This window comes from Peromyscus leucopus, chromosome 19 (assembly GCF_004664715.2).
Source record: "Peromyscus leucopus breed LL Stock chromosome 19, UCI_PerLeu_2.1, whole genome shotgun sequence".
In the NCBI taxonomy this organism is placed as follows: domain Eukaryota; kingdom Metazoa; phylum Chordata; class Mammalia; order Rodentia; family Cricetidae; genus Peromyscus; species Peromyscus leucopus.
The window spans coordinates 70,534,866-70,677,298 of NC_051079.1; the positions used below are offsets into that span (position 1 = coordinate 70,534,866).

At 49.9% G+C, this 142,433-nt stretch overlaps 1 protein-coding gene across 7 annotated transcripts; it reads left to right on the plus strand.

The window, feature by feature from the left end:
• Positions 1-4,530: 4,530 nt before the first annotated feature.
• Positions 4,531-102,379, plus strand: Znf516 (zinc finger protein 516). 7 transcript variants are annotated; one of them, XM_037197229.1, is made up of 6 exons: positions 8,359-8,455; positions 54,829-56,779; positions 81,930-83,414; positions 87,611-87,715; positions 89,838-89,905; positions 98,343-98,402. In XM_037197229.1, the coding sequence occupies exons 2-6, from the start codon at positions 54,997-54,999 to the stop codon at positions 98,400-98,402; spliced, it is 3,501 nt and encodes a 1,166-aa protein (XP_037053124.1). In that variant the 5' UTR covers positions 8,359-8,455; positions 54,829-54,996. The 7 variants fall into 7 exon arrangements, with proteins under 7 accessions (XP_028729713.1, XP_028729715.1, XP_037053124.1 ...); XM_028873880.2 differs by lacking the exons at positions 8,359-8,455; positions 89,838-89,905 and adding an exon at positions 4,531-4,648 and having other exon boundaries at positions 98,343-102,379; XM_028873882.2 differs by lacking the exons at positions 8,359-8,455; positions 89,838-89,905 and adding an exon at positions 4,991-5,092 and having other exon boundaries at positions 98,343-102,379.
• Positions 102,380-142,433: the final 40,054 nt, after the last annotated feature.

Below are 142,433 nucleotides of genomic sequence, written 5' to 3' on the forward strand. Positions count from 1 at the left end.
GTGAAGAAGACATGGCTGCCGCTTCCCTAATTCTCCTTTCTGTTCTGTTGGGAAAGTTTCCCGGCGACAGGCACATGTAATCAGTTATGCATGGCGACATCTAATGAGATCTGGGGGCTGAGACAGTCAAGGGTTTTGCTGCTGTAAAGGATGTGAGATGTTAATAGGCCACAACCTGCCTGCTGAGGAATTAACATGCTATAGGATCATGACAGAAGTTAGCAGAGTCCCAAACATGGGGACTCCCTCCAAAGAGAGCACTTACCGAATTTGTCTCTCCTTCGCTGAATTCTACTTTCTGAGCCCCATTCCTTTTAATCTCCAAACCATTATGACCCACATCTGTGGTGCTCTGGACTGGGCTATTCTGAAGCCAGCTGTTGCTGGGCCTTTTAGTTTGGATGAAATTAGGAACAGACTTGAGGGTCGTCTACCTGCTGTGAAGTCACCAAAAACTGCAAATCGTGAGAAAATATAGCTGCCTGGCTTAAACAGTGAGGGCAATTTCCAGGACATTTGTGCCTCAGTCGGGAATGGGGCTCGTTGCTCTGTGATTCAGCAGTGTTAATTGTTAATGCTACCCATTGTGGCAGCCCAAAAGATATGCACAGCGAAGATCAGTAAACGAAACTCTGTGTGACCGAAGAAGAGTGTACAGGCCAGCGTGCAGATCTTTCATGTTTATTTTGTGTGTTTGTTTTTCTACTCCTGTGAAGAAATCAAGGGAAGATTGTTGAATGATGATTCTGTGAGAATTTTTTTTTTTAAGATTTCTGCATTGGGGGAGAATGAGCCAAGCTTTCCTGTCATTGCTCACATGGGTACAATTTGTACAGAGTCCTCAGGCTTAGATTCAAAAGAGGGATGAACAATTTTCACAAGTGTTCGAAAGAACACGAAGATCTCAACTTTGATTGAGTCATTGCCCCTGAATTATCTGCTGTGTAAATGACTACGTAGGAGAAGAGGACCCTTAGTTAGGAGCCTCTTCTGCACTCATGGGACTATCCGGGCACAGCTCCCATTAGAGGTGGTTGTGTGCATATGTGTGTGCGCGCCATGTGTTAGAAAAACACTGCTTCTTTTCTATTAGCCTTGCCTTAAACAGAATGAAGATTTAAGAGAACTGAGACGGTCTAAACTAAGATGAAAACGTCCCATACAATCAGCTTTAGATTCAAGTAGGTGGAAAGCATTTCAGGGAACTGCCTTTAGAACGGAGGCAAGACTTCACCACCCTCCAAGGGGTGACCGACTGCCAACTTCCTACCAGCACACCCAAGTGGAGGCACTATCCCTCTGCTCCTCTGGATTCTCAATGCAGAGAATACTGAGTTCTTTAAACTCCATGGAAAGGGGAGATTTTTCAAAAGAGCACCAAGTTAGGATTGGGCACCATTTTTGAAATAGCAGCAGACATCCAATTTCCATTTCTATGTAAAATGTTTCTCATTCCCAACAGTTTAACTCTGACCCTCACATGGGACACCTAGGAATACCCATTGGCGATATAAATCAAATTTAGACTGCACTCCCTCTGAATTCCTGTCTTTAGACATTCCCTCTGTACACTTAAGTTAGTTTACAGAGCAGAAGATCGCCCTCGGCCTGGGTAAATAATGTCATTCTCCTTTCTGAGCTATAATTCACACAGTCTTAATAAATTCAAAGAGATAGGATTAATATTTGCATTCGTGTTGCCCCCCCTCCCACCCCACCCCCCGGGCTCGAATTTAGAGCCTGCCTATCTAGTACATCCTGGTAGCTTGCCTCGGATTTCATGCTCTATTGCAGAGAGTTTCACTTCAGGCTTTCAGACAGGCAAGGCCTTTTCTGGGGGAGGGGAGTGGTGCTTTTTGTTTGCTTTTTAACGCTTAGCTCTTCTTTACTGGAACCCCCTAGGAACGTTTCTTATCTAAACATTCCCCAATCACAGAGCACAGCTTCCCCATCAAATCGCTGGAAGGAGCTGAGTTTCAAATGCTGAACCAACCACGGCAGCAGAGGGGAGTCAGGGTTTTCTCCCTCTCCTGTTTCATCAGCCAGAAGGATCAACCGGTTTAACGTTATAAATATCCAAATGCTAACCATCACCATTGTGGCTGTGCTCAGCTCCAATATTCTAATTGACTTAAACCTTTCAGAACAGGAGGAACGCCCACACCCCCAAGGAGTCCCAGGGGTTTGTATTCTGTGTAGAAGGTGTCCTGAATCTTGAATGGCTTTTTTAAAAAAAGATATTTGAAGATATAAAACAGCTGCAGTATGGCTGCACCAATAGCACGGGAACCCTCTGGAATTCATTTTTATACCATCGTTCTTTGTGTGTAGAGCAATCTAGCACTGGTATGTTGACAATAAACAACCACAGGAGCTTTGGAGCAACTACTGAAAGACGCATTTCAACTTAGTAACAAACTGGCTGGCCTTCAGGCTGCCTTTTCTAGGTTTGTCACGTGGGCACGAGAATCTGACTCTTGCCCATCTATCAAATTTCACTCTCAGATTTCGAATGTATTGTCCAGAAGTGTGCAAGAAAAGCATTTGAAAGCACACTATTATTGTAGACAGAGGAAGCCCTGAGTGAAATCGCATGGGAGTGACTAAAGGAAGCTCTCTAAACTGACTGGAGAAAGGAGGCACGTCATGTAAACTGTAGAATTTTATGTAGAGGAAGGTTTTTTTTTCCCCCTTACTGTTTACTACTCTAACTTGTCAATTTTTCAACACATGGAAATTATTAATGCAACCTGTAGTCGGAAACTAGAGCAAAAGAGGCAGATAGATGCCTCCTGCATGTCGAGGACTTAACTACCGACCAGTATCGATTTAAAAATACGACCCCCCCAACTCAATTAAAATTTGTGCCACGCATATTTAAATCTGTGTTGGAGATTGTGTACACACATGTAACATCTACACATGCTATTTATACTCATGTCATTAGCTGAGTTGGGTGAAGCTTTTCTTGTGAATTTTCACTGGGTATTGTAATGAATTGTGGGCACTTCAATAGTTTTTTTGTGAATCAGACTTAAATGTGATTGTTCAAGAATACATCCCACTTAAGCATTCAGGCTGAAACTAGCAACAATTGGCCGTGACCTTTAACATGCCTGCTTTCCAAATTAGTGCCGACCATTAATCACACGGGGCTTACATTTTATGATTCGCGGGCCGTTCCTCGCGGGCCTCCTCCCTCCGCGCCCCCTCCTCGGCGGAAACACACGCATGCACACGGAAACATCTCACTCTCAGCCAGGCCCCCGCCCGATTGCCAGCTCTGCCAGGGTACAAGCGCCGCCCTTTGCAGCTCGTCCGCACAGGAGTTTCTATTGCAAAACCAGTGGCCAGGGAGGGCCCCCGAGCTGCACTGGCAGCGAGGGCTAGGCACCGGGAAAAGCCACCGCGAAAGGTAACCGCCCGGATCTTGGACGCCGATTGTTAGGCAGAGCCAACTCGGGCGTCTTGGCCCGAATGCTTCTCCACTGCGGAGTTATCACGCGCAGCAGCGGAACAATATGGCCAAGAGCCTGGTGGGAGAAGATAGTGCCCCTCCGCAGGCCACAGCTCCCCTGGCCTACGTCACCGCGGATCGCGGGGCGCGCTCCCCGGCCCCTCCTCCTCTCTCCTCCTTCTGCTCCAGATCCCCTCCCCCCTCCCGCAGCCCCTCCCTGCCAAGTACCAAGAAAGCTTTAGAGGAGTCAAATCAAGGTTTTGATTCACAGACTCAATATATTGTCACTAATTACGACCCACCAAAAGTAGTAAGGTGTGTGTGTGTGGGGGGGGGGGGCACAAATGAAGTTTTCAGAACCAAAGCAAAATGAGTTGAACTTTGCAGGCACGAGTAAACAGCCCCACGGTGACAAACGAGTCGAAGCTCCACTCAGCCCCGGAGCTGTCGTGTTCTTCCCGCGGCATGCGGACTCCTAGACTCGCTCCCGTGAAGTTCAGGACACGCGGGCAGGGTGGACACCGTTTAGTCTGGGCTCGAGGCTCAGCGTCCAGGTGCTTGAGAAGGCTGGACATACATCCCAGGCACGTCTGCACGTCTGCACGTGTGTGTGTGTGTGTGTGTGTGTGTGTGTGTGTGTGTGTGGTGTGCGCGCGCGCGCGTAAACAGCCTCTAGGAACTGGAGCTGCGGCAACCTGAGACCTGAAGCTGAGGGGCGACCACTAGCCGCGGACGTCGTGATTCAGTGCTATTAGGGGAGGAATTATCTGGGTCTGAGTCATCGTGAGCCTCCAGACTTTCTCCGCAGTGTGGCAGAACTTTGTGCTGATGAGACAATAGTGGAGCGTGTGCGTTTCCTTCAGGGCAGACCATTCCCGGGCTGGGGGAAGCCTCAGGCCTGCTCCGGCCCTGGACGCCGGGTCCCCGTCTTTGCTCGGTGCAGTCCCTCCGAGCCCTGCCGGCGCCTGGGCCCCCGCGGGGCGGGTGCGTCCCGGGCGCGCGCGCGGCGCGCGGAGGGGGGCCAGGCGCGTGGCGGGTCCCGCGCGCCCTCGCGCGTCCCCCGCGCCCGGGCGCAGCTGGCGCGGTCGGTCTAGAGCAGCGCTCGGCTCGGCGCCGCGGGCGCTCTGCTTCACCTTCAGATGCGCGGGGCGTGCGCGTCCTCCTCCCGGGGCCCGCCGCCTCTCCTCCAAGGTAGGGGCCGTGGGGCGGGGGCGCTTCCTGGCCCGTGGGAGGGCGGATCGACAGGCAGGGCCGGGAGGGTCGGGACCCACAACGTGCCCAAGACCCTGATGTGCCCCGTGGGGTGGGGGCGTGCTGGGCAGGGGGCGCGCCCTGTAGAAGGTCCCTGGCGCCAGGAGGGCGACTTGGCTTTTTCTGTGTTGGTAGTTACTCCACTCTGCAATTCCAAGAGAGGAGAAGATGCAACTTCGGGTGGCGGGGCGAGCGCCCGGGAGGTGGCTTTTACCGCAGTGGAGGGGCGGGGTGGGGGCCGGGGTGGGAGCGCGGAAGAGGCTCTGGCTTTGTACACTTCGTCAAAGGCGACGCGGGAGGAGGGGAGCTCGGATGCGCTCTCATCCATTAGGAGACAAAGAGCAAATTGCCTTACTTTAAAGTAAAACGCTCTGGCTAATGAAGGTGGGTGATGGGCGGCGGGGCCGGAGGAGCCGCTTCAATTATTAAGGGTTTGGCGGAGGGGATCGATGCCTGTGGGCACAGAGCGCTGCTGCCTAGGGGACTTGTTTGCGTATTTGTGTTGGGGGGGGGTGTTCTCACTGTCCCCTCCCCGGGCTTCTGCGGGTCAGTGGGGAGATTGGAGTGACCCTAACACTAAAAAAGTGGGATCTCTAGAAAGGGAAGTTCGCGTAGGGGTGGGGGCGGGGGCGAGGTTCTGGAAGTGACTCGGAGTGGGGTGGGAAGGAGATCTGCGCGGCGGGGACTCCTCGGAATTGCGCTTTGCCTTGCTGGGGTATAGTAGAGTGGGGGTGGGGGACTTAATTGATAGCCAGATATATGTCTATATGTGTATACACACACATAACACACACACGAATTACACCCGGGTGTGTGAAAGAGAAGAACGCAGAGGGGTGTATGCTGCGGGGGTGGGGTGTGGGTTGGAACGGCGCCTCCTCTGCCATTTCCAGGGAGAACATACCGAATAGTTAAGATCAGTATTTAGATTAAACCGCCTCGCCAAGTTTTAAAGAAACTTTGTCTGAATAAGTTTGTCAAAAGCCAGGGCAGTGGGGTCTTTAAGCCAGTGGTTCATGGAGGAAGGTCGGTGTGCGATGACTATCAGGCTTTGTGAGTCGGGAAACCAGTGGATTCCTGCAATTAGGACTCCAGAGAACCAGCCTTTTACCCGAAAAAATGTGGGTCTGTAAGTCAGCCGCATCCATCACCAGCGTTAACAAGCTCTCCGCAGCAGACCAGCCCAGTGCCCCCAACCCCCAGCCTCGGGTTGTGTGTGTGTAGCTAGCTAACGCATTGCCTGGCTTGCTGATGAAGAGTCTCTTGGTCTCCGGGTGAGCACAGATCAACTTGCTCGCCCCTTCTTTTAAAATATATTCATTCGGTGTCTTATTTAATCCAGATGCACAAAAAGCCATTTACTGCTTCATTGTTAGTTTACATTTTTTTTTTTTTTTGAAAAGGCGACTGGTGTAACCTGTGGAATTTGAAATGCAAATAAAAGCCTGTGGGAGTTGAGGCAGAACAAATCGGCACTTATAAAGTGAAAAAGATTTAATGTCTTTGAAATCATTGCAGGAGAGAAAAACTGGAGGGGAGTGTGATTTTTTTTTCTTCTTCCCAGGGAGTGGATTGTGACGTCAGGTCTTTTTGGAAAAGATGTTATTTTTAAGGTCTTGAAGCTCGGGTATGTGAAGTGCTTTACAGGAAAAACAGATTACAAGATTAACATCTGTTAACATGATCGTTTATCTCCAGCCAAAAATAGGTCAGTTCTTTCTTAAGGAAACATGCTTGCTTCAGCATGCTTAAATAATAAAATAACGACTCTAAAAATTAGGGACGAACATTTGTTATAATCTGACTTGTGAAAACATTTTTTAATTATTAAATCACTCAAAGGTCAAAGTCTCTTTTGGGGTGTTGAGAACACTACCCTGAGTCTACCCGCCCCGATTGCCCCCCCTCCCCTCCCCTTACTCCAGGCTATTTCCCTTTTCGTCCATTGTGGACGTACGGGATATATTTAAATGGTATCCTCTGACTTCGGCCTCGTTAGGGTTACAAACTCCGCATAGATGGCTAACTTTCAGAGCTCTGCTGTTGTTTTACCATTAAATAGAACGACAGGGAGGGGAGGGAGAGAGAAAAAAGAAACTGCCTTGCAAAGTCTCCCTGCCCCCTGGGTGTGAGTGACGGCTCTGTCGACCAATCCGCAGCAGCTTTCTCTATCCCGGAGGTAATTTGGGGTGTGTGTGTGAGCGCGCGCACGCGCGTGCACGCGTCCATGTGTCGGCATAGAGTCCAGCCAGCCGCGCGCATCCGCAGGCTCCCGCATTTGCACAGATGTGTGCTGTAGACGTGGACACGCTTTTATCCAAGTCTGTCCAGCTAGATGCGCACGCAGCAGTCCAAGTGGAGACCCTGCCCCCTCCCAACGTCTTCCTGCGAAGACTGGGCAGTAGAGGCACTTTCGGATTCAAGTCGAAACCTGCCACACGGGAAGGAAAGAGGAACGATTGATAACACTTCTCAACCTTTGGGCACTCTGGAGCAGCTCCATCCGCCTGGTTCCAGGCGCCAGTGGGGTCGTGTTGCAGCCACTTGCCGATAGCAGACGTGCAGAGGTCGTGGGTTGTTGAAAAGGATGTTAACTCCATATAAAACTGAAGGGCACCGTTCGTCTTCCAACTTCCAATTTCACTCTGTCACGGGGAATGATACTTAGCCCATGGTAAATTCTAGAATGCGAACTGCTCACGGTTAATGAAAGTTCTGGTGCTCACCGGTCTTGGCAGGGCTGCGCCCTGGCCGCGTCTGCTCTGCACAGCGGGTACATTCACGGGCCGACTGTGTCACGGGCCACCCCAAGCTGCCTACTGTCTGAATCTGCTGCACTCTTCTTAGGAACATCCACAGTGATGGGTGATTAGTGCGGCACTCTCTTTTCGGGACCTGGATCGCCTAGTTTTGGGTGTAAATGCCGGGCCTTCGGGGCGCTCAGTGGTCTGCCTTGCGATTCACTGGGGGTGGTGGTGGTGATGATGCAATGTTGGGTTAAATACACGCGTGCGCCTCCCCTTTCTAGAGACCCCTGGGGAGGGGGCACAGACCTTGGGAGGCACAGTGTCCACACCCTGTGGGCAGCGTCAGATTGCGCCGAGGTCACCTCGAGGGTGCCCGGGCTCCTGAGATTTCCAACTCGGTTACTAGGTGTTGTCAGTCCGCGTATCCCCCTCCTACGCGGGCCGTTTCCACCCAACCGGCTCGCCACCCCTTTCGGGCCCTCTCTCTCCAATCTCAGCGAGCCCGGTGGCTTGAGGAATGGGTATGTCGTTGCATTAAATCATTCCTATTTCTGTGTGTCCAGGGCGGCCCGGCGCCTCTTGGTGGTGGTGGTGGGGGCGTGGGGCCTTGGGTGGCTGCTGGGGAGGGGGGGGTTGGGGGAGGGCGCGCGGGGGCGGGGCACCACCTGCCCGCCCTAGAGGGCGTGGCGTGCGGCTGGGGGGCGGGACACCCACCTGCCCGTCCCGGGGGCGGGGGCGGCGGCCGCTTGTTGCTGGGCTGCGAGCTGCGGGGGGCGGGCCGTGGGCGGGGCGCCGAAGGGGGGGAGGCCCCGGGTCCACCGCCCCCTCTCCTCGGGCGCCCGCCCCACCACCACCCCTCCCCTCCCCTCCCCTCCCCTCCCCGCCCGCCCGCCCGCCCCCGTCATGTGGAGCGGACGTCACACGCCTGCAGCACTGTAACCCAAGAAGTGAAAGAGACGGGGACCCGCAGCCCAACTTCGCACCGTAACAAAGACTGGGGGTCCGTGCGGGGCCGTGGGGGCGCGGGCCGTGGGGGAGGGCGTGGGCACGGGAGGGCGGGGGAGGGGCGGCGAACTCGCGGGGCAGCGGCGTGGGTGTGCGTGGGCGGGGAGGGGGGGAGGGAGGGGGGAGGGAGGGGTGGCCCGGCCCGGTGTGTGTGTGTGTGTGGGGGGGTAGGGGGGGAACGGGGTGGGGGGGGGCTTGACGGAGGCGCGGCGGGGCTTCGCGGCCCAGCACCGCGGGCAGGCCAGGTAATTGGTTTCTATTTTAAACTTCACTTTGTTCGGTTGGAGGTGGGTCGGTCGGGAGGGGAGGCGTCCCACCCCCCCACCCCCCCCGCTTTCTGGGGGCGGTTATGTAAGTCTCCACACCTGAGTTGGGCCCTGCTCCCCCCGCCAGGGGCGGATTTGGGGCGGGAGTGGCCGGTGGGTACGGGGGGGGGGTGGTGGTGGTGGTGGTGGTGGTGCTGGCGGCTGCTGGGGTGGGGGGAGGGCGGGGGGCTCTGGTGGTCTACGCCTGAGCCCTCATGGATGTCTGCGTGGAGAGGAGGCCCGGGTGGACGTTGGGTTGTTTCTAGAAGCCCAGATGTGCCCTTGGGCTGGGGCGGGCCTTCCAGGGTGTCCATTGAGTAACAAAGGACCGAGTGCTGGGACCTCTGGTCCACTCGCGGTGCCCACTTCACCAGCAAGTCTCGGAAGAACTTTAGACGGCGTCTTAATTAAAGGTACAGCAGAAAGTCACGTCCCGGCGAACCTACCATTAAGTCTTGAATGTTGATTAAATATAATTTAAAAATTGATGTGCGTTGACCGGCGTAGAAGCCAAGAGAATAGCTCCCCAGCAGGATCTTTCCAGATTACGTTTTAAACCTCCCTATTAATATGATTGAAGTATTTCGGTTTAGGAATGTGTTACTTTAAGGAACTAGGCACGCTTGCCATTTGATATGATATTCGCTACTGCCCTGTACACAAGAGCCCATTTTTATCACTCCTTCATTTTCTCTTGCATTCTTTAATTGTTTCGTCAAAGTAGCTGTGTTATTTTTATTTACACGGACCGGATAGAATTAAAGCTGCCACACTACTTACTTATGTGCATGACTTCTAAGGGCCCCCTCCCCCTCTAGCAAAATTGGAGAAGGAGTTGAGCTGCCCTGGAGTCAGGGGTGTGAGTTGGGTCACTGGAGGGGACAGCTTTATTTCCACGAGAGTGACCCCATCGCCATCTCGAATGGGTTCTGGGATAAACTGAAACTCAGGGAAAGGCTCACAACTGTTTTGGTAATCAAATTAAAATCCTGGTGTGTTAAGATAAATGCATGTCTAATATTTTCTTAGTTCATTAGGAGAACTTGTTTCCTTACACTTGCTAATTTGAATATACTGAAGCCTTCAGAGTACATTAGCATTCTAAAAAAGAAGCCATCCCAATGAGTCTGTAATAAAGCTAGCCAGAGGAGTAGGCATGGCTTTCCAAAGGGGAACAAAACACCCCAGTGCCTGGCTCTGGTTCCTCTCTGCTCCCAACGGTGGGCAGAGAGAAGGGAGTTTTGATTACTTGTGTTTCTGAGCTTTTAAAAGTCTAATGTGTGAAATCACCTTGGGTCCCCAAACTTTTACTTTGGTATGTGTATCTGATACTAACTGCTGATGTGTGTGTGTGTCCTCCTGGTACTTACCTCGGAGGCAGTTTTTGAACACTGATATTTGTAAACACCTCGTAGAGGCAGCTAAGGTACCTCTAAAAATTCTCCGGGGATGGTTGAAATCTTATTTGTTTCTTAAACTTCCCACGGTGTCCCAGAGACACTGTTAGAGTGGATTGAGAGAAGGCCCCCCCACCCCAACATGTCACACGCTGTCTCCACGTTCATAAATGAAACTTTTAACTCCGTTTGCCTTACTGGCTCCTACTAGGAGATGTTTGAGTTTTATAAGTGGAGCATTTGATGTGATTAAGTTTAGCAACAATTACGTGAAAGAGAAAGGGAGATTCTTTAAGAATACTTTGAAGTGGGGAATACTCTTCACAGATGGCCCCCAGTCTTCAACTGGGGGAAGATGGTAATATACCCTGGCAGCTTAAGTGGAGGTTAGTCACGGCTCCTTCTCGAAAAACCAGTCCTGGGTTTGAGGGATTGTTGTAGGTTTTTGTGTATTCATACTCCAGATATGTTTTTGCCTTATTCATACTTTACCAGAAGTCATCTTTGAAAAAGGATTTTGTGGGAGTGGCGTGGAGTGGGACTGGAGATTGTGTGTAGAATTTCGGCGGCGTTGTACCTTAAGGCTTTGGAAGTAGGAGCCAAAATGTAAGCTGATTATGTGGGGCGGGAGGGAGGGAGGGAGCATCCCCCAGCCTGCATGCTTTCCTGTTATAATGTTGCTCCTTTAGAGGGTCTGCTGGTCACCTCACTGCTGGGTTTCTTATTCGACTTTGAGTTCAGGAGAGAAGGGCAGGTGTTAATTGTGGGACTACACGAAATCGTTTGCTTACACTATCCCCAGGTTCACAACCAAAGCAGACATGGCTGTTCCTGGGCAGGGGATCATATCAGCTTTCACTTTGGCTTTTTTTTTTTTTTTTTTTTGACTGGCCACACTTATCCCGAATCGCCCAAATTTCTCTTAGCGCTGCACGTGGGTTTGATCGTAATTAATGGAACTCGTGGAAGAAAGGAGAGACAAATTTATTTAGTTAGGCATTTGCTTTATAAACTTTTGAACCTGCGAATAGCATTCCTTCCTCAAAAGCAGACAGCTTACCAAGTACGTGTTTGTATGTCTTAGTACTTGGGAAAAAAAGCTATTCTGACGAAGTCCTTTTAAAAAATGCATCTCTTTGTTAGTGCCCCCCTCCCATCCCCCAAGTTCTGGAAACAGCAGGGAAATCCCCCAGCTCCCATCTTCCTGAGTTCGTACCTCCAGAGCTGTGGTGTGAGTCCACCGGAGTTTTGTCCTGGTGCTTTTCACTAGGCTTCTGCAGGCTGCCTCCAATCCGGCACCTTTGACCTTAGCTTCCAGAATTATTCACGTGGAAGCATGAGGGACTCATTTCATGACTCTGTTGCTGGCCGGGCAGGTGAGCGACCCCCCTGGTGCCGCTGGGAACTGCAACTTCCTCAGGAGCTGGTTTCCCTGCAAAGCCCAGCTTCTGGTTGGAGGGCTGTGGTGGAGCCCGGGGAGGGGAAAGGGGCTTTGGGAATCGGGGGCTGTCGGTGTCCCTGGCTGAGAGGAAGGTGTGAGTGCAGACCCTGGAGCTGCTCAGGGGCTGTGGGCAGGGTTTTGCTCTCGTCCGCTTCTGCTGTGGCGGGCCCTGCCGCCTTGACTGTGGGGCCCTGATCCCAGCCTTCGCACCAGACGGCCTGGAGTGCAGTGGCAACCACCTGTTCAGGGTTTAGAGTGTCAGGGGCATCTGAGGGGCAGCACTTTCCACGTTCAGGCCCTGACTCCCACCCTCCCTTCTTCCCCCAGGAGGGATTTTGCAGCTGGGGGAGGTAGGACACTTTTCTTCTCTGTTCCAAGTGCTCCCTTCCCCTGCTTCCTGCCCAGGAGGGTGGGCTGGGAGTCTTCTGTCACCGGAAGCCAGCCATGATTACTTCAGAATTTTCAAGAAAATTTTTGAAAGTTACCAGGAACTTTCATTTCAAGAAAGGAATCCTATCGAGTGTTTCTATTGATGGAGAATTTATTAATAACATTAACCTCATGGAAGGAAGGCTGAAAGGGAGGCATTGAGTGTGAATGTGAAATGTTTATCTGGCTCTTAGACAAAACAGCTCGAAAGTTAATTTTATTCCAGGGAGACATACTTCAGGCGTATTCCCGGGCCTGTGAATGTCCTGGCCTGTCTGCTGAGGTAAATGAGGTGTATTTCTGAAGGACTGGTGCAAAAAGGCAGTGGCAACTGTCCACCCTGCCCTTCTTTCTCCCCCACCCCCACCCCCATCTGCCTACACGTGTCCCTGTGTCCCTGCCGGCAGCTGTGGCCTTCCCTGCCAGATTGAGAGCTCTGGTGTTTGTGTGTGGAAGGAAATGCTCTCCTGAGCACAAGTCCGAGTTGTCAAGAAGTATCATTTTGTGCTTGAAAAAAGTAGTTTTTCAAGAAAGAGCTGGCATTTAATCTTCAGCCCGAATGGTCCTGGAAGTTACTAAGCAGTGTAATTAGACCTAAAGCTACTTTTGCAAAGCAAACATGTAAATATATGTTAGGTAATGAGTAAGACACAAAGCTGGAGAAGAGGGGAAAAATAATCGAAAAGGCGGTTTCATCAGACGGTGTCTCTGTGTTCCAGGATGTGTTCATCCTGGTAGATTATTTTGCTCTGGGTGTTTGGGAGTCGGGAATTTAGTGAAGTTGCTGCTGTCCGAATGCTTTCCATACCTGATGTGTAGCAGGGGAGGTCTGTCTCCACTGCAGTGGGGAGAGGTAGGTACATGTCTTGCTATTTTGTTTCCAAGCTTAGTTGAGCAGGTGTTTTATTCCTTCAGAACAGGTAGATTGTCTCTCGCTGCCTCTCCTACCCTGGGGACCCGCTGATGCCACAGCCTCCTGCTCACAGCTGGCCTGCCCTCCTCCTGCTTCGTTAGGAGCGTTAGGAGACGGTGCTCAGAGATTGCAATATGGTGTTAGCTTTCGAGACCTAGAGGGAGACTCAGAAATGGAGGCGCTCTGTGGAGTCCAATATTTTGTTAATGACGAGGCAGTGAGTTCCCCGCCTCCCGAGTTCTCCCCCTCCCCCCACCCCAGCATTCTTAGCACTTCAGAAATCCTTCTAATCAGCTCCACATCCTCCCATGTGAAAGGGTAAGGGACAATTTGTTTAGGATTTTTTGTCCTTTGTTTCAGCAAAGGGCAACATGTGTCTGTCTTTACCATATGGTTCTATTTAACCTATATTGCATGAGCTGACTGGAGCTGTGCTGGACGTTGATTTATTTTGGCATTCGAGAATGTTCTTTGAAATTGAGTATGGTCAGTGATGCCTTGGAAGTTGTGCCCAGAGGTAGCTGTGGATTTAGCAGGTCCTTCAGCTGGTATTTGTGAGTGGTGAGCAAGGCTCGTGTTTATGGGAAATAGTTTGTCATTAAGTGTTGAGTGATTATGCCAATTCAGGAAAACCTAGAGATCTATAGGCATGGCAAGACTTTTCCTTGGGAGTAAGACTAAGGATCCTGCTGGTCAGAAAGAGAATATTTACACATTAGTTCTTTATTATTCCTGAGATTTTAACCTAGAGCTAAAGATGTGTGTTTTCCTTCCCACCCCCCATTTTAAGGGCTTCGTTTCCCCAACCCCTGGAATGAATATATATATATATAGCAGGTTGCTATATTCACGGCTTCCTGGTTTTAGTGATGATTTCATAGATCAGTTCTCTAGTTTGACTGAAGTTCTGAGCTGTTCTGGAATTACCTACACTTGCAGTGGATGTTTTTGCTTGTGACAGCTTTGTCTGCACTCTAGCTGGGGATATCTGGTTAGACTGCATTTTATTCACAAGGGTAGATTTTCATGCTGAGATTTAGGAGGGCATCAACATGCCCTGTCACGGCCGGCCGATCTCCTCCATCCCTGACCAATGGGTGGCTGTGCTGTTCCGGGGGCCCCAGCACCTCTGGATACTGTGTCTCTTCAGATGGCCTTGCTAGCCTTCATCATCTTTAGGAAGAAGTAAACGAGCAAGCCTGGTCATATGTGTGTCCCTAAGTCATGTTCTGTGGACTCTGTAGGCAGGGCACTGCCCAGAGTGTGAACAGGGGAGCTGTGCTTTTCCCTGCACCCAAGTCACACTGAGATGATCAGTGATACAGTATTTCTGTGCCAGTAAGGGAAAATGCCATCATTCATTGATAATCATATTCCCTCAGATCCAGATGGGTCATTCCAATCATACCATTGCTTCCCATGTCTTTGGCATGACCCATTAGCATGATGATGATATTCTGTCCTGGAGTAGCACTTGGCACGAGGCCATAATGGTCATTGTGATGAGAATAGCATATTACCCAGGCACCCAATTGTCTTCCTCTTCCCAGAAATGGCTTTGTACTTTGAAAAATCTACGAGGGGAGGAGGACGGTCTTGTTCCTAAAACTGCCAGTAAGTGCATTCCTGGTGTTATGAGCACTCACCATAGCAACACAAACTTGGGGACGGATTCGGTAGAACCATGGGATTAGTGGTAGGATTAAAATTAGCCTCTGTAAATTGCCCCGGTGACAGAGAAGCGCAGTGTGTTAATGGTTTTCCTGGTGGATGGGCTTATCACTTGTTTTCTAGGTTGGTGGAAGATTATAGGCTGTCCTGAATCTTAACTTCAGGAAGTGGCTCGTGTTCCCGATAGGCGTGCGTTTGTGAGTCTCTGTCTCAGTTGGAATTTGGGATTTAGTTGTGTGGCATGTGTTTCCGATGCGCTGCGCAGGGGCAGGGGCAGCTGGAACATGTGGTGTAGGCATTCAGACCTGCTGTCTGTGAGAACAGTCACCCATTTTAGAGCGTGCATTACATCTTTTGGCTCAGAGAGGCTTCCTTAGGTGCTTACATTGGGGGTGGGCTGTAATTAGTCTTTCTGCAGCTCTGAGGATGTAACCCAGGGCTTTGTGCATGGAGGGTAAGTGTCCTGCCGCTGAGTTGTGCTCCAACCCCAGGGGATAAATTATTAGCTATTCCTCCTTGGTCTGAGCAGGCTAGTGTGACTTGAGTGTGGCCTTGCTGTTCTTTTCTGTTTTCCCACCTTCCCTCCCCTTCCTCCCTCTCTTTCTCTCTCCCCCTTTTTGTTTTCTTTTGAGACGGGGCCTCACTTTATACCGGGATAGTACTTTTATGATCATTTGCATGTCTTTGTGTATTTTTTTTAACTTTACTGTATTTCGGTAGCTTATGGGTAATTTTTGGGTGAATTTGGGTTTCTGTAGGTGCTGAAATGCAGGAAAATCTGGTCACTCAGCCAAGGCCACGATGGGTCGGGGTTTGGCCTGTGGGAAATCTTAGCTCCAGGTTAGTTTTCTTTCCGGGATACTGGCACTGAACACACTTAACTAGGTGCACTGAAAGTCCACCTAGAGGACAAGGTTGCTGAGAGTATGCTGAGTCAGCACCAAGCTGACACATCACCGGATCGGTTGCTAAGCATGGTTTATAGAGCGGGCCCCTCAGCTCACCGGTGGTGCCTAAAGCCCAGCTCCAGAGAGTAGAAAAAGTGTTGATTCAGTGTTTGCATCTCTCCACAGTGAGGTGTTTGTGTGAGACCTGGGCCAGTTGTCACCCTCTGAGGCCATAGCAGCCCTGCAGAGTGCAGTCCAGGAGGAAGCGGGAAGCCCTGTCTCCCAGCCAGCCAGCTGTCAGCATAGTTTCCAGGCCGGCCCTGTGGGCAAAGGTGTAGATTCTTCAAGGAAATCCAGTGGTAGCTACCAATACCAATAGCGCTCTGTGCGTGTGCGTGTGCGTGTGTGTTTGTGTGGGTGTTTATGAACATGGAACTCATTGATTAGGTTAGGTTGGCTGTCTACCAAGCTCCAAGGATCTGTTTGTGTTCATCTCTTCAGCCCTGGGATAATAGACACCAACTACTGTGTCCAGTTTTCATGTCGGTGCTGGGATCTGAACTCAGATCCTCGTGTGTGTGTTTGGCAAACATTTAATTGAGCCATCTGCAGACCTCATGTTTACCTCCAGTACTGAGATTAAACCCAGGGCCCCTTTCATTTGGCAAGTTCTTTACCGATCTGTAGCTTCCTAGCTAGAAGCATCTCGTCTTATAAGAGCGAGTTACTGGCACGGGATATAGAAGACCTCCAAGAAAGGAGTCAGAAGAGTCAAGAGCCTTTGTGATGTACAGCCAGTGCCCTGTGCCCAAAGCCACGGACCAGGGAAGATCATGGGCTGAGAGCTGTGGTCTGGTTGTCCTCAGGTGGGAACAGGGAGACAGGAGGTGAAGGTGTGGGCAGAGAGGTCTGAGCGGGACAAGCTGGTAAGGAGTGTACCAGGGCTGGTGAGATGGAGAGCTGACCAGGAAGTGGTGGGCACGCGCACACTGACAAGATAGCGAGAGAGATGTGACAGGATGGAGCCAGACAGCAGAGCAGGCTCCTTTTCTCTTTGGTGATTCAGCAGTGACCAGTGTTGGGAGCCCACTGGACTGGAGGGTCTTCTTGTCCTGTGTGCCCCAGGTGATGTCTGGGTGGGCTGTTTGTGATCATTGATGATCGTAGTGGTGTTTTCACTGTTCAGTCTTCCATGGGCCTGTGCTGTGTAGTTTTTCTTTATTGTTAACAAGCATAGAAACCCTAGCCTTTCCTGTGGGGTTACTCCAAATAGACGTAGCCAGCCATTCGGGATGGTCTCTGAAAGGAGAAAGGATGTCTAGATTGACTCCCACACTTAAGATGGTGTTCATTTTCTGGAGAGAATTGTGTCTTCATTGTTGACCTGAGCTGTGTACTTAATAATCTTACATATTTATTATTAGCTATGTATGTGTTTGTGTGGGTATGTGCCTGTGGTTGTGGATACTCGTAGAAGCCAGAAGATGGTGTCGGAATCCCTGAGCTGGAGTTTACAGGCAGTTGCGAGCCAGTTGACAACAACTGAGACTTGAACTCAGGTCCCCTACCAGAGCAGCGAGTACTCTCTTCACTGCCGAGTGTGTAAGGGTCCTGTGCTTGCCACGATACACGTGTGGAGGTCAGAGGCCAACTTGCAGGAATTGGCACGTGGGTCCTGAGAATCAAATCTGGCAAACGCTTTTGCCTTCTGAGCTCTTTCGCTAGCCCTGTCCTGGGTAATTTGCTAATTTCCTAAGACCGTCTCAAAACGTGTTATGTGGCCGATGTAACCGGAGAGCTGCACAGCTTGCTGTATTAGAGTCCCAGCAGGCTGCGTCTCCCTGTAGGTGCTGGGTGAGTGTGTGGCCAGCCCGTTTGAGTATCTGGTGATTAAAATCACATTATATTCATGTTGGTGTTAATAGTTTGCGTTTATATCTGTCTGTTGCCATTAAAGGGTGAGAGCGCTTAAGGTCACACATCCAATATGTCATAAAAGTACAAATAAGACACAGGGCATGGACTAATTAATTGGTCATGATGGTGGGAAACTAAGTTCATCCGTACAGACCTCAAGACTCCCTCCAGGGGGCATGCATAGGCCATAATTTAGGATCAGAGCTTTCTGGCAGCCAAAATAGAAAAGCAGGACGTGATGATTTATGTGTCGCACATGGGTTCTTCCTGGGGAGAGCATCCTTCAGTGTGTAGCGCAGGGCTCTCTCCCATGGGCTCTGATACTGCTCTTTATTATACACAGACTCTGGTGCTCAGGGACAGTACCGAGGCAGAGGCTGTGGAGATTTTCAAAGGTGGTTCCTCCTGGCTACTTAGATACCGAAAAGCCGAGGTCATAAGAACAAAGCACAGTGCCTTAGCTACTGTTTATCTACTCACTGTGTGTGTGCCGTAGGCCAGCGTGTGCCACGGCACACATGTGGAGGTCAGCGATCCAGTTGTTGAGGGAGTTGGGTCTCTCCTTCCACCATGTGGGTCCCTGTGGATTGAACTCAGGTTGTCTAGCTTGGTGGCAAGCACCTTTGCTGGCCGAGTTTCCTGTTCGGCCCTCTTACTAGTTATTTATCGTAGGCTTAATTTGGAGCAAGCCTGGATAGCCAGCCCCCCACATGAGTCTCCCACCGAAGCCCGTGTGATTTCACGGACCTTTGCTCTGGTACCTGCTCGGAACAAGGCACTGTTGTGAGCTCCGTGTGTTTTATTTAACATTCAGAACAGCTGGAGGAAGTTGGCAGTCCTTCTTGCCTTTTCCTCCGGGATGTGGAAACCAGAACTCTTCTAGACTAGAAGCTGGCTGATCTGGGCAGGCGACCTCCGTGGACAGTTGTCCTTGGTTTGGGACTCCCTCGTCCTGTCTGCCTGTTGAGATTACTGCAGAATGGATCTCCATCTTGGTCTGAGCCACTTGAAGTAAGTAGGAGAACTTGGGGAGTCATGGCCCACTCCCCATTCCCACTGGTGAATTCTTCACAAGAGGCTGGAGGACACCATAGCAGTTCAGCTGAGTGTGGCTGGCTGTGGAGCCTTTGGATCCCTCGTCCTTGGGTGACCATCTGGTCTGAGAATAAGCCTGAGCCTTGAGTAGCTACTGTGAACGGTCTGAGGAAGACTCAGTGCAGGAGGCTTGGGGCCTCTAGACTTCTGGGGGCTTCGATCATGTCTGCGTCCTTCTGTCCTAGTGGCCTCATGTCCCAGGGGGCTGATAGGGACCTTTGGAACTCGTCCTTTCTGGCTGCCTCCCCTACACCCATATCTGTAGGTGCAACATTTTGGGGAAGAAGTGCCTATTATCCCATCTCACTCCTTGCGCGCGCCCGTGCGTGCGTGCGTGCGTGCGTTCGTGCGTGCGTGCGCATGTGTGCATGTGCGTGTGTGTGTGTGTGTGTGTGTGTGTGTGCGTGTGTGCGTGTGTGCATGTGTGTGTGCGTGTGTGTGCATGTGTGCGTGCGTGCGTGTGTGTGTGTGTGTGCATGTGTGCATGTGTGCGTGTGTGTGTGTGTGTGTGTGTATCTTTCATTGAACTTGCAGCTAGGCTGATGGCCAAGAGAGCTCCAGTGACCTTCCCCACAGTGTACTGGGGTCACGGGCATATGTAGCCATTTCCTGGATCTTCTCTTCTCTTCTCTTCTCTTCTCTTCTCTTCTCTTCTCTTCTCTTCTCTTCTCTTCTCTTCTCTTCTCTTCTCTTCTCTTCTCTTCTCTTCTCTTCTCTTCTCCTTCCCTCCCCTCCCCATCCCCCTCCCCTCCCCTCCCCTTCCCTTCCCTTCCCTTCCCCCCCTCTCTCTTTCTCTCTTTCTCCCTCTCTTCCCTTTCTTACATACATACATACATACATACAAGGAATTTGAACTCAGGCAAGCACACTTAGCCACCGAGCCGTCTGCCCAGCCCCAGCACACTTTTTCTCAGATAGGCTTTTTGGGCCAGTTAAAGACGTCTCTGTGGTCTTGGCCTTGAAGCACTAAAGCGTTAGAGATTGTACATCACCGCGGAGAAGCCTTCGTTTATGGACACTTGCGTTTGGGTTCCATATAGTTTGACGTCTCACACAATGTTGCTTTGTTATTTTCTTCCCCAACTGTCAGCAGACATGTCAAAGCTGTTCTTAGCCCAGGGGCGGTTTAGAAGCAGGCCTCAGCGTCCGGTCTCCTCGGTTGCTGTTCATGGACTGCTTGCCGCTCATTAAGATAGGATGCTAATAATCACATTGAAAGAGAATTGCGTAAAATTCATGATATTTAAAAAGATTCAATGCATTCAAAGTGTTTTAAACATGTAAGGGAGTGAGTGCCCAGGAGATGTCTCAGTGGGTAAAGGGCTTCAGCCTGGGTTGGAGCCTCGGAGCCCATTTGGTGGAAGGAGAGAATCGGTTCCCATTGTTGTCCTCTGAGCTGTGCCCATGTGCGTGTGTGCACACAAATTAATGTAGTTTTAAAAACATGCAAACAAGCGCCAGGTGATGGTGGCGCATGCCTTTAATCCCAGCAGTCAGGAGGCAGAGGCAGGTGGATCTCTGAGTTCGAGGCCAGCTTGGTCTACAGAGCTATTTACAGGATAGGCTCCAAAGCTACACAGAGAAACCCTGACTCGAAAAACCAAAAACAACAACAACAACAACAAAAAAAAAATCCAAACAAACAAACAAGAAAGAAAGAAAGAAAAAAACAAACCAAACAAACACCTCCTTCCCATGCGAACAATCCAGGAATTAATACTGATATAGTTTTTATTCTCTCTGTGCCAGATCTTTGAAACTTACCTGTAGTCCTGCCACCAGCCCATCCCAGTGTGGACAAAGCCCCATTTGGCAGCGGTCTGGGTTCCAATAGCCAGCATGGTGAGGGCCCCACCCATGTCAGGCCTGGTGTGGAAATTCCCGCTCCACACGGACCCGCATTTCACTCTCCTGTCACCTGTTATTTTGAAATAGCTGGGATGGATTCTGAGAGGTGAAAGTTCTCAAGCCCTACCCTGGGAGACCATACTGGCAGTGCTGACATCCTGAACATTGAGGGAGACCGGGGGGACCCCCAGGGACCCGACCCCCAGGAACTGTCCCACCTGTGTGCTCTTGGAACACAGCATCTTCTCTTTCTAGACCGTGACTGGTCTCCTGTACCGTGCCTCCACCTCTGCCGCAGCATTTGATAAACTGCTGAATTGTAGCATTATTATTACTCAAAACGGACTCAGTGTGGTAGACCCAGTTTTTGTCTTCAGATCCAGTATGTCTCTGGGCATGTGAGTACACCCTCCCCCCATAGGGAAGGAAGAGTGCAGATAGCTGGAACCCCTTGCCACTGAGTAATCACCGAACCCCAAGTCATAGAAACAGAAGGCCAGGCCCTCTGCTGGCCTTTACTCTTGTCCTACTTGATAGCCTATTGAGAGGTGTGGCATGTGTGCTGACATGACCCTGTTCACTGTGAGGGATGGTGTGCACACCAGGGTGCCTCTGTTCACTGTGAGAGATGGTGTGCACACTAGGGTGACCCTGTTCACTGTGAGGGGTGGTGTGCACACCAGGGTGCCTCTGTTCACTGTGAGGGATGGTGTGCACACCAGGGTGCCTCTGTTCACTGTGAGGGATGGTGTGAACACTAGGGTGCCTCTGTTCACTGTGAGGGATGGTGTGCACACCAGGGTGCCTCTGTTCACTGTGAGGGATGGTGTGAACACTAGGGTGCCTCTGTTCACTGTGAGGGATGGTGTGCACACCAGGGTGACCCTGTTCACTGTGAGGGATGGTGTGCACACCAGGGTGACCCTGTTCACTGTGAGGGATGGTGTGCACACCAGGGTGCCTGTTTGCTGAGCGGTGTAGCATGTTCAACAGGGCGCTCTTGGGCTGTCCCTGAGTACCTAGCTCCTGTGCTCTGAGTGTTACCTCCTGTATTTAAAGACCCAGAAGGGCCCTGGACCTTCAGATGGTCACTGTACACTTAGCTGCTAGATTGAGGAATCCTGAGGGTGATTTTGCAATTTGAAGTGAATTAGTTTTAATTTGGTATTTTGTCCACAGAAGGTGTGGATCAAAGATGAGTATGTGTTCTCTATCATCTAATGACAATTTAGCACTCAGTTTAGTATAAACAGTCGGGTGGTTCACTTACTGTTTTTCATAGGTTTAAAGATGGCACTTAGCCGGTTAGTTCAGTTCATTAGAGTGTTATGTAACACAAATTTTAAAGGGTCTTATTAATAAAAAACACGGGAGCCAGATATTGGGGTGAACGCTGAAAGATCAGAGAAGCAGAACAAGCCACAGCCAACCTCACCTTGACAACTCCTCAGCTCATCTTGTTTCCTCAGACTGGAAGCCTCTGAGTCCTCACTGGAGTGGGTCTTAGCTGAACTGTTGCTAAAAAGTTTCTAGTTCCTGGTCCTCACGCCTTATATACCTTTCTGCTTCCTGCCATCACTTCCTGAGATTAAAGGCCTGTGTCCTTCCCAAGCAAAGACATGAGATCTCAAGTTCTGGGATTAAAGGTGTGTGCTACCACTGTTTTGCCTCTATGTCTAATCTAGTGGCTGGCTCTGTCCTGTCATCCCCAGAGAAGTTTATTAGGGTACACTATTAGGTTACACAGTATACTGGGGTGCACAATTTATCACCACAGTTGTGCTGGTAAAAATGGTACTTGTTTAAAACAGCAGAGAAATGTGACCTCACTCATTTACGAAGATATTATTTATACATTAAACCTTAAACTGTTTTTTTTTTTTCACCACAGTTTGGTGTGTTTTTGAGACTCTCACAACACGAGGGAATTTAGAAGATTGATAAACATGGTCTAGGGCCGAGGTAGACCAGATGGAAACCGCAGGGAGGGTTGATGTACGTCCCTGTGAAAACATTGTCCTGGTAGAAGAAGATGAGCACACTTTCTCCCCAGCCCGGGCCTCCTTCCCTTTCCCACCCCAGGTCCTGCCCGTCTGAAGCACGGTTGTTGGGTTACAGGCCAGCGAGCACCCTCTTGGCTCTGTATCGGAGTCTGCGAAGATGCCTGTGTTTAGGGGTTTGCTTAGGACGCGCTGTGGAGGCCGGCAGACCACCTTGTTTCTTTTCTCAGAAGGACAAGGGAAGAGCATTTCGTTAGTCTTCTGTCAAATGGGGCACGGTACTGTCACGTCAATGCTGGCCGTGACGTCCAGGTAGCGGTCGGTCGTGTTAGAAGAGGTGCTGGTCTGAAGTTGCCTCGACGCCTGAGGCTCTGCTGCCCTGGTGGTCATGGGGGGTGGCGAATGTGCCCGCATGGCAGGCTCCCAGCTTTCCGACGTGGCGTCTGAGTGTTGTGTCCTTCATTACTCCTGAGCTGCTGGGAGTGAGAGGTCCCAGAGGGAGGAGGCTTCACAGCAGGCCGTGTGAGAGAGACACCAGCTGGAAGGGAAGGGGCCTCAGAAGAAAGTGAGCAGAGAACCGGTTAGTAAGCACCGGCGCCTCGGGTGTGTGCTGCTGCTGGGTGTGTGCACCCGCAAAGCCTGCCGTGGTTTTCAGGCTCTCTGGTTTGGTGAATACAGTTTTATCCCACTTTCAAGGCAAGATGGGAATTGCTTCCTGGTTCTGGGGCTGGGCCTTGTTCTCGGATCGGACTCTCAGTTACCAGTTCTTCCTGCTTGTAAATGCAGATGTTCTGATCATCAGGTTTATTATTTTGACTGAGGGTCAAGTTCCGTTCCTGGCTGTATCAATCATGGCAGTGCTTGTTTTGATAAGGGAAATACCGCTGAAATGGCCTGGAACTCTGTTTATTATCTCGTGGAATGGCAGTATCAGTGTGCAGAAGACTTGCTAGGCGTTTAAACCTGAGATAGGCTTGTGCTCAGGTGGGGTCACCAAGGCCAAGTGTACATTGCTCACGGAGGACAGAAAGTGCCCGTCAGCACATATGCTGATGTAGTCAGCGGGCATATCTGTGTAACAGAAAACTGTGTCCCGAGGGTCCTCGCTGGTGAGTGGACAGATCTTGTTTGATTGCTCCTTGGGCTCAGAAATCCCCGAGTCTCTGTGACTTTAGGCTTCATCACTGGGTTCTGGTCTTGAAAATGATTTAAGCTGCCAGAGCCAGTCACCCCCTGCCGGCTGCACATCTGGGCGGGGGCTCAGGCTCTTTCTAACCAGTCATGTGAAATTTATGGTTATTCAATTGCCTTAGGATCTGCTGGTCAGACGGACTTCAGGATCACAATAAATTAGAGTGTTCTGATTATAGCGTCCCTTTCTTAGACAAACCCTGTCTGCTTTCAGAGGGCTAGTGGAAAACAGGACTACGGGCTTACAGTTAATCACTTGGGGCAGAATTCTTCCCTATTCATCTGAAAGGCACTTTGTTTAATACACTTTCAGATGTCTCCAGTTGGAGCTAAGAAAATGGGCTGTGTCCTATTTTTAAGTGAAAGGGATTATGGTAGCTGAGGGAGAGCAGGGCCATGTCCCCATAAGGCTCAGATGTGGACTTTGTCTCTTCCATATAACTTCCTTGCCTGGGGTGATTTAAATGCTGTTGTCAGGGGAAGTAGTTGAAGCTACATATGTGTTTTAATTATTGAACCAGAGAAACCGCTTGGATGACAGGTGTTCTCAGGGTCTTACTGCTCAGGGATTAAAGCTAGACCGCATCTTGAGGACATACAGAAATTTTTCAAAGGCTAAGGTTCCTGAAGTTTTCAAGATGACAGACCCCATTTCCCCTCTTTTACCAACAACACTGGTTGTAGTGTCTCTGAAGTTTGGTTTCTAGCCACAGATTTATTTTAGTAACTAAAGAATATGTGTATGAGTGTTTGCCTGCATGTATGTATGTATGCCTTGTGCGTGCCTGGTGCCGTCAGAGGCCAGAAGAGGCCACTGGATCCCTTGGAACTGGAGTTACTAATGGTTGTGAAACCATCATGTGGGTGCTGGGAACTGAATCTGAATCCTGCCAGAACAGCATACATTCTTAACCGGTGAGCCATAAGACCCTATTTAAAAATATTTTTAAACTTAAAGTAGTTATTATTTCATAGGTATGGATGGATGTTTTGACTGCATGTATGTCTGTGTATCATGTGTGTGCAGTACCCAGGGAGAACAGAAGAGGGCATTGGATCCCCTGAAACTGTAGTTACAGAAGATTGTGAGCCACCATGTGGGTGCTGGGAATTGAACTCAGGTTTCTGCCAGGATAATCAGTGTTCTTAATCACTAAGCTATTCTCTCCAGCCCCCCAGCATCTGTCTATCCTAGTAATTTAATAATAGTCAAATGCTTGGGGTGGCATGGTCCATGCCCACATCAAATGATTTATTTTCAAATTGTGTGTTATCTTTGACTATCTGTATTTGTGCTTATACAAAATGTGTGTTATCAGTGACTAAAAAGTGACATTGATATTGGACATTTGTAAAGTAAAGGGGAAATGGCATTTGGAGGAAAAAAATTAGACATTGTACAACATGGATACAATTTTATGTAAGCTATTTATTTTCTCTGTACTAGTCTGATGGGCTTCTAACTACACTAGCTTAGTTATGTGTGAAGATTTTCCACATATGTGCTCTCAGTATCACAATTAAAATGGTATCATGTTACATGAGTTTTTCTACAACCACATTTTTAAGATTAAAAAATTCTCTGTATACATACATATTAGTATATACATACACACGTGTGTGGTGTGTGCACTCATAGGTATGTGTAGGTACATGTGCATTCACAGCCAGAAGCTCTCGTCCTCTATAGAGCTTCCCATCTTGTTTTTTGAGACATTCTCATTGAGCCTTTCAGCTAGGCTGGCTGGCCAGTGAGCTCCAGTGAATCCACTACAGGCATTCATTAGTCACACATGGATTTTATTGGGTGCTGGGATTGAACTCAGGTACTCTTGATTTCATAGCAAACACTGTTACCTACTAAGATCTCCTCATTCTCTTTGTATTTTTTTTTAATATAAAAATTTAAAGGCATGCCTCGGTCATTCCTGTGTGTTCACACCCACTTGAACATGCTCAATGCATGTGAGGAGCACAGACGATTTGGGTGGCCTTGATCACAAATGTCCCACAGGGGAGTGCTGTGCCTACCAGCTCCATTTCCTGACTTTGTTATGTCTGGGAGGTGGACATTGGGGTTGCCTCCAGAGTTTCTAGGATGCAGGGTACTTTCCGGATATACAGTGTATGTCCTTGTGGGAATATTTCTAGGGTAAGTTCCCCAAGGTGTGGTATTTGAAACAAAGGGTTATTTTAGTGGGTGAGTATCACCACACTTCCCAACAGAGGTCCCCAATGGCGTGGCTCACTCCCTGTAAGAGTCTGTGCTATTGGGTTCCTCTGTCTCTGTTACCAGTTTTTAAAATCTTGGCCAGCCTGAAATACCATTGCATCATAAGATGATACGTATTTCTTAATGTTTGCAGGTCATTTTATCTCTCTTGAAAATCACTTGACTTCATTTAGTAAGTTTTTCTACTACTTTGTGATTTTTGCTTTGCAAGAACACTTTGGATAATAGCCACTTTCTTAAGTGTTCCGAATATCTTTATGGAACGTATTTAAAATTATTTTTTGTTTATGGGTATATGTGTATGAGTATACACATCTGTGTACCTGTGAACAGAGGCCAGAAGAAGGCATCAAATCCACTGGAGCTGGAGCTACAGGTGGGTGTGAACTGACCATCTTGTTTGCTGGGAACTGAAGTTGGGTCCTCTCCAAGAGTTCTGTGTTCTTGACTTCTGAGCCATCACTCCAGCCTTGGTTTTATCTTTTGAGACAAGAGCTCATTATGTGTTCCAGGCTGGCATTCTCCAGCTCACCATCCCCCTACCTCAGCCTTCCAAGTTCACGTACATGTGTAACCATGACCTACTGTGTTCTCTTATTTTTCCTGTGGGGGAAATCATTAGACTCCACCTTCTCCTTCTGTCTAGATGCTTCACTGGGGTCATTAAAAGTCAGTAGATGATTTTTTTCTGTCCATGTTACTGTTTCTTTGTGGGTTAGCCTCGGGTATTTATTTTGCCTCTTTATGTACTTTGGACTTGGACCTGTGGGCGGCCTAGTTCTGGCCCCTCTATGTCACTGAGAATTGAGGCCTCCCATGGGGCTGATCCTTTGGTAATCCTGTTTTGGGAGTACGTGTTGACTTTTTGTCATGGTGGTATGTGTGGAGCCCATGGCGGGGGCCTCTGTTGGCTTCTGAGGTGCCTGGGGGCACTTTGTGTACAGACTGTAAAGTTAGAGGGAACATCGATGTCCTTCAGATCTGTTTCTTATGTTTGCTTTCATCATCCAGGGTTGTGAGAGATTCACATTTCCTGGGTCGTCTTTCCTCTCTGCTGATGTTTCTGTGTCTTCACGAATTGTGCTTTGCATTTTATTCTGTGGTTTGTCTTAAAAGTGTAGGTCAGCGATCTCTTCATCCTTTATAATTTAGTGTTAGTGGTTATTTTTTCCCCTTTCAGTGCTGGGGACGGGACCAGGGCCTTCTGCTCGCTGGGCAAGTGCTCTGCCCAGGGGCTGCTGTCCAGCCCTGAGTTAAACTTCACAGGACATTTGAATTTTCACTGTTGGTTTTGTTTTTCTTTCTCGGGTATATTCTGGTCTACTATTTCTGGTCGACTGTTCAGAGGTCTTTAATTTTGGGAATGCCTTATAGGGAACAAATAGTTGGATTTAGGCTTTAATCCTATTGTGGATTTTCTTTTGAGTTTATTCCGTTTATTTCTGAAACATTTGTCTGTCCTTCCTTCCCCTTCCCTTCCTTTCTTCCCCTGTGATAAGCTCTCACCCCGTAGTCTAGGCTGTGGTCTTCATTGAAAAAGCCTTTGTGGCATGCTTCTTTGAGTCTCCCCGTTATTTCCATCACTGTATCAATTAATTCCACTTAACTCTTTGCTCAGAGGCATTTAGAAAGTGCCCTGTTGTTGGCTTCCCTACCGGTTTACACGTGTAACTTCTGAACCCTGCGTGCGCCTGTTCAGACCTGAGCTGTCGGAGGATGCCAGGACAGAGGGACTCCTGCTGTCCTGTGTCCTCTGCTCAACACGTGCTGTGACCTCCACGCCACCCCTTGGTCACCTCCTGGTGGTGGGTGTAGTGCGGGCGGTCTTGCAGATTTGCTTTGTCATACCTTGTAGGGCTTTTCTTTGAGGCGTGCTGTGATTGAATATTTCCTGGGTGGATTGCAGATGTTTAGGATGGGCTCTGTCCTCCTGGTTGACAAGAGCAAGTGATCACTGTGGGGTCAGGTGTTTGGTTTTTGTTTTTGAGATTGACTTTGCAAGTACACTTGAAGGGCATACTGTTAGGGACTCCAGCTTCCGGGGAGGAGTAGGTAGTGGTTCTAGGGGACAGGAAAGTGGCCAGAGCCCAGGACAGGAGGGGAAATATGAGAATGCTGGAGCTTAGAGGTGTGTGAACACCTGTGCACATTCACGTGTGTATGCAGAAGCACATGGCCACGGGTGAGTACCTGAATGTTTACACTGCTCTGTGTGTGTGTGAGTGTATACAAGCACACATGTACAGAAGCACGCAATTGTGTAACAGTGAACAATGTATGTGTGAAGGCATGTACTTTCATGCTATAAGTGCACAGTATGCACACATATGTAAGTGTGCCATGTATTTACACTAAAAAATGTGGACATGTTTAAGTCAATGTAAGCATACACACCTTTTTGTGTGCACACAACAGTCTTACCTTGAAACACACACCTGCCTTGTGCACATATGTGTACATGTGTGTAAGTGTGCATGAGTGCTAAGGACTTCTGGGTGTGCCAGGTCAGTGGTTCAGAGCTAGTATGTGTTTTAATTAAAAAATTTAAATTATTGTAATTTTTACTTTTAAAATTATACTTACGTGTGCATTGTAGGTGTGCGCCCCAGGGTGCTCGTGGATACCGGAGAATGACTTGCAGGAGTCAGGGATTGAACTCAGGTTTTCAGACTTGTACGGTGAGCTATTTTTCTCCGAGAGCTGACCCTGGAGAGGTCGTCCTGCAACAGAGAAATCACGCAACAGCCTTGAAGGCTGTTGAGGAATGGGAAGCAGTTTGTGGAGGGATCCATCCCTTGGGTTGTCAGCAGTGACAGGAAGCATCAGGGCTGGAGACACGGAATCAAAGGATCAGCCAGAGAAAAGCCTTTGGGAGGAGATGGCCCCGGGAAGAGGGTGAAGGTTGGGCCGATGTGTGAGGAGGCAGAGAGACGCCATCGGGCTGCTTTGGCTTATGTTGCAAGGTAGAGCCCCTAAGACATGTTCATCATCTGTTGAGTGTGACTGGTGGGAGGGATAACTGTCATCTCCCCAGGCCGGAACTGCAGGGACAGTGGTGCTGTGGGCAGGACACGGAGTGCTGGAGGGGAGTGGGGCAGCGGGGCGTGGGGACGTGCGGCATGGAGGCCGCAGACTCCTGGTAAAACTGTCAGCCTGGCTTGGGCCAGAGGAGTATGCGCTAAGATAGGGACTTGGTGTCTGATCGCTGGGGCCCAGGCGGGAAGCCCAGGGCTCCCCGATAAAACTCCTGGGCTCTCATCGGCTTCTATTGTAGAATCTCATCAGTTCGGAGCAGTCCCACCCTTTGTGGCCTTGTCTTAGGGTTTCTGTTGCTGTGATGAAGCGTCGTGACCAAAAGCAACGTGGAGAAGTAAGGGTTTATTGGCTTCCGTGTCCCGTGTCGCGGTCCTTTGAAGGAGGCCAAGGCGGAAACTTGAGACAGGGACCTGGAAGCAGGAACTGGAGCAGAGAGCCCTCGGAGGGGTCTGCTTACTGGCTGTTCCTCATAGCCTGCTCAGCCTGCTTTCTTTCTCAGCTCATGCCCACCAGTCCAGGGATGGTATCCCCCTCACCCTTCGCCCCGGTGGACTGGGCCTGTCCGCACCCCGCACCAATCTTTAATCAGGAAAACAGGCTACAGTCTTGCCGTCAGATAGTGTTATGGTGGCATTTTCTCAGCTGAGATTCCTCTTCCCATTCATCTCCAGCTTGTGTCAGATTGTCGAAAACCAAACCGAACCTGACAAGCACAGGCCTGTAGATACAAGAAGTGGGAGCACTAATTGTGTCCTTTACACCTACCCCGCCTCCCAGAATCTGGAGAGTTGAATTGAAAAACTGTTTTTCCATTACAAGTCCCTCACATCACAATGCGGGAAGTTAGGGGCTGCTTAAGTTCAGTGACAGATCGAACTGCACACCTCGTTAGCGAGACGGAGGAGGCCTGTGAGCCCTCCCCTGACAGTGCAAGTCCTCTCCTGGAGGGTCGCGGTGGGGTACCCCGCTGTCACTGCGTCCTTCTGGGATGAGTGGAGAAAGAGCCTGTGCTGGTGCTGCACCGTGCACAGTACCCCAGCTGCCCTGCACCGTGCACAGTACCCCAGTTGCCCTGCACTGTGCACAGTACCCCAGCTGCCCTGCACCGTGCACAGTACCCCAGCTGCCCTGCACCGTGCACAGTACCCCAGCTGCCCTGCACCGTGCACAGTACCCCAGCTGCCCTGCACTGTGCACAGTACCCCAGCTGCCCTGCACCGTGCACAGTACCCCAGCTGCCCTGCACCGTGCACAGTACCCCAGCTGCCCTGCACTGTGCACAGTACCCCAGCTGCCCTGCAGTGACCATGTCTACACCGTGCACAGTACTCCAGCTGCCCTGCAGTGTCTGCACCGTGCACGGAACCCCAGCTGCCCTGCACCGTGCACAGTACCCCAGCTGCCCTGCACCGTGCACAGTACCCCAGCTGCCCTGTACCCCAGCTGCCCTTCAGTGACCATGTCTACACCGTGCACAGTACCCCAGCTGTCCTGCACTGTGTACAGTACCCCAGCTGCCCTGCACTGTGCAGAGTACCCCAGCTGGCCTGCAGTGTCTGCACTATGTACAGTACCCTGGCTCCCCTGCAGTGTCTGCACTGTGTACAGTACCTCGGCTCCCCTGCAGTGTCTGCACTGTGCATAGTACCCCAGCTGCCCTGCACTGTGTACAGTACCCCAGCTTCCCTGCAGTGTCTGCACTGTGTACAGTACCCCAGCTGCCCTGCACTGTGTACAGTACCCCAGCTTCCCTGCAGTGTCTGCACTGTGTACAGTACCCCAGCTGCCCTGCACTGTGTACAGTACCCCAGCTTCCCTGCAGTGTCTGCACTGTGTACAGTACCCCAGCTGCCCTGCAGTGTCTGCACTGTGTACAGTACCCCAGCTGCCCTGCAGTGTCTGCACTGTGTACAGTACCCCAGCTGCCCTGCAGTGTCTGCACTGTGTACAGTACCCCAGCTGCCCTGCAGTGTCTGCACTGTGTACAGTACCCCAGCTGTCCTGCAGTGTCTGCACTGTGTACAGTACCCCAGCTGTCCTGCACTGTGTACAGTACCCCAGCTGCCCTGCACTGTGCACAGTACCCCAGCTGGCCTGCAGTGTCTGCACTGTGTACAGTACCCCAGCTGCCCTGCAGTGTTTTCACACCAGTTTTACTTAGGCTTCTTATTTCTTGTGAAGAATACCACCAGTCTGGAAGGTGTTTTCTGATCAGCTAGCGAACACAGAAACCTTCAGAGAAGATGTGCAAAGGGAAAGGATAGGAAGGACATTGATTAGTTGTATTTACCTCATGGAATCAGACAGATGCAGACAGAAAATCACAGGTAAGGAGTCCTGGCACCGAGTTAGTCAGAACTGGAGTGCTTTCAGCCAAGGGTGGGTGTTAAATGCTAACAAAAATCAAATGCCATGGGGCTGGAGAGGTGGCTCAGTGGTTAGGAGCACTTGCTGCTCTTGCAGAGAACCTGGGTTTGGATCCCAGCACCCATATCACAACCATCTTTAACTCCAGCGCCAGGTGATCTGGCTGCCTCTGGGCCTCTGTGAACACCTGTACTCAAGTGTAAGAAAATAAATCTTTTTTTTTTTTTTTTGTTTTTCGAGACAGGGTTTCTCTGCGTAGTTTTGCGCCTTTCCTGGAGCTCACTTGGTAGCCCAGGCTGGCCTCGAACTCACAGCCTGCCTCTGCCTCCCGAGTGCTGGGATTAAAGGCGTGCGACACCACCGCCCGGCAAGAAAATAAATCTTAAAAAGCAGTGATTAATAAGCTGCATCCAAATGTAGAAATACACTATTTACTTGGTGCTGTCTTATAAATTTAGTTCCCGTTTTATGTTGTAGATTGCTGGAGAAGTACATATAGTAGGATTTTACATGAGCTCCTGCTTTTGAGAATCTTTATTTTGTATTTTTATTGTGATAATATGTACATAGTATAAAATATGCCATTTTAACCACTTAAATGTACAATTTAACGCCTGCCTTAAAAACACAGTTATGCGTGTTAGGTGGAAGCATTGAAATGGGGTGGCTGTGCCAGTGTCTCAGTCAGGGTGTCTACTGCTGTGGAGAGACACCATGGCCACGGCAACTCTTAGAAAGGAAAACATTTAGTTGAGGCTGGCTTATAGTTCAGAGGTGTCGTCCATTATCCTCATGGCATGAAGCATGCAGGCAGACATGGTGCTGGAGAAGGAGCTGAGAGTTCCACGTCTTGATCCACAGGCAGCAGGAAGTGAGCTGTGTGCCAGCTTGAGCGAAGATGAGACCTCAGAGCCCACCCCCGCAGTGACACACTTCCACCAGCAAGACCAAGCCTGCTCTAACGAGGCCACACCTCCTAACAGTGCTACTCCCTGTGAGCCAAGCAGTCAAACTCGGGAGTCTGTGGGGGTCATTCTTATTCAGATCACCACAGCCTGATCTCCAGGATAGCGCCTTAACTTTTAGGGTTCCAAGCTTTCTAACGGAAGAAGATAACATTAGAAAATGGAGGTTTCTGTTAAATCCCAACGTTGCATTATATTTTTAGAAACGTTGAAGGCTTTGATAGGAGGGCCAGAGTTACCACGGCTCCCGAGTTCCTCTCCTGGCCACAGCCCAGCAGTTTCCCATTTCCCTTCCATTGAGAGAAACCATTTTTCCCCCAGGCAGTAGTGGAAACTGTTACCGGGTTTTTAGTTATTTTGGAGAAGAAGGGCAGGTTTGTAGTTGAGAATTCTGAGTGTGGTCACTGTGTTGTGTAGCCCGTACATTCAGAAGTCTCCGCCGAAGCCTGTTTTTAAGAAGCCCTGTAAGTACAAAGGTGGAGCTATGTGGTTTGTTCCAGGAGGAGCAGGACAGCAGATTCTTAAGAAGTAGTAGTTTGGGGGTAATTTTGGCCTGGTGATCTCACCCTGCTGTCGGTTGACTAATTTTACATTTTGCTGGGAGAAGGCGCCCGGTTTCTGCCAGGCAGCAGAGGTTAGCACGTCCAGGTTCCACTCCAATGGGTGCTTCTGTTCCGGCGTGCAGAGCTAAATCTGGGAGGGGTGGGGGGACCTCATGACTTCATTAGAACAAGTGGAATACTCAGGAGTGAGCGTGAAGCTGATGAGGAGTGGGTGTTGGGCCCCTTCTGGGGTGCCAGCCCCTCAGACGTTGCTGTTGTTCTAGCTCCGTTGTCGCTGAGAGGTTCAGGATCTTTCCTCACTAGGAGACAAATACGTGGGAGGTGATGTAGCAGCCCTCACAGCAAAGGCTCCCTGAGGACCAAGCTGTGGAGTGAATGGTAACATGGATGTACATCTTTATCTGTGCCCCTGGAGTTGGGTGGTGTGTGGGCATGTGCGTGTGTGTGTGCATGCGTGCGTGTGTGTGTGTGTGTGTGTGTGTGTGTGTGTGTGTGTGTGTGTGTGTGTGTGTATGTACATACATGCGCTTACTGTTCAGGTAGGGTCTCTCACTGGCCTGGAGCTACTGTTTGGGTGAGACTGGCTGGCCAGCAGGCCTCAGGATCCTCCTTCCTCTTCCCTTGTACTGGGGTTCCAGGTGTGTACACCATGTGGGCTCTGGGGATCAGACTGGGATCCCATGCTGATGAGGTGAGCACTTCACAGACCGAGTTCTTGCCTCCTCCTAGTTGAGTGGGTTATCTCACCTCACTTGACCATAGGCCTGTCCAGGCCACAAAGGATGAAAGATACCACCGGTCTTAGCGTCTGTGATTTTAGACAAATACAACACACACATTTTGTTGCGCAGGAAGTAGACTTCCCAGTTTCTTAACCTTTATAGTCCATTGGATGATCTCCTAGGGTACCTCTGCAGGGAACTGTGTGCAGCCAGGCTGCTCTCGCTGGCATGCTGACCTGGTGCAGTCTCCTAAGAGACCTCTGTGCTCTGAGCCAGTTTTGGGTGGATTATACCAGTTTGTGAGGCTGCCCATATGACAAAACTTGTAAGCCAGTGGATAAATATTGGAAGTACTGCTTGCTGTTTTTCATTTTATGCATTGTATTGGCTGCATAAAGAGGCTAAGATGCATGCTATTGTTTTACACCTGAAAATGAATTGAAAAGAAAACAGGAAACCAGTGTCCTTAAGTTGCATGTTTACAGCTACAAGAAATGCCTACACTACGCTGAGAAAATGGAGCTGCCTAGGTAACGTAACAGTATTCCCTGGCTGGAACTGTGGGGAGGTTTTCGTGTCCTATCTTGGTCTGTGCTGTCCCCATAACCACACTGGGAGGGAGCAGGGTATACTGGGACTGTGACCCAGGGCCCCTGGGTAGTGAGTCTTCATGATCCCATCCTCCTTGTCTGGGGAGCAGCTGCAAGTAGCTTTTAGTAGTGACCAGGGTAACCTCATGGGAAATGGTGATGCCTTTTCTTTTCTGGAGGTGCCTGGAATCTAGTTAGATGAGGACATTAGCTTTTGTCCAATCATCGAGCCTCTGTGGAGACAGTTCTGCAAGGCCTCTCCACATGCTTTTGCTCAGAATCACTGCTGCCTTGCTCTATTGCACCCCAAAGGTGCTTCAGGATCCCCGTCTCCCCATTTCTCCTGTCCATTGTCTGCTCACAACCTGCTTGGTCATACCTGCCTCTTCAGGATTCCCATTTGCTTTCTGACTAAGGGTACAGCCATCTAACCTGAATGGCCTTGGCTCCGTCTCTCCCTCGGTCCCTCTGCTGCCCTGGTCCCTGTGTTAGTACTCAGCAGGCTGGTTCTGGGCTGACATCCCTCCTACTGCTGCTCTCGGTGGGGAATCCTTGGGTCTCCTGCTGTCTGTGCAGTCGTGTCCAGTCAGGTTAGAGAGCTATCTCTTCTCTCTGGGTTGATTATTTTGGGCACACCACAGTGCTTACTGACTGGAGCTGTTTGGAGAGGGGTCTGCCCGCCACACACTGGCCAGCACTCGTGACCACCAGTAGCTAGCTAGGCTGGGCAAGTCTTGATCCTGCGCTGGAGGTAGAGAGCCGAGGGAGACCAGCGAGGACAGTTATAAAGGGGCGGCAGTCATGGGACTCGAGAGGGAATGTCATCTCTGGCTACGCTGGCCTCCTTGTTTGCTCTCTGTTTCACGCTCCCCAAATTAGCGTCCAGAGCATCTGGAAGGTGGGAGTGGAGTGACCCTGTGGGCTGGTCTCCCTTTTGAGTGTTTCGCCACAGGATTCGAAGTCATCAGTGGCTTCAGTGAAGTACCTCACAGAGCTGGGATTCATCGTTCTGGGAGAGCTTGGCGGTTTGCACTGGGGCTGGCTCGGATGAGCCGCTGGGTGTGTGAGAGGAGGAGAGGCGTTGATGTCTGAAGACCTTCAGAGCAGTGCATGGTTTTGTGCCTTTGTGTTGCCTGTGTTTGTGTTGGGGGTGTGTGCTGCACGCGGTGTGTCTTGGATAGTCATGTCTTTGTAGCCCAGTCTTGTGGAGTTCTGCTCCGGCCTATGCGTCTCCTTTCCACCTCATCCCTTTATTCCCACAGCCTCTTCCTTGAGGGGATAACTCAGACATCTGGGGATGGAACTCCCCTCTCACCTCCCCAGATCCCATTAGAGTCCCTCTCAGACATTTTGAGCTGGGTGACACAGAGTGGTGTGTACACCCTCTCTGGGCCTAGTTCCTATATCCACACGCTGGCAGAATGGTAGCAATCACTTTAAGGGTGGTGAGGGAGCTCACAGGGCTGATACATACGTAGTGTGTTTATTTTGACGGTTTTGAGTGGCTAACCCAGTGTGTTAGGCAAGCAGTCTGACTGAGACCCTTCCCAGCCCAGTGTGTTTGAAAGAGCTCCTAACACTGCTGCTGCTGGCTGTTGTGTATTTTAGATGCAGCTTCCTGGAGGGGCTCAGGTCCTGCTGTAAGCCTGGGCTGGGTGTCCTAGGCAGGAAGTCAGCCTTGGGCGCAAGCTATTGGGTTCGGGTGCTGGGGCTGTTAATGAGCGGGAGGCCCAGCAGGAGGCAGAGCCTTTTAAAGACCGAACACAGAAGAAGAGGCAGCAGTAGCCAGTGGGGCACAGGGCACGCACGAAGCTGGAGAGCCTTTGCAGAAGGGAGACAGGCTCTGGCCCCATGTCTGGCCCTTGTGGCTGGTGACTTCTTGGAAGTGGTCTGAGGTGAGGAGGCCATGATTGTCCTCTGTGACATGACACACACTTGCAGCTGTGAGTTGTAGCATAGGTTCTCTGTCGCTCTTGGTAACGCTCAGTTTTACTTATCCTCTCCTACCTGGTCCTGCCTGACTTCTCAGTATTGAATGACTCAATGCCAGATCTTATAAAATACATAGGCTACAAAATAAGAAAACAGTCTGTTGAAGCTTGTATGTGAAATGGCCGAGCGTAGGGTTCCGGAGAGGCCTTCGCAGCCCAGCTCCTCATACCTTTCTCGGGGTTGGGGGTTACTCTGCCATGTTTTATAGCTGTTTAGGGGATGTTACCTTCTTCTCTGAGACTTGGGGCTCTCCTAGCAGTGCTGCCTAGATTCCTGGATGTCTTGAGACCCTGCAGAGCTCGTCCTTCCATTCAGTTCAGGGGTTTCCACTCTTGAGTCCACAGGCAAAGAATCATCTCATGAGCATATAAAGGACGGGATGTCTTGACGGGCCCTGCCTTTTTATTCAACAAACACATAAGCAAATAAACAAACTGTGGAATCTTAGCACCAAGAAGTTAGAAATATTTTATCCTATATCCGGAGAAAGTTCTGCTCACCTGCCATCTTCCAGGCTCACCCCCAGGTGTATCCATCTGGAGTGGCTTCTGTGTTGGTTGAGAACAGTGGCTGATCACAGTGATCAGAGGTGGGTGGTAGATGCCCTCACGGCTGCCCTGCCATTGAGCCTCTGTCCGGCATGCTTCCTGTGCCTGCTGCCTGTATGGACACGGGAGGTAGCAGCCCTCACCATGTGCTTTGCCAGAAGCTATGTTTGGGGTGCTTCAGTGTGTCCTGAAACTGCGTCGAGTAGCCTAGGAGGCTGTGTGCCTCTATTTTAATATTTGCTGCAGCAGATTTTTCTTAACTGTGTGCTTTCTTAAATACCCACCTGTGGTCACCAGCTTGCCCACAAGACTGGTTGCTTTCTCTCCATGTTGTCCAGCTCTCTGCGTGACCCCCTGCTTGGTCAGATTCAGATTTTTAGGCACGAAGTATTTGGGGTGCAGGCTGAGTGTACTTCCCCCTGGGAGGTGTGTCTGTGGGGCAGAGAGCAGCAGCCGCGGGAGTGGAGGGTGCTGGAGAGTTGACGGCTGCCCTTCTTGAACCTCCAGCCCCTGGGGTGGGGACTGTGTCCTCCTGGTGGCTCTTCACAGGCCGAACCACCACCTTCTCATCCCAGGGTCCGAGTGTGCCACCCCCAGGTTTCACCTGAGGGGCTGCTTTCGGACAGGTGTGTAGGGCCTTTCTGTCTTTTTGCCAGGATGGGTGGTGATGACCGCTGTGCCTTCGGTGGTCCTGGATGCTGTCTTTGTAAAGGTCACATGTGGCTGGATTGGATGAGGGAGCCTGTGCTTTGAAAAACCACAAGAGGTGACATGGTGTTATTTCCCCTTTGCCCTCTCAGAGGCTGTGGTGGTGTGCTCTAGACCATGTGCATAGAGGATTCAGTGTTTGGGTCCAGCTGTGTAGGTGTGACCCCCAACGGTACACCAGCCAGGATACTTAGGTGACAGAAATACTCAGAAAACAGATACTGGAAGGGAAATGTTGAATGGATGGTCACCTGAATGGCACTTGGATGGCAAGAGACAGAAAAGCTAGCTTGCATCCGTCCACTCTGGATTTGGGTAAGGGCCTGACTGCAGTGAGATGCGAAACAGATGAGGATGCCGAGGTCGAGGTGGGTACACAGGAGCAGATGCCCTGTGTGTGGAGTTCCATGGCCCACGCTGGCTTCTGGGGAAATCCCTGTTGAATCTCATTGTGACCTGCAGGTGACTGGCTGGCATCTGTCCTCTGCCGTGGACTTTGGGTATGCATGCATGCATGCATGCTGCTGCTGCTGCTGTGTCCGAGTCTGGGAGAGAGACCTGCCATTGGCTGTGAGCCACGTGTACCAGGGCTGTAAGCTTTGAGGTGTATTTTCTCATGTTGCTTTTGAGTTTTGCTGATTCAAAATGTTCATTGTCCTACAAATAAGTCCATGGTAAGCTAAGAAATTGTGGGTGACTGTGGCTCCCCATCACCCTCTCTCTCCTTCCCTTCATAGGCCTTGTTAAGTGGGGCATCTGAATGGTTCTGGGCGGACCACTTGGGTCTCAGAAGTGCTAGATTCTGGCTCCTGTGGTCTCCTTGGTCTGTTTGAGCAGGGGAAGCTGTCACGATTCCCTGTTGTATGAAAAAATGGTGCCTGTCATTAATGGTGATTGTGTTGCTACAGACAAAGGGCTGCCTTGGTCATAAGGTCACTGGAGTGTTTACCAGCGAAGTGCTGAAGAGCCTTATTCAGTGTGCGTTGGAATAGCCTGTTATTTCTTTTAAAGTAGAGGCATAATCGCTCCATCAGGAAAGTTTTAATGGTGATACAGCATGGGTTCTCTCATGTAGGACAGAAGTCCATTTCAGTGATGGGCTCTTGCCGTTGGTCATCAGGTACATCATCCCCTAAGTCCTTAGCCCTTGTACTGTCAGGTAAAGCTGTCTGAGGCACAGGGCTCACCAAAGAAGAGTGAAAAAGTAGCCCATCCAATCCCGTGGTTTTGTCCTGGTTTACAGTTGAGCTCACGTGCCAGCCAACCACGGCCTCCTGCTTCCACTGTGTGAGCCTGGGATCTGTAAGCTGTGTGGCCATAGCATGCTTGGTTTATGACCAGAGTGGTGATCAAGTCCTGGTGAGGTTCCGTGTTCAGATCACACCCATTCGTGGGGCCCAGGCATACTCTTAGGACACCTGAGTGGGTTCACTGTAGACATTGGAGTTTGGAGATTCTGGAAGGTGGGATGGGATGTTGAGGTGGAAGGGACGCAGCCCAGAGAGATGCTTCCAGACTGTCCACTCTGAGTGATGTCATCTAAACGAGGCACAATCCCGAGCAGACATGAGCCTTGCATTGCGTGTGGAGTGCTGGGCACATCTGGTGGCGGCAGTGAGCTGGAGTTCCACTTCTGGCACATGGTGGAGTTTAGCCCCTCGTTGGATTCTATAGGCACATGAACGGCTGGTGTGACTCAAGCCAAAAGCTCAGCACAGGGCTTTCTAGGCACGATGCTCATCTGTGGGTGAGTGTCCTCGGCTTACACCATTACGTCAGCAGCGGTGAATGATGAAGTTGCAGTGACTCCGAAGTGGCTGTGATGTGTGGACAGTGAGAACCACCTGCAGGGAGAGTTCAGTCAGGTCCTTTGCAGAACGGACCCCACCTACTGGATGCCAACAGTGCATTCCTCCTCCAGTGGCTGGCCATGTTACCGGTTGCTGGCATGTGTTGTGGAAGGTGGACCACTCTCCTAATCTCTGTCTTAACGGTACTGCATCTGGCCCCTGGATCACTCCGAGTTGTAGCGGGAACCAGTGCTATCCAAGAAAAATACCTGCCTGCCATTCTGAGTCCCTGGCTCTCTCATGTGAGTGCTATAGAGGCCCCATTGAGAGAGCTGCAGCTGTTTGCAGGTGCTGCAGAAATCATGGCTGGTGGTACATTCCCAACAGAAGGCACTTCAGCGCAAGCATGGTCTTCTGAACATGTTCTGCTGGATTGTGAGGAATTTTGCCCTTCAGGGTCTCAAGTGTGTGCAGATGGACTGTGCTTGCTAAGAATCCACACTGGGCTGCGCAGCAGCAGGCCTGCCCTGACTGAGGTGAAGGCCGGACATTCCTCTGTGCTGGCCTGAATCTGTGGCTGTGAAGGGACCCACTGCTCTCAGGGACATTTGGACTGTGGGGAAGACCATAGAGATGCTCAGGACGACAATGTATCCACTGTCACAGTGGTGAAGCCAGAGCACAGTCTGAGCTCTCTATTGAGGGACAGGACTGGTTATCTCAAAAACAAAGGGGCCAGTGGCAACAGCTGAGGGTGTGTGTGTGTGTGTGTGCATGTGTGCGTGTGTGTGTGTGTGTGTGTGTGTTAGAAGGCATTATCATCCTCCCAAAGCTCACAGGAGCTGCTGAGCAGACCCACTAGCATGAGTGAACCTGTGTTCATCTCCACGTGACGTGCTCAGGTTGTGCTAACACTTAACGTCGGAACATGTGACAAGCGCACACACTTAAAATGCAGGCACACTCTGCAGGTGCCCACATGTTCCATGGCTTCACATGCCTACCCACTGGCAGGAGCATGTGTACTCAGTCACAGCTCAGTGCTCACAGCCGTTCTTCACACATGTAGTTGCCGCTCTGAAGAGCTGCTGACGGGTCCCCAAGTCTCTGTCCTCGGTGGCTCCAGGACCTGCTTCCCTTCTGGGTTCTTTCGGGGTGCAGATTCCCCATGGGCCTCCCTCGGTAAGGACGGCGCACAAGAGCGGCTTGGGCGTCTGTGACCCCTGTCATGCCGGCCTTTTGGAAGGTTTCCTTGCAGGGTGGCTTTTCTCCAAGGACTTGGGCACTTGAGGAAGAGCAGCTGCTAGTGGCATTTGTGTTGTTGGGGGTGACCTTACACATTTAGCCTGGGCACTACTCTTAGAGAGTGTCCGTGGCACTGCTGATGTGAGGACCAGTAGGGTGGTGAGGGGACTGGCCAGTTTTCCATTGGGTCCTTGGGAAGTCAGCTTGAAGTGTGGAGACAACTTCTTTCTAGGTCCCAACTTTGGATTCATGTGTTTTGGGAAAGGACGTGTTCAGGTTGAAGAAGTTGAATGTTCAGCTCCTTTCCATGCACAAGACCCAGTGAGGGGCAGGTTGTAGTGAAACTGTGTGTGTGTGTGTGTGTGTGTGTGTGTGTGTGTGTGTGTGTGTGTACGTGTACATGTACATGCTAGTATGAGCTCATGTAGAGGCCAGAGGTTAACTTTGATTAATTATTATCTCAATTAATTTGGCCAGGCTCTGTGTGTGGTCAGTGGAATCCAGCCATCCTCCTGTCTCTGTCTTCCACAGCTAGGGTTGTAGACACACACCACTGAACCCAGCTTTTTCACCCGGTGCTGGGGGTCCGAACTCAGGTTCTCATACTTGTGTGACAAGCCCTTTATTGACCGAGCCGTGCTCTTAGCCCTTGGCTCTTGTTTTGAATTCACTGTCTTCATGAGTTTGCAGTTTCCCTTCAGAGATTTGAGAACTGATATAGGAAACTATCCTGACTACGAGAGCATGTGGTTTGCATGTCTGCAGTGGAGATGTCCAGTGAATGAGGGGAGAACGAGGAATGTCGTTTCCTACCAAGAACTTTCTAGAGGGGAGAGTCTTGTACGCCAGGAACCTGTTCTGTTCTCTGTGTTACGCATGCAGTGTCATCCTGGCTGTCCCGTAGGTCCTTGAAGATCTTTGTCTGCTACAGGTGGTCCCACTGATGGGCTGTGCCCTCCTCTGTGCCCTGTCAGTTTAATTCATCAGGCATCACCTGAGACCTGCGGCTTTCCCTGTTGCAGACAGAGCAGGCAGGACCAAGCCCTGGAACACTCTCTGACGGACACAGGCTCAGTGCCGCAAAGTGATTTTTGCAAAGCAAACTCCGCAGGAAATAAAGCAGGAAACAGAAACCAGCGTCACGCTGCACGTGGTCAGGAGTGGCTTGACACTGGGGTTTAGGTGCAGAGACGAGAAGCCCACAGCACCTGTGTGAAGTCACAGTTCCCAGGCTGACACTCTGAATTGTGTGTCTTGCACAGATGTGAGGTGGTTCAGTTTAAACTTCATCCGCAGTGCCGATAATTCATGAGAATGCTCTGTTGGAGCATTCCGGAAGCCTTGCTTGGTGGAGCCACCTACATATGCTCTGTGTTCGTGGCATCTCATTACAGATGGGAGCCCGGGCAGGGATGAGAGTGTGTGCAGGCAGAGTGTCTCTTCCTCCCGTTACTTCACGCTCACTAGCGAATCACGTGTGGCAGCTTACACAGGGACTCAGTTTGGCGGACGCTGGGAGCTGGGCTCTTTCAGTCTCCAGTGCCGGGTTCGAACAGGTTAACTGCCCCCTCCCTGTGTTGCTTCTGTCTTCCATAGAGATGAGCATCTAATATACACAGCCACACAGCCTCTCTCTACTAGACAAGTGGCCGTATTGAATGGTGAGCTTGAATGGCTTTCTCTGTTGCCAGCCAGGGGTGTGTGTGTGGTTGTTTCTATCAACACGCGTGTGTAAGTAATATTCATGAACCGCATAGAATCATGTCTGCAAACAGGCCTGGCCTGTTATGGGTGGCAGAGGCCCAGTAGCTCCACCTCCAGGCCCCACCTTGCCAGATGCAGGATGAATACATTTATTAGTCTCTGCCTGTCTCCTAGCAGCACCTTGCACATCTGTTCACAACATTTGCATTGGACAAATTAGAGAAGAGAAATCCAGGGCTGTGTGTGCTTCTGTGCGCAGGGGTGGAGGCTGAGGGGCAGGCAGGGGAAGGAAAAGTGGTGTCAGTAGATGTGTGCACCGTTAAATGACATGTACGTACCACAGTCCTGACCTTATGGCCAAGGGACTGTCCTTACACAGTCACACAGTTCGCAACATGGTCTTGGGCTTTTGGAAAATGTTCGCAAGCAACCGGCGTGATTGACGTGAGCCAGTGTTATACTAAGACACGAGATCTAACCTTCCTTCCATGTGTCAGGTCCTGCTGTGAGTCTAAAGAAAGCACTTCTCTGTAGGGCAGTGGTTCTCAACCTTCCTAAGGCTGCGCCCCCTTAATACAGGATGCTGTGGTGACCCCAACCATAAAATTACTGTCACCGTTACTTCATAAACTATTGTTTTTACTGTTAGGAATTGGAATGTAAGTATCCGTGGTTTCCCATGGTCTTAGGGGATCCCGTGAAAGGGTTGTTTGACTCCCCAAAGGGTTGTGACCCACAGGTTGAGAACCACTGCTCTAGGGGCTCAGGGTGGAGCTCAGCACCTGGAAACTAAAGAAAAAAAATTCTTTATTTTACATTCATTTTCACTAAGAAGCTGAAGCGTCCTAAAGCATGGTCTTATTTTTGCAAGATCAGTCACAACCATTCTGTGTGGAACCTTGCAATGATTTTTGGGACTGGACAACACAACAAAGCCTTCCAGAGTTAGGATGGCATTCGGCTTGCTGAGCTTTGTGCTTCCTAGCAAGGGAAGTCTATCTAGGTGGTCTTAGGTCCTCAAGGCTACAGCTTGCTGCAGCGTGCCAGTAAATGTGTCTGAAGGTATATTTTTAGACAGGGAAAGCAGGGTAAATCCCATGAACTGTGACATCACGCTCTCCTCGGGAGTCAGTCTTTGTAAACATTCTCTGATGGATCACCCTCCTGTAGGGCTCTGGTTGCTTTGCAGAAAGACCATGAACGTTAGTGATAAACTGGGTCCTGTTGCCGCTGCTCTCGGCAGCCATCAATCTGGAAGGCTCAGATGGGTGTAGTATTAGTACTATATGTGTAGTTAAGCATGTTGGGAGGACAGTCCTTTTGTGAGTTCAGGGTATGTTGATTGGTGTTTGCATAATGGCAAACAAAATCTTAAGGCCTACCGAGATGTGCTTTTCCGCTGCTTTACCAAAATGCACTTAATTCAGAGCATGGCCTGCATCAGATGTGTAAGTTCTGGAGTTCAGTAAAACTCCTTACCAGAGTGTTTACTTCTCCCGTGAGCTGGGAAGGAAGGGACATAGGTAATGGGTGGCGGGAAGCTCAGCTTGCTCCGGGATGTTGCCTGCCTTGTGCTCCAGCCTGTCCTTCCTTCGACGTGGTGGTGACTCGGAGGCTGTTCCACACACAAAAAGGCAGAGGCATGAGCTAAGTCAGCCCTGTCGTATCAGCCACAGCTGGGTGGTGGTTAGGTGAGAGGCTGCAGCTAGGGTGGTGTCTGGAGTTGGTCTGTTGGATGGGGTATGTGACGTAGTCCACTGTAGAAACAGATTGTAGCCAAAGTGTATTTTGCTCTCAACTGATAGGAAATGTGTATTTCTGTGAGGTTGTTTGTTTTCACTGCTGATAATTTCTAAAAGAATCTGAAAAAAAAAAATGTTTCTGTTAGACACCAGGGTGGGGAGGTTCTCTGATAAGTCAGGCCCTTTGAGAAATCTCTCAGTTGCTTTTAGACTGGACTATTCCTGAAGTCCCGAGAAGGCTTCCTGATTTTTGACATTGGTTTTGAAAATAGAGGTTTATGAATTTTCATTTTTTTTTTCTGGCATTACATGCCCTCCCCCCTGCTCCAGTTTTCAGCTTTCCTGAGTTATTTGCAACATGGGTCTTGATGGTGCTGAGGGAGGATGCAAAGTCTGGAATCCTGGCTGGTGTCACAGTAGCCAGGAGTCCAGCTGTCTTAAGGGCACCGTGGAAAGGTCCTTTGCAGCAGCAGACTCTCCACCCAGGCTGTCCAGAGAGGGGGTCGTGCCATTCTCAGAGCCTGGAAGTGGGGCGCTTCGTGGAAACTTCTAGAAGATCGTGCTGCTGGGAAGTTGTTCTGCCGCCAGACCCTGGTGCTGCTCCGAGTGGCCTGGGAGAGGACAGACACCTATGTACTTATCTGGAGAGCCTCGCGGAGCAGCCTGGCGCCTGCTGCCCTGGCCCTTGTTAGCTTTGTGATGTTTACTTTCCTAGTGACAAGTCACTGATACGAGACTCAGAAAGTAGCAAATAGTGAACAACAAGTCACAGGAATGTGTTCATTGCGGAGCAGGACAGATAGGTAGGTATACCTACTGGGTGATCCTCCACTTTGATCCCAAACTCCAACCCTGTATTCTATTAAACCTCCTCTCACCGTCACAGTAGTAGGTAGGGAAGAGACTGTCCGTCCTCATTCATTCTGGAGATTCTCTGGGTGTGACCCTTGGTTCCTCAGCCGTGACTACCCATCTTCATATTAAGGGAAAGAACACAGAGGTTTCTTGCCCCCCTCCTATTTTTAAGACTTTATTTATTTGTGTGTGTGTGTGTCCTCAGAGGCCAGAAGAGGGCATTGGATCTCCTGGAGCTACAGACAGTTTGGAGCCACAGTGTGGGTGCTAGAACCTGAACCCTGGGTCCTCTGTCAGGGCAGCACGTGCTCACACTTGCTGAGATGTCTCTCCATCCTCCATGCTCTGTATTGAGAAGTAGACTGCAGTTACCTTTGTTCTGAGCAAAGGCTTTCTCCTCTGACTGGTGTCTGGAAGATGGAGTGTCTCTTTTGTTTGTTGGCGTTTTGTTTGTTAAAAGGTAACTTACATGCAGAGGAATCCCATTTAGACCACATTGTGTTTTTGCTGTGATTGCACATGGGGTCCACTACCCTGGTCTGAGGTGCAGAACTTGCTAGAAAGACCACGGGTTCACAGAAAGTCGTGCGGATGCTTGTCTGTAGCTGGCCTGATGGTACTTGCTTTAATTTATTTGGGGTTTGCTAAAATTCAAAGGAAGGTCTTGTTTAAGACAACCGTATTCTGTTGTCTTCGTTCCCTCCACCCCCTTTTCAGCTGAAGCAAAGCTGAAGCACACTTGGGAAGTGAGCGTTTTTTAACAGAAACACCCAGGCTCCTTGTTCCCCGATGCCCCTCAGCAGGGCGCTGTTGCTCTCTCTGCAGTTGGCTGTGGGTCTGTGTCCTCGTCCTGAGTGGAGGAGGTGGGAGGGGGGTCTGCATTCAGGTCTTCCTATTAGAGTGGGAAGGACTCCTGTTCATAATGGATTCTTGATGGTCTGAGGACACAGCAGCCTGTAGACCCTGCCCTGTGGCCTGTACGCTCTGGAGCAGTGAATACACCCCTTCATGGACCTCTGAGGGTCCCTGGTCTGGAGACACTGAACCACAATTGTTAATCCTGTGCGGAATGGTTTGCGAGGAGAGGGACCCTTCATTGTTGTTGGGGAATTTCCCCCATTCGTTCGGATAATACGTGTTTTGTCTACAGAAGTCAGATAAGCTTGCCCAAGATGTTAATGCTGTATTTTAATTCATGGCTCATAATTCTGCAGTGTGACTTGCGAGGCCTTTTCATTGTCTGCAGGAGAACAAACTCACAGTGTCCTGCCGCACAGAGCAGCAGCTCCCACATGCTGTGTGGGGTGTGCTGGGCCCTGCACCCACCCCAGCTCCCCGAGTTCCCGGAACTGCCCAGAGGCACGCCACGCTCAGCTCCCCCCATTTCTGACGTGTCTCCCGGAGCCTCTGAGACAAGCTTACTGCTCTGTAGCCTTCTCTCTGGGTTAAGCTGTGTTACAGACGGATAGGTTTGTGGGGGCAGTCATTGCCCTGCTCCTCTGACCCCCTGTAGCTCACGTTCCTGATCCTTTCCCTCTGTTCACAGAGGCGGGGGCACCCGGTCATGTCCTCACAGCAGGCTTCTAGCTCCGGCAGACACCAGGTCCCCTTACAAACCCAGTTTCTCTCTGGAAGAGGCTTCAAAAGGACACAGACAGACAAGTCACCTGGCCTTGGGGAGGCCAGAGCGATGTAGAGACGAATAGAGTTAATGAGCGAATCAGAACTGAGCAAGTCTTAGGCTACACAGAGCTTTGAAGGTAGCAGACTCTGCTTTACCTCCAAGTCAGCAGATCTGACAGAGTTCCAGTCTCACTTCACAGTGAGCAAGTCAGATGGAGTCCTACCACCCCCCCCTCCCCCAGCAGGTCAGATGGAGTCCTACCCACCCCTCCCCCAGCAGGTCAGATGGAGTCCTACCCACCCCCCCACCCCACAGCAGGTCAGATGGAGTCCTACCCACCCCCACCCTCCACCCCACAGCAGGTCAAATGGAGTCCTACCCCCGACCCCCACCCCACAGCAGGTCAGATGGAGTCCTACCCCCCACCCCTACCCCCACCCCCCAGCAGGTCAGATGGAGTCCTAGTCTCCCCCACCAACAGATCTGATGGCGTTCCTTGGCTTTTGGTTACTCCCCTCCAGGCCTTTGTTCCTCCTCCTACTTTGGGAACAGGGTTGCTTTGGAAATAAGTGGATATCAGAACATATTTGAAAATTGGCTTTCTCATTCCTTTCTCAGGGTGACATTCTGATAACCAGTGTCAGTTTTGCTAGTTTTAGGGAAAACAGGGAAACGATGCTGCCTTTGTTCTATATTGGTTCCATTCATAGCCAGAGAGCTGAGGTGGACTGTCTGTTACGAACTTTTTGTAAAAATGTGTGTACAAATCCTGGCACGGCTGTATTCAGCTAGTCAGAAAAGCATCGTTCAAGATGTCAGAGGAGAACCTCAGGGCTGTCCTGGGTGGACCCTGCTTCTTTTTTCTGCCTGCCGATTGGCTCTTACTCATTCTGTGTGGGGAGGGCTTTGTGGCTGGGGGTGGAGGAGGGAGTCTTCATAGGTCTTGAAGCATCCCCCGCTCCCCCCCCCCCAAAAAAAAAAAAAAACCAGAGAGACCACTGTTCATTTGAACAGACCCTAATTATTGAGAAGTTCTTCAAATTGTAGTTAGGGAAAGGTAATTTCCCAAACTAGATTCTTGAGCACCCAGCTTCTTTGAGCTTGTGTGGAGGGGGTGATGGCGGGTAAGGTGAGGTGGAGGAGGGCTCAGGATAGGGGTGGGAGTGAGGAAGGTTCCAGAGTGTTTCCACTTTCCTTTGTGCGTCTTCTTGGAGTGGTATTGGAGGCTTGCATATGTCTCTGTGGATGAATTCCAGTTCCACGCACGCAGGAGGACTCACAGGCACTCAGCTCCTACTAGACCCAGTGTCCCGAGCATCTGGGTAAATTTGTAGAGCGCCTTGAGATCGTCCGTCATACGATTGACCCGGAAGCGTGAATGATAGCAGCAGTGCTCAGGTGCCACTCAGGATGGACTCCACACTAAACCTGGGTTTACAAAGTGACCTGGTTGCGTGTGCTGGCTGTGTGTTGTGGGTGCCCCAGGCCCTGGTGAGGGAGGGCTCTTTAACTGTGCCGAGTAACCTGGTAAGTTACAGTAAGAACGAGGGTAAGTTCGAAGGGCCTGTAAGAGCACTAGTCATCAGATGCATCGCAAGACTGTCCTTCTTGTTTGGGTCTGCCCTTTCAGAGCCCGCCACCCAGCTCCCGAGTAAATCACTCATGGAGGCTTATTCTTAATTGTGAAGGCCTGGCCTTAGCTTGGCTTGTGTCTTGCCAGCTTTTCTTAAATTATCCCGTCTGCTTTTTGTCTCTGAGTTTTTCCTGTTCTCTTACTTCTGTAAATCTTACTTTTACTCTGTGGCTGGCTGTGTGGCTGTGTGGCTGTGTGGCTATGTGGCTGTGTGGCTGTGTGGCTGGGTGTCTGGGTGTCTGGGTGTCTGGGTCGCTGGGTGGCTGGGTGACTGCGTGGCTGCGTGGCTGTGTGGCTGGGTGGCTGGGCGGCTGGGCGGCTGGGCGTCTGGGCGTCTGGGCGGCTGTGTCGCTGGGTCGCTGGGTGGCTGGGTGACTGCGTGGATGGGTGGCTGTGTAGCTGGGTGTCTGGGTGTATGGGTGACTGCGTGGCTGGGTGGCTGTGTGGCTGTGTGGCTGTGTAGCTGGGTGGCTGGGTGACTGGGTGGCTGGGTGGCTGTGTAGTTGGGTGTCTGGGTGTCTGGGTGTCTGGGTGGCTGGGTGACTGCATGCTGGGTGGCTGTGTGGCTGGGTGACTGCGTGGCTGGGTGACTGGGTGGCTGGGTGACTGGGTGGCTGGGTGACTGGGTGGCTGGGTGACTGGGTGGCTGGGTGACTGCATGGCTGTGTGGCTGTGTGGCTGTGTGGCTGGGTGACTGGGTGGCTGTGTGACTGCGTGGCTGGGTGGCTGGGTGGCTGTGTGACTGTGAGGCTGGGTGGCTGTGTGGCTGTGAGGCTGTGTGGCTGTGTGACTGTGAGGCTGTGTGGCTGAATGGCTGGGTGACTGGGTGTCTGGGTGTCTGGGTGTCTGTGTGGCTGTGTGGCTGTGTGGCTGTGTGGCTGGGTGGCTGTGTGACTGCGTGGCTGGGTGGCTGTGTGGCTGTGTGGCTGTGTGGCTGGGTGACTGCGTGGCTGCGTGGCTGTGTGGCTGGGTGACTGGGTGACTGGGTGGCTGTGTAGCTGGGTGGCTGGGTGGCTGGGTGTCTGGGTGTCTGGGTGACTGGGTGTCTGGGTGTCTGGGTGACTGGGTGTCTGGGTGTCTGGGTGACTGGGTGGCTGGCCCCTGGTGTCCTCTCCCTGTTCTCTTGCTCCTCCTTTTTCCCTCCCAGATTTCTCCTTCTATCTCTCCTCTCTGCCTGCCAGCCCTGCCTATCCTTCCTCCTGCCTCGCTATTGGCTGTTCAGCTCTTTATTAGACCATCAGGTGTTGTAGACAGGCACAGTAACACAGCTTCCCAGAGGTAAACAAATGCAACACACACAGAAGTGACAGACCTTTAAAGTAACACTCTACAACAGCCCTAAGCTGCTGTTTGGTCCCTTTGACTGTATTGAGCCAGTGACCAGGGAGGTGTCTAGGGCTACTTCACTGGCATTTTGTTCACTGATTTGGAAGTCCCTCACTGAAAGTCTCTGAGATGCTGTGCTGAGCACCTGTACTGAGTGCTGCATGTTGCAGCTCACGTGCATTTAAACTTAACCCAGCGAAGCATGTACAGGATCCACAGCATTTCTGTCACTGCGTATGGAAGATGGAGAAATGACTGAGAGGGGCAGAGGTACTTGTTTGGGGTCACACAGTGATCTGAGTGACCGGGTGTTGATCTCGGTGGTCTGATGGGCAGAGGTACTTGTTTGGGGTCACACAGTGATCTGAATGGCGGGACCAGGTGTTGATCTCGGTGGTCTGATGGGCAGAGGTACTTGTTTCGGGTCACACAGTGATCTGAGTGAACGGCGGGACCGGGTGTTGATCTCGGTGGTCTGATGGGCAGAGGTACTTGTTTGGGGTCACACAGTGATCTGAGTGAACGGCAGGTCCGGGTGTTGATCTCGGTGGTCTGATGTTCTATCACATCCTGTTGTCAAGCAGTGCAGCTCATTTGCATGTCAGTGGCTGAGGTGGGTAGGATAGTTTCAGTACTGGGAGCTTGAGTCCCGGAGGTATTCAGTGCTAGGTGCAGGGTGCCGGGGCATGGGGATGGGGGAGCACAGGGCGCAGGGCACAGCAGGGATCAGACTGTTCCTTGCAGACCAGGCTAAGGTGTTCTGGGCTCATGGTAAGGGCTGGAGAGGCCTAGGAAGGCTGGGAGTCTCCGTGAGGTTGGTGGCACTGTACCTGGGGTGGTACATCGCTGGAGGATGGGGTGGCTGTACTGTACTCTGGGACAGTGCCTTGCCTGGGGAGTGGTTCATAGTTAGCTGTGCACTGTACTCTGGGACAGTGTTTTGGTTGGTGGTGGGGTTCAGAACTACCTGGGGAGATGCATACTTGTCATGTAGGAGGCTCCGGGAAGGCCCATGCATGTGATCGGTAAAGGGGTCATGGAACTGTCCTGATGCTTAGCATCCACACTGTTTGGAATCCCAGATGCGGTTCCTTCACAGGAGCTTGTCAGTTCTCACAAGTGGAGCATCACCCCATCTGGGCCTTCTGGAAACGTCTCTCGGTCCTGCCAGCCACGGCCAGCATGCTCTTTGTAACGGGTTTGTGGCTTGCTGCTCCTTCTGACCTGGGAGCGCGCTCTGTCACCTTCCCTTGCTCAGTTCCTGTCTGTCCCAGCCTGCTCAGCCCGCCTAGGACCCGGCCACTGTGAGGCAGCCTCTTCTCATGTTTGCCCTAGATGGGTGCTTGGCAGTGGGGAGCACGTGATCAGTCTTGGGGTGCTGGGAGTGACTCCGTTTCTCCCATATTCTGTAACTGGCCTGTAGCTCAGCTGCATCACATTTCCTATTTCATAGGCATCTAGGGTTTTACTTTGGGGTCCACTGGTGGCTGATGAGGGGGAGTGACCCGTCTGTGCCGTGGGGTCGTAGGGCTCCTCATCGGAAGGCTCCGTGGTTGGCGTGGGGCCGGAAGTTAACTCCTGCATTCTCTGGAGTGTGATACCCAGGCACTCACTTCACCTGAGCAAACCTGGGTGGCACAGGGAGCTGGAAGGCTGGGGTGGTGCAGCCTGATGGTCTCAGATCCGGGGGCCACTCGACCTGCCTGTGTCATTTGGGTGACCAAGGGTCAGAAGAAGCTGTTTGGGGTGTGACAGCTTTGTGCTGTCAGGCCTGGGCTGTGCTGTTCACCTAAGTTTTTTTCAAAGTTCAGTCATACATTCCCTTTCTCTTGATCTCTGCCATATATTTTTATCTAAGACACATTAATATTTTACTTTCCCCATTAAAAAATAAATGTGATTATCCAAATTTATCAAATGAAACACAGTATTTAGAAATTAGACAAAGCACTTTTTTTTGTTTGTTTGTTTTGGTTTTTCAAGAGAGGGTTTCTCCGTGTAGTCCTGGCTCTTGCTCTGTAGCCCAGGCTGGCCTTGAACTCTCAGATCCACCTGCCTCTGCCTCCTGAGGGCTGGGATTAAAGGCGTGCGCCACCAACACCTGACTACAAAACACTTGCTAAAAAGCAGCTTTGTCCTAACCCATTCTGCGCCCACACCTTGGAGAAACTTGTGCACGGAGCAGAAGCCCATTGGAAATCTATTTTAAAATGCTAATCAGCCAAAACAATTTGTGAAAACCTTGCTTGTCTAATTCTGAATTTCAGCAATGGGAAAAAATTGGTATATGCTACACAAAACCCACAAAGTGTTTCATGTGAGCTCTGGTGTCCTCACAGTCGCAGAACGCACCTCTCTTGTACCCCCTCCTCAGGCTTGTGTGGCTCTGGACACCTCTGACATCCTCACTGAGGTAGCAGGCCAGCATGTATTGGCTGGTTACTTGCATGTGTGTGAGCCTGTCAGGTTAGACTGTGGTAGGTAAGTCACTGGAGACTGTCTTAGCCGCTGAGACCTTGGGCTTTAAGCACAGTAGGTCGGTATGGGGGGTCGGACAGCCTTGCGATTGCCATCAGAGTTCTGTGATCAGTATCTATGGTCAGTTTTGCAAGTGGCACCCTTGATTAATAGCAGTTTGTACTTGTAGCCAAAGGAACGAGTACATGGATCTGTTGGCTTGGCCCGAGTGACCCTCTGAGGATCTGTGGTGGAATTAGTTTTGGACAAGGCCTTGGTCCCCAGCCTGTATCAGGAGGAACAGTGGCCTAGCCTCTGGTCAGAGTGGCAAGGTCCCCATGTGGTGTTCCTTAGATAACGGTGTCTGGGCTTGACGGTGGGCACTGTGCGCTCCTCACGTCTACATGGCTGTTAGTTTCTCTTCAGTGCCACAGTGCTCAGAAGTTCAGCCTGGGTGATTCTCCTGGGCTTTATTCAGGGCTGCTTAGTGAGGACCTGGTGGGCAGTGGGAAGAAGGCTGTACTACCTTCTTCCCACTCTGAGGCCCTGCCCTGAATGTGAGCCTTCCTGTCCATTACAGGACTTGATGGTCCTGGGTAGAGCTGTGAGCTAGCTCTGGGGATGGCTAGGTGGAAAATGGAAGCCCCCTACCTTCCTACCCCAGTCTCTGGGTAGTGAGGGCAGGGGTCCAGCTGTGACTGGGGTTGGGATGGTTGAACTAAGACCAAGCATCGAGGTGATAGGGAGGAGGGAGATGGGCATGCGTCATGGGTGAGCAGAGCCGCACAGAGCTCTTTTTGAAGGTTCTCTGGGCACACGTGGCTCTGTCCCTTCCTGTCCTTACATTTCCAGCAGGTAGATGCACCAAGGGTGTGACATACGGGGGAAGGTGAGGGGCGGGGGACGAGGCTGGCTGTGCAGTGCTCTCCTCGAGGTGGGGTCACACCACACGTCTGCGGCTGAGTGAACAGGTGTCCAGAGGGCGTGTTGGCTGTGACACCTGCAGGCCTCTGTGCTGCAAGTGTTCCTGGAGCCCCGGGCACCCCGTGGGCTGCCTCAGCGGGCCCTGCTTGTCTCCTGGCTGTTTTTCTGCGTCTTTTCTAAGGCTCTGCCATGTGACTATTTAATTCTCTTGGGTAACCGAGTGGCATTGGGCACCCTTGATGGACACGTGTTGGTATACTGGAGTCTGAAATACCTTCAGGTCCATTCGCAGCCGAGATTTTGCTTTCTTTCCCATAATTTATTACTATATAAGTCTTTAAATGTACATGACTTTTATACCCTCTTGGGTCCTTAAGTTACACATAAATAGTTTTTCATTCATATTTTTATATGTTTCTCATTCAGCATTTTCAGGGCTACTAAAGTAATGTTTGGGAAAAGGTGGCACTTCCTAGGTGTTATTTGCCTTTTATATTAAGTCATTGTAAATAAGTACACACAGCTGTATAAAGCTCCTTGATAAAATTACTTAAATTGGCTTGTCACTGAGATGTGGTCAAGATCACCTTCTTCAACCATTATGAGAAGTTTGTGTTTTAGCTTTACTTTTGGAGCCAGTGAGCTGTTTGGCTCTGCTAGTATGTTCATTTAGTTGTCCTAGACACCTGTAGGGGGCGCTGCCCGGCCTGGCCGGCCTGTGTTCATTTAGTTGTCCTAGACACCTGTAGGGGGCGCTGCCCGGCCTGGCCTGCCTGTGTTCATTTGAGTTCCTTCAAGGTCTGCAGGGGGCTTCTCCCCTGCGTGTGTGAGCATGTGCTGTGACAGCAGGCTCTGGAGGGGAAGGCCCTTCCAACAGGCTCAGCAGCTGTTCTGGGGCAGGCAGCCGTGTCCCAGTCCATCTCATGGCTCCTGCCAGCCCTGGGTGGTCCGCGTTCTCTCCTCAGCTGCATCTGTGTTTTAAGGTCACTCTCAGATTTCTGCCTTGTGGAGTGTTTGTGGTCAGGCTGCACTCAGAATCCTCAGTCCCCGGGAGCACGCCCGGATGATGCTTGCTGCATCCAGTGGTTCGCAGCACGTGCTCCCTCTGTTGGTTGGTAGTTTCCTTCTGGGCTTCTCTCTGCAAATAGGTTCAGGGGATGCCCAGAGCAACAGGGAACTGGTACCCAAGGCTCTTTGGGGAGAGACCCTTGTGCGCCCAAGACAGTGTGAGCGCGCTGCTAGACCAAAACAGAAGACGGGCCCGTGGCTGCTCTGTGTTTCTGTGAAGTTCTGCAAGTGTGTGTGTGTGTGTGTGTGTGTGTGTGTGTGTGTGTGTGTGTGTATAAGAGAGGGGGGGGGGTCTCAGCACCATACCCCTAATCTGCACTGGGCACTGGTTGCCATTGGGTGGCTGTCATGTAGGGGGTCAGACCCAGGGAGGAACCTGCCTCTCCTTCTCTGGTGGGATAGATGTGGAATTGGAGTGAGCACACCATGTGATGATGTGTGGACTTACGAGGGTTGGGAACCACCTTTGGGTCATTGTTAGGGCCTAGGGTTTGAATCTGACCCGTGAGGACACAGCGAGGCAGGAGGATTGAAGGGGTCCTTCCGGGAGTTAGGACTCAGGGCTGCAGCTTGGGGTTCCGTGGAATACGTGGGAGCCAGGAGTCCAGGTGGTCTGTGGCTGTCCTCGTAGCCAGCATTTTGCACAGAGCCCAGACGGAGCTGCCGCAGTGGGTCTGGTCGCTGTGGCCTCAGGAGCCTGGGGGTTCCTGTGTTGTCATTGTGTGTTCCTAGCGGAGGGCTTGCCTCCCCTGGGTAGGCTTTCTAGCCTCTTTCTGTCACTTGTTAACCCCTGAGGCTCAGGGACCGTCGACTCTGGATTCAGCCAGCCCGTGCCGCCCATCCTCTTTTAGTCTAATTCTCTGTCCCTTCCTGCCTTACATCCTCTCGTGCAGCAGCCTGCATGCTCCTGTAAACACCGTTCCATAGGCGTTCTTAAAGATTCACTCTTTTGGTGGGGTGTGGTCATTACTTACTTTAGCATGAACTATTAACTTTAGTTACAGGGCTCATGGCTCTGTATTCACCTGTTTGCAGTTCCATGAGCGTCCTCTCCCTTCCGATCGGATTGGTTGGTCTTCATGGTGGAGTGTGGAGAACTGAGCACAGGCAGTATTGTGCACTCAGTACTGTGCGCTGATGACATGGGATGCTCTATTTACAGGGTTTCTGTCTCTGTTGCAGGTGCTTGCTGCCGTCTCTTACATCCCAGAATATGCACCTACTCATCACAAATACCTCTCTCCCCTCTGGGCAGCAGGAGCCCCTCTGAAAATGGAGAGATAAGACACCCCCTCCGGCCCTCGAGACACAAGGCTGTGCTGTGACCTCCCTCCCACCCCCATCGTCCTCATGGATCGCAGCAGAGAGGCTGAGATGGAGCTGAGGCGAGCGCCCAGCCCACCCAGGGCTGGCAGGAGCCACGAGGTGGAAGGGGACAAGGCCGCGTGCCACAGCTGCTGCATCTGTGGCAAGAGCTTCCCATTCCAGAGCTCCCTGTCCCAGCACATGCGGAAGCACACGGGAGAGAAGCCCTACAAGTGTCCCTACTGTGACCACAGGGCTTCCCAGAAGGGCAACCTCAAGATCCACATCCGCAGCCACCGCACGGGGACTCTGATCCAGGGGCACGAGCCCGAGGCAGGCGAGGCTCAGCTAGGTGAGATGCGTGTCTCCGAGGGCCTGGATGGGTGTGCCAGCCCGACCAAGAGCACCTCCGCCTGCAACCGCATGCTGAACGGGGCCGTGCCGATGGACAACAGCAAGATCCTGCTCAGGAGCAGCCGCAAGGAGGCGGAGGGGGCGGCCGGTGCCCAGGACGACGCCGAGGCCGTGGTGCAGTGTTCCTTCTGTAAGAGCCGGTTCGAACGCAAGAAGGACCTGGAGCTGCATGTGCACCAGGCCCACAAGCCATTCAAGTGCAGGCTGTGCAGCTATGTCACCTTGCGGGAAGAGTCTCTGCTGAGCCACATCGAGAGGGACCACATCACCGCACAGGTGCCCAACGGCAGCGAGGCCTGTGTGGAGAACGGCAAACCCGAGCTGAGCCCCGGGGAGTTTCCGTGCGAGGTGTGCGGCCAGGCCTTCAGCCAGACCTGGTTCCTGAAGGCCCACATGAAGAAGCATCGGGGCTCCTTTGACCATGGCTGCCACATCTGTGGCCGGAGATTCAAGGAGCCTTGGTTCCTCAAGAACCACATGAAGGCCCACGGACCCAAGGCCGGAAACAAGAACAGGCCCAAGAGTGAGCTGGACCCCATCGCCACCATCAACAATGTGGTGCAGGAGGAGGTCATCGTCGCTGGCCTGTCCCTCTACGAGGTCTGCACAAAGTGCGGGAACCTGTTTACAAACCTGGACAGCTTGAACGCCCATAACGCCATACACCGCAAGGTTGAAGCCAGCCGGACACGAGCCCCGGCTGAGGAGGGGGGCACCGAGGGCCCCCTGGACACCAAGCATTTCTTCTTACAGTGCCTGAACCTGACACCATACGTGGCTGGTGATGTGTCCCCCAGTGGGCAGGCTGGACGGCGGGTGGCCGAGTTGGACCCCGTCAACAGCTATCAGGCCTGGCAGCTAGCCACCAGGGGCAAGGTGGCTGAGCCGGCCGAGTACCTCAAGTACGGGACCTGGGATGAAGCGCTGGCAGGGGACGTAGCCTTCGACAAGGACAAGCGCGAGTACATACTGGTGAGCCAGGAGAAGCGCAAGCGTGAACAGGATGCCCCTTCTTCTACCCAGGGCCCCCCCAGGAAGAGGGCCAGTGTACCTGGGGACCCCATGCTTCCTGGCCACCTTGACCCCCGGCCAGCCTCACGCCCCAGCCGCAGGGCCACGGCCACGGCTGGCCAGGGCAAGTCCTCCGAGTGCTTCGAGTGCGGCAAGATCTTCCGCACCTACCACCAGATGGTGCTCCATTCCCGCGTGCACCGCCGTGCCCGCCGCGACAGGGATCCCGAGGGAGGAGACAGAGCAGTGCGCGCCCGCTGCGGCTCCCTCAGCGAGGGTGACTCCGCTTCCCAGCCAAGCAGCCCCGGCTCGGCCTGTGCCATCGCTGACTCCCCAGGCTCTGGCCTGGCCGAAGAGGTGGTGGACGACAGTGGAGAGGAGGCTGTGCCTGAACCCGCGCCAGGTGAGCAGGTGTCCCTGGGTGGGTCAGATTCAAGTAGCTCGTGTGACCGTTCACTCAGCTGGCCTTGTGTCCGGGCGGTCTTGCTGGAGGGACTTGGGTCCTCAGGTGTGCCTGTGTTTGGATGACCTTGTACCCTGTTTCTGGTCTGGCCCGGAGTCCTGTATCCAGGTGGCCATGCATCCGGGCATCCTGCACTTAGTGGGTCCTGGAGTTCACATGGGTGTAACTGATGCTGTCAGTTCCCCATCTCTCCTGCTGCTGCTCACCTACAAATGCTGCAACCTGAACACATTTGTTTCTCGAGTCTATGGTCTCTTCTGGGTGTCTGGAATCTAAGGAGTGAGTCCTAGACTCGTCTGACATGGCTTTCTCTTCTCCACTTCCGGCAGAACAGAGTTCTCATTGTATGTCACAAGCATACGTGCTTGTGCATGCTCCACGCACACAGAGAAAGACAATATATATAAACACCCAAAAATACATAGACTTGTTCACGTACAAACAGGCACACATGCATATACGAAACACGCACATACACCTGCGCGTGCGTGTCCATCACACACATACACGACACACATATTCATGGAAACATGCCGTAGGTAGTGGGCCCCCCCCATACTTGAGTGTGGCACTGTTTGAAAAGGATTAGAAGGAGTGGCTTATTGGAGTGGGTGTGGCCGCGTTGTAGGAATTGTGTCGCGGGTAGGGGGTGGGCTCTGAGGTTTCTGAAGCTCATGCCAGGCCCAGGCTCGCTCTCCTGCCTGTGGGTCAGGATGTAAAGCTCTCGGCTCCATGTCTGTGCCTGGATGTCACCATGCTCCCCGTTACCATGATAAAGGATGAAGCCTTTGAGCTGTAAGAAAGTCTCAGTCAAATGTTTTCTAAGAGTTGCTGTGGTCATGGTGTCTCTTCACACGATAGAACAGTGACTATGACAGACAGGCATTGCAAACACATACACAGGCACACGCGTGTATGCATAAGCATGGATACATGCACACACTGTACATCTACAAATACCTATTCTGCACAAACAAGCATATATGAATATACTCAAGCACGAACATGCATATATCATATAGGCATGGAAACACTACACATAGACACCTCAGGCACACATATTAAAAACACTTGCATATACCCAAGCATGCATGTGCACACACATGCATATATCACACAAATTCAAGGAAGCACAAATAGACACAAGAATGTAAACTTGCTTATGCACAGACAAGCACACATGCACTCACACACATAAACATGCAGACATCACAACACACGCACGAACACACCATGTAGAGATCATAAACACACTTGTTGATGTACAGTCATATATGCTCACGTATTTAGCATGTACGACACTCATGCCATGAGCTTGTTCTTGCACGTGTGTGTGTGTGCGCACACATACACACACTATACATGCTGGTGTACACACACTTTCCTCTTCCATTCTTCTTTCAATGCAGACATCTGGGTGGAAGACTAACTTAGAATCTCTGTGTGGTTATAATTAATCTCCTCGGATTCAGGTAACCCTGTGGGCTTAGAGACTGTTAATTGGAACAGATTTCTTTTCAAATAGCAGCCATGAAAACGCTTCCTGATCTCTGGCCTGACGTTTTCATAATGTCCCCATTTTTAGAATAAATTGTAAGCATTTTTGGTGTTGCCTTTGTTGTTTTGCCATGGGCAGTTCCCCACGAGTTGCCACGAGGAGAGGGCGATGCTTGAGGTGTGGGACTGGGGACTGTCCACAGCCGGGGTGCTCTGGTGTGTTGCCGCTGGGGGGAGACGTTGCTTTCACTCGACGTTGGGTGCTCCCAGTCGGAGGAGCCTGTTGCAGATGCTGCTTTCCCTAGTTAGTAGATGTGTGTGGTGTGCTGCTTGCCTGGCTGCTGCGCTTGCATCCACACAGGCATCAGAACTGGGCACATAAGCCGTGCCTCCAGCCCTCTGGGATGTCTGCATGGAGTCTGAGCACCCGCAGGGACTAGTGAACCAGGACAGCGAGCTGCCTGCCAATCCCATCGTTCCTGGAGCTGGTCACACTCATCTCGGGGTGGGGTAGGGGAACAGGTGCTTGGTGAGAGGGGAGGGCTCATTGCTTCTGCAGTCCTCTAGCAGCTTGAGGTGTGAAGTCTGGCAAGCTGAGGGCAGCCCCTGGTTGACCTTTTTGAATTTTAGACCCCCCCCTTCATTCTGTATACCTATGTATTTTACTGGCAGTGTTCTGATAACACTATTTTGTTATGTGCATCTTGGCTAAAATGTTAGGGAAGCACTGTGTCTTTTTTTCCACACTGAGGAAAAAAATTGTTTTTGTGGTATTAGGGATTGAACGTATGGCCTTGTGTGTGTGAGGTGAGCACTCTCCCAGTGAGGGACATGGCCAGCGTCTTTATTTTTTTGAGACAAGATCTCGCTGAGTAGTGGAGACAAGCCTTTGGCCTTAAACTTTTAATCCCCCTGCCTCATCCTTTTGAGTAGCTGAGGTTACAGGATTTGACCACCCCCAGTGGAGAAAAGAACGTCTTGCTCTGACCGCCATCCGCTGTGAGGATGTGTTCTGTGGCCCCTTCGTAGCCAGGCAGCTGCTGAGCCAAGATGAGCTTGGCTTTTAAAAGGCTTTTAAAAATACTTAAAAGTTATCCATGTGTGCCTGCTTGTCTGTATGCACATCATGCCCGTGGGGTCCAGAAGCAGGTGTTAGATCTCCGGAGAGGGGTTAGGAGTGGCCGTGAGCGCTTAGGATGCTAAGGACAGAGCTCTTGTCCTGTGTAAGAAGAGCATGTGCTCTTTGGTGCTGATCCATCTCTGCAGCTCCACTTAGAAGCATTTCCCCTGGAGTTTATTAAGTACCAGAGACCATTGTTTCCTTTGCACAGGACTGTGAGAACTGTCTCTAGAGAAGTATCTTTTTTTTTTTTTTTTTTTTTTGAGTCAACAGCTCATGCTGGCCCTGAACTTACCATGTAAGTGAGGATGAGCCTGAGCTCCTGATGCTCCGGCCTCCATCTGCTCAGTGCTGGGGTGATGGTTACGCATCACCACAGCGGGTTTGTGCATCACTGGGTCTCGAACCCCAAGGGCTTGTGCGTGCCAGGCCAACACTCTCCCCCTGAGCCACACCTCCAACCAAATCTAACTTTAAAAAAGTTCTCATCAATCATCTATCTTTCTCTCTATAAAGATACATATGCATATTTTCACGTTATCCTATAAATAACATGCTGTTTTTGTATTTATGGGAACAGAGAGATGAGGCTGCAACGTAGTAAGAAAGAAGAGAGATTTGTGTCACTGTAACTGTGGGAGCGCAATGGTGTTGCAGAGCCTTGTGGTTGTCTGCTGACGTCACTTCCTGTGGTTCCCAAGGACAGTGCCTTCCCACCTGAACGCCCAGGCTTTCTGATCATAGTAGCACTCAGTGTGTAACTGAGTTATGGGACTTGGCTGTTTCTGAAGGAGACAGGCATGTCACATGGCCTTATCATGTGACTAATCTCACCCTGTTTGCAAGGTCTGCTGCGGCGTTTGGACCAGCTGTTTTAAAAAGAATCCTTTGAATGCTGGGATCTGCATGGTGCCCCTTTTCTCTCTCTTTTTCCCCCCTCTCTTTTCTTTAGATATGCACAGGGCTTTGGAAAATGCTTGCCTATCTTGCTATTAAGATTGCAAGTCTTTAAATAAGACATTTTATATTCTCATAAGGCATTGATGGAATGTCCAGGAGCAGGTTTTCAGAAATCAGGGATGCAGAGAATGAAACTTAATGAGAGCCAGCCCAACAGGGCTGTGTTGAAATTGGCATTCAGATCTCTCCATTAAATACCATTTGGGCTGTAATTTTACCTGAACAACAGTTTTGACGTTCAGAGTTTATGTGGACACTGTTTTCTGCATCTGCCTGTAGGGGGCTGTCTTGCTCATAATATGATGTGTTAGGAACTTGAGCTGGACCAGGCAGCCATCATCCCTGACACATGTATCAGTGTGGTATTGAGAATAAGAGTGATGGAAGGCTGCTGAGCTGGAGTTGTTGAAAAACGACTTGGCACAGGTAGAAACTGTATAGTTGAAGATTTTTAATAAAGAGAGTTAGCAGGGTATATAACTAAGTGTGTAGAACCCCAACATTAGTGCACGCAAGGACAGGCAGGAGCTCAGAAAACCACCACTTGGGATGATAGACCTCAAGTCAGTAAGTTAGGAGGACACTGTTCAGAGTGTGTTGAAGTGACGAGTGACTGGCTGCACCAGAAGGAGGTGAGGAGTGCCAAAGGTCGTTTCTTCAGGTGCTTTTGGAGTTGGTCTCATTGGAAGTCCCTGAGCTGAGAAGCTGGGCCTGCATGGGCCAGGGTGAGTGGTCACAGGTAGTCAACATGCTTTTCCTGTGAGGCGGCTATGATCCTGCTCTGCTGTTTAGGAATATTGCTGCAGCTAATTGGACCACCCTAGTTCTTGTCCACTTCTGTTGCTGGACCCCTGTATGGCCCCTGCCTGGAGCACCTGTCTCTGATTGTCATCACACTGTCACAGGGTTGGATATGTGATAGTGTGGAGTGAGTTAGTTAGAGGCAGACAGTTGAAAACTCCTGTATTAATTTCTTAGTTGGTATTAAAATGCAGCCACGTTCTCCCCCGGCCCCCATGTAGCATCCACCTCTTCCCTACCAGTTTATGCATCTGGCTTTTCCGTGGGACCTGGGGACCTGAACTCCGGTCATCAGTCTTGTGTGGCCTGTGCACCCTTGAACTGTCTCCCAGCCTGCAGCCCTGTTCTTTAAGGGAAATCTGCTGCTGTCCCTGGGAGCATCAGAAAGCCTGATGAGCCTAAGGCCTGTGCCTGTCAGGTAGAGTCATCTCTTGGGTGGGGCCACATGCTGCCAGAGACACTGTAAAGCTTACATGTTCACTTTGTCCCTTGGTAGTATGTGTTGTTCAGAGAAGCCCCTCCATCCCTATCAGAACCAAGTTGAGCCCACTGGCCCTTAGGGCACAGGGGCAAGGTTTTCCTGGCTCACCTCCCTTCCCCTCTAGGGTGTGACACTCTTCATGGGCGTGGCTTGGGCCCTGTTCGTCAGCTCTTGCAGGAACTGGTGGTGTGCACTTTAATTGTGGTGTGTGTTCATGTGGGAATTCTGAATTATTTATTAGGTTTGGATTTTGAATGCTGGAACATTAAATCTCACTTGGTAAGTGTTATGTGCTCATCTCTAAGTTCTTAACTTTTTATTTGTAAGTTTAGAGTTTGGGGGTGGGAGCATTTCTAAAGTAATTTCCTATGTGCTGGATCTAATCCGAGGCTGGCTTTCCACAAGAGCCTGTAGGATGAACCCTTTGTTTATACAATTTGCATATGTTTCTGCGTATTAAGAAGATTGACAAGCCAGTGGTGGCACATACCTTTAGTCCCGCATTTGGGAGGCAGACACAGATGGATGTCTATGAATCTGAGGCCAACCTGGTCTACAAAGTGAGTTCCAGGCCAGCCAAAACTATACAGTGAGCCCCTGTGTTTTTTTTATCAAGATTGAAAAAGGGACTAATTATAAGATTAGAAAGTAGTACTTTTTTTTCTTTCTGGCCTCTACTCGATTCTGTGTGTGTAGTTAATGTATTAATATACAGTTAGAGGAGGCTCTGTATCCTGCGTTATTTACAGAGGGAAGCCATTGATTTGAAAGAAGTATTTTCACAGATTAGTAAGACATTTGGGCTGGCTGTGAGCTGCCAAATATGCTCATGTAAAGACGTGCCAAGTCTGGGTGTTACTCACGCGCTCGCTCTAGCTCTAGAATGATTACTTTCAGCAGTTATGAATAAGCTGTATTCCAAACCGAACGTGGTTCCACTTAATAGCCTAATTGGTTATTGAAATGTGGTTCACGAATGGCAGTTCAGGGGTGTTGTCTGCGAGCTTGCCTACTATGGAAATCTGCATATGCGCAGGAATCTGACACCAGAGACCGGAGGAGAGTGACAGGTACCTTCCATCGTAATAAAATCTAGTTTTCCATGCACGGGACCGGCTGCCCAGTGATGGAGTCCAGTGTGAATGCCGTCGGAATAGCTCACACAGGGACTGGGCATTTGGAGAGTGTCTTTGGTATTGAAGTCATGGCCCGGTGTCCAGTCCAACTTGGGTTCACTTTATTTCCTCTGACAAACAAAGGCATTTAGGGCCAGTGAGGTGGCTTAGTGCACAAAGGCCCTTGCTGCCAAGCCTGGCAGCCTGAGCTGGGTCCCTCTAACCCACATGGTGGAAGGAGAGAACTGACTCCTACACGCTGTCCCCTGACTCCCACACATGCGCTGTGACGAGCTTGCACGTGGACACACGCTGAGTTAAACAGAGAAGACGACAGAGACGGTTTGCTTCTGAGACCTGACAGCTACAGGGTTCACAAGAACACGGCTTGACGGACCATCACGGCATTGAACTTGAAAATGGCAGCAGCATGGTGGGAATCTCTCATTTTAAGAACCATCAGTGGACACTCCCTTTTCCAAACTGACGTAGCATTGCAGGAGAAGGCTCCTGGGTCGAGCTGAACCCCAGCCTCGTGGGCCTTGACTGCCGAGAAGAAGCAGAAAGTTGACCGAGGAGCAGGGTAGGAAGTTTTCCATTTCAGGCGTGAGGAAAGTGGTCTGAAAGGACTGGCTGGCTGGGGAGAGAAGCCAGAGGCACCCGCGGTTTCCATGGCAACAGTGAATGTGCCACTGATGGAGGCTCCCTCTGCTGGTGTGAAGGTCTGTGCTCCTGGAGTAGAGGGGTGATGTCTTGGGTCTGAGCAGCTCAGGCTTCCGAGGCCCTCTGGACACCTTTCTCTTGGCACCCCGTTGTCCTGGGCGAGGTCCTGGTCTGTGGAAATAGTTTTGTTTCAGTGTGAAGGCCAAGTAATGTTCGGGTGGCGCTGGGGGTGTTTGAGGAGGTTTGAGCCAGGGGCCCAGCAGGTGTCTCTCCAGAGGCCAGAGGCTGGTCGTTCCTCGTTCCTGTTGCCTCTGGCCTTCACCTACGCGGTGACTAGAGGGTGACTCAGCTGCAGATGGGCACTGTGTCACTTCCTGCTGTCGCTGTTCTCATCCTTGCCCGCTCCGCACACTTCACCTTCTGCCTGGGTCCTGTCCTAACTGGTTTCTTCTCAGCTTGATGTCTTGCTGTTCAGTGGTGGGAGAGGGTCTTCTCGGTCAAGATTGGGATCTTCAAGCCCATCCTCTTCACTGAAGGCTTTGCACTCCTCACCAGGCATGCCTGACCCTGAGCACCCCAGAGATGAAGAGGAGGACAAGGGAGAGCGCAGTTCTCTCTCTCTTATTTATTTATTTTTATGTGCATTGGTGTTTTTGCCTGTGTGTATGTTTGTGTCATGGTTCCCTAGAACTGGAGTTACAGACAGTTGTGAGCTGCCATGTGGGTGCTGGGAATTGAACCTGGGTCCTCTGGAAGAGCAGTCAGTGCTCTCAACTGCTGAGCCATCTTTCCAGCCCCGAGGCCGTCTCTTTTACCCAGGCTGCCTTGGGTGTGTTGGGAAAGCTAGGATAACATCAAGGTCAGATCCGTCTCTGGTGCTACAGCTGCTTCTAGAATTCTGCTCAGTCCTTCTTTAATTTTTGTGAGTTGTTCGTGAATGTGCGATGTTTCTGAACAGTCTAAATGATGTTCATGTTCTCAGGTGGGAGTCTGTCACCCCTGCTGACTTTCTTCAGCTACTTCACCAAGATTCATGACCCCCACTCCCACCCCCAGGTCTTCAGAAGGCATTCGTGTGAGAATATATTTATGTGGATTCCGTGTGTAGGTTTTGATACTTCAGGCCACCTGTCACCCCAGGCTTCAAGAGGCAGAGACACACTGAGCCTGATGGAGCACACCGCTAATCCCAGCACTGGGGAGGCAGAGCCTGGCAGATCTCTGTGAGCTGGAGGCCAGGACCATGTTCCTGAGTCTGTCTCAAACAACAACCAAAAGAGGTGGAGCCAGGGTCCCGGGGGCAAGCTGGCTCGCAAGAGTAGCCAATCCATGAGCTCTGGGCTCATGGAGAGATACTGCCTCCGAAAATAAAGTGGAGAGAGATCGTGCTCCAGATGCAGCTCCTCATGAGGACACTCAGGAGTCTTCCATGGTTGATGCCTTTTAGTAAAGCTGCTGCTCCCTGGTCTTCGCACCTTCTGTGCTGGGACAGACACTGCCACTCGAACTTAGTAATTCTCACATGCACCATCCTGGCCACTGTCTCATGTATGTAACGCTCTGACGAAAGCAGCTGAACAAGTGTTTACTTGGGTCCACAGTTTAAGGCACAGCTCATGATGGCCAGCTAGTCACGGCAGCAGGCTCTGAAGCAGCTGGTCACACCATGTCCACATCCGGGGAAAGAGCAGTGGATGCTGGTGCTCACCCCGTTCCCTCCTCCTTTGTAGTCTGGGACCCAAGCCCACGTTCTCAAGTGGTGCCCTGCCTAGGGAATGCTGCTGCCCTTTCTGGGTAGGTCTTTTCATCTCAGTGAACCTAATCAAATAATCCCTCGTAAGCATGCCTGGAGTTCACCCCGTCTACGTTCTCCCTCCCAGGTATGCATGGAAGCTTGCCTGTGAGGCGATTGTGCATACTGTCAAGTTGACAGTCAGCACTAACCGTCACCTCCACCGTCAACATCACCATGTACACCGTCATGGATATGTATTTGCCCAAGAACTCAGAATTTGTTAATATTTCTTAAAGTTGCCCATCTGAAAAGAGAGAAGTGATATGTTATATTGCTTTTAATTTTGATTTTTCTGGTTTTTGTGAACATGCTTTTGTGCTCACTGGCCCTTTATATCCTTAAAGGGTTTCCTTGTTCATGAACTTGGAGTTGGGATACTTTCCTAGTGTGTGTGTTGATCTAGGAATTGAACTTAGGGCCTCACACATGCTGGGCAAAGCGCTCCACTGAGCTATATCCTGGCCCTGGTCTTTTGCTTTTTAACTTTGAGTGACTTTATTAGAGATTTGAATATTTTATTTAGTATGTTTCAAGTGCTTCCTTCTAGTTTCTCTTTGTTTAAAATTTTATTTATGAAGTGTTTAATTGTGGGAGTTCTAAAAAAAATCAGAGTTGACCAATTTCCTTTTATCATTTTTTGAATTTTTGCATATAACTTAGAGAGTCATCGTTATCCAGCCATGAAAATGTTTTCATTGAGTAAGTCAAACTTGGATTATTACATTTTCTTCATTCCACACAGTGTTAACTCAGTTGAACTTTATATGCATTCTGTGAGGAGTTCCTAAATTTTCCCATGTTGTTCCCTGGTGTTTCCAGCCTTTCTTATTCCTGTCAGTCTTTCTCCACTTGTCTGAACTGCTGACGGCTTCCTGGAGCATGCTCCCATTGGTAGGTGCTTTATGGCTAGTGCTTGAGCATGTCTGAGGCCGAGAGGGTTAGACAGAGTTTCTCAAGCTTACACCGGTCGTGAGTGGGAACCAAGACATACTGGTGACCTTCGTCAGTGCGTCAGTCCCCCACGGGCTGGAGCGTGGGGGGCGGGGAAGACGAAAGGAAGCGGGTTTCTGAAGCGACACCATTTCTTCTCCGCATCCCTGCCCTGTGGCCTGTGGCCTTGCGCAGCCAGCCTAGGGTCGCTCTGCTCTGAAGCCCAGCTCTCTTTCACTCTAGCGAGGCAGATTTCATCTTTATACACAGTGTTCCTGTGTCCACAGCAGCTTTGCGTGCTTCCGGCCTGGGTGTGGAACACGCGCGCGCACGCGCACGCGCACACGCACACACACACGCACGCATACGCATGCACACACACACACACGCACACGCACACACACACACACACGCACGCATGCACACGCACGCACACACGCACGCACGCGCATGCGCACACACACACACAGTGCCTCGTGCTCGAAGTCATTTATGCAGACAACGTGTCGGTCTTTGGAAGGTGAGGTTGCTAGGTTTGTTAAGTGAACACACAGCTTGCTTGATTAAATTTGGAGTTTAGGTAACCAGAACTACTTTGAAAAAGCCTAAGTATATCCCATGTTGCATTTGGGCATAAGAGCAGGGTTTCTGTGGCCACGTGTTCTCCCAGAAGGGAGTGGGGTCAGCTTCAGGCAGTGAGTCCGGCGGCCGCCCCCCAAGCTTCCCCCGGGTTAGCCTGTCCCAGAAACTGTGTCCTCCTATGTGTCTTCTTTTGGGAGTCACGACACCTGGAGTCCTTTGATTCTGGGGTGGTGGTATCATTGTTTTCAGCTGCTCTCATGTTATGTGGCGTTCGTATACATTAGTCACATGACTCAGGTCTCCACTTGGGCCTCGTTGGGTAACACGTCTGTGCCGTATTAAGTTTTTCTGGTAAGAATGCACTTTTGGTTTGAGTAGTTTGTGCCCAGTGGATGAGGCCTGGGGTGAGGCCTCCTGCCCATGAGGACGTGAGGAAGTGTCACTTCCCTGCCTGGTGCTGAGGGAGGAATTACTTCCTCTGCTCACATTTCTCTGATCATTTCTTGTGTTTAGGATCTCCCGGAAGTATCTGCCATGTGCTGTGAAGTAATGCTTGCCCTCTTTTCTGTGTTGGAGGAGCTCATCGCAGCGAGTGCTCACTTACCTGGCCACAGGCTTCCCCCCGGGTGTGTGTGTGTGTGTGTGTTCTCTTCTGTCTGCAGTTTTCCTGGTGTCGAACCCGACATCATTTTTCTAGGCAATGGGTACAAAGCAGAACAAGGCTAGTGACGCTTCGTTACGTCTTTGCTGATGAACAGCTCAGAAGTCAGTGCATTTTACCCTTCTGCTATTACCCTGTGTCCGCTTTAATACAATTGTGTTAAATTGTAGGCAGTGCAGATCAGGGGTCAAAAGGTGGATGCTCCTGTTAGGAAAACGACTGCTGATACTTTTGTGTGGTGTGCGTGCACCTGTGTGCACATACCTGCGTGCATGTTCGTATGGAAGTCTGAGTTCAGTGCTCAGTGTTTTCCTCTATCGCTCTCCACATCAATTTAGTCTTGTTGTTGTTTGAGAATTTTATATATGAATACTTTTTATACCACGTGTCCCTTTCTTTCCCTGCTTCCAACTCCTCCTGTCCCTCCCTAACTCCTCCTCAAGTTCATGGCTTCCTGTTCTTTAATGCATTTTACAGGAACCCATGGGCGAGAGACTTTGAACTTTTGACTTTGGGTGTATTTGAAAGAGTCTGAACTTTTAAAGTGTTTGCTTTTTCTTCTTTTTTTTTTTTTTTTTTTGGTTTTTCGAGACAGGGTTTCTCTGTGTAGCTTTGCGCCTTTCCTGGAACTCACTTGGTAGCCCAGGTTGGCCTCGAACTCACAGAGATCCGCCTGCCTCTGCCTCCCAAGTGCTGGGATTAAAGGCGTGCGCCACCACCGCCTGGCTTAGTGTTTGCTTTTTCAAAGACTGAGACTTTTAAAGTTATTTATGTTCTATATTGTGGTAGTGATATTAATATGAGATCTTGGGGACAAATAAGAAATGAAAGTTAATGGTTTAATAGTGATGCGTTTGGATGTTAAGTTGACAAGGGGGCAGTTGAGCTGGTGGGTTTTCTATCAACTTGACACAAGCCAGAGTCATTTTGGGAAGGATTCTGGATTGGCAAAACGCCTCACTAAGATTGCCTGTAGGCAAGTCTGTAGGGCATTTTCTTGGATGATTGATGTGGAATGCCCAACCCATCAGGGGCAGTGCCGCCCCTAAGCTGGTGGTCCTGGATGACACAAGAAAGCAGGGTGAGCAAGCAGTAGACAGACAGACAGCAAATGTCGTTCCTCCTGGCCTCTGTGTGCCATGGGTATAGACTTACATATACTGGACAGAATTTCGTGGCGTACAGAAAGTGCAGCTGTAGCTCATTTTAGGCAGTTGGAAACGCGCATTTCTAGGGTGAGCCTGGCTGTGACTTACGGCGTCTTGTAACTGATGTGTTTTACTGGTGAGACGTCACAACATGAGAGTGAACCCTGTTGTTTGGGGGTGAGATGGTCGGGCACAGGGCCCTGGTGTCACTGCAGGCCTCCGCTTGCTCACTGCCCCTTCTCCCACCAGCTGTGGGCGCGGAGCCGCCGTCCTAGTGGAAATAGACTAGTGGACCGTAACCGTGGAAGCTGTTATACTCACTTCCAGCAGGCTGGTTCTGGCACCGTCTGTTAGCCTTGCTGTGGGTACCAAAGTCGTCCTGCACTTTAAGGCTACTGCTCCCTGGTCTCTTGGGTCTGCACTGTGTTGCATGTGTTTAAAGGGGACACAGAGGTGTTAATTACACGTAAAATGAAGTTATCGCCAAACGGGTTTTCTACTTTCATTCCTTTTTGAATTTGAGACGGGTCTAGCAAATGCAGTCCTTTTCTTCTTATTGAAGGTCTCAGGCCAGCCTGTTTCAGTTGTAACCGGGGTGCACAGGAGGCAGTGTGTTATGTGCCTGGAACTGAAAGAGCATGTACTGGGCGGGTAAAGGGGGAGCAAATCAAGAAGGAGAAAACTAAAAACACTCTTTGATTGACATACTCACTTTCCAATGCCTGCCTATTCCTTACTGTAAAAATTCCCAGCTGTAGCTGACGCAGACCAAGAAAACTCGCCAGATTGGTAACTAGTAAGATTGTGAATTTTCACGTTGAGTCGGTCGGCACTCTGACCCTTTGAATACTCAAATATTGCTTCCCGTCAGGGTTTGAGGTGGTTGGTGCACACACTCGTTAGCTCGGGCTTCCGGGAACTTCTGTGTGGAGGTTGGAGGACAGCAGCCTTCTGCACAGGGATCGGTAGCTGTGCTGACGTAGGACGTGTGTTGCGTGGATCTGGGCGAGCAAGACTCCCGCACGCTGTTTCCTGTCATTTGAAGCTTAACAATCACGAGTGGAAGCGGAAGAAAAGTCCTTTCAAGTTTTATTATTTCTCAGCTTGAAGCGGCTGAGACATGTCAGGTGTGAATTCGGACAGGTTTTTGTGGAGGATTCCTTCATATGCAAAAGAAAATAATCTTGGTTTGTTCCCAGTGAACTGTGTTATGAGGCATGTTAGGAAATGGGACTCATGTCTTACAAAACTCCTTGATCAAGACAGACTAGGCCCTTAGATCAGGGGACGGCAGCTGGGTTGTCTTCTACATCTTAAAACATTCTGGAGATTCCTGGTGGAGCTCTGCGGACTGCAGCTCCCACGTCTTCATGGGTTTATAAAATGTTGAGAGAGTTGGGCAGAGCACAGAGCATGCCATTTCAGGCTGTGACTGTGACTGCTCTCCCGTCTCCCCCTCTCCAGGACAGGGGGAGCCTGTTCTTTGAAGCAGGGCCAAGGGACTGGAACCCTTGGTGGCTGCTGCAGCCTGGCCTCCTCAGTTCAAAGCAGTGCATTGCCGCCTCCTGCCAAGTTTCCTGTCAGAACTCTTACGGCGGTCTCGATGGCTGCAGGCTGGGCTGCACTGTGAGCCTCTGTTCATTTCTCGGGGCTGCCGTCCTCCTGGCCCCGGGTTCTCCTATTTATGGAAGACTTGTGAGCTGTGTTTGCCAAACCTGAGAAGGGTTAAGCATTTCTGAATCCATTTTTCTTCCTTCTCCCTGTGCTTATTAACAACGGCCATAATTATAATCGAGATTCAAGCCACTCTGCCCCTTTAATGTGGAGGAGGGAGCCATGGGGAAGTGGGGGCTGCTCTTTATTTGGGATCCACCAAGAAGAAGGCAGTAAGAAGACGGGTAACGTGTTATGATTGATTGATTGATTTGCTGGTTTACTTATTTTACCAACCCTTGAGCCTTGGCTTGGGTACCTTAAAGGTCAGATGCCAGGGCATTCTCACTTAGGCCTTCAGATGAGGCTGAGAAACTGTTCCCATTTCTTTCTTGAGACCCACAGGAAAATCACAGTCCTGATTTCCTGACCTAACACTGGGCCTTGGGTGACACTCGGTAGTTTGAAGCAGGGTTAACATTTGGTTATAAGCACACACATCCCCATCCAGTAGTAAGTGCATCTGACGGTCACCCCCGTGGTCAGGGGGAAGTGCTGGCGGGCTGGCCTGGGTTGTCTGCCCAGGTCATGCCACAGTCATGGTGACTCCGGAGCATTGCCAGTCCTGCCTGAGAGACGAAGAGGACAGCATGACACAGAACGGGCGCTTTGGGACTGGGGAGTGGCGTCCTTCCAGCGAGGACTGAAGAGCGGCTCCCAGTGACGAAGCTTTGATTGTTTCCTTACAGTGCCTTGCTGCCCAGGGACTTGTGTTGCCGAGGTAAAATTTGCCTTTCCCAGGATCCTTTCTTTCCGTTGGTGAGGCCTAGGATTCAGTTCACTACACTAGAACTCCAGCTTCCTTTCCGAGTAATCGTGCAGTTGGTATAGGATCCATTGTTAGGAACTCAGGGTTAGCCCAACTAACAAATTGATGTTCACTTGGGAAGTGGTCACAATAGCATGTTGACTGGTTGGTAGTCACACAGATCGGCAGTGGGACCCGAATTGTCCACTGAAGGCATCGTGCTGTGGGTGAGATGGATGCTGGCTTTAGGAGAACCACTCCGGTGAAGGCGCCAGGCTCCATCTCCGCCCTGGGGCCGAGCCAGGCATCCGAGGGCAGAACAGAAGCACCGAACTTGCCAGCCTCCATCACAGACAGACAGACAGACTTCTTGGTCTGTGCTCACCTCTGCACATTTGAAGTGGAGGAGTGTGCGTGAAACTCTGAGCCCCACCCTTCTCTCAGGGCAGGCGCAGGGTGCCTGAGGCTCCCGCACAGCACAGGGCAGGCCGAGCCATGGAGGGACGGAGCTCAGCTTGCCGATCCCCAGCGCTGCCTGGGTGCTCGATCCCACGTCCTGATGAACTGTGCGCGAGGGTCTGGTCTGTTACAACCTGGTGGTCAAGAACACCACCTTCAGTGGGAGGAACGTGGCACGGAGTGAAGTTTGTCAGGTGCCAGGACCGGGGCCAGTTCTGCCGCGGTGGTCACCTGCTTTGGCGGACTCCACAGGACAGGTGTGGCCTGGCCGGAGTGGCGGGTTGGCCATTCCCGTGTCAGAAATGCTCTCGGTTGCTTCCGTCCTGCGGCAGCTCTGCTTGGTTGACCCTTATTTTTCGTAGTAGGTCAGAGCTGACCCGTTGTGGGTGGTTTCATCTCTAGTTAAGCTAGTTAAGCCAGTGCTCTTAACCGCTAAGCCGTCTCTCTAGCCCCTTCAAGTATTTAAAAAATTGTTTTGGCAGACTTGGAGTGGTTGGGTTAGTTAATGAAAGGAGTGTGAATTTGGTCTCATTAATTAATTAATTAGTTTATTGTAGTGATGAAGATTGGACCCAGGGGTTCTGGGATGCTAGGCAGAGCCTCGTCTCCCGCCAAGTTGAGTCGGTTTTAAAGGTACACAGATGCTTTCCCTCTGAGCTTGAGTAAGTCACGTGACATTTAAGCAGCCTGGAGCAGTTCTGAGTGCTGGTCTGGTGTCTGCTCTCACACGGTCTGGTTTCCCACAGGATCACAGTTGCAGATCTTCTTCCTAGGTGAAACCTGCTAGTCAGGGAGCGTCTCCTCTTCATCTCTGACTGGAGACTTACCTACCAGTGATTTCTTTGATTCTAAAAGTGAACTTCTCAGAGGAACCTTTCCATTCTACCAAAATTAATTAGGGTTTTCTCTCTGATGAGTTTCTCTGTCTCAGCTCAGGTCAGAACTAGATGCCTCTTACGCATTTCCCCAGGAAAGCCTACCATGCAGAGACGGCCATCCTGAGCAGATAGTGTGGCCTGCTTCATCCTGGGCTCTGAGTAGCTCCCGGAGCCCTGCAGAGCCCGCTTACGTCAGGGTTGAGAGGAGGCAGCCACTATTAACCAAACTGCTCTGGACATGATCAGGAGGGCCACACTTGTCTACCAGGGCCTCTGCTGTGCAGCTTTGGCACCAGGGGTGGGAGGGGGCACCGGGACCCTTGGGCCTGTGCGGGTGGCCTGAAGCCGTCCTAGCCTGAGGCCTCCTCAGTGAAGGAATTCCCAAACACAGGATGCAGGGCAGGGTGGCTGAGGTGGGTCTCCTCCTGCAAGCACCGAAGGCGTAGGTCTGGAGAGCCCGCTGCCCTGCCCGGAAGCATCTCTGTCGCTAGCCAGGGTGTGTACTTTTGGTGTCAAATTTGGTATTAATTCCCGGTGAGAACAATACCAGGAGAAAATTTGTACTCCCTCCACATTAGTGTTTCATTTCTAGTTGAATGAAACTCAAGTGTGTGGTCCCCCTCAATCTGAGATTTCTGCAGGTTCAAGTTTAACTTCGTAAGTTTTTAAAATTTCGGTTGGGAAATTAACTGTGCCAGGGTGGCATTTCCTGTAGGGCTTGTGTGTGTGTGTGTGTGTGTGTGTGTGTGTGTGTGTGTGTGTGTGTGTGGTGTATGCATGTATGCATGTGTATGTGTATGCGTGTGTACATGTGTACATGTGTGTGTGTGTGTGTGTGTGTGTGTGTGTGTGTGCGCGTGCGTGCGCGCGCGCGTGCTTACATGTGGAAGCCAGAGGTTGATGTTAGGTGTCTCTCCTTGATCATGCTCCCCCTTTTCGGTTGGAGACTGAAGCTCACGGATGCAGTTACCCTGGCTGGTGAGCCTCAGATTTACCTGTCTCTTGCCTCCTTTCCCACACAGCACTAACTTTTGTGGGTGCAAGGGACCCGAACTCAGGTCCTCATGTAGGCATTTAACCAACCCAGATAATCGTTTTGATGGTAAAATGTAGAATTTTATTAACTTAGAAATATATTTAATTAAATATTAGAGGTATATTTAATTAAATGTATTTAAATCAATTTTGATAATGAAACACCCTGTGTCATGTGTTTTATAATGAAAATGATCATCAGAGTCACCTGGTGTCTATGACCAGCATATCTGAGCAGAAGTGGAGCATAGATCCTCCCTGAGGTTCGTGTGACCTTGGTGTTCTGAAACCTTTTCTGTTGGTGTTATTCTACTCGGATGGCTGGCTGGATGGCTGGATGTGTACCACACATGTGTATGTGTGCATGTGTATACACACACTTATGCACGCACACGTATTTGTGGCGTGTGACTCTTAGTTTTTAATTTTGATGGTGTTTTCATGGCTCGACTGTCTCCTAGAGGCCATGTAGTTCTGGGATCGATTAACCTTTGTGTGTCTGTTTTGGGCTCATGGCTAGGGTAGGCACTCAGCCAGCAGTGTTGTGGTGATCGTCTTGCTTCCTCGTCTCTGGCCTCTGGGGTCTCCCGACACTGGCGGCCAGCACCATGTGACTTCAGGTTCTGCAGTGATCCTTGTCTCTTCACCTCCACAGAAGTCCTGCTGAATAATGTGGGGGACTTCTGGAGCAGGCTGCCTTTCTCTGCCTCCTGGGAAGGGCTAGGGGTGCATGGACTAATACCTGATAGGAATGGATGGAACCGACTTCACCTGGAAACTTATGATAGATAGATCTGGACTCCTGGTTGACCATTGATCTCTGGGAAACCATCACAGATACCAGTGCTCACACAGACCAGATTAAAGGGTGGAGAGGTCTCCAGTGATTGCAGCTTTCCTGGGCCGTTCTGAGGCATTGTGGGAATCCAATGTCTGTGGTTTTGACTTGCAAAACTTAGATAATCAAAAGTGGGCTATCAACTGGAATAAAGATACGTAAGGAGGGAGAGCTGGCTGTCTTCGTTAGAGCAGGAGAAGAGCCAGGAAGGGGGTTACATTTGAATGAAGATCCTTGCAGGTTGAATCCACTCCGTGGTGTGTCTCTGGAGCCCTTGCTGGAGTCCAGAAACAGTCTAGGGCTGTGACTTGGGAAGAACTAAGCTTACAGCGGGACATGACGGTTTCTCTAAACAGTGACACGGAGCTCCAGAGATCTAATCTTTGGATGAGAGCAGTGGACCTCTGCACTTGGGAGACAGTTGTGTGTGCTGACAGATGCTTCTGTGCAGTGTCCTGCTTCCCTGAACAGGGCAGGCTCCTGGTCAGACAAGCTCTTCAGCCTGTCTGGCTACTAAGGCCTGGTCACTGCATACAGCCCTGTCATCCACCATAGCCAGGAGCTAGTTCATTTCTCAGGAACCTCCCACACCTGGGGAGAAGAAGAGCTGCATGGGCAGGGTGCATGGGGAGAAGCAGAGCTGCCTGGGCAGGGTGCATGGGGAGAAGCAGAGCTGCATGGGCAGGGTGCATGGGGAGAAGCAGAGCTGCCTGGGCAGGGTGCATGGGGAGAAGCAGAGCTGCATGGGCAGGGTGCATGAGGAGAAGCAGAGCTGCATGGGCAGGGTGCATGGGGAGAAGCAGAGCTGCATGGGCAGGGTGCATGGGGAGAAGCAGAGCTGCATGGGCAGGGTGCATGAGGAGAAGCAGAGCTGCATGGGCAGGGTGGAGTATTGATGTCTTTTGCTCTGTCAAAGAGTTTTAGCCACAGTGGTGGTGGTGGGAAATTTAGGTAGCAAGTGCTCAGGAGTGTGGTTCCCAGAACAGCTCAGGCCCTCTACAGCTCATGAGAATACACAGTACCCAAAGAATAAAGTCAGTCTAACACAGAGCGAGTTCCGTGGGGACGGACTGGGAGAACTCTGGCACATCCTGAATGCTGTGAGCCCCGGCGACCCCACCCCTCTGTGCTCTTAGAGCAACGGCTTTGGATCTTGGGATGCGCCTCCTCTACCCTCGCCTAGGAGCTCGTTCATCTTGCCTGAGTTTGCGAAAATGAGGTACCGAGGATCATCTGCCAGGAGAGGTGGGCCTCATCCCAGCCCCTGCACTCAGAGGGTGGTACTGATGGGGTCACCCTGGGTGATTTGTCCAGGGTGCTGACTCCCTCTGTGAGAGTCACGCAGCATCTCCACCCCAGCCAGCTTCCCTTCCCTACAAACTGTCTTATCCCTTCATGGTGACTTTCATTCCCTCATGGGGTTCGTCAGCTCAGCACTGTGAGGGTGGAATACAGGTCTCCTAGGGCTGAGTAGCACCCCAGGGTGAGGCTGGATGGCATGGGAGAGGTGCCCCCTGCAATGCAGCATTGGCATTTGGATCTTCGTAGCTGAATCTGCAGGCCATAGAGAGTCTTGGTCTCTGGTCAGTCGGGACTGGCTCTGGCATACCCATGCTCTAACTTCCTAAGGAATTGTGTTGAAACCAGGGTGCTAACAGCTGATGGACACATCTTCAGTCAGTTACCGAATTATTTGGGTGTTTAAAGCAGGTTGCCACCTCATCAAATTGGATGCATTTAGAAATATAGACATCTTTGAGGTTGAGGGTGCAGCCTGTAACCTAAGTCTTATGCATGTGGATATATTATTTTGCTGAGATTAATTTTGTCAGATAGTTCAAGTACATGACTAAAGTCCCCTGTGTTTAATGTTTAATAATATTGACGAATATTGAAACCAAGACTAAGATGTTTTAAGTCCTTTGGATGAAAGTCCACACAGTGAATTGCAGAATCTGCAGATCTATTTCAAAATAAATAATCCTGTCTGATGACCTTATAACACAAGTACTTGGTGTGTTTTCTGTTAATGAATACCTGCTTAGAAGTAGTCTGTCCTGTGGTATTCTAAAATAGCAGACCACACACGGAGCCTAGGGCTAGGGAATGGATCATAAATTGGTCCCAGGCGCCACCTAGTGGCCATGCCTACACACTGCGCTGGCTGCTGTTAAGTCAAGCACTGTCTGCCTCTATTTCCAGAACACAGAAAGCTTGTGTTATGAAATGGCCTTTGCCTGCCAGTAAGACACATGCTGGATTTTAAGCCCCAAGGTTCTGCAGATGCATAATTTGGATCCTTTTTTTTTAATTTTTAAAAGAAGGATCGTTACAGTTTTTTCATACAGTCTACAGACTTTGGATTTTGTGTTTGGATAAGTATGCATTGCTACAGGAAACCCCTCCTGCCACGTTCATGCCAGGCTGTGGCTTTGTTGCCCGTGTTGGTGAGAGTGTACAGCAACGCCTCTCCTTTGAAGTCTTGACCTCCTCTTCCTCCTTTTCCTAAAACATTCTGTGCAAGCGCACAGGTGAGTGGTTTATTTATAGTGTATAGTTTATTTTTTTTTTGTAGTTGGCCAGCTTCTTCCTGTGCAGGGTGGTGGGCAGTGGTGATGCCAGGGTTGCCGGCTGAAGTTTTCCCTGGGATTTTCTGCTCACCCTTGTGGACACGTCTCCCTTCTCCCCAGCAGTTACTGGGAGAGTCCTCTCTGTCCGCTTCCTCCATTTAAGGAATGACACACACCCAGAGCCAGCTGAGCATGCGTTTAGAAGTGAGACCATCCGTGTGGTCAGGAAATGACCTTTAACCTTTCTCCAGTTTCTTCTTAGTTTCGTGTCTTCAGACATAGGTGGAGTTGGCCGTTAGGGTTAGGAGACCCAGGAAGTCACTGAAGACATGGGGTAGCAGAAAAAGAGACACGTTCTGTTCACCTCAGCGTGGGTCCAATTTAAAACAAAGCTGTGTGAGGTTTTCATGCTGAGTTTCAAGGACTCAGGAAGTTCTAGGCTGCTGGGATGGGACTGTATTCTGTGGGTAACGAGCTGCTGGTCTGCAGAGGAAGCCTCGCCGCCGCCGAGGCCGGGAGCCTTTGATTAACCCTCAAAGTGTTGCTGATTCTGCCCTCACTCACGAGAAACATCTTTGAAAAAGTTTTCCCAGACTTTAAACTTTTCTGTGTGTGATTTGGCAAACATGTCTATTTAGAGACCCTGTATTTCCCTGGGGCCGGCTTTTCTCTGTACTACAGGTCGGGGCTTCCAAAAGTGCTAAGGTAGTTAACGTACCTGTCTGTCAGCTTTCACGGGTGACTCATGTTAATAGGTTCATATTAGGGCAAAGTGTGTTCAGACATAACTGGAAAAGTGGGATGTGTGCATGTATGTGTGTGCGGTATAGTTCTTGCTGCGTGCCCAGCCGCAGTGAGGAGAGAGCTTCCCTGGGCTCGGAAGCAGATCTTCTGACTCAGGACTGGGTGCGGCTCAAGGAGCAGGCTTTTAGTGTGTGTGTGTGCCTGCTCGTTTATCTGTCCACTTGACACAGTGGCAGTCATCTCACGGGGGCCTTCTCATTCAAACCACTACAGTACCCAGTGTCTAAGACCCACCAGCTTAAAATCCCCAGTCACCTCCTCAGTGTGGTACTCCTTGATGCTAGGATTCCGGAACTGCCACCTTCCTGGGGCAGAGTTCTCTGGGGTGCAGGAACCAAGTTCTGGAGCAGGATCAGCTGTTTAGGCAACTTGAGGAGCAGCTGTGTCCTGTGAGGTGGGACAAGTACTTCCTGATGGGAGATGGAAGGTTAAAGGTCTATTCTTATCAGTATTTCAAAAATAGAAACTCATGTAATTGTAGTGGTTGAGCGGGGCCCGACTCCAGATGGACAACACCTGCTCTGGAAATCTGTGACTGCGGCCAATGTCTAGGTGTGAACACAGAGTTTGGAGAGTGAAAACACAGAAGACCCCCTGAAACAAAAACCAAAAGGCCAGTCTGGTCTGCAGAGCTGGTTGCAGAAAGGGCTATACAGAGAAAACCCTATCTCGACCAACAAAAGACAAACCCACAGAAGGTGCAAGGAACTGACCCGGCAGAGGACGGTCACCTCTCTGCATGTCTGCCTATTTACTATTTCAGATCCCTTCAACAGATGTGCATTCCCAGAGGATAAGAGTGTCAGGGTCCTCAGCGACCTCCAGAAGCAAAGGCAGGGCAGCACACCATTGGCCCCAGACAGTGGAGAGGCCGGGCTGGAGGGCAGAGCGTCTGCCAGTTTTCATCAGGCCACAGTGATTCCAGGAACAGCCGAGTAGTGTATATGCGAGTCTGCCCTCTGAGCTGAGCCGTGCTCTCGAAGTGAGAATACCCGCCATAGACACTCAAGAGTTTAGATGTGATAAGAATTGGCCAGCTTTTCGTGACTCTGGTGGGACCACCCAGAATCCACTCCACTGATTTATAGATTAGATTTTCTTCTTAGCTTTTTTCTTTTGCATTTTTTCCTATTTAGTTTTTCTCTCTCAATTTTGTCAACATTATTTTTAAGTAAGTCACCACAGTGTGTGTGTATGTGTGTGTGTGTGTGCTATCTTCACATCATTTCCATTACTGGGTACATAAATCATACGAAGACCTTTATCAAGTTCCTATTTGTTGTATGCAGTTTTGCAAAGCTGGCAGAGCTCACTGTGTACACATGGGGCACGCATGAAGGATCTTGGATGCTTCCTGTCGAGTGAGGACATGGCTGCCCGTTGGTCTGTTTGGTTAGAGCCACTGTCTCTCCAGACATGTTTGTTGACAACTGCTGATGTGGTGGTGACCATGGTGAGGACCAGAGGTTGTACTTCCGGATTTGCTTCTTAGTGAACACGGTCCATCTGCTCATAACTTCTGCCTCAGTGGACCTCGATGTTGATGCTTGTGAATATACACACGTTCTCATGACTTGAGATTGCGTGTAAAGTGGTCTGGGAAGTGTGCCCTTCACAGGTTCTTATATGTCACAAATAATCCTCCTTTAAGGGTGTCAATAAATGTCTTTTGGCCAGTTTTGTTTGTTTTTAGAATTTTAAGTGCGTGTGTGTGTGTGTGTGTGTGTGTGTGTGTGTGTGTGTGTGTGTGTTCGTGTGTTCGTTTGCTTGCTCACGTGCACCTATGCTCACGCTGTGAAGCTCACACGTGGAGGTCAGAGAACAGCTTTATGGAGTCCGTTCTCTCCTTCCACCATGGGGGACCTGGGGATTGAACTCAGAGTCCCATGCTTGACTGCACGCACCTTTGCCTCACACCGAGCTATCTCACTGGACACTGGAATGGAAGTTTGTATTTTAACTCAGAATCAGAAGTTTTAGGATTTCGATATTTCAGAATTTTAAGGAGTTAGGAGTTTTATGTCTTAGAGATTCTGATACTTGGATTTCACTGTTTGAGACTTTGGTGTTTGGGATTGTTTCCTCCAGGATTGTGGTCCAAATGCCTTTTGTCTGATCTGAACCTCTCAGGGTTCCCGATTTTCCACTGGAAGGGAAAGAATCGAAACGTTTAGAACTACATCGTTCTGGTTTCCCTTCTGGTGCTGTGAGAAAACACCCTGATGGAGAGCACCTTAGAGGAGAAAGGTTATGCCTGGCTTCCAGGAGGCCATCTTCCAGTTGAAGGTGGAATGATTAAGGGATCTCTTCATGGTCCTGTTCCCAGAGCCCCCACCGAGGAGCCATGACTCTGGTATCTCGAGAAGAGCTGTGGTTTCTGAATGTCAGTTTCCTCGCAGTGCAGTTCAGTGGTGCGCGTCTTTCCCATCACCTCCGAGAAGCACAGTCCTCACTGCTGGTCCCTTTCTTCCTGTTTGCCCAGAGTCTAACAGTGTCACACTCGAGACCGTGACCATGGTGTCTGCAGCGTGGTTTCTAACCCACTCTATTATGGTCTCAGCACGATGAGCACCCCCTCACTCTCAGTAACCTTCAGCCAGCTTTTCAGAGCAGACTAGAGTGAGGATGTGGACCCCGGCTTACCAACTCCCAGCTCTGCTGACTTCAACATTCCGTCCCAGTACTTAGGAGACTGTACTTCACAATCAAGCCTGAGTGCCTGCTAACCCCCCTCTCCTCAGACAGGAGCATTACCTCTGCGTCTCCTCTCGGGATTGTCTTCTGTGATAGGTGCTTTCTTGCCCTGACAAAGAGTCCTTTGAAATAGTTTTCTGATAACATTCCCAAGTCCTATCTCTAAACACATAGAACATCTTAGAAGAACCGAGTAAGTCAATACCTGCATTCCACCCAGATATTCCATTCTCTGGAGTCTTGGGAAATGATTGGCCTTCTCACAAGTGACTCCTGACATGTCAGTCTGCACTAAGGGTCAGGGCTGTGAGCCGAAGGCCACTGTGGTTTCATCAGTGGTGAAGGCCTTAGTGCGCTCTAGTGAGGACTTGGGCATCTCCAGGGCACCTTGGGCAGATTCAAACCCAGGCGTGAATAGACCCAAGACATCGCAAACATTTAAGGCAGACTTTCCCAAAGTGTGTCTTGCCCCAGGTTCAGAGCCAGGTGTGAATAAAGCCGGGCCGTGAGTACAAATTTAAAGGAGACTTTGCTGAACTATGTCCTGCCCACTGTAGTGCTGACTGGAGTCTAGCCCCAACCACAGTTGTGTGCTGGGTGTGGAACCCGCAGACTACCCTCTCATCTGCACCCACCTCCAGTGCACTGAGCTCCCCACCCCAGGTTTAGGAGCCCAAGTTTAGTGCTACACCCAGGATTTACTCAGTGGTCTGGTGACCATAGGCGACATCGTAGAGACACATAGAGTAACAGAGCTGGTGTGCATGTGCACAGGCCTTTGAAGGGAACTTAGTATCAAGATTTGCCAGTTGAAAACTGGCCTTCAGGATGAGGAGGTTGAAGTTACTCTGTAGCCTGCAGTGTCTGAGGGAAGCCCTGGGGTCCTGGGGACCATCTGTTTCCATACTGCTCAGTGTGATCAGGGTCGTGGAGGCCTCCATGCTGGCTTTTATCACAAAATGCTCTGTGGTGACTACAGATTGCATGAATGCCTTGCAGAGAATTCTAGAGCATGCAAAGTACCATGTGGCTACAGTTAAGCTCTTTTCCCAATTTCTTTTAAAATTTTATTTTATTATGGTTGTTTATTTGTGTATGTGTATGGGACTGCATTGCAGGCTACAGCATGCACATGGAAATCAGAGGATAACTTGGGGGGAGTCAGAGCCCCCCCACCCCGTTTACCATGTGGGATCTGGGGATCAAACTCATGTCTTCAGGCTCGGCAGCAAGCAGCAAGTGCCTTTACCCAGTGGGCCATGGTGATGGCCCTCTAATTTTAAGCAGCCACCTTGTTTTCAATCAGTAGTGGTGTGGTTTCTTTGCCCATCTTCTGGGTCATTTCAGTTAGTTGAAAACGGACATCCTGCCTGGTGTGTAGTGTTGCCTGTCTGTGCGTGGTTCATTCCTGACCGATCTGTTGAGAGCAAACCCAGTCCCAGAACTCCCGTCTTGCTGATGCCCAGCCCTGGTCCCGGTGGGAGGCAGGCATGTCCTGGAATGCCTGCCTGTCTAGCCGCTCAACGCCGCCCCCTGTCTTACTCTGTTCTGATGAGAAGTGGTTAACGTCCCCTTTTACGTTTTTTTGCATCCCGCAGGGGGCCAGCCACGGCGCTGCTGCTCTTCGGGAGAGGTGGCGCCCACCGCGCTCTCCAACGGAGACCAGAGTCACAAACTTGGAACTATCCTGCCAGAGAAAGACATCAGCGAGCCCAAGGTGGGGATCGCCACGCCGTCCGTGTCCATACTTGAAAACAGCAGAGAGACTGCCGAGGGTCCCGAGCCGCGTAGATTTTCTCTTGACTTAAAGATGCCAGCGTTTCACCCCAAGCAGGAGGTGCCCAGCACTACTGACCGGGTAGACTTCCCTCCGAGCATGGAAATAGCTAGCCTGCAGCTCACCTTGGACAGCCAGGCGGGGCATTCAAAGGAAAAGCTGTCCGATTTGCACAAGGAGCCCTCTGGGGCAGGGAAGCGGCGGGCACCCGCCCCTGACCTGGTTCCGCTGGACTTGAGTGTGAGGTCGAGCCGGGATGAGCCCAGCAGTAAGGACGCCTGCTCCCTGCAGGCGGCCCTGGTCATTCACCCGTGTCCTTACTGTAACCACAAGACCTACTACCCCGAGGTCCTGTGGATGCACAAACGCATCTGGCACAGGGTCAGCTGCAGCTCTGCAGCTCCCCCTTGGACTCAGCCCAATGGCCACAAGAGCATCCGCAGCAGCCTGGTGTTCCTTGCTCGCAGCGGGCGCACCGGCCCTCCGCCCGCTCTTGGGGGCAAGGAGTGCCAGCCCCTGCTCCTTGCTCGCTTTACCCGCACCCAGGTGCCAGGTGGGGTGCCAGGATCAAAGGGCAGCTCTTCCCCGCTTGGGGTCACCACAAAAGCCGCTAGCATGCCTAAGAATAAGGAGAGCCATTCTGGGGGCCCCTGCGCTCTGTGGGCCTCTGGCCCCGATGGATATCGACAGACCAGAGCTGGCCACGGCCAGGAGCCTTCTGGCGCTGTTGTGCAGGGAACCCCGGCCAAACCCAAACAGGAGGCCAGCTCCAAGTTGGCACCTTCCCCGGGCAGCGGGGGCCTCAGCAGAAGTGCCACCCCTACACCCTCGGTTATAACCCGTGTGGGTGCCCAGCCCCCAGCCAATAGCAAGCCGCCGGTGGAGAAACTCGGGGTCCCTGCAGCGGGGGCTGGCTTTGCCCCTCCGAATAAGCACAGTGCCCCAGACTCTCTGAAAGCCAAATTCAGTCCTCAGCCTCAGGGTCAGCCTCCCACGAAAGGTGAAGGAGGCTCCCCTCTTCCTCCCCGAGAAGCCCCTGTGAAGGCGGCCCAGGAGCTGAGAACACTGGCCACCTGTGCGGCGGCGGCGGCGGCGGCGGCGGCGGCGGCGGGGTCCAGAGGGGATGCAGCCTTGCAGACCCCACCTGGCACGCCCCCCGTCTTACACTCCATCAAGCAGGAGCCGGCAGCTGAGGGGCAGGAGAAGCGCTTGGACATCCTCAGTATCTTTAAGACGTACATTCCAAAGGACTTCGCCACTCTCTACCAGGGCTGGGGTGTCAGCAGCCCCGGGCCTGAGCACAGAGGTAAGAAGGGCGGGCTCCCTCCTCCCTGGCGGCTCGGAAGGTCATGGGTGTGCATACCTTCCTGCCTGAGCCTTCAAGGCAGAGACCGGCAGGTTGCTGCCTCCTCTTGACCCGGCCACCCTGGAGCTCACCAGTTCTCCCTTGGGACTGTGTGTCTGGGTCCAGTAGTCAGCAGTCTTGGCCTGTCCCCTTACTGTAGACACTAGATTAGAAACCTGCTTGTTGACTCTGTAATACTGCAACCTGGCAGGAGCGACAGGGCCTGACCCTGTTGTCACGTTGTCACCTTAAGCAAAGCGTTGGTCCACACCGTGCTTGATTCCTCAAAGAGAAGCTGTCCATTCGAAGTGACCATGAAGCCCTGTATTTGTATATAATAATACGGAAGATGCCAGAGCAAGGCCCTGTAGGCACGGTCTCGCTGGAGATGGATGTATACAGGAAGACTGCAGGGTTGAGCTGTCCTCTGATCCTCAAGCAGTGCTTGATGGCCTGTCCATTCCTACGCTGTGCCATTCCTGACAGCTAATAGCAGTGCTGATCAAGGATCTCGTGTGCCTGGGGTCAGGGGTGGTGTCGGTTTTGGATCTTTTGAGATTTCGGAATAATTCCCTATACATAGTCTCTTGGGAATGGGGTCCAAGTCTAAAGACAAAATTCATGCAGTCTGGGGGTGGTTGTGTGTGGGGGGCAGTGATTTTTAATACGTTCATGAACTGAGGAGTGGTGTGAGCAGGACTTTTAAGTTTTGGAGCATTGTCACATGGGCATTTGGAGCATCAGTAGCCAGTAGTGCTCATGAGAACCTGCCTAAAGATTTCCCCTGCCGGTTGGCTGTGCCTTGGGTACGGTGGCCCCGAACGACGGCCCTGTTCTTGAATGTAACTCAAAGGTCACTTCCATTTTAACATGCATAGCACCAGGGACATGTAGAGCCTGTTAACAACAACAACAACAAGAAGACAGGAGGATTGCAGATTCGAGGCCAGCCTTGGTACTTAACTGAGACTCGGCATCCAAAACCAGATCCACCCCACTCTCAGTTCATTCCTGGCGGTCCTAACCCTCTCCTTGAGTAGCGTCGTTTGTCAGGAACCCATAGCCTCTCAGAACGGTGACTCCTTGAAGTAGCTGTGTTGGTAATCCGGTGCCTCAGACCTTGGCCATTTGAAGTGCTCTTAGGGAGGTGTGCGGCCAGGCTGTGGCACCTGTGGGAACCTGGGTTGGCAGTCCAGTGCCCTACGGTTGTGGGTTTCTGGTGAGGGAGGTTGATGGTTTTTACTTGATTTGGGGGCGGTGTCTGTGGCTGGTGAGGTTCCCCTTCCTCTGTCTCAGTTTTGGGCATGTGAGTGGTTCTTGGCCCACAGTCCTGTGCTATTTGTAGATCGCCCAGTGGCGGGAGGTGCCAGGATGGCTGGCTGTGGATGGGAAGCTGCCCTCCATTCTTGCAGTGAGGGTTTTCTTGGAGTCCGCAATGGGACAACCACCTGTTACGGATGCCTGGTTCTTGCCATCTCTTTGTCCTGATGTCCCAACCTGGATGTTTATACTATGTTCTAGCAACTGACCCAGACTCATTCTTTAAACTAGTTACTGCTGGTAGCCTCTGTGATATGTCTGGCTCTTTACCTGCCAATGTATACCTTGGTGAGCTGGGCCTCCAGTGATACCACATTCAGGCTACTGTAAAATCCTGAGTTACTCAAAACTGTCTTCTATTTGAATGGAAGACTACCATGGGAGCAAACCTCCAGTGTGCTTCCCCAGAACCTCAGGCTGTGGAGACAGGCACAGTGAGAAAATGGCCTGCTTTGAAAGTCCTACCCCCCACTCCTGACCCATGCTGCCACTGCCCTGGGTGTCTGGGCAGCAGCTGTTGATTTGGGCTGGTCTGCGTGATGCTTTTGTAGGAATGGGTTGTGGAGCCCGACTTCTCCAGCAGAACATAGAAGAACTGTTGTTGCCGTAGGGGCCAGGACTCAGATTAAACCTCACTGTATTCACTGTTCTATGGAGCGACTCCAGAGTCCAGAAACGCAGGCTGTAACCTACATGGTTTGTTTATAACGGGAGTCATGGAAAGTCACTGTGTCTCCAGTCTCCCCTTCCTGTATTGCATGATGATATGGATTTCAGACAGGGAAAGGAGGTAATTCTAGATAAAATAGTATGCACGGGCTTCCTTATTGGAACTTAGAAAAAATTCATGTCTTATTGTCTCTAGTAGCTTCTAGCCTTGTCTTTCTCCTGACAGATCACACAGCACAAGGTAGTGATGAGAAACACGGCCATGCTGCCCCACGCATATCTCTCTGTGCATGGGCAGAGCTGTTTTCTCACTGTGGGGAGCCTGTCTCTGCAGCCTGAGACTCTCTCTCGGGAAGCATGCTGGAGCGGTTTGCTCCCAAGGTAGTCTTCCGTTCAGATAGAAGAGTAACTTGGAATTTTACAGCAGCCCAGCTGTGGTATCATTGGCTGTAATCGGCAAATATCCTTTCTTACAAAGTAAAATGGAAGTGCTGTGGTAGATGTGTGGGGGCCTGCGGGTGTCAGTTCAGTGAATGAGTGGAATGGTTGGACAGGAGGTAGACAGCAGTGGTCGGAGAAAGATCGATAGTGACCTAGAGGTGGGGGCTGCGGCAGGGCCGCTGTCGGAACCGTTGCCATCGCTTGGTGTCTCCGGTGTGGTTGGATGAAGTGTTTTGACGCTATAGAAGTATACCAAGGAAGGTTCTAGAAGAGCTGTGAGTGGAACTTTGCTAGGCATTCAGCTCCGTAGAAACTGAAGGGGACGGATCACTTTTCAGATGGAGCACTCCTAGAAAGGAGCATCGTTCTCCTCAGGCTTCCCGTCAGCCTCTTGGCTCAAGTGGAAGTGGAACATGGAGCTTGCGGAACCCAGGGCATCTAATTGGGTGGCTGAGCTCTGCTGGCACCAGGATCCTCCATGCTCAGAAGGGCCTGGTTCTGTCTGTTGTGGGGTGTGGACCATCCCCACCCCCTCCCACAGACAGCATAGTCACCCTGTGGGTTGCTTCCCCGTTGTCTGGCTTGGTGAGCTCTGAGGGTGTTACCTTTCTTCCCTGTACTTGTAGGCTCACACCAATTCTCCAAATCAAGTGTTAGAAAGAGGCCGTGTGACCATCCTGGTCACTCAAGACCCATGATCTTTCCCACAGGGTCATCCTCACCTTCCACCATGAGTGTTAAGCCGTGAGCATTAGTTGGTGGCTTCTCGTTAAATCTTAGTATTCTTTGTGTGTCCCGAGTAAGTCTACAGGAAATGAAGCGCCTTAGTCTGCAGGGTCTCACCGTGCAGACTCATTTTCTTCATCTGCCCAATATGGAATGTGACACAGTTTTATCCAGTTGCTACCAGTTGAGCATGGGGACTTGGGGGACGGTCCTGGAGGTGTGTATCCCCTGGCTGTCCTTTCTGTCCTCTCAGATGTTAGGGATGTCCGTGTCCAGGTAAACGGGACAGTTGAATTACTGTGGAGAAGGACATGGTGGAGACAGGCCCTTCGCAGCAGGTGTTACTGGAAAAGCGAGGAGGAACCAAGGGTGGAGGAAGTCCCTTTCCCTGGCAGGGCTGCACGGTGCTCCTGGCTCTGAGGGGAGCCCAGAACTTAGGCTCGGGGTGTATCGCTGTCTATTGCTCTGTCCTGCCTTGCCGATGGTACAGGCTACACTGGAGGCCACTGCCTGCTTGTTGTCAAGAGCTCTGGGGGCAGACAGGTGGGAGGCCATCGCTGGGGTGGCTGCTGATGGCCACCGCTCTGCATCTGTCCCCGTGGATTGCAGCGGTGAGCAGGGTGGGCTCTGTTCCTAGTCACTTCCTGTTGCTTCCAGGCTCTGTCACACCGGGGTCGCTCTCATTTGTTTATTTTGGTGCTTGGTAGAGCCCGGTGACATCTGGGTGCTGTATCCAGCTGCTGGGAACCACATGCCCGCCGCACAGTCTGGCAGTGCCGCCTCGTTCCTGTCCTGTCCCTGGAACATTTGCTTAATTCACCGTCGTTGATGCGTCCTCGCAGCCTTGCGTGTGCCTGTCAGCCCAGCCATGGCTGACAGTCGTCACCAGGGCGCAGCGGTGGCTCCTCACATCGACATGTCAGACAGACTAACGATGTCTTCCTCTCTCCCTCCCCTCCCTCTTTTCTCTTCATCTCCATGCTATGCCATGTCACTAACAGGGACACCGCGGACACAGGCCCGCCAGGGAGACTTTGTCTGTGTGGAGCGCGGCAAGAGTTTCCACCAGCCCAGCCACCTCAGGGCCCACCTCCGGGCACACACAGGTATCACAGCCCTGTGCCGTGTGACTGGCCAGTGCCGAGTGTATGCATGTTTGTGTACGGGGGTGAGGGCGGTTCTAGTTACATTCTGGTGTCACAACAAATGCCATAACCAGAGTCAGCTTGGGGAGGAAAGGCTTTATTTGGAGTATACTTCCAGGTCATGGTCTGTCACTGAGGGAAGTCAGGGCAGGAGCTCAAGGCAGGAATCGTGAAGGGCTGCTCCGTGCTGGCATGCTTTCTGGCTCACCAACTCACAGACTCATGCTTAGCTGGATTTCTTAGACAACCCCAGGCCAACTGTCCATGGATGGTGCTGCCCACAGTAGACTGGGTCCTCCTGTATCAGTGATCGATCAAGATACATTAGCTGTTATACAACCCCAAACCAACTGTCCATGGATGGTGCTGTCCACAGTCAGCATCACAGGGTCCTCCTGTATCAGTGATCGATCAAGATACATTAGCTGTTATACAACCCCAGACCAACTGTCCATGGATGGTGCTGTCCACAGTCAGCATCACAGGGTCCTCCTGTATCAGTGATCGATCAAGATACATTAGCTGTTATACAACCCCAGACCAACTGTCCATGGATGGTGCTGCCCACAGTAGACTGGGTCCTCCTGTATCAGTGATCGATCAAGATACATTAGCTGTTATACAACCCCAGACCAACTGTCCATGGATGGTGCTGTCCACAGTCAGCATCACAGGGCCCTTCTGTGTCAGTGATAAAGATCCTCCCTGACAGACATGTGTTGCTAGAGTTTTCCTGCCTTGCCCACAGTCAGGACAAATCTTTGTCACCCGCCAGTCCCACAGCCGCTCAGACCCAACCAAGTAAACACAGAGACTTATATTGCATACAAACTGTATGGCCGTGGCAGGCTTCTTGCTAACTGTTCTTATATCTTAAATTAACCCATTTCTATAAATCTATATCTTGCCACGTGGCTGGTGGCTTACCGGCATCTTCACATGCTGCTGGTCATGGCGGCAGCTGGCAGTGTCTCTGCCTCAGCCTTCCACTTCCCAGAATTCTCCTCTCTCCTTGTCCCACCTACTTCCTGCCTGGCCACTGGCCAACCAGTGTTTTATTTATTGACCAATCAGAGCAATTTGACATACAGACCGTCCCACAGCAGACATGCCCACAGGTCTGTCTGCCCCAGGCATTTCCTCAATGAGACTCTTTCTTCCAGGTGACTCGGTTGAGGTTGACTTCCCAGCACAGACCCTTTTCTGCTAGTCACTCACTGTCACGGTGGGCGTGTTTGGGTCTCAGGTTTCTAGAGCTGTCACTCGGTTGACCTTATTCGCCTGTTCTGTACGTGGCGTGGCTTTACTTATTGATTTATTTATTTAGCATCCGTGTGCCATGTAGCTTAGTTTGAGAAAGATCCATTTGCATATGTTCCCTTTAACTAGAGTAGACCTTCAGAAATGAGATGCTAATGAGTCACAGTGTCACCCTCATCAGTGGCAGCCAGGGCATTAGTCTTCCAGCCCCAAACCCGATGACTTCCATCCTGATGGGTAGAGCTGGTCTGTAGATATGTACAAGACCCCCTTGGCTGATCAGTGGTGACCCGAAGCACTTCCAGCCCCTTGTACAAATCTGACCTGAGACCGGCTTGGGCTACCTGTGTGTCACAACAGAGCAGAGCCTTAGGGAGATGGGTACACTATCTAGCAGTGTGGCACGCACATACCCAGAAGCCAGCCTGATGCTCAGTGATACAGGCCGAGTGGTCATCAGAGCAGAAAACAGGTCCCTTTATCCACACGCTGGTACTTCATGTTGCTCGTGATTGCTTTCCACAGTGTGGAGTCTGATTTAGGAAGGGTAGCGGCCCCAGGCATCCGTTACTGAGGTTCCTCACTGTAAGGTTCCTCACTGTAAGCGTTCCTCACTGTAAGGTTCCTCGCTGTAAGGTTCCTCACTGTAAGGTTCCTCACTGTAAGCGTTCCTCGCTGTAAGCGTTCCTCGCTGTAAGCGTTATGGGGAGCTTCAGGCCGGGTGCTGGTGTCTCTCTGTCAAAGTGCTTCATCCTTAGCGGCCACTTTGATTTGCACTCACGCATCTCCCCAGCCCTCTGCTAACAGACCCTTTTCCTCACAGTGGTGTTTGAGTGTGATGGTCCACGAGGTTCTGAAGTGCACACAGCCTCCACGGATACCCCCAAACAAGTATGTCCTATGATGCATGTCTGGGTGTCAGTGTGCCTGCAAAGACTCGGGACATAGGGCACCTGTGCGTAATGTGCGCTGTGGAGTAATTCCATGTCATTGGAGCCCACCCAGCCATGCCTGTCTGGGGGTGAACAGAGCAGGAGGCCACATAGCCGCCGGCTGCTGCAGACCTGCCCGTGATAGCCAGTGCTAAGGAGGAGGGAGCTGGCAGTGGCCAGTGGTGAAGGAAACATCAGAAGTTCTTAGTGTGGGTCTGAGTCGGCCGGCAGATAAATCACATCTTGTCTCCTCGAAGAGCACTGCTTTCGAATCCCTCTGTAAGAGACGCCTCTCAGATCAACAGATGTGGGTCTGCTGTTTCCCAGCTGTAGAAACTCCGGGGGAAACAAGGCTCTTGTGCATTGGCACGCCTGTGTGCCTGCCCCCTCACGCCTCTCCTGTGGGAGTGTGACTGTCTCACACATGCCATTTGATGTGCGGGGGACGTGGCAGAGCTCTGTGCCATGCTTGGTTCACAGTATGGGTCTAAGGGGTATAGGTGCTCAGGGTTGCTCTTGTGTTATCCTGGGCTGACAGCGTGTGGCATGAGCCACCTTCTGTGTGTGTGTGTGTGTGTGTGTGTGTGTGTGTCCATCTTCGTCTCTTCCTATCCCTGGGGTTATCCACTGTTCTAGGAAACTTCGTAGCTGCAGAGACTCTCCTCTTTGCCCAAGCCCTGGCTGGCTGGTTGGATTCAGGTCTGTGTGCCTGGCCCTAACGTGTCCCATGCCCTGTGATGACAGCATTAAGGCCTCCACTGTGGTCCCACAGTAGTGAGATCCCAGGGAACTTGTGCAGATTGTTTTAGCTCATTTCAGTAAAACCTGTGGTTTAAAAGTATACAGCAGTTCCTTTGTGGTGGTGAGACAATTTAAAAAAATAAATAAGTATAACCTCTCCTGAATACCGAAGAGAAAGGTTTCCCAGCACAGGGCCTGTTCTTGAATCAGCTTAGTGCTGTTCGCTGTAACAGAACCTAAGGCTGCTTGCTACCGAAGAGCCCTTGTGTGGAATGCCTGGGATGCAGTGATAGGAAGGACGTGCTGTGCCCAGATGCTTAACATTTGGGCATCACAGCTAAAATGAGTCCCAGGCTCTCCTGCTCACAGGCCACCTCCACAGCCACCAAAGACCCCCTTTGGCTCAGTGTGTCCGATGGCGAGGGATGCATGAGGTAGATCTGCCAATAGCCCCGAGTCTCCCGGCACTGGTGAGCCTGCGCACTGTGAGTCATTCCTGCCCAGCTTGTTCCCATGCTTCTGTCACACGGAAACAGGAAGTAGAAGGTGGACGTCATTAAGACTTCGGGCTGGCTTATTCTTGGGTTACTTTTACTTACACTAGGTGTTGATGGTAATTATTGCTCGTCTGTGGCTCTGACAGAGAAAGGCACTGATGTGCCTCCTCTGTTGCTGAACTTAGTGCTGTCCTGTTGGACCCACTGCCACCGTCCTCTGTCACGCTCACGACCATCCGTACTGACATCTGGTTAGCGTGGATCCAGCCCTGAGGCGTGTATTTGCTTTACCGTGAGGCCTCAGCGGGTCAACTCTCATTTGTCTGGAAGGGCAGTTGTAGCTCAGGCCTTAGTGTTTAGCCCCAGCTTGACTCACGCTTTCTTTACAATAGCTGGTTGGTTTAATTCCATATTTAAGGTCATGCGCTCCATTGGCCCCTTTGCCCTCCCTTACCTTGAAAAGTATCTTTTGTTGATTCATCATAGAATGTTCTGGATCTTTATGGAAATTCCATTTTTTGTTAATATATTTTGGAACTGTAAGAATCTAAAAGAAGTGTGTTGTCGGAAAACAACATCTATAATAGGTTGGGGCATAAACTGTGTTCTTCCTTCTTCCCGATTCTTGTAGTTTGGTCATGACTACAATGGTGAATTTAGGAGACGTTAACTTAGAACTAGTTTACATCATTGTTAATGCCAGGAATGTATCTTGTTATGCCTGTCAAGTTGCTTTCCTACCATTAGCTAGTTAATATTCACATTGGGTTATTTTCCTTTTGGCTTTAGAGGCTCTGGGCTCTGGACATTTTTAGATCATACAACACTGTTTATTCATGCTAAAATCATTCCAGGTGATAGTCAGAAGCTGATGGAGTTTTATATATGTACGTAAAAGATGCTAAATTAGCCAGTTGAGGCAGTATTTGAAAATTAAGTTTTGTAATCCTTTCACTTATTGACAGAATGTATTGGCAGCTCCCCTGGGCCAGGCCCTGCGTGGGTTGGGGAAGATGGGCTCTGGTTAAGGCTGGTGGGTGGTTTGGATGAGGGAATGGTGCTGTCTGGGAACTCCCGCTGGGGCAGAGGACTTGAGCTCAGCACGGGCACAGACTCCAGGAGGAAGAGCACGAGGAAGAGTGTGGAAACCAGCTGGCTGGAGAGGGCGTAGTGACATGGGAGGCAGGATTGTGGGTATGTGTCTGGAGAGTTGGGAGCATCTGGTCGCCACATGAGATTGCCATCCAGAAGAAAACAGAGCTTGAAGCAGAGGGGTGGCGTCCAGAATTCAGTTCGGAGGTTGGACTTGTGGACAACCAGGACGATGACCCCAGTGAGAGATTGTGTAGCCTGGTCAGCATGGGCATGGAGGAGAGCGGGGTCTGAGACATTTGAGAGGAGTCAGGAAGGATGTGTAGGTAGTAGACGAGGAAAGACGGGGACGTGAGTTGGACTGGGTTGTGTCCTGTCCCTAGACCTGGGTAGGGGAGCAGGGTAAACCCATTTCCAGAGTAAATTTAGGTTGTTTAAGAAGCCTTTTTATCAGTACTGGTACAGTGCCTAGTAAGCAGGCAACTTGGAGAAAAAAAGAATCTTGGCAGCAATCTTTATGTTTAATAGGTATCAGCGTTCAGTTTACTCAGGGTCAGCTAACTCGACGCTGAGACGTGAATGATGTAGTTGTTAGGATACAGTTTGGAGAAGAAGGCGCTAACCTCAATGGGAGGTGCATTTCCTGTCCTGTGTAGTGCTGACACAGTGGCCCCCAGGAGTCGCCCCACACCCGCCGTGGGGCACACACCCTGTTTTGGGAGCCACTGTTGCCTGAGACTCCAGTGAACAGCTGTCTTAAGAAAACCCTGACGCAGTGTGAATGTGTGCAGAGACCTAGAGCACGGTGCTGTGTCTCTGGTGTGGACAGGCCCATTCCCACAGGGCGGGGACGGTCCGTAGTGGCTTGTGCTAGGGAACGGCCCTGGGGCTTCTGGTCTTCACTCACCCAGCCTTTGCAAGGTGCGCTGATGGGCTTGTGTGTTCGGGTTTTGCTGTGCTTGAGAGCCTCGTCTTTATAAAGGGGGGGCAGGGGAAGCGCTGGTCTGAGTAGTCTTGCCACCACGGGGGCTCCCTGTAGTTCTGCTGCCAGTTGGTGCATTAAAGTTTTTGCATAGACAGCCGCAGAACAACTGTCAGGGCTGATACTGCCAACTTCCGGGATCCGGAATCACCCAGGAGACCAACCTTTGGGTCTGTCGGGGCGGGGGCGGGGGGAGGAGTTTCTAGATGAGGCTGGCTGTGGTGGGAAGACAGCACTGTGGTTAGCGCTGTTCCGTGGACTGGGATCCTGAACTGAATAGAAAAGGGTAAAGCAGGCTGAGTGCAGGCACTTCCCGTGGCCAGCTCTTCCCTCCCTCTCCCTCTCCCTCCCCTCTCTTCCTGATGGAGGGTGTGATGTAACAGGTGCCTGAAACTCCTGCCACCCAGACTTCCCTGAGAAGAGAGACTTGAGCTGAAAGTCCCTTCCCTCACTAAGTCCCTCTGGGATTGTGACATGGCCATTGAAAAAGGAACTAATGCACACTCCTTTTGCATAGCAACATTTCAATTTCCCGAATCAAATTTAGAAAATCAAAATATGCTGCACTTTCTGGTGACGTGACTGAGCCAGCGTGGGGCCTAGCAAATCTCTGAAGTGATTGGCTTAACACTGTCGTCTCTCAGGCCTTTTCCATACACGAACTCAGAGGAGCAAGAGAGCTGATTTGCTGCTGCGTCTGAGCATGTCCTGTGATGCACATGTCCCAGATCACAGGTGTATAGTCACAAGAGCCCAGGACCTTCAGAAAACGGGTCACCAACCTCTCCTTTGTGAGGTCCACACGTCTCTCTCAGGAAGTAAGAGGCTTGGAAGTTCCAGGTTAGGTTATGGCGTGAGTTTGCAGACGGTAGCTCTGGCCACATGACATGTTGTCTGAACTTCTTGTTATCTCCCAATTATTATAAAAACACAAACTTAGGAAGCCATGAAGGGTCTTGGCCTTGAGTTGAGAAGCCATTTCTTCCTCCTGGTGGGAGGGCAGGCCCTCACAGGACTCTGTTCCATCCTGGTTGAACATTCTCCATCACAAGCGTGGGCAGGATGCCAAACCAAGTTTCCAAGGAGAGTTTTTATTTAAGGATGGCATTATCATGTCTGTGTTTAGGTTCTGGTAATCCTCAGCATTTGTCATTAGGAAAAAGAAACCACTTTTTGAAAATTACATGCTGAAGTATGGGTGTTACTAATCCGTGGTAAAAACTGTCTTAATATTTCAGAGAAACCTTTTTTAATCATTATTTTATTGTTTAACAATTAGAAATTAAACTAGTAGCTGGTGAGATGACTTCGTGGGAAAATGCCTTGCTGCCTAGCCTGGGGACCAGAGTCCTCACGAGGACCCGAGCCATGTATGAAGCATGGAAGAGCTGTCTCCTGCACATTGTCCTCTGACCTCCACACATGCACCGGAGTGTGCATGCCCACGGGTGCACACACTGGGACGGCATAAATGTAGTACCATATTTTAAAAAGAAGTTAGAAGAACTTTTGAAACCAACCCAACCCCCATCCCACCCCCCAGTTTATAGAGCTCTGCTGTAATGTGAAATAGAGTGTTTTGATTTGTTTGGATTTATTGTCAGAATTTAAAGACTGTGATTAATAGTTTATCCTTTATTATTCTAAATGTTAGTTTAAAATAGTTAAGCTGGAGAAATAATTCCATTAATCAAACTAACAAGAAATGTTAAAAAAAAAAAAAAAAGGCAACCCACCCTGCATCATTTTCATTCTGTGCAGTTGAGCGGTAGAGACGGTGTGTTGGGGAGGTCTGTGAATCTGCGCCCTGTGCAGTTGAGCGGTAGAGACAGTGTGTTGGGGAGGTCTGTGAATCTGCACCCTGTGCAGTTGAGCGGTAGAGACGGTGTGTTGGGGAGGTCTGTGAATCTGCACCCAGTGCAGTTGAGCGGTAGAGACGGTGTGTTGGGGTGTCTGTGAATCTGCACCCAGTGCAGTTGAGCGGTAGAGACGGTGTGTTGGGGTGTCTGTGAATCTGCGCCCTGTGCAGTTGAGCGGTAGAGACGGTGTGTTGGGGTGTCTGTGAATCTGCGCCCTGTGCAGTTGAGCGGTAGAGACGGTGTGTTGGGGTGTCTGTGAATCTGCGCCCTGTGCAGTTGAGCGGTAGAGACGGTGTGTTGGGGTGTCTGTGAATCTACGCCCTGTGTGTTTGAGCGGTAGAGACGGTGTATTGGGGAGGTCTGTGAATCTGCACCCTGTGCAGTTGAGCGGTAGAGACGGTGTGTTGGGGTGTCTGTGAATCTGCACCCAGTGCAGTTGAGCGGTAGAGACGGTGTGTTGGGGTGTCTGTGAATCTGCACCCAGTGCAGTTGAGCGGTAGAGACGGTGTGTTGGGGTGTCTGTGAATCTGCGCCCTGTGCAGTTGAGCGGTAGAGACGGTGTGTTGGGGTGTCTGTGAATCTACGCCCTGTGCAGTTGAGCGGTAGAGACGGTGTGTTGGGGTGTCTGTGAATCTGCACCCTGTGCAGTTGAACAGTAGAGACGGTGTGTTGGGGAGGTCTGTGAATCTGCATCTTTGGCCCATTCTCACCAGTGAGTGCACTTGTAGATTTTTGGCATCACAGATCTGATAGTTAATGCAAGCTGAAGCTTTTATTCATAAAATCAAACAAGTGTCTTCCGGACATCATCTGTTTTCTCCAAGTATAATACTCCACCACATGTAAGTGTAACTGAAGACGTAACCAAAATCACTTCACCTGGTCACTGCTGACTGACTGCTGGCTGGGCAAAGGCCAGGGTCCCTGAGGTCCGGTGCACAGTTGTGGCTTATCACCGAAGAGCCTTGCTCTGTGGCTTCTCTTGTGTGCCTCTTGTGGCATTTTGGCTTGTGTGCCTGTTGAAGACAGACCCCCCTGACTGTACAGTTTGGCCCCTTGTCTTGTAAAGAAGGGGAAAATTGATCTCACCTGGTTCCAGAGTCAGTGCCTAGCCCTAGGACACTGAAACAGTGATAGCTGGTATTCATTTCGGCTCAACCTCATCTCACAGTTCACAGCTGCGAGAAACAAAATCCAGTGTCCCCAAAGCCAGCTCCTGTGTCCTGGCTGCTGCCTCCCTGGAGGAGGAAACAATTTGTGCATTTTCAGATTACTACTGTAGATCTCTTTTCCCTGTTTAACTCATTATTTCTTTAGATCCCTGCAAGGGATACTGTATTAATGGTCCCATCGTTGATGGTCCTGACGAATCAGTGATCTAAAATGACTCTTCAGAAGTGAGGCATGTGAACTCATCTGTTCCAGTATAAAGGGGAAATGCCAGTCCTGTAACGATTTGTGGATTCATCATAGCAAGTGCCTTCTTCTAGCTTTTCAGGCTTTGCAAGGCTGGCACAAGTACTTGGAAACCTTCTGAGCTGTGCAGTGTTCCGCCCTTTATCGGGTGAGGTCTGTCCCTGTTCTCTCTGCTCTGCCCCAGGGGCAGTTTATGGGGTCTGTCCAGAGATAGGAGCCACAGGTCGGTGTGTACCAGGGCTGTAGGGCAGCAGTCCATGCAGACTCCAGATGTGCACAACCCCACAGCCTTGTTCACGACAACACCTCCGTCCTGCACAGCTTCCCCTGTCCTGGACCCCCTGACAGTGTGTTGCTATGGACAGGTGTTGATGAGTGACATTCAGGGCCAAACACCCAGGGTCACAGCTCCTTTTCTTGGGGGAGTCAGAGCCCCCTGTTCCTTGGTACACTTGCCCAGAACGAGTTCCCAGTGAGCTGTGCTGCAGCTTGATGTCCACAGAGATGGCTGCCGTGCAGCCACGTCGGCCATTTCCCCTGGTCCACAGCGGGAAGTTTACCATCTCCCTAAGAGGGGCTTGTCACATCTCTGATCCATGCTACTTCCAGGGCTTCAGACCGGCCACTGGCTACAGCTCTGCACGTGCCTTGTCTCGCAGACATTCTCTGAATATCTTTCTGGTTTCTACTGTGTGTTGACCAGTAGGCACCATGTGCGAGACCAGCTTTTAGTATTTTTCTGAAAATCTTAGCCAAAGATTTGAAACATGAAATTCATGATGGCAATGAGCTCATTTCCTATGTGTTTCTAGGGTTCCCATAAACTTGGCTAGAGACTAGAGTTTCCCATGAGCTGTGTGGTTTGTGGGTGCGTGTTGATTTCAAGTGGTTGGTTGGTGTCTTCGTTAGGGTTTCTATTGCTGTGAAGAGACACCGTGACTACAGCAACTCTTACAAAGGGAAACAATTCATTGGGGCTGGCTCACAGTTTCAGAGGTTCAGTCCCTTATCTTCACGGCTGTGCGCAGACGGACGTGGTGCTAGAGAAGGAGCTGAGAGTTCTACATCTTGGTCCACAGGCAGCAGAAGCACCTGTGGGCCACACCGGGCATAGCTTGAGCATAGATGTCCTCACAGCCCACCCCCGCAGTGACACACTTCCTCCAACAGTGCCACTCCCTGTGGCCAAGCATCCAAACCCACGAGTCTGTGTGGGTCGTACCTCTTCAGACCACCACAGAAAGATTTCTCTTGGCACGCTGTCTGGTCCTCCGCTGGAGCATGACATTGTTCGAACACCAGGGCTCCCGCTTCCTGGGGGTGCTGTACAGGCTCATGTCTTGCTCCCAGCTGTCTCTGCTCATCGGACTCACAGCACAGCTTTTGTGCTTCTCCACTGCGGGGAGCACTGTCCTCAGACGCGGAAACCAGGGGCTTTCCTTTTCTGCTTGTGTGATTCCACGTTCACCCGTGAGCACTGCCGTTCACCTGGGAATCGTCTCCGTACCATAGACGTGTGCTTTTCAAACCCTGCTCCTCCTGCCTTGCTGATTTTTAGCCCCTGCTCGGAGCCGGGCCCACCACTGCTGATTTCCTAGAGCTGCCTCCACGGAAGGCAGCGAGGTGACAGCAAAGTGTCCCTGCTGGAATAAAGTGGGCTGCCCGTACAACCGGAGGCCTCTGTCACCTCTGCCACTTTGCTGTGAAGGGCACCTGTGTTTCTGGGTCTTGCTAAGAAAATTGATACCGTGAATGCTCTTGTGGACCGGAAGACAACTGAGCTTGCCTGCTCTTTTCTTTCTTTTGCAGGGGAGAGACCATACCACCCCAGGGACTGTGCCGACGGGGCCTCTCCGAAAGGGGACCTAGAGACGCGCCTCCAGCGCTCAGCCCGTGATGGTGTCGACAGTGACCTCACGGGCGATTGGAAGGCTCCCAGCGGTGACCACGGCCACTTTGGGGAAGAAGAGCCAGGGTCTCCTGGCCAGATACCTTAGACCCGGGAGCCTCTGCGCTAGAGCAGACCAAGGGAGCTGCCTCCCTTGGTAACGTTTAGGGACGGCGAAGATGCTATGCCTAGCATCCCGTGTAGCTCTTTCACACACATGTATGTGCTCACCCACCACGGCCTGTGTTTCCTCATGATAAGCAGGGGTATTGGCAGGCACTGTGGGAGCTCAAGGCATCTGTATTACTCAAGACAAGCGTGAGACACTGGAAAAAAGATACTGGTGTGTTTTGGATGGAGTGGAGATCTAAGCACTGTGGGAGGTGTCCAGTGCTTAGAGGTGACGCTGTCAGGACGCGGGGAGTGGAGGCCGCCGAGGGCCCGCACCCCCGCCTCTCCCTGCCTCAGTGGGTATTTAGTAGCAGGTAAGATGGAGGGTGTATTCAGGAGCCGTAAGGCTTGGTGGTGCTCGGGCTCGGTAAGGCAGGGCGATGGCGGATGCTCACAGTTCAGAGGTCTGGCCATGACCCGCTCTGAGCCGTCCATGTCACCCTCATGCTCTCTGTGTTTTCACCGTTCGGGCTGCGTCTGGCACAGGAAACACGGCAGAGATGGGAACACATAGAAATCCGCTTTGGAAAGAGAGTTAGTCGAACACTAAGAAGAGCAGGCGTCTTTGTTTATTCTCAGGACCTTTTTGTAACAGGGCTACATTCTGCAAACTGCTCACAAAAGAAGACTACACGTCTTAACAGATTAAGCCACTGAATCCTCCCAATTTGGGCCTGTTTTAGTGATGGCAGAAGAATCCTTGAGCAGTTTGGGGGCCCTAGATCATTAGGGTGCTACTGCTCTGGAACCTTCTGTTCCCCTCCTCCCCACCCCAGCCTCTCCCCTGCACCACCCCAGCAAATAGATGTCTTTCCCTCTTGGGCCTGGTGCCCACCGTTGGCCTAGTGGCTCTGTGCCTAGGCTGGTGGGAGGGCACCAGGCCTGAGGGTGAGGACGGCTTTATATACCTCTTCCTTAGTCACGCAAGTTCACGTTTCTGCGGTGGGGTGAAGGCCCTGGCAGAGGCTCTGAGCCCACGCACGCACGCAGCAGCGTGGGCGCTCGGAACTGCATTCCGCAGGTAGCAGCGTCTCCTTCCCCCTTTGCTGTGACACTGTGTGTGATGGCGATACTTCCGCAAGTCCCAGATGTTTGCACATAGGATTTTATGCATTATCAGAAGTTACTGCTGCCTTGAATGAAAACGTTCTGTGAAATTTTTTGCAAAAGCTTTACTAGTTTTTTTTTATTGTGAAATTTTGTAAAGGCAGGAAATGGATTAAGACGAGCATGCTAAATATATTTTTCAAAAAAAAAAAGCAATAATTTTACATGTACAGAAATTATCCTAACCTTTAATATGCTGGTGAGAGCGACAGTTTACCTAACACAGTAATGGATCATGCGGTTTTTGTAGGAAATGGGCTTCTGATACAAAGACTTGTTTAAACACACATGTATACGTGAACCCTGGCGTGTGGTTTCTCTGTTCTAATGATGTTGGATTATTATTATATTATTATTATTATTGTTATTGTTATTGTTAGCTAATGTTTGATTCTGGATTCTACTTGTTGCTGTTTTAATTACTTGACCGTTCAGGTGGCTATGACACTTGCAGACAATGCAATGTTAACTGGCTAGCAGATACATACATACATATCTATGTGTATGTATAATTATTTTTTTTACTTATTTTTTCCTGATACGCCTACACCAGGTATGTATGAGAACGGCTTGCCATGTCCGAGTGCTTGGGAATAGTGATCGTTCTGAGACATTACCTTGAGCAGGTCGCAGAGACACATTCCTCTCTCCACCTGAGGCCGCAGAGTACTGTTCTGTTGGTTCGTGTTTGATCATTTTCATAGTTCACCCCACCATTTCTGCATTCTCTGGCTTTCTGGTTTCTTGGCGGAAAGTAAAGGTGACAGTTAGGAATGTGCAGGGGCCTGTGATTCGGGCCCCATCTACATCTGTGTTTTAGTTATTAAAAAATTCTGTACACAAAGGGACACAAAGGTGTCGTCTGCGTTTTTACTGTGTCCGGAACTGCACTTGGCATTGAAGCTGGAAGGGTCTGTCTTCCAGTGGGGCCTCCCTCCCGGCTGGTCTAGGGAAAGGGGGGTGCATGGGGTCCCTGCAGCTGAGGGTCTGTCTGAAGAGCAGCCAGGAGAACAGTCAGCCCCAGGATGACCTGCTCCTCAAAGCACAGAGATACAGTTTTCATGCAGCCACAAGGCCATGAGCAACCCCCCCCCCCCACCTCCGCACCCCCAGCTCACACTCCCTCTGGGACCAGCTATGTGCTGGCCTGGGTGTACGGCCTCTTTGTTCCACTGACCATCAGTATTGGACCGGTTTGTTAATTCATTTATGTCAGCTCAACCCTAGTATTTAATATGATTTGTGTTTTCTTATTTATTTAGCCAGTCTGTTTTGATTTGCTTCCTCTGTGATAATTTCCACATTTCTGACTGTTACAGACTTCCTACTACCTCTATGAATCTGCTGTCTCCTTGTTTCCTAACGGGACTTTTACAGTGTTGCGTCTAATGTGACTTAGACAATAAAGGGTTTGGTTGTCTACACTGCAGCCGCTCTGTGTGTCTCCCCTGCCTTCCGCCCCGCGCTCTTCCTGGTTCCTGCCTCCCTCTCTCCCTGCCTCGCTCACTCCACCTTTCACCTCTCTCTTGCCTTTCTCTTACCTCCTCTCTTACACATCTTCCTCATTTCAAAGGCAAATAACACATTTCTCAAACTCTTCCTTAATTCAGAGAATGAAGGTTTAAATTCACAAATAATAAACACATCGTGGGTTCTAACTGTCTCCCCGGGGAGTTGCCCAGTGCACCTGTCCACACTTCTGCCTTTCGGAAGTCTCCTCCATCTTAGGTGGAGACAGTTCAGCCTCCCCTGCACAGTACAGTGTCCAGGTCAAGTGGACTTCGCCTTTTTTGGTTCTGAAAAGTAGTAGATATTTTAAGAAGTTTCCCCCAATATTTACTTATTTATTTTTTTAAGTCCAGAAAGACACTGGTTTCTGAAACTTAGGTGCTCACGCAGCACAAGGTCACTTCATACAAAGGAGAGTGCCAGTGTTCTGTAGGCTGCAGAGAGGCCTCTTGGCCGCTGGGAGGCGCTGGGCAGGAGTCTCAGGCCTTTCAGGGCCCTGTGGAGCACAGCAGGTGGCCGGTTCTACCTTGGCCTCTCCAGGGCTGGTAGCTGTGATCTTTTCGCCTCCTTGGAGCCGGGAGGATGGCTACTCTGGGCAGATGAGGGTGTCTTCCAAGTCGCACAGTGGTACAGTTCTCTAGGAAGAAGCACCCCTGCCCTTGGGAGAAACTTTTGACCAGCCTCTGTAAGACAAGACCCCTCCCCGCCGCCACCACCTGCAGAACGTGATTGGTTTTTAATGCTTACAAATCCAGCAACTTCTAATAGTAACTTTCATTTGGTGAGGGAAAAAAAAAACAACAACAAAAAGAAAAAGGCCCTGCAGACAAGGCCTCCCCCACCACTGGTGATGCTGCAAACCCCAGAGCCTCCGGGACATGCCTGCATGAAGTGACCACCGAGCAGAGGTTCCTTCTTCACCAATTTCACTAATTGTTCTTTGAGGTGGGAAGATGCAGAAGACCATAGAGTTTGTATTTCTTTTTAAAAATACAGTTTATAATGCTATATTTTGTACTCTTTATATTAGAATCTGTAACTAGACTGATGTATTTAACTATTTCTGAGAAAAAAAATTCAATGTTACAGCTGTGTGATAAAAGATATTTAGATAAAACATATTCACGCTATTGGAATTTGAAATCAATAAAAACATCTTGGAGTTGTGAGATATTTGCCCCCTCCTTTAGAAGGTGGCTCCCATCACTTGACAGCCTGTCTTGACCTATGGTTATTTCTTTTTATTGGCTGAACGTAAGCCCAAATGTTACTATTCTTTATTTGTACAGTTTTACAACAATCCACGGGATGATTCACCTAAAAAGACGCCAAATGGACAGCCTCCCCCCCCCCATCTTTTGTGAATTCCAGGATATGCCTTTTTCCGCTTTGTTTTTTAGTGAAAAGCCTTTTTTTCTTTTCTTTTCTTTTTTTTTGCTACATACCTCTTCTACTGCATGAACACTATGTTTTAATATTTGCAGCAAAATTAGATCATCCCTTGGTGCGATGTGAGTCATAGTAGAGTGTGGGGAGGGGATCTGGGTGCTGTAGCCATGGCTGGTCTCTGTACCAGACTTTGGGCATCTGGTGGCCTAGGTCCTTTGACCCTCCCATGAGGTAATAAACATGGGATCTGGCCATCAGCTACCTAACTAAAAAGTATATCTTAAGAGTAAAAGATGTACCTGTATGTCTATGTGCCCCTGAAAAGGGGTAAGTACTTGGGTGGGCTTTTGACAGCATGAAAGTGGCCGTCGCTGCTCTCAGTCCCTCTAACCACAGAGCCACAGGCAGCCTCATGCTCCCCCATTCCTGCTGTGTTCTAAGGTGAATTGCCATTTTTGAGGGGTTTCCTAAGGCCTCAGGGTTGAGCAGAGCGAATACAGCCAGCTCTGATTCAGGTGAGAGGTGTGGCTGTTCTGGACCTCCCTGCCACTGGATGGCTGGTTCCTGAAAGGATGAGATGAGGAGAGAGAAGATGGGAATACCAAGTTGTCAAAGGGCAGCTGAGGCTGAGCTGAACTGAACTGCAAGAGCCCCTGAGATGTGAGAGCCAAGCTCAGCCCAGGCCCCCATGTTTCCCCAGGAGTGACTAGCTCACAGACTTGATGATGCTCCAGTGTTCACATCCCGAAACACATTTCCCCTTGTTCTTCATGGAAACCATTTTTCAGGAACGTAGCCCGGCATTCTCTGTCACTGCCTCTGTGTAACAGTGCGGACGTGCATGCTGCCTGGAGCACTTCGTTGGCTGTTTGGGGTTACAGGAGAAGACCAGCCAATGACCACCATGTCCCTGATCTGAAAACGAGAGCTGAACATGCTCATGTTACACACACACACACACACACACACACACACACACACACACACACACAACTAATAACACTGAAGTGATGAAGCTGATGGTCCCAGTCAACCTAAGTTGCTAATTTGTGTTCAGTCTTTTTTTTTTTTTCTTTTAAGGTAAATACTACAAGAGATTGAAATATCGTGGCTTTTGCTTGTGGCTTGTGGCCAGTATGTTCAGTGCATACTCTGAACTGATAGCAGGCGTAGGATGACTTCCAGGGCATCCTCTAGGGATGTAGAAGCACGTGATCACACAGTCCATTAGATTTCCCCTGTTGGAAGAGGAAGACATAATGAGCAGGTCTTCTTTCTGGGACCCTATAATAAAATACCTTAGTTTGGGTCATTTTTAAGCAGTGGATTCACCGAGCTCAGTTCCAGGTGGTGGGCAATCCAGGAGCAAGGCACCAGAGACTTGGCATCTAGCTGGAGCCAGCTCTGCCTCACTGCTGCATTTTGTGGCATCATCCCTGGGTAGAAGGGAGAAATTCTTGCCACCTCTTTCATAAGGGCACTGATCGCTTTGTAACCCAAGAGGGTTCTTGCTCTGGAGACTGGGCTCCCAGAGGCCACACCACTTCAGGTCACCACAGTGGGGGACGCATTTCAGTGTGTCTGTCCTGGAAGTGTGCAAACCCTCAGACAACAGCCGTGGCTCCTTCCTCCCGTGGAAGGTGTGTGGGGTCCCACATTAAGTCCTTGGCTTGGCAAAAGTGGAACACCAGAGTGAACTGGTGACAACTTCTAAAGGGCAGGGGCATCTGATCACTTGGCAGTAGGGCAATGCAGAGATCCCAAAGACTCAGATGCCACCCTCCACCTTTTCTGAACTCTTCCAGGGAACGGGTGGGACTTGGGGAGCCAGAGGAGAGGGCTGTGTCCACAAAGCTGACCTAAATGGTTGCTTGCAAGGTTTGGAGCTTAGCCTTGAGGTTAGGATGTCTTCTCAGCTGAGCGCAGCCCAGGCGCAGTATCAAGAGTCACCCGGAGGGTAGCCATGGGACAGTGAATGGCTTGCCTCTGGAGGAGCCAGTTCCTGAGCTGCTTCTGGTTTGTATTCGAGGAATGCTGTATAATCTTGCGCAGAGAGCCAGGACAGCATTGTGTCTCACCCCATCAAGAGTTCTGGCTCCACTAAAATTGTGGGGTGTCTGTAGAAATGGGTGTTAGAAGTTGGACAAACTCACTGGCTGCCATGAACCAATTGTGTTAGATGCTGACACAGGAAAAAGCCTGTACCCTGGGCTCACAGTGGAGCAAGAACGACAATACCTAGAGGTGGTGAGGTCCAGTCCAGGGGGCTGTTCTGTGTATAAGGATGTGCGTGGAAGGGATAGAGGTCACTTGGAGGTCAGGGATCCAAAGTTACATGCCCACCTATTCCTAGAACCAGGTCACTTCACATCCTGAGAGCAGTCGTGAAATTCAGACAGAGCTCTATTGATAAGATGGAGGATTAAGACAGAAAACAACACTAACGCTGCTGAGAGGCGCTCAAGGAAGTTGATTTGGGGCGGGGCAGTGCATCAAGAACATATCTTAATTGTCAGATCTGCCAGAGGGAAGGTAACAAGAATCCTTATCAGTTACTCTTCGGTGATAGCCGGAATGAAGCTTCAGGAAGAAAAGGTGTCCACCAGCTGCCGGGATCCTGAGAGAAGAGGGTTGGCTCAGCGCAAAGGTGGTCCGTGTTTCTGAGTCTCTGGTCAAAGTCAAGGACATAGGCAATAGATTTGAGAAACATGACGCGGAAGCTGTCTAAGGCTAGGCAAAGGGTCAAGAGAGGACCAGGCTAGGGGAAACCTGTGGAAGGAAGATCCTGGGTCTGAGGCACAGGTACCGGTAGTGGTCATCTTCACCTGGATCTTCTAACTTTTCCTGAAAGGGATGACAATCGGAGATGGACATGCTGCCATTTCCAGGCTACTCTCTCCAGGGAATGTGACTTTGTTGTCTCAGTACCCTCCACCATCAGCGTCACTGACACCATCTTGCGGTGTGGAAAGCTGAAGTAGAGGACTGTAAGAACCAGCTAGTACTTTCAGAAATCAAGACTCGGGTGTAGGCTCAGATATTTTGTGGATTGCATGTCCCTGGCCTGTGTGCCATGGGATGCCACACCCATGGGGCAAGAACATCTCTCATGGATCTGGAAGGTACCCAGTGAAGTGGGAAGTGTGGGATGCTGCCAGTCCATTAGGGAGACTTGGTGCTTTGGTTCTCTAAGCCTTTCCCTCAGGGGCTGCCTTTGTTGTCTCTCAGCAACAGAAAGCGGAGGTGAACTCAGATTCTGAAGATAGGGTATGAGTTTCAGGGCTACCATATTGCCTGCAGAACCCAGCGTCCATTAGCTTCTTCCTCTCTTCAACTGGTTGGGTCTTCCCTTGCTCATGTTGGTGCATTCAAGCCCAGCCCCTTGTCACCAAGTTTGTGCTGATGGTGCCTTCTTCCACAACACACACTCTTTCCAATTCTCCACACTTCAAATTCAGCTCCTGGGGGTGTCTGGGATTGCTCCCACCACCATTTTCCCTGTCTCTTGTTGAGGTTGTCATGGACCATGTAGTTAGTAAATGTAATGACTTCTCTGTTCTACCTTTTTTGGTGGGAAATTATATACACTAAGATACTCCTGATCATTCAGGTTCTGGCCTCTCTCCTCCCCTCTACTGCTTGGCCCAGATATTTCAAATGACCCTAGCTGTTGTGACCTTTCAATTGGAATGCCCTTTTTCTTTTGGTGAAACAGTTCTTAGCCCAGGCTGGCTTCAAACTCCATATGTAGCTTAGGCTGGCCTCAAACTCCCTAGGTAGTCAAGGATGACCTTGAATTTCCTTTATTTCTGCCTACATGTCCCCAGTACTGGAATTACAGACTTTTGCCACCATGTCTGGCTTGTGCTGACCTAGGGCTCACGCATGCCAGGCAAGCACTCTTGTCACCTTAGTCTCATTCCCAGCCCTCAAGTGTAAACACTTATTCCAGTGACTTGATCCTGTGGTGAGGGATGTTATGATCGGCATTTTTCAAACTTTAGTATGATACACAAAACGTGAGACATTTAGTTGAGTTTATATATTTTTTCAAGTCTCATTCAGTTGTCACCAAGTAGATTTTTATATTTCCCATCCCTCACCTTTTATAAACCTGCATTTGTACAGCAGAAAATGCGTATTTTATTTTTATGTGACACTCAAGAAATTAGGCCATTGTCCCATGTTCCATGCTCTTATTTTATTTTATTTTTGAACAGGGCCTCATGTTGCCCAGGGTGACCTCAAATTGCCTTCAGCCAAAGATGACTTTGAACTTCTGTCCCCACAGCTCAGGTGCTGGGATTACAGGAGTGTAGCCACTCTGCTTGGTTTCTGTCCTGTTGTTCTGGGGATCAAACCCAGGGCTTCACTCATGCTAGGCAGGTACTCTACCAACTGGGGGGTCTCTTTATTTTTGTTTGGCCAAATATAACTAGAATTTGTTTCCCATCCAGAGGTGTAGACCTCAGTTTTTTAGACTATGATCCAGCTGACTGTGGTTGAAACAGAATTGTTTGTCCATTTAACACCTGCTAAAGGGTTGATGGGTTGGTTTTGGAAGAACCATCTTTTATAAAAGCCATCTGAGCAACCTGGATTGCTCAGATCCACTTTTTGGTGGCTAGGTCTTTTGTAGGCAGTTGGGGGCAGGGTTTTTTTTTTTTTTTTTTTTTGGTTATTCTCTGGCTATGCAGGCCAGGCTGTTCCAGAAATCATGACCCTCCTGCCTCCATCTCCAGAGTGCTAGGAACGTAGGTTTTCTCAAGAATGGGCTTGGCAGCTGGTGTGATCCAGGACCATTAAAGGGCTCTGGTGTGTACCTTGAATGTGAGGCAGAGGTGTGGAGGTAGCAATCCGGTTTAGTCAGGCCTGGCTCTACAATCCCCTCACCACACAGGCATGGCACCTGGAGTGTGGGCACACCAAGAGCAAGGACTCATGGCTGCCGCCTCCTGCCGATTTCCAGACAAGACAGCTGGCTTCCCCCATAACCATCTCTGTAGTCAGAAGTCCAGCAGGCGCTTGGGGTTCATGGACGCTCCCAGGCATTCATCTGATGTCCCGGGTGGCTTTATGGTTTAGTACATACCTCTGGGCCAGGGTTGCTTTGTGCCAGGAAAGCCTTGGGCCTCACATACCTCATCAAGCTAAGCATTCAATGACTATTCCCCAGGATTACTGAACCCTCTTAGCTCCCTAGAAGTGTGTTAGCCAAGTCACAGGCTGAAGTACTGATCATGGCACCTTTGATAGAGGGCTTCCACCCTTCGGGGTGAGGTGACCCCCATCAGTATGATTACTCAAGGAAAATCCCCCAATCCATGTGCTTGTTATTAACACACCTTCTTATGGGGGTGGGGGTGGGGGTGGAGGACTTTAAGTTAACTCAAAATCAGAGCTCAAAGGTAGGAGGTAAGTGAACCTTTGAGGAATGAGTGGTCCCCAAGTTGTCTTCGGGACACACCCAGGTGTCATGTCAGCTTCATTTTATTTCCTTACCATTGCACATTGAATATTCTATTTACCTCTGGAGTTTCACATGCTGGGCATCTTTTCTGTTTTCTCCACCAGTACCCATCAGCTTTACATTTGGCACTCTTTTCAATTTCTTTCAACTTGTCCCCAATTCTCTACCAAGTTGTCCCAGGAAATATGAAACATGAAGATCCCATGTCCCCCAGTGAAAGCTTGCACACACACCTGGCCCCTGGGCCCACAGGGGATCTGCCTGGCTTATCCCATCTGACCAGGTGGGTGATCTCTCTCATAGGTCAATCTCATTAGATCGACGCACAGCTCTCATTCCTAACTGGGTTTCCCCCCCTCCGTGTTGATATTTATTTCCCCAACATGTATGATATGGCTGCACAGTGGAATACCTGTTCTAGGATACAAAGGTTGACACCTACAGGACAACAGTGGGTGCCCCTCTGGAACTGGATGCCCAGCTCCTTCTCGGCTCCCAGACTGCCTTTGGGAAAGCGTGTTGTCGTGGAGTTTCCTTCTTTCGCCACTAGATGGCGGGTGGAGGTCACACATGAACACGAATGCCAACGTCAGATGTAGCCACTTGGTTGTTTTGTTTTTGTTTGTTCCAAATACACTGAGCACCTACAGCATCCCCATGCTGAGGGACCGCCTGGATGAAGATGACACAGTAAGTCTGTGGTGATGTGGGAAGTCTGCAATGAAGGTAGCAGGTATCACTTCCTTCCCAACTCCTAGTGATCTGGTCGGAAGAACCAGGTACCGGGGAGAGGGTGATGGTGGAAGTCCTGCTTCTGGGACTCTTCTGTCTGGGGTCACATAAACCACCCCCTGCCGACATCTCAGCAGGAAACCAGGGTGGGAAGCAGAGAGACTGCGGGCTCCCAGAGAGGGAGGATGTCAGGGACCACAGGCCTGTGTGGCAACACTCTGGAGGACCAGTGTGAGACGGTCCAGGCAAAGGGAGGACAATGGGTTGCAGGGGACCTCTCACTTTGAGCATGTCAGAGGACAGTGGGGACCACAGCAGTGGAGTTGTGTGACACTTTAGGGGCACAGAGCAGTAGAAGAAATACATGTTTATGTTTGTCAGAGTTCGCTTATCTAGGGCTAGGATGTGGTTCCATGGGAGAGGTTTGCCTAGGAAATATGAAATATGAAGATCTCCAGGCCCTAGGTTCTATTCCTAACAGTGCTACAAAACAAAAAACAAAACCCATGTACAAAAAACAAACAAGAAACCAGAAAAATTCCACTTGTGTGCTGTTGGTAGAATGGGTTTTTATTTGGGAAATGAAAACTCTTGTCCACCAGCTCTGGAGCCAGGGCTGCTGAAGTGGGTGGAGCCCCCCACTGGCTGGGGAGGACAGGGGGATGTGCGTCTGTCACGGTATGAGTCTCAGGTTGTCAAATGGTTAAGGGATGAGTGCCCGCTCCACATCTGTGTCTGCACCAGGTGAAGGTGGGCAGAGGCTGGGGATGGCAGCTGGGGGATGGGCACATAAGGGGCCCCTCTCACCGTGAACCTGGGTCTTTCTGCAGGAGAGAAGTAAACCTCATGGAAATGAGAGAGGGGAAGGAGGATTGGAGCCCAAGAGGTCACGGGCAACAAACCCGAGCCCCGCCATTCCATTTATGCCCAGGATGAGAGAGGCACATGATCTCTCACACTTTCTGTGACCGAATGTTGATGAGCTCAATCTTTTTTTTTTTTTTTTTTAAGATTTCTATTATTTATTTATGTATAAGAGTGCTTTATCTGCATGTGCAACTTTATGCCAGAAGAGGGCATCAGATAACACTAGAGATGGTTGTGAGCCACCATGTGGTTGCTGGGAGTTGAACTTAGGACCTCTAGGTAGAGCAGGCAGTGCTCTTAACCACTGAGCCATCTCTCCAGCCCTCAATGATGAGCTCAATCTTGTGCAGGTCTTGTGTGGATAATCACAGCTACCGAGGGTTCAAGAGTGCAATGGCCTGGCAAACATCTGGAAGAAAGCGTTCTATGACATTTCCCTTCCTCCAGCTCTTACGGTCTTTCTATTCTCTCTTCTTGGATGTTCCCTGAGTATGATGGTGTGTGTGTGTGTGTGTGTGTGTGTGTGTGTGTGTGTGTGTGTGTGAGAGAGAGAGAGAGAGAGAGAGAGAGAGAGAGAGAGAGAGAGAGAGAGGTTCCCATTTAGGGCCCAGTTCAATAGTCAGTCAGTCTCGGCCCTTTGAGAACTTAATATAACCGTCGCCGCCACCACCATCGCTACAACAGCCATTGTCCGTTCATTACCATAACGCCAGGGTCATCACCACCACCACCGTCATTCTCACCACCGTCCTCTCCCCTCACCATCTTCAATGCCACCGCCATCCTGACTGTCACCACCACCACCACCACCACCACCATCACCACTGGCTAGTGTTTATGTCAACTTGACATAAGTGACGGTCATCAGAGAGGAGCAAGAAAAGGCCTCCCTAAGATGGGGCTGCAGGCAAGTCTGTGCAGCGTCTCCTTCATTGGTGATCGATGGCGCCGTGGTGGGTGGCGCCATCCCTGGGCTGGTGGTCCTGGTTCTATAAGGAAGCAGGCTGAACAAGCCAGTAAGCAGCACCCCTCCATGGCCTCTGCTCCTGTACCTGCCTCCAGGTTCCTGGCTTGAGTTTCTTCCTTGGCTTCCCTTAACTGACTGCGATTTAGGGTATGTAAGCCAAACACACCCTTTCCTCCACCACGTTGCTTTGGGTCATTGCGTTTTTATCACATCAACTGTAACCCTGATTAAGACAACTTGCAGTTGTCACGTCATCATCCTCGCTACCGGAACATCGCTGTCCTTGCCACCTTTGCTGTCCAATCCATCATTACCGTTATCACTATGTGAATAACATTGCCCCAGGTGGAAGCACAGGCCAGAGGACTTGAGAGAAGGTGGAACATACAGACTCCTTATGGCTGAAGCCAGGAAAATGTGTGAGCTTTCTAGAGAAAAGTGACATAAGAAGGGAGTTCATGTATCAGTGGGCGATGATGCTCATGTGGGAAGAAGAGAAGGAGATGTAGCTAGGGGCAGGTGTAGGTGCTGTTGTGGACCAGCTGATGCCAGTGTGTGGCCAGCCTAGGCCAAATGCTTTCACAGAGTCTAGGCCAGATTGGTGTGGGAAGGCAGAGTCTCCCCGAGTGGTGGATGGAATTCTTACGGTGGAAGATCATGCCATGCCCTGCAGAACCAGGCATCAGCAAGTGTCACCACTTTGCTGCCCCGGCACCTCGGGGGAGCCCAAAGACATCATCCCTTTGCCAGATACCAGCTGGGGTTGCAATGAGCCAAAATAAGGAGTCCTTTTCTGGAATGTTCGCTTGGAGAATTAGAATTTAAATCTGCACTATTAATAGACAGGATCTAGCAGCCACTGTAAATCAGTTACATAATTTTAAATGGTTTCTTGGAAGAAAGTTGTCTCTGGGGATTTCCAGTCTGTTTCTCTCATAATATCACTACTTTGGAAAATGAGGAAGCTTCTGTTATAATGTAAGATTGGGGTGGAGAAGAATGAGTGCCTTCCTTTCGGGAACTGTGATAAGCTCACAGCATCACTGAAGTATTTTCTTAGAATTGCCAGGCAAATAAATGCTCTCATGCGGTATATCTAGGATTGGTAAGACTGTTTATGGCTTCGGCTGCATACTACACTGTGTCACTTTGAGCTGGTTTGTTGGACGACCCTTCTTGAAGGAAGGACCACACTGTATATACCCCAAACCTGACTCTAAGACTGGCACTCAGCTGGGGGCTGGGAGCACGGAGGAGGGGTGGGGGAAGGGTGGGAAGGCAAGAAATTGAGGTATGTCTTCAACATGGGCAGTGTTGGTTTAGGTGTGCCCTGCCCGCTCACCTTCACCTGAAGACAAACAACCTGTAGATAAGAGTGGTATCACTAGTGGTCTTTGAGAAATTGGGGAAACTGAGGAAGGACAAGCCACAGACAAGCATAGCTGTAGTGGATTTACATAAGGTCTGCCCAGATACGGCAGCACTGAGGAGGCAAGCGGAGCTCTCAGGAGAGACGGAAGATCCCCAAGAATGAGGCCACTGACCCCCGACTTTTTGTCTCCAGCCTAAGGCTCATCCATCATTGTGTTCTGGAAATGGCCATTGAATAAATAAAAAGTATTGCCAGTCTGAGTGCATTTTCTCCTTTGGAAGTTTTGAAAAATTAGTGAAAGACACAGCCTGACAGAAGACAGATGCATCTGGGTGGTAGCAAGGGTCTGATGGGCTGTGCACAGGGAAGAGGAGAGCCAGAAGCCGGAGTTAGCGGGAGCCGGTTCCCTACACGCCGGCCTGTTTGCTCAGAAGATATTTAACAAGCAGTAACAAGGATGTAACCACATAGTCACATTTCTAAAACAGGGTATGGGGACGGAGAGAAGGGGGCAGGCAGGCCAGCCAAAACCAAACAGGTATGAAAATGCCACGGGGAAACCTGCTACTGCCATGCTAAAAATAAAAAAGGGAGTCCCAATTTAGTCACAGTGGCAAGGTCTCAGAGAATTCTCGCCTGACTAACCCTGAAACTGAAGCCCGAGGTAGCGGGGTGGGGGTGGGTGGGTAGGAGTGGCGGGGGTGGGGTGGGGTGGTGGATGACAGAATCTTGGCTCTTGGGTGACACTATTTGTGGAGAGGTGGGAACAAACGTCTACTCACACTAGATAGGGAACCGATGACAGACCAAAGTATGAATGCCATGAAAATCCAACTCGGTCTGAGTTTTCCTGAGGTAACTGACAGGAGCAGACATGACTTAGAGGCAGCTGCACTACATCACCAGAAGCCCACCCCAGCATGGGGGAGGGAGGGCTCACTAAAGCTGGAGATCCAACCACACGGTCCAACCCGCAGACAGCTGGACACATCGGGGACTGTCCTGTCCACACGACTCAGCTGGTCTGAGCCTCTCCCAGGCACCCTGGCTGGTCTCTGCTTCTTCCAGGCACCTCAGTGGGCCCTTACTCCCGAGGTCCACAGGAGGGGCCTGGTGAATCTGGTCGTTTCCGGTGACTTCCAGAAGCCACTCTGAGTTGTGTGCATCCTAAGCGTAAGGAGCCCCCCTTCAGCATGGAATGTCTCCCTCCCCTTAGAACTTCCTGTTTATTCCCGTGTATCAGGAAGCAAGTGGGAAGACCCTGAAATAAGCTGGACAGGCCAGGAACTCGGCTGAAGGAGGCATAAGACTGGGCACCCAGGTTTCTCTGAGGAACGGCCACCTCAGGGAGGATCGAACACAGAGGACGGGCTTGAGGTGGAATGCTGTGAAGGTAACAGCCTACTTTGTGTGAGGCTGTCACGTGTCCTGAGTTCCTCGGGCGTGGGAAGATGCCGAAGACACACAGCGATGGAGAGACAAAACAATTGTGAGTGGAAGCTTAGGGGAGGCGCCACGTCACACAGCCACCAAGCAGGCAGGCTCAGGCTCCACTCGCCTCTCTCCCCGCACCAGTGAGCTGTCAATCATGTTGATTCAGCTCTCAGAGAAGTCCACCACTGCCCAGTGTCCTTGGCCTTCAGGAACTAAGGTTCACATAGGTGCTTTTTCTGTGGGCATCTTCTTATACCTCTACATCTACGACAACGTCGAGGAGTATCTTTCCCAATGATGTTCAGGACCACTGCTGCTGGGGGGGTCTGGGCCAGGGACTTCTGAGTTCTTGCCTTCTTAGTCAAGAATGAGTCCACACAGTAAACTAGCAAGGAGACTTGATTCAAACGAAGCCACAGGACAGACCAGATACACTGCAAGAGAGCAGCGGGCCATGTGACTGATACCAAAAGGCTCCGAGTGTTGCTTGGGGAATTTTAAGGGGCTCAAGAGATGGAAGAGCCTAGTTACTAGAAGCATAATTTGGGTGGATTTTGTGTTGACTGACAGAATAGGTTATCTACCATTTTTCTACTATGCTTGTCCCTTCCCATAATGCATCTGATTTTAATTACATGCGAACCCAATAACGCACAGGCATAGGTAGTATATAGGGGAATCTCTGTGAAAGTTTATTCGGAGATGTGGTTTGCCTCATTTTGCGTGCACTAAAATAACTATAAGGCTGGATTGCCTCATACTTCCCAAACCTGAATGTATTGGGAATAAGTTTGAGTATAAACTGTCCAAGTTTTGTGGATATTAAGGGGAAAAGAAACTTACTCCGTTGTTCAAAGAGTGTGCAGATTTGTGTAGGTGTAGACTACCTGGTGCATTGTGTAGAGAGGAGTGTGCAAGCAGAGTGCACACAGATAAGGGTCGTAGGCTGCCATGTGCATTGTTAGAAGAGAAGTGTATGCATGGCCCAAGCCAAGTAGAGACATGGGTTGCTAAGCTAGTCCCTATTCCTGTCTCTCTCACCACTGCTGCACTCATTAGTCAGCATTAGATCTTGTGTGTGTGTGTGTTGCGTGCGCGCGCGCGCACACACACACACACACACGCACACACACACACGCGTGCGCACACACACGCACACGCACACACACACACACACACACACACACACACACACACACACACTGTGTGAGCTGGCACTAGCCATGCCTCTGTGAGGTCTGGTGTCAAGTCTGCACCGCCTCTTCCAGACTTCCAGAGGAGCAGCTTCCAGCCTTGGGCAGCGCCCATCCTCATCCTTGAATAGCCTTAGGTTAAACACAGCATGAAGAGGCACTCTGGGGAGGTCCTCAAGTAGAAGACAGAAGGGCAGTTGCTTTCTGAGAAGCTATGGGAGAAGCTGATCAGGGACCCAGAGGAGCACACCTGTTCAGGCCGTCTGCATCTGTCTGGGGAGAGTCTCCCCACATGTCCTCCTGTGACAGGCTTGAGAGGATACAGGAGCTGCTTGCTTGAGCATCTGGCTCTGAGCTTGAGTAGTAGGGTCTTGGCTTCTGTTGTTGTTTGTTTTTTGCTCTTTGGTTATTTTGGGGGGCCCACCAACCAGCTCCCAAATAAATCACGCTTATTCTTAATTATAAATGCCCGGCCTTTACTTGGCTTGTTTCTACCCAGCTTTTCTTAACTTAAATTATCCCATCTATTTTTTCCCTCTGGGCTTTTTCCTTTTCTTACTTCTGTCTATTTTACTTTCATCCTTTCTCTGTGGCTGGTTGTGTAGCTGGGTGCCTGGCCCCTGGAGTCCTCCTTCTTCTCTCTCCTCTTTGGTCTTTTCCTCCCAGTCTCTCCTTCCATTCATTCTCTCTGCCTGGCAGCCCCGCCCATCCTTTCACTTGTCTCACTATTGGCCATTCAGCTCTTTATTAGCCCAATCAGGTGTTTTAGGCAGGCAAAGTAACACAGCTTCACAGAGTTAAACAAACGCAACATGAAAGAATGCAGCACATCTTTGCACCATTAAACCAATGTTGCCCAGCGTAAACAAATGAAACACATCTTTGACTAATACTCTACCACAGCTTCCACCCTCTGTGGAAGTTGCTAATGATGTCCAGCATGACACCAAAAATACCTGGAGGCTTGTTTTCTCCAGATGCAGCCAGCTGCTCTTCCTCTCACTCCTGGGGTCGTTCTGCAATCATTCTTGTCACACCCCCATTTCTTCCCGCCTCTGTGCCCTGTCTTCCAGGAACAGTCAGTCATGGGTTTTCCATGGAGAATTTCTTACTCTCTGCAAGGTTGAATGGCCGTCTCAGCATGTAATCTCAAGGAAACTCTCAATGGAAGTGTGTTAAAGAGTGAACAGGAACCTTTTTTTTTTTTTTTTTTACTCTCTCTGGGCATTTAAGATGTCACAGCAAGATTCTTTAAGAGCAGATAAACAGACTCTGTCCCTTGGAGGGGCCCTGGAGACCTGTGTGGTTCAGGTAGTTAATTTTGAGTGGTTGTCCCCACCAGATATATTAATTTGGCTATTGTTCTAATATCACAAAATGAGGACTTAGCTATACTGGTATACAGCAGTGAGTTTGTGCTATTTATTTATCTATACTGGCTATAAATCCTTTTTTTCCCACTAACTTTCTGGATCTGCCTGGATGTATCCAATCTTGGCTTAGACTCAGGCTGTGGAACATCACACATGTGTGACTTGTGGGTCTCTTACCCAATAAATGAGTCTTAGGGTTTGTAGATGTAATGTGGTTGGCAGAGTGCTTGTCTAACATGCATGAGGCCCTGGGTTCAGTACCCAGAACCACATAAAACAGTCCTGGTGCTCCATGTCTGTAATCCTAACACTTGAGGGGTAGAAGCAGGAGGAAAAGGCTACATAGTGAGTTTGAATCTATCCTGGGATACAGGACATTCTCTAAAAAAAACCCCACACATTAATAGTTGAAATGTTATATCTGGGGGTTATTTGAAATATTCTGGGCCAAGCAGTGAGGTAAAGGAACAGAGGCAGAAGTTACCACTTGGTAAAATGTTGATGTTGTTGAACTTGTATGAGGAAGATGTCATTGCTGTGCCCTGAACAGATTGGCCCTGGAAACCTGACTGAGGTGATGAGGGAACGAAGGAAAGACAGACACACGTACAGAAAAGCTGGGGTGGGATGGGCCGTTTGCTCTCTGACGCAGATGCACCAACAGTAACAGCCGCCCAGCATCTCAGCATGTTTACTTGCACCTCTGAACCGGGGAGGTGGGTCTGTTGTCTACAGCTGAAGAAGGAGGCAGATTTAGCTAACCTTGGTAGGAGGTCTCTTATCTCAGGCTGCATTCATCCCGGAGGTGGAAGCTGTGCTGGGTCGCTTCTGCAATCTCTGCATATACTCACACTTGGACCAGAGGAAGGCTTTGTCAATTCCCACGTGCCTGAGGCATTTAGGTCTTTGACCTGGCTGTGCTCATGTCTTCATGCACATCTTACACATCCACTCAGAGCTTCCTCCATTTCCCACAAGTAATTTCCAGTAGTTAAGGCTGGAACAAAATATAGAATAAAAATGAATAAACAATAATTGCACTTAATAACTCTATGGTCTTTGGCAGCCTTAACAGGAGATTGTCAGTGAAGGGGGAGATGATGGAAGGGAGTTCTAGGGAGCAGAGAAGTGGCACTTGTGGGACCCTCAGAAGATTCCCGACTACCCACCATGTGCTCTCACTGACAGTTTTGTCCCTCAGCGTGTGGACAGCGCCCTGTGCAGAGCACACCGTCAGTAACTGGGCTGGAAGTCAACTGTTTCACGCATTTTCCTGTGCCAGCCCTAAGGGTCTGGTGCTGGCTCCTGGTCTCTGCCTGCTCAAGGCTCCAAGAAGAGACAATGAAGGGGCTCAGCCCTGGGCTGGCATCTCCACTGCACTCTGTACAAAGTCTGACCCGCATATGCTCTTTCCCTTCCAAGTCTATAATCTGCTCATCTAACTTTGTCATGAAGGCATCGTGTTCTCTTCCCTTACTACTGGCTTGCTCAGATACAATCTTCTCTGACCAGTGTCCCTCTTCTACCCCACAGGTGTCACTTCAAGGTGCCAAAGTAGAGGAGAAAAGAAAGAAGTGAATGACAAAGCTTTGTTCTCTGGTCCCTCCCATCAATGCTTCCTCCCATGTGTAGGGGGCATGGCTGTGATGCCTACTGACTCTAATATCCGTCACACTTTCTTAAAGGAGGCTGGGGAGAAGGTCCTCAGCACACAGAGTAGACCAGGCAGCGGTTCTTCAGCAGAGGTGTCTGGAGTTTCCCATCTCCTAATGGCATGGAGACTGTTTCCCTGGCTGTGTTTGGAGCAGACCACAGCAGGGCATATGTGGTGCTCCTTGCTCTCTTGGTCTGGGAAGTGGAGGCATGGATAGGACTGGCTTGTGACACGCTCAGTGTGACATGGGTTGGGGTGAGAAGACCTGGTTCTCATCCGGCTAACTTCCCTTTCCGGGGTCTGCTTTAACCCGAACATGCTGGTGTTGCTGGACTTACCGAATGAACTCAGACTGCTTCTGGTGTCCTAGGGTGTGATAAGTCACACAGCACACAAGCAAAGGTGTGTGTGTGTGTGTATGTGTGTGAGTGTGTGTATGTGTGCTAGTGTGTGTGTGTGTGCTAGTGTGTGAGTGTGTGTATGTGTGTGAGTGTGTGTATGTGTGCTAGTGTGTGTGTATGTGTGTGAGTGTGTGTGTGTGTGAGTGTGTATGTGTGTGTGAGTGTGTATGTGTGTGAGTGTGTGTATGTGTGTGAGTGTGTGTATGTGTGTGAGTGTGTGTATGTGTGTGAGTGTGTGTGTGTGTGTGTGTGTATGTGTGTGTGTGTGTGTGACACCGTGTCCATGTTGTGTAAGGGAAAAGGGAAGGTTAATATTTACATGCATTACCTAACATTAGTTTCTGCCCACCTCTCCCATATGAAGGGGGATTTCTGTGAAGAATGGTGTGTAGCAAGGCCCTCTAAAGCTGTGGGTGCTGTGTATGATTTGGAGACTGCTTGTGAGGTAGAAACGATCTACCCTAGTTTCATTTCCGTTGCTGTCACAAAAGCCCCAGCAGGAACCTACATAAGGGAGAAAGTATTTATTTTAGCTCACACTTCCAGGTTACACAGTCCATCGCTGTGGGGAAGCCACAGCAGCAGGTGAAGAGCAGAGAGAAATGCTCCCTTGTTCCTATAGAGTTCATAGTCTGTCTAGGGGATGATACTACCCACAGTGGCCTAGGTCTTTCTCATCAATTAACAGTCAAGACAATTCCCCATAGACATGCCCACAATCCAACTTGATCAAGACAATTCCAGATTACAACTCCCTGGGTCATTCTACCAACATACAATCTATAACAACCCAAAGTTCCAGGCATATCCCACCATTGGACAGTGTGATAGGATGTTGTCATATACAGAGTTCATACATGAGAACTGTGGGCAATCATGTTAGAAAAATTGCAAAAACAGTGTTTTAAGTAGGTTTATCATTTTGTTTTGTGTCACATTCATAAATATCCTGGGGCTCATGCAGTCTGTGGGTTACAAGTAGATATGTCTGACCTGACAGCAGTCATTGTGACTTGTCCTACTTCCTTCCTATTGAAACCAGATACACTCTTCACTTGTTAGAAATCACTTGATTTTCTTTTGAATGATTAAGAGCTGTGTGTGTTATAGGGAGTTCCCCAGCATTAGGGTCTGTGAAAGGCCACTCTGAGTTTTCAGGGTTGTGCGGGGTTCCTTCTGATACCCACTAGGGCTCTAAGGTGTGAAAATGGTATGAGGAGGGCTCCATCTTGTGTTGTGAAGGCCCCTTGCGGGAAGCCAATGCAGACAGTGAGCCATCCCTTGGGGAGTTAATTCTAGCCTGTTCTGTCTATTTCAGCTTCTTTTCCAGGTTTGACTGGGCAGCAGGAGTCAGACCACGCACATGATATTAGAAAGAGCGAATGTTGTCAGTAGTCTGAGGTATGGACAGTAGTTACACTCAGCCTGCATCCATGGGGCCTGGTGTCCCTATAGAAATAAGGTTAATGAAGTCCCCAAGGAGAGCATGGCCACCAAACGCCCTGTGTATTTGGAGTGCTGAGCAACCCCAGTGACGGGTCTACTGGAGCACAGGAGAATAAGGCTGGGTCTCTGTCTGATGCCCGTAATCCAGGCCTTCTGATGGAGGAGACACTGTTCCTAAGTGATGGGGACATTGTTTGGTGTCACCCCATGAATAATGCCTGTTTCCATTGCCCAGTCTCACCCCAGAGACAGTCTAATTACAGGTCCTGTCTCACCCCTGTCCTTACTTTAAGTATAGATTGTGGCATTGGGTCCAGCCTGGCTAATGAATGACTACCATCGGAGCAAGCGCGCTTCATTTCAGATTTAGCAACACCATTCTTTTAAATGAATTGGTGGGAGGGGAAATCAATGGGCATCATATTGTGTGTCCTGCCTCTAGCTAATGATGAGCTATGAATGCTGAGCTTCTCCATGGCCATCCACAGGCCAAGCTGTTCAGGATTTTAAGTTTTTTCTTTTGTTTAGAAATAGAGAAGGAGGCTGTGGCCAGGACTGGCTTTCTTTCTCAGAAATGAATGCAATTCTTGAGAGACTGAAGGAAGAAAACCTGCTCATGCCTCTGCTCCCCTTGCTTCCGGTCATGGGGCCTTCCACCTGTTGGCGTCCACATCTCGACTCCTGCTCTCTTACTCCTTCTCCTCCCCTCCTTCAGTTTGTAGAAGGATCAAGTCTTTCTTCTAGTTCACTAATTTTTAAATTTCCAAATGATTTTCTTTTGCATGTTTGTATAGCACATGTGTGTGCACGCATGTGCAGGGTCTCTCCCTGGAGCCTACTTGTTCCAACTAAGCTGATTTTGACCAGCAACCCCCCGGGCCTCTCCTGTAGCCCATCTCCCCAGCCTTGGGTGTGGACACAGCACTGCGCTCAGCTTTCCACATGGGTGCTGGGTGTCTAAACTCAGGGCCTCAAGCACTTTACTCAATGATCCATCTCCCTTGCCCCCAGATGATTTCCCTTTGCTGTTAAGACTAAATATGATGATTTATTTAGTTGCTTTTAATTTATGTTATTTTATGTGTCTTATCTGTATGTATGTATATATACAATGTGCATGCCTGGTGCTCATGGGGGCCTGAAGAGGGTGCTGGATTTACTTATTTTTAAATTACCAAAGTGATGATGGCATGTTAATTTCTTTTCTTAGAAAAAACAGGTAAGCAAAAAGAAAAACTAATAGTCTGAGGGCATGTGACAAAGAGGTACCCACTATTAATATTTGGTAAGTGTGATTCAAAATAGTTTCTTATATATGTTCTATGCTATGGTGTAACACAGCAAAGACTCTAACAAGCTTTACTTCCCCAAATGAGAGTATTTCTTGTTTATTTGACTTTGTGAATAAGTCAAATAAACTTGAGGGGCATCCTGCAGGTGGTCACAGCAGACAGGGACGTGAACCACAAAGAGGTGAAAATGAAAACATGGTTCAGATTGTATAGTGACATATTGTGTACCCTAATAAACTTGCCTGGGGATTGGAGGACAGAGCCAGTCACTAGATCAGACATGGAGGCTGGACAGTCATGGCACACACCTTTAATCCCAACACTTGAGATCTCATGCTTTTGCTCCCAAGTATTTGGGAAGCACACACGCCTTTAATCCCAGCACTAGGAAGGAAGGAAGATGGCAGGGCACAGAAAAGTACATAAGGCGTGAGTAAACAGGAAGTCTCACTCTTTAGACTGAGGATTTCATAGAGGCAAGAATGTGGCTGGCTTGTTCTGTTTCTCTGATCTTTAAGCTTTCACCCCAATATCTGGCTCCGGCTTTATTATTATTATTATTAATAAGACTGTTTAGCAATTCATGTTATAAGATTGATTTTGTCAACCTCGAGGAGTCTGATGCCAGGGGGTTTCCTGCCAGCATAGTTAAACAGTGTAACTTGAGAGGGAAAAAAAGCTTCCTGGTGTGATACAATCCCTGGTGCACAAGAAAGCATAACTACTTCAAAACTCAACTCGGGTACTTGTCATTTCTTCCAAGAAAATGGGCTCTAGAGATATGCTACCTGAACTAGCTCAAGGAAGGTATGACCTCCTATCAGTCATACAGATAACATAGATGTCATTTGGGCTGTTAGCCACCTCTGGACCTGGTTGTGGGAGCTTGGGGAACCCCTGGCGGTAAGGGTCATTTAGATTACTAGCCACCTCCAGTCTTGGTTATAGGGGCTTGATATGGCCTGGCCCAACAGACAATGCAGATCACCAGGCTATTAATCACCTCCAATCCCCAGCCTTCTGGATGGAAGAACAGATTTTACATTCATTCCTTTGAGAAGACCATCCTGTGTGCTTAACATCCCTGGTTCCTCCGGAGATCTGGGGGTGCAAGGACCTTTGTGATGTGCTCCCAACAGTGAATGTCTTCCATGTTAGTAAACATGACTTTTAATGGTTCCAAAGCAGTTCATTTTGCATTATTTGTGTAGCCAGTTCTCCCTCAGTGGGCCTGTCGATTGTTTCCTGTTGTCTCAATACTCTGAGGAGCCTCGTTGGCTCCCCTTCCTGCGGGCTCCTGTCGGGTTCTTCTGACTCTCATGGTGGGGCATAAGATGGCTGGCTACCTGTCATGTAGCAGTTTCCTCTGTGATTGAAACGTCCCGTCTCCCAGGGAAGCCCCTCCTTAAGACAGAAGGCAAACAAGTCAAAATAGCTCCAGGAAGTCCCTGAAACTGGTCAGGTTCACAAGGTCCCCCTGTCTTAGGGTTTCTGTTGCTGCAATGAAACACCATGACCAAAAAGCAAGTTGGGGAGGAAAGGGTTTATCTGGCTTACACATCCACACTGCTGTTCATCTTCAAAGGAAATCAGTAGAGGAACTTGAACAGGGCAAAAATCTGGAGGCAGGAGCTGAGGCAGAGGGAGGCCATGGAGGGTGCTGCTGCCTGGCTTGCTCCCCATGGCTTGCTCAGCCTGCTTTCTTATAGAACCCAGGACCACCAGCCCAGGGACGGAACCACCCACCATGGTCTGGGCCCTCCCCCATCAATCACTATTTAAGAAAATGCCTTACAGCTGGATCTCATGGAGGCATTTCCTCAGCTGAGGCTCCCTCCTTTCAGATAAATAGCTTGTATCACGTTGACGTAAGACTAGTCCTCACACCCTCCCTCTGCCAATGCTATAGAAACAGAAAAGTCTACTGAAAGTCCCTCTCAGATAAGACAAGCTGCAGAGAAGACCCAGTGACTACGTTAGCTGCCGGAAAGAAGCAGTCACCAGCTGAGCCGCCTAGAAGAGGCTTTCACTGGAAAGGGCACTCTAGCCCGGTGAGCTGCCTGGAGGCCATGCAGCGTGCTCTAGGTCCCCAGCTTTCATGAGCTGTTGGGTTTCGATGATCCAACTGTCTTCGAGTCATTTCTGCTCCTGTAAGTAACCCCTATTCCAGTAAGTTACCCGCCCCCCAAAAAAAACCTCAATGGTTCACCAAGTTGGACTTCAGTGGTGGCCATACTTGGTTCTGTTGTGAGCTGCCTATCTGAGGTGTGTGTTGTATCTTCCAAGGAAAAGTCTTGTCACACAGCAATGCCCTTCCAGAGCATTGGTCACTGATTGTCATGTAACACCCCAAAAGCTGGTATTTTTTTAAGGGTTCAAAACCACTCCATGTCCATGCTCAGCGTTTCCCTGCATACTTCCAACCATGTTCTTTTAAGCTGTCTGTCTCCTTACCAGAACTCTCTCTTTAATGCCAATCAACCACCTCAGCTGTGGATCAGTTGCCATACTGGATTAGTACCAAGCCCCTCATCTCTGGTTAGAAATGAGGGAGAAGCATTTGGATGCTATCCAAGACGCTGCATGTTGGTGACCATTGAGAGGACTGAGCAGACACCATAACAGGCTGCTGAGTCTTCTTTCAGAGATCAGGCCTCCTGAGACTGAACAAGCAGTTTCTGAAAGAGCTACAAACAAAGGACAATCAATCTCCACCACTCCCGGCAGCAAGGACAAGGAGACCTGGTGCATGCAATACCAGGCTAGGCCAAGCCTGAGTCATAGTCAGCAAGCTCAAGGTAATAACCAAATAAGGACAAAGTCTGGGACTTGTCTAGGCCTGCCCCAAAATGGAAAGCTGTAGCCCTGACCAGCCCCTAACTAGCCCTAGCCAATTAGAATGTACTAATATGATTGCCACTTGTTTAAGCCAATCATATCCAAGATGACCTAACTGCTCTAGAACCTCCCCTTGGCTATGCTTAAAAGGAGTCTTCGAGCTCCTTTCGGGTTGTCACCATTTTGCCTTTCTGTGGAGTGGATGGCCCCAGCATGCTGGAATAAAAGACACTCTTGCTGATGGCGTACATGGATGATGGTCTTTTGTGGGACTTCTCCAGGACCCTAACAGCCATGAGAGAGTCCACATAAATAGCCTGGGAACAACCTCCCTATCCCTGCTCTGTACCACACGGCTTTGGCATCTCTTCTGAGAGATGTACAGGCAGGTGCAGCACAGGTCGTATTTTCACATGGTGCTCTGCCACGGATCTGTGACCACACCATTGATGCCCTTCTGTCATAACATGGCTTTCTCTTGGTGCTCAATAGTTACCAGTTAATTCTAGAAGGCTTCCTGGGTTTTCCTTCAGGTATTAGTTCAGCTGCTGTAGTAGACATTTGCTTCTATCCCATGATTTGTTTAGCTCTTTATGCAGTAGATTTCATTGTGTATATATTTTAAGGGGGTTATTTGTTTTGACAGGTTCACATGCTGCCATCATACTGTGTCACAAGCATATCCTAATATAAAGTAGTCCCTGCAATTAACTTGCTGGAGGTATGACTTCAAAGTGGTTGCTTCAGAGTTTTTGACAGTCTGAACGAAGTGCTCCTTATAAACACTGTCACCTGGGGATGGCTATATTTGTGGCATCCATTGGTCAGGAAGTGAGGTAAGATGGCCATGTCTCCCTTTAGAGCCTGCCCCTCCTTGAGTTTGGACACTGGGGACAGTTGGAAAAGGCCACACCCTCCTGTCGTTTGCCGAGAGCACTAATGACTGGACATGCTTTTGAACTTGTATCTCTTCTACCCCTGAGCTTGGGTTTATATTGCAAGTATATATTCCTCCTGGAATGTCTTAGTCAGTGTTGTTCTATTGCTGTGAAGAGACACCGTGACCATGGCAATGCTTATAAAGAAAACATTGAAATGGGGCTGGCTTACAGTTTGGGAGGTTTAGTCCATTGTCGTCATGGTGGGGGCATGACAGCGTGCAGTGTGAAGCATGCAGGCAGATGTGGTGCTGGAGAAGGAGCTGAGAGTTCTGCATCCAAATCCACAGGCAGCAGAAAGAAAGGGGCCTTGGACCTGACATGAGCTTTGGAAACCTCAAAGCCACTCCCAGTGACACAGTTCCTTCAACAGGGCCACACCTCCAGATCCTTTCAGAGTGCCACTCCTTAAACACTCAAATATATGAACCTATGGGGGGGGGACATTCTTATTCAAATCACCACATGATAATTCTAGCAATTTCTTTCAGATTATGTATTACTTTCTGTATTTCTTGACATTTCTGGTGCCTTCCGAATTTTTTATCAGAATGTCCATTTTAACTTTGGTTGGAATCTTTCTTCTTCCTTTAAGGTTATAGGATAAGTTGTTGCCAATGTCAAGTCCCTTCTCTTTCTTCTGAATATTTTCTCAGGTTTGGGAGACTGTGTATGATAACATACTCCACCAACACAAATAGCATGGGGGCAAGAACAATATTAATACGAATTTGTTTCCTTTAAAACAAAATGAAAGCCGGGCGGTGGTGGCGCACACCTTTAATCCCAGCACTCAGGAGGCAGAGCCAGGCGGATCTCTGTGAGTTCGAGGCCAGCCTGGGCTACCAAGTGAGTTCCAGGAAAAGGCGCAAAGCTACACAGAGAAACCCTGTCTCAGAAAACCAAAAAAAAAAACCCCAACAAAATGAAGCATCTTTGTCAGAACTCTTGGAGACTTGTTTGTGTTTTCCTGGTTGTTAAGTAAAAATAGGGACCATATTATTGTCTGTGCCTGGCAAAATGTCTTACTCACTATACAGGTGTTATAATAACGTTAATAAGGGTGCACTGAACTATGAAACCTATTCCAAGAGGGTTTTTTAAATCTCCTACCAGTTTCAAAGTTTCCCACTTTGCCTTGTGTTTCTCGGCATTTTCATGGAGTTTTGCTTAAATGACATTGTTGTTCTCTTCGTGTACAATGTATTTACATCTACTGATGACCTTTTCTAGATGTCATTGCCTGGGCTGTGGAGGCTCGGACAGACATGCTGCTGCTGTTGTTCTGGACTGAGAGTGTGACAGTTACTGTTGGTTGTCATCTTGACAGGGAGCCACGCAGAGACAAACCTCTAGCGTACCTGTGAGGAGTTGTCTTGACTGGTCTAACTGAGGTGGGAACAGCTACCCTAAAAGTGGGTGGTACTGTTGCACAGGACTGGACCCATGGACTGAATCGGAAGGAGAACACGAGCTTCGTTCAAGCAGTCATTGTTTTCTTCTTGACTGCGGACGGACACAGTGCGGCCTGTTGTCTCAGTGCGGCCTGTTGTCTCAAGCGTTTGCTGCCAAGATGTCCCTGCCCTGATGGCCTGTATCTTGAACTGTGAGCCCAAGGAACCCCGCCCTCCCTTCTTCCTGAAGTTACTTTTGTTAGATACTTTTGTGACAGCAGTTAGAAAAGTAACTAAGACAGAATACTTTGTAATTAACTTACTGGAGGTTGCACAATTAAGAAATGGAAGAACAGGGATTTGAATTTGGGTATCGTGGCTTCTAAGTCTAACTGTCCTCTCCTCTCCTCTCCTCTCCCCTCCTTTCCTCTTTTCTCCTCTCCTTTCCTCTCCTTTCCTCTCCTCTCCTCTCCTCTCCTCTCCTCTCCTCTCCTCTCCTCTCCTCTCCTCTCCTCTCCTCTCCCCTCCCTCCTCTCCCCTCCCTCCCCTCCTCTCCCCTCCCCTCCTCTCCCCTCCCCTCTCTCCCTCCTTTCCTCTTTTCTTTCCTCCTCTTCTCTCCCTTCCTCTCCTCCCCTTGCCCCCTTCATTTCTCTTTCCCCTTCATCTCTCTTATTTTCTCTCTTCAGTTTTCTCTTTCCTTTGACTTTATTTTATGGGTATTGATGTTTTGGCGGTGGTATGCCTGTACCAAGCACACTCCTGGTGTCTTGCAAGTCCAGAAGCTCATCAGAGTCTCTGGAACTAGAGTTATAGATGGTTGGGAGTCACCATGTGGGTGCTGGGAATTGATCCTGGGTCCTCTGGAAGAGCAGCCAGTGCTCTTAACTGATGATCCATCTCTCCAGTAGCCCTGACTGCCTTAAAACTCACTCTGTTAGACCAGACAGGCCTCAAACCACAGAGACCCTCCTCTTGCTGGGATTAAGGGTGTACACAACAACCCAGGGGCTCTGGGACTCTTATTTGGTCTAAACTTGGTTTGCTATTGTGGTACAGGCATTTAAATTGTTAGCTGTAATGGAAGTTAAACATATAACCTACATCTATACACTTCTAACACAAACCTGTAGGTAAAGCCTTCCCTATGCCGGCATTTCTAATGATACCTAAACCTATACATGCATCTATAGGAATACCAATGTAGAAACAGAGTATTTTGTTCAAGAATAGAAAAAAACAGGGCGGGGCAGGGAGGACTCAGGTGCACAGCTGTCGTGTTTGCTGTGTCGCCAGGCTGAGAGGTCGAGGAGCCAACACAGTCACCCACCTCTGCGGAGAAAGTGGCCTGAAGGACACAGACGGGCCTCATACAAGTTCACCAAGTGCTTGTTAGGTCCCAGCCTCCTCTGAGAAGTAGAGGGAGAGAGATGAAAAAAGAAGCCACCATCAGCTGCCTGGTGTCCCTGCCCTCTGTGACTGTGGGAAGGGGCCACATTTACCCTGGGGATGGGGGAGGGAGACCGCGTGGGACAAGAGGGGGTGGGCATTTGCAGAGGGACCTGGGAAGAGGTTGTAAATTCAGGTGCAGGGCAATGTGTAATAGAAGCAGCAATAAAATGGGGTCTCTGAAGAACAGTCTGCATGCTGGAAGATTCAGGCGTGGCAGGCAGCCCACGGCTTTGTTAGACCTGCGCTCAGTCTGTGCTCACCACAATTTACATGTATCTGGGATTTTGCCATTTTTTCCAAACGGGTTATTCACTCATCCACCCAAATCTTACTCACTGACCCCGGAGAGGGGTGATGTGAATGGCCACTGGTCAGTCCCAAAGCACTCGTGGTCTCAAGCGAAGGCTGTGGCCTGCATGGGGCTTCAGGCTACAACTTGCCCCCGGGTAGTCTGTGTGGGATAACTAGTCCAGTCAACTAGTCAATAGCACCATAGCTGTTAAGGGTTGGAATTCAATTTGGGTATTAAAAATTATATCCATGACTCTCTGTGCATTTTATGGGCTATTTGAGTATAAAGCACAGGCATTTCCTGGGATTCTCAAAGGCCCATTTTATATCTTCTGTTCACAAAAAGCCAAGGAAAGAAGGGAAAAAGCATTTTCATGGAAGGACAGTACTTAGAAAACGGCTCTGCACTTCCATGTGGTTTTGTTTCTGGACCACCGGCAGAAGGTGGCTGATGAGGAACGGTGCATTTGGGTGCAGTAACGTAATTGTGTTATTGCTGTGCTTGGGTTTGCTCAGGAAACGTGAGTGCATGTGGGATGAAATGGAGTCACTTTCCTGCTGTGGCTTGCTTTCTGCCGCCATACACAGGAAACGTGTGTATTTACACTTAAGCTTTCAACCTGGGCTGAGCCTGTGTTGACGAAGAGATCCTTATGTAGGCATTATTCCCCTGTGGTAATTCAGGCTTGGGGATGTTTTCCAAGGATGACCAAGTATTGGTCTCAAATATTAAGAATGCACACCCAGGATCTTTTCCAGAGTATTCTCCTTCTAGTGTGAGGCTTGTATGGCTTTCTTTTCTTCAACACACATGCTTGTATGTGTTTTCTAAAACTGCCAAGGATCGAGCACATACCTGAAACTATTTCTGTGGAAGAGAGAATATGTCTGTAAAACTCAGAAGTTGCCCTCTCCTCTGCGTTGAGAAGTGATGAAGCGCAACGCTTTGTCACTGTGCTGAACTTGGGTTTGACCATTGCTCCCACTAGAGTTCTAGCTGCTGTGTCTTCCTGTCTTCCTCCTCTCTTAGCTCACAGGCACCTTTATCAACTCCAGGTCCGGTCACATGCTGTGATAGCAAACAACTTTCATGGGGAGGCAAATGCTCAGAGCCGAGCAGCTGAAGGAGACTGTCCAGTGGGCACCAAGTCTCCCTCTTCCCTACAGAAGGAAAAGAGAACCTGCCCACACCAAACAAAAACAGCTGAGCTAACCCAGGCTGTCTGTGGTGTGGGAAAGCACCGTCTGGTCACCATGCTCTGTCACTCGAGGTCACTGCCATTCCCCACTGTGTCCCCTCTCCCCAGGTCTCTAATTCTTCTTGGGGACACCTGTTGTTTTTCTCTGTATCCCCTATCCCTGCACCTTCTCTCTCATGAGCACATTTAGGGACCAATTCCGTCGAAACTGGAAGATGCTTAGGGCTGAGCAACTTTCAAGCAAATTGCACAACATTCGCTTTACACACAAGGAAGCAAAATGGCCCAGCAGCCTGCGTGTGCCCAGAGTGTGTTCTTGGACTTGGAAGTTACATTTCAGTTTATGCTTATTCCTGCCAGGTTTAGACCCTGAGCAGAGAACACTGCTCCTACACAGGCCTTTAGGGGGATAATGCTATTTCTGGGGGCTCTTGGTACCCCATTTCCTCTACACAGTCTGCCCTGGAGGCTCTTTCGTTTCTGAAGGCTGGGTGTGCTGTTGGTTTGTGAACGCCCAGCTGCTGCTGCTGTGGTGCTAAGCACCAGGTCCTGGTAACTTGATCACAGCTAACTTATTTGGTCAGATATTTGTTCTTTGCATGATGATTTTTTTTAACCTTGGCAGATGCTGTGGCTCCCCACAGTAATGAAAGTGTGCTGCGGGGTGGTGTAGAATCCCAAACAGTGGATGATCGATCCTCAGGCTGTTTGCATTTGTTTTGAAATGCACGTTTGACTTTGCAACTTCAGAAGACGGCAGGTCATATAGCTCAGATGGGCACAGCCGGTCTGCTTCAAACAATAGAACGAATGTTGTTCACAGTTGGCCATTGCTCTTTTGGGTTAACTCTTCTTATTTTGTTTTCATTCCCTCCCCCACTCCTTTCTCCTCTCCCTCCTCTCCCCCCTCTTTCCCTTCCCTTCCTCTCCCCTCTTCTGTCTTGTCCTATCTGGGCCTCATGCCTCCTTGAACCCGCTGTGTAGCCAAGGACAAGCTTGAACTTTAAATCCTCTTGACCCCTGCTCTCAAGTGCTAGGATTACAGTGTACACCACCATACCCAGTGTCTTAGTTACTGTTTTATTGCTGTGAGAGATACCATGACCAAAGCAATTTATAAAAGAAAGTATTGCATTGGGGGCTTGCTTACAGTTTCAGAGGGTGGAGTCCATGACCTGACGTCATGGTGGGGTAGCATGGCGGCAGGCAGGCATGGCACTGGAGCAGTAGCTGAGAGCTTATATCTGATCCACAAACAGGAAGACACACACGCGCGCGCGCGCGCGCGCGCGCACACACACACACACACACACATGTGCACTACATCTTCTAATCCATCCTGAACAGTTTACAAACTGAGAACCAAATGTTTAAATATCTGAGCCTGAGGGGGCCATTCTCACTTAAACCGCCACATCCAGTTCATGCGGCACTAGAGCTTGAATCCAGAGCCCTGTGCATTTGAGACAAGCAGTCAACCAACAGAGCTGCCTCCCCAGCCCCTAGGGACTAAGAAGATGACCCTTCCTAGTGTGACCTATTCATGAGGCCTAGATGCAGGGTCCCAGAAGTGATGAGTGGAGAATCATCCCAACCTTCTCAACAGTCAAGACTCCTGGCTAGGCTCCAAGCCAGCTTCAGATCCCTTTCCCGCTACCGTCACTGTGGACAGACTAGTCAGGTTAACTTCTGACTCTCCATGAAATCAAGGTCCCAACTGAAAGTAAGATCCCCAGCACCACCAGCAGGCATTAGTAGAGAGTGTTCAGTAATATGATGGCACCACTTATCCCAGCATTCTCCGCCTTCCTAGGCTGCGACGCTTTAATACAGCTCCTCCTGTGGTGGTGACACCCCCCAACCATAAAACTATTTTCCTTGATACTTCATAATTGTAATTGTGCTGCCGTTAGGAATTGTAATGCAAATATTTTTGGAGACAGAGGCTTGCTAAAGGGGTTATGACCCACAGGTTGAGAACCATTGACCAGTCGGCTCCAATGTTTTCATTACACTAACGGCTTAGTGAGTAGAAGTTTCTGGTATTACCATGCAGACCAGGGTCCAGACTATCACAGGTCCACAGACCTTTAAAAACCCCCTGGATCCTCCTTCCGATGAAGTGAAGGTTCCCTTCCAAAATGGTTCGTGTTGTTACAGGCATGCCCGTTTCTCTAACCATGGTAAGAAACTGTTCATGCATTCTATCCAGCGAGGGGAGGAGGGAAGCTGACTGCGCCATTTTCCCATGTGGTGATCTTCCTGATCTATGGAGCTGTTGTTTTTGCTGCTGCTCCCATGTTTGGAGCATGGAGTTACTTTGGATGCCCGTGTTTACAAGGTTCCGGGTGGATGCTGAGTGAGAAGATGACGGGATTTGAGAAGAGAGAGAGGGTAGGAAAACGGAGAGCAAGGAGGGGTGTCAGGGATGGAGGAGAAGCGGGTTGTGATGTCTGAAGAAGGAAAGGAGGGCACCAGAGGGCCTGCCAAGGTGCCCGGAAGGAGGTGAATGGGATGAACGGTGCACACCTAACCTTTGACCTTGCGACCCTTCTCTGCTTCCTGTTCCTGGGGTCATCAGCCCTGTCATTTTTACTTCCTGAGGATAGATCCCCACAGCCACAATTCAGGGCAGAGCGCATACTTTAAGAAAGCATAACATGAACAAATAAAGTTATTTCTTCTTTGAATACCTCTTCCAAGCCGTTACGTGGAAAGTGATGTTCAAAGGTTTCCGATGGGAATTAGGCTGTCCAGGAGGAAATCCTTTTTGAAATTTGACATTATGCTTGCCATCCACACCTGCAGCTTCACAGGAGGAAGACTGTGTTATGGGAGGTGATAACCATAATGCATCTGTCTTTTCCAAGCCCAGGGCATCTTGGGTTTTAGATTAAGGAGGATTAGCAGCACAGTTTCTGAAAGGGTCCAGCATGCTTCTCCATCAAAGCGAGATGGGAATTGCAATAAGAACACAGCGGTCCATTTCCTAGCGTTCCGCTGCCAAAGCTTATAGACATCTTTCCTTGGTTAAATTTTGCCTTCTAGAAATGGCTCTGTAACACTGAGTTGATGGATTGTTGACCTACTGCTTGTCGATGAAGTATGGCTGTCTCCAGCAATCTACTCACAACCAAGTCAGCAAGCCAGCCGACGACTGGATGCAGCAGCCCCAGCCAGCACGGCAATATAATTGGGCCAATTAAGAAAACAAAGCATGTATTGATCATGAGATGCAAACAGAAGATGTGGCCTTATTGTTGAGATCAGAAAGTCCATGATTGGTGATCTCTTCCTATAAGGTGACGATGCAATAATTCAATGATGTGCTTAAAACTTCCAGTAAATTTCCATCATTTCAAATCCTACAGAGGCCATTAAATCAAGGCTGATTTGGATGTGAATTTTTCTCTTGTACAGAAGCCCATAAATGGGATCAGACGGTCAAGGTAGTTCAAGTAAGTGGCAACTATTAATTTTATTGAAAAGATTGCTCACAACTGATGGGTCTGGTTTGAAAGGGTTAACTAGCATCCCGCTAATGGAAACACTATCACAAGACAAAGTGATATAGTTTAATGCACCCTGCTTTGATTTCAGAGTTCATATACAGTCTAGAGTAAAGGCCAAATGAATTTACAGTGCCTTCCCATGGAAGACCGGGTTCTGCTGAAGGATGTGTAAATTGGCCAGTTATCAGAGGCTCTGGGATTGTGAATGCCCTGGAAGGTTACAACCCGAAGCCCCCTTAATATGGGAGTGAGGAAGTGACGGCCACCTTTTGAATGACAGTGAACATGGGGTGCTTTGCATGAAAAGTACCCTCTAATAAATGACCCTTGCTCTTTTCTTCTCACATCTGACAGTAATGAAGGGGCAGGGGGGTGTCCCCACCTCCAGCGTTATTTACACCTAAGCAGACTGTGTGGTCAGAGTGGGTCTTCCACTCCAGTGTCGGGGGTGTGTGTGTGTGTGGAAAATGTGTCTCAGAAAGCTGACTCTTCACGTGGTTTCAGCCAACAGAAACAAAGCCTTTTCTTCTTGTTTACACTTGGGCTTTCCCAGTGAGGCCCAGATAAAAAAGACACGAAAACGGGCAAAAATAACTGCTACTTTTTCACAAGACCCTACTTGGTTAGAAGTTGTGTGTGTGTGTGTGTGTGTGTGTGTGTGTGTGTGTGTGTGTGTGTGTGTATGTGTGTATGTGTGTATGTGTGTTACTTTTCTGTGACCAAATACCTTGGAAGAAGCAATTAAGGAAGGGAGGATTTATTTTGGACCTTGGTTTGAGGGTCCATCGGTCCATCAGAGTTGCTTATAGTGGTGGGACTGTGTACTGGGACTCCTCAAGTCTACCTGGATCGGGAAGCAGGGAAGTTGGGTTACAATCCAGCAGGCCTCCTCCCCCAAAGTGACCCGCTTCCTCCAGATAAAGGTTCCTCAACTTCCCAACACAACACCAGCAGCCAGGGATCAGGTTTTTAACACTAGCAGCTGAGGGTGAGGTGGGGGCTGGAATTCCACATCCAATGCATAATAGTGTGGAATGTTCTGGAATTTACACTAAACCTTCTTCCCTTGGAGGTCCAGACCTTCCCTTCCACAGCTGTCTCTAGTGGCTGAGTGAATCCCAGGGAGGCACCCACTGCGTTTGGGCTGCTGTCTCCAGCTCAGGTTTATAACATCCTCACGGCTTGGACCATGACAACAATGTACCACGGAAATAACCAAGGCCTCCTCCTCTTCCTTCTGCCCAGGAATGTGACTTTCCAAAGACGCTCCACCGATCTGTGCTGTGGTTATGTTCCACGGTGCTGGGGCAAGTTCTCTGGGGTGGTGAGCCTTGACTTCTCTTTTTAAAATATGTCTGGCTGCTGTCACGGGGCTTTGAGTTATAGGTCGTGCGTCTCTGCCATGGCGTGGCTGTGCGTGTCTGATAGAAGGAGCTGACACGGCTGTGCTTTTCCACCCGACTCGCGTGTGCCCCTCTCCTGTACTCCCTCCGTGTCTCCTTCGGGGCTGAGATCTCTGAACACTTCCGTGTGCTCCTGTTCTCTCTGAGCCACCCTCGTACTTGCGAACGGAGTCCTGTTTGGGATTAAACCTCCTTCTTTTGCTCGTTCAGGAAGGCATCCTGAGTGGTTTTCCTAGCCTGAAAGCAAACTTCCAGTCACAGGAGCTGTGAATCTGAAGGTGTTGAATTGAAGTGGGGAGATGCTGGGGTGCTCCAGGCTTTGGGGATATCTAGATACACATGGCCACCTCAGATAATGGGGAATGGGTCCCAAAGGCATTAGCTGTGCTGCTCCTGTGCCATCCTGGGAGTCCCGTGGTCATCGGGTCACGTCGTCTCTGTCTCTGACTGGAATGACATTCAATGCCTTCCTGTGACCTCTCTGAACTCCATAGGAACCACTTAGATGCAGTGCTCTCACTGGCCAGTTACCCCTGAGAACTGTTCCTTCTGCTTTGTGTATGGGATATGCTCAGTCTCTTTCTTCAAGCAAAAGCAGAACCAACAACACAGCATTAGCTGACAGTTTTACTACTGACTAGATTCTAAGACTTAGATCCAGCCATACGGACACAGATGTCCTCCCCAAGTGCCTTGTGGCTGACCACTTGCCTGAAAACTCCCTGCTCATTTTTAAGAGCCCCAACAAATAATGCCATAGTCGTAAAATATTTCCCATGATTCTGTGGCCCCATCCTTCCCTCCAGGTCCCAAAATCTAATGCTAATGCCAATTCAAACTAACTTATAGCTTGTCAATATCCTCTGTGAGTACATACAGTCATCCTTGAGGGCTAGGAGTTTGAAATCACCGACTGTGATGTTAATGTCACTTTGCTAGGATCAAGAATCACTCAGGAGACAAGCCTCAGAGGACCTTTGTGAGGGGTTATCTCAGGGCAAGCCTATCGGGGATTACTTCTGTTAAGATAATTGAGGTGGAAATACTGGCCCACTGTGGGTGGCACAATCCCCTAGGCTGGGATTCTAAATTGTATAAATGGAGAAAGTAAGCTGAGCATTCATTGCTTTCTGCTTCTTGGTGCTGGATGCAATGTAACCAACTGCTTCATGTCCTGGCTGCCTTGACCTCCCTATCATGAAGGACTGTCCCTTGAACTGTGCACCAGAACAAACCCTTCTCCTATACATTGCTTTCAGTGGGGGCATTTTATCACAGAATTAGGAAAAGAAGCGAAGATATTGAATGTGTGATTCTCATCTGTGTCTGGGATTACTGGAGCATGGCGGGGCTCCAACAGACATGCACCAAACGTTCATCAGTAAACACACATTTCACTGAGCATAAGCTCAGTGGTATCCCCGTGTTGCTTAAGATTAGGGTACATCCCTGCTAACAAATACCACTGACACAGCTACCAGGAGTCCCCTCTCCCCATCAGTGATCAATCTCTCACTGAGGCCTTCAGATAGAGTTGGTTCAATCTTATAAAGCAACACTATGACTCTGGGCAGAAGTCACTATTCTGAGCAGCGTAAAACTCTCAGATCTTATGCCTCCAGGGACAATGTCCATGAGCGAGCCCAGGGTTTCAAGCCCTTAGCCTCTTCTTCCACTAGGGTAGTTAATCTTCACCGTCCACTGATGGGATTTAGAGTTGCCATGGAGACAAGCCTCTGCATCTGTCTGTGGGGGGCGTTTCTAGGTTAGGTTAAGTGAGGTGGGAAGAAAGCCCATGCCTAAGTGTGAGCAGCATCGTTCCACGGACGAGGGTTCTAGACCAACTCAAAAGGAGAAAGGGAACTGAGCACCAGCATCCACTTCTCTGTTTCCCGACTATGAATGCAGTGTGACCAGTTACCTCAAGCTCTTGTTGCTGTGACTTCCTTACCAAGATGAACTGGACCCTTAAAATGTGAGCCAGTATAAACCTTCTGTAAGCCGCACCTGTCTGGGATGCTGTCACAGTCACGAAACTACGCCTTAGGATGAGCTGCTGGGCCAGTGGTTCCACCTCCAAGTCACTCTTCCCACATGAGACCCACACTCCTGGGGCCCCTCTTCCAAATGCACTGAAGCCAAATGTGTGCCAGCCTCAGGGCAGCTTGTCTGTCAGAGGCTGTGCCAGAAAAGGTTAGTGGTTATAAGACATCCCTGGGTGCAATCCCCAGAGGGAGATTGCTCTGTAACCTGTGAGCACGGGGCTATGAAACCTGTGTCCTCTCTCAGGGTGACCTGGTTCAGGGCTCCCATCCTCTCTCTCCCTCAGGCCATCCCAGTTCCTTGGATTTGGAGTTTTGCATATGCTTCTGTGTCGAGCGGGTGGCACTCCATTTCAAAGCAGATTTTGGTTTATTTTCTTTCTGCCTATGTTTCTCAGCAACTAGATCAGCTATCCTCCAAAATGGAAACCATGTTAAAGAAGCTGTTTTCCCACATCCACTTACTCGAAGACTCGCTTTTGATTCTGAGACCTCTGCAGCATCTCCTGGCAAGGGCTGGCAGAGCGAGACAGAAACAAGCATCACAGCAAGCATGGAGGACCCAGCTCTGTGACCATCTTGTTTACACAAATCGGGATTTGCGGGGCACAGATTAGCTAAATGTTACTTCAATCAAAGCTGCAAGCCCAGCCTCAGTTCTTCCTTTCTAAACCAGTGCATCTACACAGAATAAGGAGAGGGGAAGCATGCGTCGCTTTGGCCATGTCAGGAGTAACAGAGGTGGCTTTAGCTTATTCCTTCTGTATTTCGTGAATTATGGTGTTTTTTTTTTTTTTTTTGTTTTTTTTTTTTTTTTTTTTTTTGGTTTTTTCGAGACAGGGTTTCTCTGTGTAGCTTTTTGTGCCTTTCCTGGATCTTGCTCTGTAGCCCAGGCTGGCCTCGAACTCACAGAGATCCGCCTGGCTCTGCCTCCCGAGTGCTGGGATTAAAGGCGTGCGTAAAGAGTCACTGAATCTATAACTATGTGTATGTGTGCGTGTCTGGGACTGGGTGTGTGCATTTGCATTAGGGTGGCCGTGGAGGCCAGAAGAAGGCGTCCGATCCCCTGGGAGCTGGTGTTACAGGCAGCTGTGAATTTGCGAATTGCTCACTGTGGGTGCCGGGAATTGCACTTGGGTCCTCTGCAAGAGCAGCCTATGGTCTTAAGCACGGAGCCACTTCTCCAGTTAATCATTAGTTACATAAATTATTTTGTGTCTGTATGTGTGTATGGGGGTGGGGTGGGGGTTGGGTGGGGGTACATGTGTGCCATGAGCATGTGTGGAGGTCAGAGGACAACTTACAGAAATTGGTTCTCTCCTTCCACCGTGTGGATCTTGGGGGGCAAAATCAGGACATCAGAGTTGGCAGTAGTCAACCTTTGTCACTGGGCCATCTTGACAGCCCTTCTTTCTGTATTTAAGGGTTAGACATTTGGGTGAAGATTTGCTTGCCACATTAGCTGCATTCATCCATACTCTAGGTCTACAGCGAGGCAACGGCGCCTTGTTGGTTGTTCTAAACACATTGTACTTGAACAGTATCTGGATTCGGTGAACGTTTACAGGGGCCTCTGGACCGGCTGTCACCTGACCACGTACTCTCTAGTCGAGTCAAGATGATGGGGGATTCCTGACACTGTGGGTGTGAGGTCATTCTTTCATCAAAACCATACTAGGAAGACACTGAGGCTTTGATCACCCTCCTTTTCGAACAGTAAATTAACTTTTGAGTTTTATTTGTTCTATTTTTAAAACACTTGAATTTATTCATAGAATTTATTAGATCCCAAACTTAGATATTTGACTATTAAAAATTGCAATAGTAGTCTCTCTGCTTTGAGAAAAAGCCAATGACATTTTACTTGTTAGGGAAATGTGTTCTCTGGGGAGTCTACACTGTGTGCTATTCCCTCAGCCCGAGGTTGTATAACCTGGGGAACAATGGGAGAGCTTTGTTTAGCAATCATATAAGCCAACTTTGCCATCAGCTTCCATTAAATTTTTTTTTCTGATACAGGTAGGTTCTTATTTTGTCACCTAGGAAGGCCCTTGGTTAATCTCAGTGTCCAGACCACTGGGGAGACAGTCTTCTGGGCATGCCCTGGGAGATGGCTTCATTAGGTTACTTAAGGTGGGAAGACCTACCCGCTGTGATTCCCAGGTGGAGATGCTAGACTGAATCAGGAGGAGGAAGAGGGCTGAGGACCAACATTTATCTCTGCTTCTCTACTGTGGACTTATGGGGACCAGCCACCTCTCTCACTCCTGCCTCCTTGACTCACCTGCTAGGACAGGCTGTACTTGTGACCTCGGAGCCACAAGAAACATTCTCTCTCTCTCTCTCTCTCTCTCTCTCTCTCTCTCTCTCTCTCTCTCTCTCTCTCTCGGTTTTTTGAGGCAGGGTTTCTCTGTGTAGCTTTGCACCTTTCCTGGGACTCACTTGGTAGCCCAGGCTGGCCTCGAACTCACAGAGATCCACCAGCCTCTGCCTCCCGAGTGCTGGGATTAAAGGCGTGCTCCACCACCACCCGGCTTAACATTCTCTCTCTTAAACTGCTTTGGCCAGGGTCTTTAATCATGGTAACAGGAAGTGAAACCAAGACAGGCTTAAAACTTGAGATCCACCCGTCTCAGCCTCCCTAGTGCTAGGATGACAGACATACTTGACTGTAAAGCTTCATCTTGACATCTGCTGAGAAGCAGATGCAGTACAACCTAAGGACAACTAATTTGAGATGGTGCATCTATCTCTTCCTAACTATTGAAGAATCAAGGTATTGATAAAATGTACTGGCTTGGTAAATTCTTTTTTGTGCAAGAAAATTTAGACCAGCCTCTTTAAACATTCTCTTCTCAGTCATACTTGTTTTCTGAGCTAGTCACACTTTTCTGTGCTGTCACAGATACCTGGCATAAACAGCTTAAAGAGGAAGGACATAGTTTGCCTCACAGTTTGAGAGAACTCAGTCCATGGTCCTTGGCTCCATTGAATCTGAGCTCATGATGAGGCAGAACATTTGTTGTAGCAGGAACAGGAGTGTATACCCGAGCTTACTCGCTTCATGGTAGACCCAAAGTAAAGAGTATATCTATGCTTTCCCTGCTTGTTGAGACAGGATCCTACCTTGAACTTACTAGGTGGTCTGGATTAGCCTTGACCTCAACTCATAGAGATCCATCTGTCTCTGCCTCTCAAGTGCTGGGTTATTCTTTTTTCCTCTTTTATTCCATCTGGGTACCCAGCTTATGGCATGGTGCTGCTCACATTCATGACATCCTTCCCTGTTTTATTGATCTTTTATAGAAATACCCTGAGACATACTCAGAGGTGTTCATTGCTTATCTTTTATCTGATCAAGTAGACATGCAAGATCAACCATCAGAAGTCAACTCTTGGTCAACCTGACCCAAACACATCTTAAACCAAACTTCACACCTTTGGTTCCCAAGATGCCCTTATTAATATCAGAATAAAACATGCATTGAGTCTATCTTTAGAGTCTGCATAGTCTCAACATTGTTCAAAAGCTCTAGTTCAAAGTCTCCTCTGAGACTCATGGCAGGTTTTTAACTGTGAACCCTATAAAGGGAAAAATCAAGTTATGTGCTACCTGGATGCAACAGCACAGGGTAAGCATCCTGTTACAAAAGGAGGAAATGAGGTCGTAGAAAAGAGGCATGGGCCAAAGGGAGCCCTCAACCCAGCAAGGCAAATGTTGAACACTGTAGATCCATGCCTGGATCCAGAACATTTGGTTTTATGAGATGAACTTCAAAGGGCTTGGGCAACCCCATCCCAGTGCCTTTGCTGGTTTGGCTCCATACACTTATTCTCTCAGGATGGCTTTGGTCATTGTGTGAAGCGTTCCTTGTTGGACATTGAATTTTTATGGTATCTCTAACTTTTGTGGGTCTCCATGGAAATTTAGACTTCATCCTCATAGACTTAAGGGGCTTCCTGTGGGACTCTGACCTTGCCACAGTTGTCCATTCTCCCAGGCCTACTTCTGAAATGTGAAAAGAATTCTCAGTGACCTTCTGCATGCCTGAACAAACAGTGTCTTTTGTATGACGCCACACTGTATCACCAGTTCAACTGGTGTTCAGCCCTCTATGAACCACAACTGTAATACTCTCCTTAGATGGTCCTGTGCACCGATAAATATTCACTTCTGAGGGCAAGCCTTTTGAATGTGTTTATATTTTTTGTGTTCTTGAGGCTTTGATGGGTATGGTCTAGTTAGTTTCTAAGATGGCCTTAAGGAACCTTCATGTTTCTCCAGTGCAAAGTATTTGATATGCTTTTCTTAGACAGTTTGTCTGACAACCATGGTCTCCCCATGCATAGCTTTCAGCTTTTGCTGTTTCTGGACAGAGCACACATTTTTCAAATCTTCTGCTACACCTTTTTGCTCAATAAATATGGTTAAAAGCTACTAGCAAAAGCATGTCACATCCTGAGCTCACCCAACATGTCAGTGCGGGCCTGCCTTGATATCTTCAACATTGAATTAGTTAATCTATCACCTTTAAGTCAGTCTCCCACAAAGTTCAGGTCAGGGAAAAAACCATAGATTGATTGACCGATTTCTTAACCATGCTACAACAATGACCTCCAGTCCAATTAGAGTCCTTGTGTCATTGTTTGTATCTGAAGCCTGGCAAACAGCCTCTGCTATCCACATCTTTCTTCCTTTCTCTTTCCTTCCTTCCTTCCTCTCTCTCTCTCCTTTTCTTTCTTTTTTTCCTTCCCTCCCTCCCTTCCTGTCCCTTCTCTTCTCCCTTCCTGTCTCTTTTCTCTTTTTGCTTTGTTTTCAATTTCTTAAGACAGTGTCTCTCTATGCAGCCCCTGCTGGCCTTAAACTCACTGTGTAGACCAGGCTGATCTCAAATGTGTGATGTTTCTTCTTGCTTACCCAAGTTCTGGGATTACAGGCATTCGTCACTGTGCCTGGACCTGCTTGCTCACATCACATCCGAATTCTTGTCTTCTAAGCCCGCTCTGAATCACCCATTAAGCTGAGATCACAATAATAAAGGGTTTCCTGGGATGGTTTAAGGACTGTATGGAAGTTTTAGTGACAGCAGTGTTCTATTTTCTCTATTATCCAGATTTTTCACTGTGATAAGGCACACGGCACAAATCATTTAAGGGGGAGGGGTCTATTTTGGCTTATGGTTTCAGACCTTTGGCTCCTTTGATTGACGTAGAGTGCCTTGGCACTGAGAGAATGTGGTGGAGGCTAATTACCACGTCGTGTCCAGGAAGCAGAGAGTCTATGGTCTAGCAGGCTGTCTTTTGCCCCCGCTTGTATTAATAATTTTGTTGTTGTTGTTGCTGTGAGAAAATACTTGAAATAAGTAACACAAGGCACTAGAAATTCACATTGGCTCACAGTTGGAGTCCACCTTCACGTGGAAAGCATGGTAGAACCACTCCACCCACAATGGTAGGACTGTGTAGCAGGGGGCTTCATACGATGGCTGACATTAGTTGTTACCTCGATACAATCTAGAATCACCTGGGGAAGAGTCTCAAGGAGGGGTTATCTTCATGGGGTTGGTCTGTGGGAGATTATCTTAATTGAGTTAATTAATGTGAAGATCCCTAGCCCAGTCTCGGCAGCACCATTCCCCAGTCAGGGAGGGCCTAAGCCTCATGCCAGTGGAGAAATTCTATTAAGCAAACAAGCAAGCATGATGTGTTTGTTACTCTCGCTCTGCTCTCGACAGTGGGTGTGACGTAAACAGCTGGTTGAAGCTCCGGCCTTAACTTCCTCACAACGATGGACTATACCCTAGATTTATGAGCTAAAACAAACCTCCTCATCCCCTAAGTTGCTTTTTTGTCAGGGTCTATATTTTTTAAATCACAACCACAGAAGTGCAACCGGAGCTGTGGTGGACCAGGAAGCAAAAAGAACAGGTTAGACCCAGAGGCAGGCATTGCCCTCAGCGGCCTAGAAACCGCTCCCCCCCCCTTAATGACTTTTCCACCAGCAGAGTCCCACCTGTTCTCCACTGCTTCCCTCACTGGTGACACCAGCTAGGGACCAAGCGTTAAAAGCATGAGCCTTTTGGGCACATCTAAGATTCAAACCACACAGTCCTTTCCACCCACAGAGACCTGTAACCTATGGTGTGGTCCCCACCCAGGGCAGATATTCTCTCCTTTGTTTCACAGACCCACCAAAGGTGTATTTTACTAATCTCCTAGGCACTTCTCAATCCAATCAAGCTGGTGATTAATATTAACCATCGCATTTTATTATGTTCCCCTTGCTCCACTTAATCCAAACATTAATTAGTACATTTTCTTATATGTAGCTGGGGACAGTAGGTTTCACAAGCTCATCCTTTCCTCTCCAATTCTCTCTTCCCTATATTTACATCTACTTACTGTGGTCCTGGAGGATCTCGGTACACAAACTGCTGAATGGGTCAATTAGAAGGAATATTTACCCTGCTTGTTAAAGGATTATCAAAGTCATTCCCTAGAACCAGAAGCAAACCAATTATCTCAGAGATGAAATAAGTACTCCCGGCACACATGTGCACTTCTGATCC

Coding starts and splice junctions, on each gene's coding strand:
- Znf516 (XM_028873880.2), top strand. CDS start 54,997: ATGGATCGCAGCAGAGAGGCTGAGATGGAGCTGAGGCGAGCGCCCAGC. Junction 83,415..87,610: donor CCCCGGGCCTGAGCACAGAG/GTAAGAAGGGCG, acceptor TGTCACTAACAG/GGACACCGCGGACACAGGCC. Junction 87,716..98,342: donor CCACCTCCGGGCACACACAG/GTATCACAGCCC, acceptor TTTCTTTTGCAG/GGGAGAGACCATACCACCCC.